General features: G+C 41.0%; 2 protein-coding genes and 1 pseudogene across 2 annotated transcripts; 2 read left to right on the top strand and 1 right to left on the bottom strand.

The window, feature by feature from the left end:
* Positions 1-37,797: 37,797 nt before the first annotated feature.
* Positions 37,798-138,781, top strand: ANKRD55 (ankyrin repeat domain 55). Its single transcript, XM_060142965.1, has 11 exons — positions 37,798-37,855; positions 68,546-68,668; positions 75,492-75,622; positions 79,341-79,450; positions 88,772-88,832; positions 106,491-106,619; positions 118,207-118,391; positions 123,960-124,127; positions 127,496-128,136; positions 135,823-135,915; positions 138,347-138,781. The coding sequence occupies exons 1-11, from the start codon at positions 37,798-37,800 to the stop codon at positions 138,466-138,468; spliced, it is 1,821 nt and encodes a 606-aa protein (XP_059998948.1). The 3' UTR covers positions 138,469-138,781.
* LOC132517876 (protein FAM104B-like) lies at positions 44,344-48,734 on the bottom strand (the record flags this gene model as incomplete). The annotated part of the gene is made up of 2 exons (XM_060145927.1): positions 48,602-48,734; positions 44,344-44,360 (listed from the first exon to the last, which is right to left on the bottom strand). Coding segments are annotated over exons 1-2 (150 nt in total), but the record flags the coding sequence as incomplete, so codon positions are not given.
* LOC132518065 (small ribosomal subunit protein eS4, X isoform-like) lies at positions 64,462-65,292 on the top strand (annotated as a pseudogene).
* Positions 138,782-144,179: the final 5,398 nt, after the last annotated feature.

The raw sequence follows: 144,179 nt of genomic DNA, 5'->3' as shown, positions 1-144,179 counted from the left end.
TTTTCCTCATATACATGATGCTTAGCAAACCTCACCATATTTTGCATCACTGTCATCTCCTTAAGGCCTTAAGCCACAAGTAGGAGGTTCATTCGAGTAACGACAGACTAAATTAATACAAGACTAGCTGGATCATTGGTCTTGCAACCCTGGATCTCCTGGAGGCCAGGAACTCACGGACCTTCAACCACCCACGCACCACCTAGAGCTCCTCATGACCTCTGACCCTCCCCACTCACATCCTCATGCAGCCCTACCTGCTCTTCCAGCTCATGGGGACCACGAGTCCCTCATTCTCTGTCTTTTCCTACCCATCAGGCTGCTCCAGTCTGAGCTCTTCTCATCTCTCATAGATGCCTCAGCCCCCTTGTGCTGCAGTTCTTCCACTGCACCTGCCCAGCAAAGCCCCAAAGCAGATGAGCAACACTGCAACCTGCCTGGGCCGCTCTTTGTACCCTGGCTGCTGAGGCCACTGCAGCATCATGGTCTCCAGCGTCGCTCTGCCCATCAGTTCTTCGATTTGTCCACCGTGAGCTCCCTCACTGTCTCCAAGCCTGCGGCTCAGCCTTCAGGAGCCTTCCTTCTCCTTCTTTAACGTTGCACCTGGCCCCTACTGCACCAAGAAAAAGTGAGGCAATCGGGAAGGATCTCCTGCCACTTCCTGCCTCCTTCACCCTAAATATACTCACATCCATGCTCATCCTTTATTTTCCCTTTTCCCTAGTTTGTAAGACTGAGATCTCCCTCTTCTTGTTCAGAGTCCAGTGTCTTCCCTGAACCACATTGTGTTTTTCCACCTCTCTCTTCCACCTCTACTTTCCCTCAGCGTATACTTATGGGAGAGCTTCTCCAGTCCTGAAACACCCACCTCTCAGCCAGATGCTCCTGTAGCTTCTGTCGAATCTCTTTCCTCGCCTTCTCACCCAAACTTCTCAAAACGGTGGCCTCTGTTTATTTTTCCTTCTTCCTCATTGAACATTCCTCAGACCACTGCAGTCTGCCTTCTGCCCTCCTCCCTGAGCTGAATGCCCTCCTCTCCTAGGCCATGAATGACTTCCCGTCCGCCAACTTAATGGACACTTTCCCCTCCTTACTCCACCAACGCCTCTGCTTTGGCTACATTGATGATTACTCACTCCTTCTCAAAACTCCCTTGACTTCTGTGATTCTGCACTGTCATGATTCTCTTCCTAACTTTAGTTCATTCGTTCATTCATTTAGAAAAGGATTTATTTGACTCCTACTACGTAACAGGGGATTGCAGGAATCTAGTGATTAGGAAAACGGACTTGAGGTCTCTCCTCAAGGAGTGTACTGTCTAGTGGTAGAGACGATGAAAACAGGCAATATACAGTCAGTCCTCATGATTTATGCTCATTATGTTCTATAAAGCCATTGCAAACACTGAATTAGCAAATACTAAGCCATTGCTCCTAGAGGAAATTCAGGGTCAGTTTCCTGCAAGCCTCTGGTCACATTTTCACCAACTGATCAATACATAGTCTTGTTTTATGTGTGTTTCTGCTTAAAACAACTTAATATGTTTTTATGAATAATAAATTATATGCAGTATTTCTTTAGAATAAAACACTAGCTGAGAAGAGTTTAATGTTTTCCTGATCTTGGATAATATATTCCTCCCAAGTCAGAGTCTCTGTTCATTAAAAGCATTTCCTGAGCTGCTCTCTCATTGTGCCTCAGTATTCAGGACGAGTGACCAGACACTGATGCTTTTATTAATTTCCTGGATGTGTTTTTTCTTTCTTTCTCTCTCTCACACACACACGCATACACACACACTCACTCACACTTAGCATCTTTCAACTCAGGTCAAATTATCAGAGGTTATGTCTCATTATCATCATATAAATCATCTTGACACACTTATTTCTGCTTCTCCAACTATAACTTATAGTGTGCTATGATTAAATTTGAACCTGACACATCAGATTTTCCTGAGAGTCAAGATGAAATTGCATCAGCCAGAGGTGGATGTGAAGATTACTGTGGTGTCAATGAGAGGTCGAAGTGTAGAAACAAGGGTGAGCTCCAGACTCAGACAGACCTGTGATAAGTTGTTTGGTTTTTTTTTCTTTTTTTGGCTGTGCTGCACTCTTGTGGGATCTTAGTTCCCTGACCAGGGATTGAACCTGGGCCCCAGCAGTGACAGTGCAGAGTCCTAACCATTGGACTGCCAGGAAATTCCCAAACCTGGGGTAAATTATAACTGTAATTTGCTAACTGAGACCTCAGCTCAGGTACTCAACTTCTCTGAGCCTTAATTTGCTCATCCATAAAATAAGAATAAAAGTATCTCAGAAAAATGCTGTGAGGACTAAGTATATATTGCACGTAAATTCCCTGGCACATCGTTGGGGCTCAATTGATGCTTTTTTACCCCCCTTTAAACCTGTTCAGTTTTCAATACCAACTCGGTCCGCTCAACCTGAGGTGATTTTCTGGGCCTGCTAGAATACGATCTGGTGATAAGAGCATCTTACAGCACTGCAGAGAAGGAGTCTTCATGGCTCAAATACAGAGTGAAAGACTTAGAAGAGCAGGCAGGATCTTAGGAAAGCAAGAGATGTGGAGAGGTGTGACAAGACCATCTTTAGCATCCTAGAAAGGGGCAGGGGAGGTGATGTTAAGACAGTGATGGAGAAAAGGGGGCTGGGAGGAAAAAAAGAAGTAGGCCTAGTGAGGCCATCAACCAAAATGGAGAAAGCAAATGGACTGTCACCACCTGAGTCACCGTCCCTCTGCGCCCAGGAAGAGCAAAGTGTGTCTCCTCAGCCCCTGCCCCCAGACTCAGCTCACAAGAAGGTTAATACTACAGGAGAAGGTCCAGGCAGTCATGGGTCCTCCGGCCCCAGGTAGAGAGGAAAGAGCTGCTCTGAGGTTTATTCCCATGGCTGGGCTGTTGAACCCTGAGGGTGGAGATGGGACAAAAGAGAGCATCTGAAGAAATGGAGATTCCACCTATCAAGCCTGGCTGTAATGCAGGTCTAAATTCCAACTGATTTGAATATAAGGACCCAGATATAAGTGAGAATGACATGCCTTCTCCATGAGAGCACTTGCACTTATTGTTACAGGGCACACAAATACTGCTTAGTGCAAATGTAGTAATTGTGAGGGCTCCTTACATGAGGTCAGCACTCTGCAGGGATCCCAGCCCATGGATTCAGAAACCCTGGTTCAGCATAAGGTACAATTGCAAGACAGAGAAGGAAAATCCCACCCATCCATTATAGACCCCTCTTCCTCAGTTTTACAAAAGGGAGGATTGGGGTCATCATGCCAGCTCTTCTAAGGGAAAAAACCGTCTCCTCCCTCTTCCTCTGTGTCCCAGAATGGCAGAATCTGACCCTCATGATTACATTCTTGCCTCACTCGGTTTCATCTCTTTCATTCCCCACCCCCATTCCCCCTTGTGCCAAATTCCTCCTCCTGATGAGTCAGGGATTAAAAATGCTTGGCATCCTTGCTGAGTAAATAGTATTTGTCCACAGTGATACTGGCCAATGGCAAACTGCCTTTGCTCTGTGATAAGGAGGTGTGAGCACAAAAGTTGACTGTTTAGGACTGACATGGCCAGGACAGGAGCAGGCCTCTGGTCCTATGTGGGCGTTGAACTCATGTCCTTGGCCTTGCTTAGACTCTGCTCCACCTAGCTGGGCTGCTTGCATAAAAGGGAAGGAGAAAATGAAGGAGGCAGGAAGAGGGAGAGGAAAGGAGGGGAAATGAACGTGCTGGTTTCATGAATCTTCTACCCCTTGATCATACCTGTGCTGTTGGATGATCATTCCCATTTTACAGATCCAGAGAAATCAAATCACTTGCTAAGTTTTCAAGCAGCAGAAAAGCTAGAATTTGAACTCTCGTTTTCTTAGTGGGAGCCTGTTGTCCTTTGTGCTGCATCAGGCCACTGACAGAAGTGAGCAGGCAATGGGCCCTGTTTCTGCCTGCCTCAGGGCATCTGGGAGATCTGCCCCAGATGTAATGGGACTTGCAATGGGCATCAGACAGCATTGGCCTCTTCCCTCTCGTCCTGGCGTCAAGCTGTCCGGGGGGGGGGGGGGGGGGGTCTGTTGCGTTTTAGGTAGCGATGGAAGAAGCATTTCCCCTGGAGTGCTGGACACAAAAGCCACCTGCTACGCCTGCAGATCCCACTGGGGTGGAGGTGGGGGAGGGAGGGCAGCCATGACAGGTTCTGACGATCCTGGGTGCCTGTGTTAGCTCAGGAAGCTGCAGTATCCTTTCTGCCATGCAGACTTTTTTTAAATTTCTCTTCTTTTCAGAGCTTCAGGAACTTCTCTGAATGCTTTTTGAGACTCAGAAACGCTCATGGTTCATTCCCTCCCAAAGATTCCATTTGTGTTTGAGCCCAACATTTTACACACAGGGCGGCCAAGTTTCAGAGAAGTAAAAGGACTTCCTCAAGCTCACGCAGCTGGTGAGTGACAGAACCAGGGCCATTATTTAGTCAGTCATTCAACAGATATTCCCCGAGGGCTGATTATCCACTAGGTACCATTCCAGGCCCGGATGCTAGGTGTTTCATTACAAACATACCATGCTGCTCTCGCTGGCTCTTCCCTGCTCCCCTCTCCTGGATGTTTTCTATTCCCAGCCCCAGAGTCTAACCCCAAGACCACCAGGGCCACTCACCATGACTTTCTTAAAGACAGACTCGGTGCCTTTGTGTGCTGCCTTTTCCTCCAAGACCCTAGAATGCACGTTTCAGGCCTTGCTGATTTATAGCCTTGTTGCCTTTCAGAGAATTCCCTGGCCTGCGTTAAGTCAACAGATATGAGAAAAGGCTTGTTACAAGTTCTGTCCCAGGAGCCAGTTGTTCCTTGTGTTAGCAGGATGCTTTCTTTAACCCCCGCCCCTGAAGCCTGTAACAGCACACCCTGGTCCTACAGTGAACTGCTCAGGATCTGCATGTAAACATGGAAACTCACTGCAGTATAAATTTATTACCTGTCTCTCCAGCCTTGCCACTCCTTCCAACAGCCCTGTGTCTCTCTTCTCCCATTTGCTACTTTTTGTTTTTTTACAATTCTGAACCGTCTTCAAGGTTTCTGTGATTACGTTGGCCTATTTTCTATTTTTACACTCTAGTCATTCTGCTTGCCAACTGGGAAGGGTGGCTACATCCTGTCTGTGCATGCTGACCTTTCTGGAAAGGAACTCATTCCTTCATTCGTACACTCATTTACTCCTTCATCCACCCATCCAGTCAATAATTCTGACCCTGTTCTGAGAGCTGGGGATACAGCAATAGACAAAGATCCTGCTACAGTGACTGCTGCCGGGATGCACTGCCCAGATCCACCATTCAGGACCATGCTGCAGCAAGAGGACCCACAGCTGAGGCCTCCTAGGAATTGCCCTTGGCCTAAGGCAGCTGTGTCACCCACCATAATGCCCCTTCCCTGGTGCAGCCTGCATCCCATGACTGGTTGCTGTGTGGCTACAAAGGCGCAGCCCCCTTTGTCTCTATTCAGGACATCGCTGAAGCACTGTCCCAGCTTCACGGCTCCCCTCAGGATTAGCTGAGACCTCTGTTGCAACTGCACCTCCACTCTCTGCCCAGTCCTGCTGCCTCAATCCCTTGTGGCTGCTGTTCCTGAGATCAGCATCCCCTGCACACAAATCTCATCTCAAGAGTTTTTTTCTCAGGGAACTTGTCCTACAACACCTGCCATTATGAAGTTTATCTGATGGAGGAGAGAGACAGAAAATAAACACAATAAACAGTAACACACATGTGAAAAGTAACATTGCTATGGGGAAAAGGTGGAATAGGGTCAGAGGACCAGGGATATGGAATGGAGAGATAATTAATTTTCATTTTTGATAGAGTAATCAGAATAGCCTCTCTGAGAATGTGACCTTTGAAGAAAGACTTAAAATTAGCAAGCTAAGTGATCAAAAGCTTCTGTATCCGAAATTGCTGCTGTATCAGTCAAGGTTCTCCAGAGCAACAGAACCAATAGAATATGTGTGTGTGTATACATACACATACACAAATGTGTGTATGTATACATGTGTATACACACACACACACACACATACACACACACACACACACACACACTAAGAGATTTGTTTCAAGGGCATGGCTCACTTTGGATTTGTGTTCTGCCTCCTCATGATTGATTCAGGTGTGTTTATGCACTTTTGGCAGGATGATCACAGATGTGATGCTGGATCTTTTCACTGCATCCCATAATATGACACATGGTCTTGGTTTATCCTATCACTAGTGATGTCAACTTTGATCTCTTGAGTAGTAGGGTATATACCAGTGTTCTCTGCTATAGAGTTATTCTTTTTTTCCCCTGCAGTTAATGTTTTGTGGAAAGAGATTCTGAGACCATGTAAATATGATATTCTTCATCTTTCACCCACTACTTTTAGTATCTATTGATACTTTTTCCTTAAAATAATTTTACTATAAGTCTCAAATTATGCTTTTCTAATTCCATAATTCCTTCAACATTTATTAGCTGGAATTATACTGTAGGGAGGGATATTCTTTTCCCATTATGTGTTCATTTACTTATTTTTTTTTAAATTTTTATTGGAGTATAGTTGCTTTACAATGTTGTATTAGTTTCTGCTGTACAGCAAAGTGAATCAGTTATACACATATCCCTTCTTTTTTAGATTTCCTTCCCATTTAAGTCACCACAGAGCATTGAGCAGAGTTCCCTGTGCTATACAGTAGGTTCTCATTAGTTTTCTGTTTTATAATATAGTAATATATATATATGTCAATCCCAATTTCCCAATTCATCCCACCCCTGCTCCCCCCTCGGTATCCATAAGATTGTTCTCTACATCTGTGTCTCTGTTTCTGCTTTGCAAATAAGGTCATCTGTACCATTTCTCTAGATTCCATGTACAAGTGATATCACATGACATTTGTTTTTCTCTTTCTGACTTACTTTACTCTGTATGACAGTCTCTAGTTCTATCCACATCTCTGCAAATGGCACTATTTCGTTCCTTTTTATGGCTGAGTAACATTCCATTGTATATATATACCACATTTTCTTTATCCATTCCTTTATTAATGGACATTTAGGTTGCTTCCATGACTTGGCTATTGTAAATAGTGCTGCAGTAAACATTGGGGTGCATGTATCTTTTTGAATTGTGGTTTTCTCTGGGTATATGCCCAGGAGTGGTATTGCTGGGTCATATGGTAGTTCTATATTTAGTTTTTTAAGGAACCTCCATACTGTTCTCCATAGTGGTTGTACCAGTTTACGTTCCCACCAACACTGCAGGAGGCTTCCCTTTTCTCCACACCCTCTCCAGCATTTATTGTTTGTAGATTTTTTGATGATGGCCATTCTGACCAGTGTGAGGTGATACTTTATTTACATGAGGATAAATTAATGGATGCCTATTTTAGTCAGTGGGATATAATCTGATATTGTGATTTCTTTGACACTCAAATCATCCCATACTGGACCAGTTGCACCTCTTTGAGCTATCTTTTGTGTCCTTTGGACATGTCTCCAACACTTTTTTTTTTTTTTTTTTTTGGCTGTGTTGGGTCTTTGTTGAGTGGCGAGCAGGGGCTACTCTTCATTGTGGTGCACGGGTTTCTCATTGTGGTGGCTTCTCTTGTTGCGGAGCATGGGCTCTAGGCACACAGCCTTCAGTAGTTGCAGCATGTGGGCTCTAGAGTGCTTGGGCTCCAGTAGTTGTGGCATGTAGGCTCAGTAGTTGTGGCTTGCAGGCTCTAGAGTGCAGGCTCAGTAGTTGTGGTGCACAGGCTTAGTTGCTCTGCGGCGTGTGGGATCTTCCCGGACCAGGGCTCAAACCCGTGTCCCTTGCATTGGCAGGCGGATTCTTAACCACCACCAGGGAAGTCCCTCCATCGCTTTTTGATTACTTGCTTATCTCCTAGAATAATGAGATGTTCTAAACTTGCCTTATATTTTTCCTACTTCATCCCTGGAGTCAACCGTTTCTCCAAAGAACCCTGTTTCCTTTTATTGGAGAATGGTATCTAGAAACCAAGATCTGGGCTCTAGGCAGGCTCATCGTTATTGGGGTTTCACTATTCCCAAGCTCAGTCAGGGACAGAGCTAGGAAATATATGTATTTATGTATGTGTGCACATGTGTATGCATGTGCATATGTGTGAAGATATAGATGTGCATACGTACACAGGACTGTACATCAGTATTTATTTCTGCATCTAACTCTCCATATTAAGATCTCTAAGTTTAAACCAAAACTTCTGGTTCTAATCCTATACCACATGGCTCATTCCAGCTTTCTCTCTTTCTATATTCATACTCGCTTCTCTTAGTGAGAAATCTGGCTCTCATTACCCCATTATATTGACTTATTCCTCAATCTTCCTTGTTCCCTGCTTTTTCTTTCTTTATTGATGTATAGTTGATTTACAAAGTTGTATTAGTTTCTGGTGTACAGCAAATTGATTCATATATATATATATCCACAAATATATATATGTATATATATACAAATACTATATGATATCTAAAAATATAAATGTGGAATCTAAAAAATAATACAAATGAATCTATATACAAAACAGAAGCAGACTCACAGACATAGAAACAAACTTATGGTTACCAAAGGGGAAAGGGAGAGAGGGATAAATTAGGAGTTTGGGATTAACAGATACAAACTACTACACATAAAACAGATAAGCAACAAGGATTTACTGTATAGTATAGGGAATTATATTCAATATCTTGTGATAACCTGTAATAGAATATAATGAGAAAAAAACTGAATCACTATGCTGTATACCTGAAACTAACACAATATAGTAAATCAACTATACTTCAATTTAAAAAATAGTAATTCAAAAAAAAAAAAATAAGTGAAGAGAATCACACCAAGGGCAGAAAAAAAAGAGTCCTGATTTGCAGCATTTGCTTCTTTCTGTGGTGTAAGTACTCCCACCATGGCCAATGTCAAGCTACCAACATGATATCACTTAACTTGGTGGTAGGAAGAAATGTACACAGTTAGCTCTCATGAGTGTGTATGAGCACTTCCAGCCTGGATGCATACACCCATAAACTAGTTAGATCACCCACCAACTTAAGCATTGTCTTCAGACTGCCACTGACTTAAAAGAGATACAGGTTGGGGAACTCGATTAGACTCCATGCTTCCGAGTGTCCATAGGCTTGACTTTAAGAGACATGACTGCCCTTTATCCATGACCAACAGATTCTTGTTGGAAGCAAGTGGAATGGGAAGAGAGCAAGTGCAAGAAGATATAAAACAAGCAAATTGTTTCCAAGTCAAAACCAAACTTTATGGTAAAGCATCTGAGATCAGCCACCTCCTGTTCTCATGGTCTTGCTCTTCCTGGAAAGAAGTTTGAACTCCAAGGGAGCTCCAGGTGGGTTCCCATTAGCAGGATTTGTAGGTCTTGAGGTTAAAGGTGTCGAACAGTAGATGCAGCCTGAACTCTCTCTAAAACATAGAACACCTCTGACCCCCACTGGCTGCTAGGATGTGTTGCATCTCAGAGATGGCCAAGGCCCCTTCAGAGCACTGCCCGTTCCCTGACTGCACAGGAGTCCTCCTCAGGGGTTGCCTAATTCCATTTTCGCTGTATTGTCAGAATTTCCTACCTGATGCCATCTATTTCTCATTGATGTTCCTTAAATTTTTAAAACTCTTCATCTGTTTCTCCTCTGGAGTGGTAGATATTTCTACTCTCATTATATTGCATATGGATTTCAGTTTGTTTGATCAGAAAATGAACCAAGAGAAGGTTTAAGGTTGTTACCTGTGTGGTTGGTTTTGATTTCCCTTGTTCTGGTCCTTTGGGTGACAAACACCAGGCCTTCCTCCTTTGTTTATAAGAAGCCCTTCAGCTACCTATCCTGGGTTGGCACCTGAGCCCATGTTTTCTTGTTGTCTCTCTAACAGAGCAAAAGCGCCAGCCACAGCAACAAAGTAGGCAGAGGCCAAGCCCTAAATCTCTGTAGGAAGCCAGGGCGGTTAACAAAACCCCGGGCCAGCGGACCACAAAGCCCAGTCCATAATTAGGATGTTGCATCTATTGAGCACGCTTGAGTGTCCAATTCCATCCATTCACTTTGGTATTTCTATGGTACCTCTCACCATGGTACCTTGGTAATCTGACTCATGAATTAGACTAGACTGAAGCAAGCTGGGGGAAAGGCAGAGTGCTTGTAGGTGAGCAGCACGCCTTCCAGTGGGTTTACACGAACAGATTGAGCAATGTCTGCTGATTTCTGATCTTGCACTGAAAACAAACTACAGCTATACATTACAGGTATTCCTCAAAGGAGATTTTTTTTTTCAGTACTCTGTATTAGATTAATTTTTATTTTTGGATTGAGACCTGAATCCAGTTGTTAATCCTTTTTGTGGAGGGAGACTCGTGTTGCTATTGCTAGCTCGGTCTTCTCTCCTCATTTTATACCATAACCCAAGTACGACTGCCCCAACCGAACAGGAACATTCTTGTCTCTATGTATTACCTTCAAAGACAAAATTCATAGTTTCTTATCCCAAAGAACTGTTTTCTGCTCTTGTTTCTCACAGCCAGCAGAGGGACCCCAGGGTAAGGCTCAGACCCAGTGTGAGATCAAGCTACTTTGTTGTGGTGAAAGATCCCCTAACTCTCTAGAGAAGTGACATTTCACCCTAGGGTTTCCCAGCACACATACAAAAGGCTTGAGAAATAGAGCTGAATCTCCTGAGACCACAGGTACAATCATCTTCATTTGGGGCTGAGAAGAGCTTTGCAACCATATCCACCCCTGGCAGGGAAAGAAAAAGCAGTTTAGTGCTTCTTTTGAGAATCCTGGAAACTAAAGGAGAAAAGCAGCAGAATCCTGGACCTGGGCCATTATTCATCACTGACATCACAAAACCCCAGAGCTGGGGTGTGGGGAAAGAAGATATTCCACTCAATCTCATTATCCTCTCTTGGTAAACTATAAAAATATCCTATTCTTCATCAATATCATTTGGTCACTTGTCACATTTTTCTCCTTTTTCGCTTCTTTCCTATCCTACAGATAATGCCAAATTGTGTAGAAAATAATCTCTTTGTTTTAATAAAATGTATATTACAGTTATACAGAATGGCCAGTGTCTAATGATCAGAAGACTCTGTAGAGATTCTTGGCATGTGGCAATGGCATCTTCAACCAGTATCTACGTGGCTTTGCGAAAAGTTAACTTGAGGATCAGTTTTACTTCTTACTATAAGGTAAGACTGACTGAGCAATAACAAGTTGTGGTACACCTCTCTTGTTTAGGGAATGCACAGGGCAATGCCAGGGCCACAGAGAAACATAAAATATGGTCCCTGAATACAGGAAGCTGACTGTCTTCCTAGGAGGAGGAGGCATAATCCAAAAAGGCAGTAAAGAAATATCAAGTAATGTATTTAATGATAATAATGGTAATCATAATAGCTACTGTGTACTGAGTCCTTACTCTATTCCAGGTATTGTGTCGAACGCTTTATATACATTATCTCGTTAAATCCTCAAAACAGCTTTATGAAGTAGGACTGTTATTATTCTTATTTTAAGGGTTAGGAAACTGAGGCACACAAAGTTTATATAACTTGGAGGATTTGATTCCAGGATGTTTGACACCAAAGACCATGTCTTTAAATATTCAGTGACCTATACTGCCTCATAAGAGCAGTGGGAGTTCTAAGGGGGGAGATCAATGTGGGCTAGAGGAAGCCTTCTTGGAGGAGAGATCGTGGAGAATGAGTGTGGTTCGGGGGGAAAGAGAAGAAGGAGAGAGAGTGAGAGCACACACAGGCAGAGATGTGAACATGCACAAGGCAAGCTGGGGTTCCCAGAGTCAACCTGCTGCAGATGCTCTGTGCATGGACATGAGCAGGTGGGAAATGGTGGTCAGAGGGGAAAGCAGACTGAAGCTAGGTTATGGGAGGACCTCCTGGAATAATACCTTTAGAAACTTGGATTGAGGAAGGTAGAATTGGAGCCAGGACAGACAATAAGTATCAATAGATCACTTCAGTGATTCTCCATGTTCAGTGATGAAGATAAGTACTTGAGCTGTGGGCAGGAAATGACAACCAGAGGTGAAATGTCCCCAGTGGGGTCTGCCTAAATTCTGGTTCCAGGTACTTTATATTCTAATCCCTATGAGAAAGTATCAACCACTAATATATTTTACAACTTTGCCCGGTCACCTAAAAGTAACACCTATCTCTAACAGGTGCTTTACAAGTCCTTTTCATATGCCTTTCATTCTCACAACCAGTGAGCTTAAGAATTGTCATCATCATCACCAGCATCATTATTCTCAGTGTGCTGCCAATGAGGAAACTGAGACTCAGAAAGTAAATGACTTACTAAGAGCCTCCCAAATAGGAAATGACCAAGTCAAAGCTCAAACCCAGATCATCTTACTTCAAGTAATTCACAAATGTACTCTACAAATACCCAGCACGGTGCCTGGCGTTGGGTGCCCAAAGGTAAGTAACTCCTACCCTCTGCTTTAGGAAGCTCATGGTGATTAAGTGAATAAAACGATAGAATTGAGAACAATAGCTGACAATATCTGTCCTAAGCATCTTAACATTTGTAACTGGGATGAATGTGTATGAAATATATGAGAGCACCTTTCAAAAGTAAAAAGGTGAATTCAAACGCAGTTTATTTCATCCCTCACTTCATACACGACAGCAGCTGAAAAGGGTCAGCTGCTCTTCCTACGGAGTGGGACCAAAAAGTGATGAGTCTGATTTCTACAGTTTTCCAGGAAAATCATTCTCACCCCTTTATCGCTTCCTCACAAGTAAAGAAGGCAAGCGCTGAATGATACCAACCTGCCACCTGCTGGAGCAGAGCAGAACTAACCCAACGTTCCAGGGCAGCTTGGTGACGGGTGTGGGCCAACAAACAACAGACAGCTCTTTCCTGCAGATCTTAGAGTGTGAATTGACACCTTGCAATGGCTCCCAGCCACTCCTTTTTTCAATAGACTAAGCTTGGTGAAAGAGAACACCAGGAAGCTTTCAGGAAAGGAAGTCATAAGAGATTTGCAAAGAGTGGAGTCAGACAGACCTAAGCACAAATCTAATTTCTCCACTTACTAGTTGTGTCACTTTGAACATTATTCAACCTCTCTAAACCTCATTTTCATTGTCTGTAAAATGAGATTACTGGCAATCAAATATATGTTGACTGAGAGAATAAATGAAGAGCATGCATGACTACATTTTTGTTGGCAGGATTAGAAAAAAGTATATGTAAAGCACCTATTGTATAATATAGCACCTGAGATATTATCAATACTGTAGACCTTACACCAAGGAAGAGAGACTGTTCTACCCACTTGACTGTATACACTTTGATAGGACTTTGCCATCCATTAGTGTGTGTCTATGAGATACTCAGAGACTTTAAAAACAAGTCTTGGGGGAATTTTTGGAGAAATAATCTATGGATTATTCTATTTAATCCTTATAACAACCCTATAAACCAGATGCTATTATTCCCACATGTTGCAGATAAAGGAAATGAGGTTCAGCAAATTTAAGTGTAGTGGACACCAGTGGTTGTTTACCCAATAACCTCCTTCCTTGTTGACAGAGTTTAAATTTAATTCAAATGTCCATCCCTCCCCAGGTGACTCTGGCTTGTACACACATTTGAGAGGAACCCCATTCTCCTTGCTGGGGTTTGGCTTAGGTGGGAACAAGTGACCTAGTTATTTTCAGTAATTCATGAGATGAGGTCTCCTGGGGGCTTCTGGGAAAGGATTACTAGCTAATAAAAAGAGATAAGCAGGAAGAAAATTTTCTTTTTCTTCCATTGGATGTTGTGTCTGGATATGACTCAGGGAACCAAGAAAAGTAGCTAAAGATGATACTGACACATAAAGATGACAGAGTAGAAAGATGGAAAGAAGATAACTTCTTCATGATGTTATCGAGACAATTAACCCACTCTAAAAATGTTGTAACTTGGACTTCTTATTATTTAAGATAATAAGTTACTCTTCTTGTTTAAGCCTTTGAGACTTGGTTTCCATTTACTTGCAATCAAAACATTCTTAACAGATTCATTAAGTAACTTGGTGAAGGTCACAAGCCAGTAAATGGCAAATCTAGCTCTTAAATTCCACACACTCTGTCCAAGTCCCCTTGCTAACAACAGGCCTGGGATCACAGGACTGGGAACGCTGAGTAGCATCAGGACCCAAGGTGCCTTGGGAGGGTCACTGAGTAGAAGGGGAGGAGACACAGAAAGCTGGATTGTATCATCCCCGGGATGACTCTTATAGCCACTCCTGTTCCCTATATCAATGCTCTTGCAGATCTGAGAAACCCACCACCTTAAGAATTTATCTACTCTTTTCCTTTCCACTTCACCCTCCCTACGTTGCCTGTACAAACGTTCTTGCCATACCTCTGAGTTCTTAAGAGTTCATTGTTTTAAGTAACTTTTACCTCAAAGTTTTAGGTCAGTTATGGTTATGTGTGCTTTTCCTTTTAACTCCCATTGAGCCCTGTGAATGTGCCCAACTAAAGTCATGACAAGTTATGTTTTAAAATAAATTTCAGCAGAAAGTGGTGGAGCCACATGTGGTTTCATGTTTTTCCCTTTGAAAATGAGTATGAAGAAGCATGAGTTTGATTCATTGTTATCAGGGTTAATCCTTTAAATTTAATTTTCATAATGTTTTCAAAGGTTAGAAAGTCATTTATGTACTGCCTGAGCTTCATCCTGAATGAATAATAATTTATCTTTTCTTCTTTCCCCTTACGTCCCACCCTAACCTCAGATCTTAGATGAGTTGATGCATCTGAAAAAGGGATTTAGGGCAATTTTTGTTATATTTTTCCACAAAAATAGTCCTGCAATGCACAGCCATGGTGGAATAGCTGGCATCATACTAACCCTGACTGAAAAAACAACTTTAAGTGTCAGACAAAATACATAAAACAATTGTCTGAGGCATTGGAGACAACAAACACAGACAAGACTTGAAGGAAAGGCCACATTTATCTGAGCTATTTCCCTGAAGACATTTATAAATGGGGGTATAGAAAACAACAGTCTTACTGGGCTGAAGAGGCAGAAGTCAAGAGTTTGGAGTAGTTTAGAGTTTGCTACTAGAGAGCAAAGTCCTGGAAAAATGAGAACATCAGAGAAGGAACCTAAAATTCTGCATACACATTTCCCTAAAGTGATGGATTCCTAAGCTGAGCTTGCACAGGGTGAAACTAAAATGCAGGGGTGGGGTGGGGGCGGGGACGGGAAGAGAAGAAAGCACCTGGATAGCTAAAGAGCTGATCCAAGATTTCAGTAGTACCAGGGAAGCAGAAATCATAATTAAAGCCTTGCTAAGGGGGAAGTATTTTGGTAAATATCCCAGGCTTTGAACTGAAACCTCAGAAGGGTCATGCCCTAAGAGTAAGAGCCATTCCTTAGGAATAAAAACCAATCTATAAAAAGAGGGGAAAATTGAAATAAATTAGCCCAAAAAAGCATGAAACCAGGTTTTCACAAGACTTGTCTATTTGCCTACAAGAAGAAAACAACCTTGGAAGAAAACATCATCTCAAGTCTCTATAATTTTTCATTAATGACATCTGGCATTTAACTAAAATTTTCAATGCATGCAAAAATATAATAAAAAATTTAAAAACTGAATTACTGAAATCCAAATGAAAAATATATTTAATGGAGAAAGATTTATAGGCAAGTTAGATATTGACATGAACTGACAGGGAGTTTAAAATAACCATGATTAATATGTTCAAGAAAATGTAGGAAATGTTAGTCAAAATAGAAGAAAAGTTGAAGAATTTCAACAGAGAAGTAACTCTATTTTTGAAAAAGCAGGCCTAACACAACATTGTAAATCAACTATACTCCAATAAAAATTTTTTTAAAAAAAAGAAGCGAGCAACTAGATAGTAAAATTTTGAAAGCACCAAAAGCATCAGTTATGTCGAATAAATCACATGAAAGATGACCAGAAATTCTACACTGAAATATATGGAAAATTGCTGAGGAAAGTAAAAGAAAACCTAAATAAATGAAGGAATATACCATGAACATGGAATTCAAAGATGTAAGATTTTTAAGATATCAGTTCTCTCCAATTCATCTATAAATTCAAAGCAATCCCAATACAGATCTCAGCAGTTTTTTTTAATTGGTGGAAATTGACAAGCTACTTGTAAAATTTATATGGAAATACAAAGGACCTATTATAACTAAGGTAATCATGAAGAGGAAAAACAAACCAAATATCAAAGCTAGACTAATTTTAAAGTGTGGTCTTGGTACAAGAATAGACAATAGACCATGGAATAGAATAGAGTTTAGGAACAGATCCATACGTATATGATCAATCACTTGATTTACAATGAAGACATTACAGAAATTCAGCGGAAGATGGATGGTCTTTTCAGTAAATTGTGCTGGCTCAAATGGATATCCATATGGGAAAAAAAGGAAACTTGACCCTTTTTCACACCATACACAGAAATTAACTCAAGATGGATCATAAAAGTATAAAGTAAAACAATAAAGATTCTAGAAGAAAACACAGGAAATATTTTCAGGACTTTGGGGTAGGCCATAGTTTCTTAAACAGACCACAACAAAATATCGATAAGTTGGATTTAATTGATAAATTAAGAAATTCCATTCAATGAACGACACTATTCAGAGAAAAGAAAAAGAAAACTTGAGACTGGCGCATGCGCGTGTGCACACCCACACACATATACATACACACACCTGGCAAAGCATTTATATCTAGAAAATACTCTTCTTTAGAAATTCTACACAATTTTTTAAATTGGGCAAGAATCCTGACCAGGTACTTCACAAAAGAGGATACCAAAATAGTCAGCATACAACTGAAAAGATTCTTGGCAACACTACTCACCAGGGAAATGCAAAATAAACCACATCTTGATACCATATGTTGCTTGTAGTCCAGAAACATCAGTATTTCTCCTAGAGAAAGCAGTTGCAAAACCACAGCTCTGAATACCAGAAAGTGAGTTAGAGTAGGTGTCAATAATTATAAACAGCCTAGTTTAATTTGAAGAGTGAGGTTTCTATTAAAGATTTTCATCATGCAGTGTAATGAATTTTAATTCCCCATTGTCATTATGTCAGTTACATTTGCCAGCCTAGTACAAAATGTGAAAAGCTATAACAGAAACCTCACTCTTGAAATTAAACATTACTGTTCACAATTACTGAAATATGTCCAAATTCACTTTTTGATATTCAAAGTTGTGGTTTTACCATTGCTTTTTCATGAAGGAATATTAGAGAGACAAGGCCACACGATCTTGCAAAATAACCTCTCCCAGATGCAGGAATTTAGTCCCATTAGATGTGATAACATGGCAAGAATGTGTCTATTTAGTGAGCAATGAGAAAGTCTATTTATTACAGAGCAACACGAAGAACTAGTATGTGGAAATACATAGCACAATGAAAATACATATGGAGGTTCCTTAAAAAACTAAAAATAGAACTACCATATGACCCAGCAATCCCACTACTGGGCATATACCCTGATAAAACCATAATTCAAAAAGACACATGCACCTCAATGTTCATTGCAGCTCTGTTTACAATAGCCAGGACATGGAAGCAACCTAAATGTCCATCAACAGAGGAATGGATAAAGAAGATGTGGTACATATATACAATGGACTATTACTCAGCCATAAAAAGGAACAAAACTGGGTCATTTGTAGAGATGTGGATGGACCTAGAGTCTGTCATACAAAGTGAAGTAAGTCAGAAACAGAAAAACAAATATTGTATATTAATGCATATATGTGGAATCTAGAAAAATGGTACAGATGAACCTATTTGCTGGGCAGGAATAGAGACGCAGACATAGAGAATGGACATATGGAAATGGGGGGGAAGGGGAGGGTGGGATGAATTGGAAGATTAGGATTGACATATATACTACCATGTGTAAAATAGATAGCTAGTGGGAACCTGCTGAATAGCACAGGGAGCTCAGCTTGGTGCTCTGTGGTGACCTAGATGGGTGGGATGGCAGAGGGTGTTGGGAGGGATGTCCAAGAGGGAGGGGTCATATGTATGCATAGAGCTGATTCACTTCATTATACAGCAGAAACTAACACAACACTGTAAAGCAATTACACTCCAATTAAAAGTAAATACGTAACATTTACACTCTCTGGGACTGAGACATTGGGTTTGGAGAGCTCTGGAAATGAGAAGCAGTTTGCACTTACATCCACTTGGTTTCCTACAACTCTGGCCCCTCTGTGCCCACTGCACTTCTCCTCCATTGTCACTGGTTCTCAAAGTGGCGATCTCTATGATGTCTTATGACCTGATAACTTCAAAAAGAGACTTTTTCCATTACCATATAGCTGGAGACTACTTTCCAAGTTCATTAGTACTGTATAAGGGAACATGCATGGGACTGAGAAACTGAAGAGCCAGCAGAAGCATGGGTTAATTCATTGTGCATCATTTAGCAAGCCATTACTCTCTGCCTAACTGTAAAATGGCTTAACGATATCTGCTCCATCCTGTCACGTGCTACAACATGGTGAACTGTGAGGAACTTATGCTAAGTGAAATAAGACAAATATTGCATTATTCTACTTTTACAACATACTTAAAGTGGTTAAATTTATAGGAAAAGAAAGCAGAATGGTGATTGCCAAGGACTGAGAGGAAGGGGAAGTGGGAGTTAATGTTTAATGGATATAGAGTTTAAGTTTTGCAAGATGAAAAAGTCCTGGAGATTTGTTACACAGCAGCGTGAGTATGCTTAACACTACTGAATTTTACGCTTAAAAATGGTTAAGATAGTAAACTTTATATGTTTTTACTGCAATTAAAAATAAAAGAAAAATGGGGCTTCCCTGGTGGCGCAGTGGTTGAGGGTCCACCTGCCGATGCAGGGGACACGGGTTCGTGCCCTGGTCCAGGGGGATCCCACATGCCGCGGAGCAGCTGGGCCCGTGAGCCATGGCCGCTGGACCTGCGCATCCGGAGCCTGTGCTCCGCGGCGGGAGGGGCCACAGCAGTGAGAGGCCCGCGTACCGCAAAAAAAAATAATAATAAAAATAAAAGAAAAATGTGATAAAAAATATAATATCTGCTCCCTGGGGTCTCCAGACCACAAGTGATTGTTCCTTCCTTTAAACCACTTGAGTTCTTAACTTGGGGCTCAGGATCCCCTGAGGTGCTTTGAGGAGATGCTTGAAACTTGAACGGAAAACTATTTTCAGTAACCTCTAACTGAATGTAGCATTTACTTCAGTCACAAATCACAGTGGCAGTAGATGTAATGTGACTGTCACCAATAGAAATCACAAATATTTTCATATCATATGTTTCTTATAGCTATCTCATAATACTGTTCATGCTCAGCCCTACTTCAAAATTACTGTAGTTATCAAAGCTACCGCTAAATCATGCTATGTAATGTGTTAATACAGATGCTTATATACTACCATATTACAACATTTTAAAACTTTTTTTTTTACTATATTGCTGTATAATTGCTTTTCTTTGCAATTGTACACTTGTTCTTTTATGCATTTATCCTAATAAGGATTCTATAGGTTTTACTAGATTGCCAAAGAGGTCCCTGGCACCAAAAAAAAAAAAAAAAGAAAGAAAGAAAAGACTAAGACTCTCACCATAGCCTATTATTGACTTATTGTTTTGTCATGCTCATCATACAATGTGTCACTGACATGTGTTATGTAAATGTCCAGACACCTCATCTAGACTGGAAGCCCCATCCTTCATAGAGCCTGGCTGAATGTCTTGCATATAGTCAATGCTCAAAGTGTTTTTGTTGATTTATTAATAGTACAATTCAGAGCTTAGGTCTGGACTTAGGCTACCTCTGTTCAAACTCTGACTCCTGAACTTTGGGCAAGTGACTTAACCCCTCCAAGCCTTACTATCCCCATCTGAAAATGGAGCTATTCATGCTACCTATCTCCTTGGGTTCTTGTGAGAATTAAATGAAACAATACTCATAAAGAGCCTAGCATAGCCTCTGTCCCATCATAAACTCTTAATACAAATTATCTGTTCTTTATAAACATATTATTATCCATGGGAGTTGTGATTGAAATCATGAAAGCAAGATAGCAAGGGGGGATCATGGACATTAAAGGGAGGTGAAAGGTAGGGGAGAGGCAAGGATTTGGGTTGGCGCCTTCAGAGATTATTCAGACTCAGGGGGCCAAGCAGAGCAATCAATGCTTATAGGGGTGACTCGCACCTGGTGGTAAACAGATCTGTGTGTTCAAAAGTGTAATAAGTGATTCGTGTCCCCTCATAGTGCCCGGCTCTTAAAGTCACAGGTCCTCGTATAAGGTATCATCCCCAGAAGTCACCTGTGATAATAAACTAATGTTGATTTCCACTCACAGAGCAAGAGACCATAGGGAGCAGTGGAGAAAGCACTGGCTTGGGTCAACACACCTCTGTGGTCTTGGTTTTCTCCCTTCTCAGAATGTGGGACTGTTTGCCCTTAAAGTTCTTTCTACTCTAAACCTCTGTAATCATCTGAAGGAATCTGTGTTTATTTGAGAGGATGATTGTATCCACAGAGCTGGGTCTTAGAATACCTAACCACTGACATCTGACTCACAGGTGCTGGCCTTGAAGGGTAAGTATACCTGTCCAAGGGACAGGAAGGCTTCTGAGCATATAGGACTTGTTCTGGAAAGTGGTCCAGGGAGGTCAGAATGTGTGAGACTCATGAGCCAGCAGAAGAGGTGAATAAAATTGAAAATAGGACATCAGAAGATGAAAGATGGACAGGGGGTGACCAGAGACAGAATGTATACTTAATTTATACCTATCCATGCGTACAAAACTGGATTTTTAAAAAGAAAAAATATTTCTCATTTCTGATTATTGGGGGGGTTAGGGGTGTAGTAGGTCATAGAATAGCAGCTCATTTACAAAGCACGTTGGGATAGTGAATCAGGCCAAGCACTCAACGAGTGCCCGATACCCATTTATTGATCAGTAGTCAATGAATGATCTTCTCCAAGTCAGCTATTTGGTTTTTCACTAAGAGAAGAACTTAAGAATTCTGATTTGGATCTCTATTTGCACATGACTAGCATAGAATTTAATACACATGAGTCTGTCTCATGCAAACAGAATTATGTAAACAGCACTTATAGAGGCTGATTTCCTCTTGTGGAAATCTTCTATCATTGCCAGAAGGGGATTCAGAAATCACCAAAGCAACCTCTTGTTCCCATCAAATATTATTAGTAGGCTAATAATGAAAATCGCTTCTCTCATAGCCCATCAAGCAGATAGCTAAAGGCTTCCCCAGTGTGTTTTTTGTATCTTGAATTATAACAGAGAGAATATGACACTGATACTCCTATGCCCGTAGAATTTCAGTTTGTTTATTTAACTGGGTGAAGGAAAGCTTGAGCCTGTTACCTGGAGAGTCAGAGATGAATTCAGATGTAGCCCTTGAAAACAATCGTTTTGTCTCCCTAAACCTAGCCATGCCAAAAACTTCATGCTGTAAATTGAGTTCTCCTTTCCTCCTCATATCTCAGTTTTGGTTTCAATACAGTTTCTTTCCCTGAGGGAAAGAGAGGGAAATGTCAGAATATAAGCTCTGGAAGCTTAAATCCTGATGATAGGTGAAATATTCCGTCAAGCTAAACTTGCCTAAAGACTGATCTATTGCTGCATGTATAACTCCTTCAGCAAATTTCTCACAGACAAATAGGACAAATTAGGCCAAGGAAGGATTCAGGCATTGTTTCACCCAGAAACATATGAGTTGGGTCTGCATGATACCAAAAAGATGGTCATGTTAGGGACCCAAAGCCTGTCATCAAACAAGCTGTTTAACATAATGTAGATCAAATAAAATACACAATGGCTGACTAAAATTTTAATTTTCTGCTCTGTAAGCTTAATATAAATCTGTTCACCCCAGCACTATTTTCAGGGGGAAGAAAATAAGATTTTTGTAAAGTTGTGTCTTACAAAAAGACTGTGAAATCAAAAAAGGGATTGCTGTTAACACACAGCATTGCAAAACTTATCTGGCAAAACCTCATGTGAAAACATCCTTTTGGACAGGATATAAAGGAAACCGCCAAACCCTTGATGTCATTAAATTGTTGATGCTGTATTCATGCACCACAGTGTCGCCTCAACCAGCCAGGCAATAATCCAAACTTCCTTATTTTTCTTCCTACAAATAAAAGAAAAATGTTTTCTCTGATGATTACTGGTTTAGTTATCAACTCTCTTGTTCTGTTTGTAAAAGAGGGATGGTTAAGATAGCTTTTTGTTCTAATCTGGTTTATGCTTCTCTGGACAGTGAGATTTCTTTTTTCCAAGACATATGACAGGAAGAATTCAAGAGTTAAATTTCTCCCGAGAGGAAAAGGAGATTAGAGGCAGAGCTCAAGAGAGAAGAGATATATAAATGATACCTGAGAAATGCCAGACTGGCTTCAAGCAGGAGAGGATTCCATCTGAACCCCATTTCTCTATTTAAGGGTAGAATCTGGGTCCTGTGGCCAACTTCATCAGCCCTTCATCTCCCTGCCTTAATCTCCTTCAGAGAGAAAATCCTTTTAAAGCCCCTGGGTTTATTCATTCCAGCACGTAGAGGCCTGAGTTACAGGTCCAGACATCCAACCTCCGTTCAAGCTCTGTCAAGAGTCAGACCCAACCTGGACAGCTGGTATATTAGGATAAAAATAAGAAGGCAAGAGTCCTGAGTGATTTGCTGAGCAAATAATTCATTTCAGTTAAGTACTGACAGAGTATTTGCCATGTGTACAGAAGAAGGAGAACTTGAGCCCAGGTCTTGTGACAGCAAAATTCACCATTATTTCCACCATGCAACATTGCCACGGCTAAACTGCCAAGGTCCCACCTCCACCCCTAAAATAATGCTGATGCTTAAGTGGTAAAAGCCCTGAGATTTAAGGAAAATATTATTTGAGCCTATATGTTTTTCATAGCAGATGTTCTCAATCAATTCCCCCAGCCATTGGAAACCTAAGTGTGGTCACTGGTGAAGTAAATCCTAACAGGTCCATCAGAACAAGTGCTTATCAGTGCTTATCTGCGCAGCAGTGCCTGCTCTCAGCAGCTATACAGCTGAAATTGGACGAAGGAGAGATAGGTTAGTCAGGAAGGAAAGAGCAAATGTAGGCTTTTTTTTTTTCCTAAAAGTACATCAGGAAAGGAAGAATAGACCTGTTTGAAGAAACATCACAGTTTTGTTTTATATTGTGTTTGTTTTTAAGAATTGAAAGATATGAGCGTACATATAGGCTAGGAAAAAGAATCGAGAGAAAATGATGAAGTTGCAAAAGAGATGGAATAATTGATGGAAAAAATAATAGTAAATGTACAAGAGAATTACTATGGGTAAAGCATTGCTCTCAGAGCTTGACATATTTAAATCAATTTAATTCACTCCAAAATTTTATGAGAAACTTGCTAGTAGTATTCTGATTTTGCAGATAGGAAAACAAGCCATAGCTTGAACAGTGTCAAGCTACAAGACTGGGGTTTAAACCTAGCATTCAGGCTCCAGAGTCCAAACTCTTAATGGTTGTGCAAATCTGCTTCTCTAGGGAAAGTTTTTATGTAGGTTGAGGTGAACTAATGGTAGCCTAGCTGAAGGAAATAAGGAGAGGCTAGGGGAAGGAACAGAGAAATTTAGAAGCATAGGAGAGAAAAGTTGAGGGCATTCACATTAGGTGGCTATGCTGATTCTTAAGATCCCTTATGTTCAAAATCAGGCTGTCAGCACAAACACACAGAAGAAAATCACCTCCTCACCTACTATGACAGGGTTCATTTTCCAATTAATCTACCAGCTACAATTATTTAGACAAATGTGTGAAAACTTGTGACTGGGCCACAGATCTAGTCTATAGAGCTCATATATATTCTGTTCCTACCTGTTCTGATTCAGGCATACTTATCATTGGACATATTTTGGAAAGACATTAATATCCTGGGATCTACCCTGAGATTGTTCAGTTTGTTCTCTGATGTTTCCTGTGGAGAGGATCAAAGCTGTTAGAGCTGTGTATTCCAAAAATTCTGACAGTATGCTCAGTGTTTTCCTTGGAGAGGTGAAAGAGCAAGGCATTGATCAGTCATGAGATGTGGCAGAATATGGTCACACCTTTGAGAGACTCTATAACTCTTGAGAAGAACTCAATTACAGAATTTTTTAAAGAAGGAGGCTGGCATGGAATATCCAGTGCTAAATGATGTGTTTCAAATGAAAAGTGCTGGAGTAATTCAGAAAAGGTAGCTAAGATGGTAGTAAATTACATTTATTGAGCTCTTTTAGGTACTTTACACAGAGGGATATGCTGGTAAATCAGTGCTCAAAAAAAAAAAAAAAAAAAAAAGAGGCCCCGACTTGTAGCATTTGCCAGTTCCCCTGGTGTAAATACTCCTACCACAGCCAATTTCAAGCCATAGAATTCCTGACTGTCTTTCAGTCAGCCGGTAGGAGCTGACTCCAGCACACCATCATTTTGTTATCCCATTTCATCCTCACAACAGCCTGTGAAGGTGGGTACCATTATTATCTCCAGTGTACGTATTAGGAAAAATATTCGGAGGTTTCATAATTTGCACGGGTGCACAGAGCTACAACGAAGCAGAGCTCTGAGGGAAGCTCAGACTGTGTGACTCTAATAACATCTAGCCATAGGCCTACCCCTTCTTTACCCTAAAAATAGCCATGGAGATTCAAGGTGGTAATGGCCACCAGTCATTAACCAATCTCCACCTCTGGCTCACTTCTGTTACAGGTAGATTTTCTGAGACCCCTTGGGGACTGAGTTTATATTTCTAGGTTTTTACTGTTCAGTAGAGAATCACTGGGTAAAAGTCCATAAGTGTATATTTTACTTAATATTAGAAAAATATTCTAGCCCCTTGCTACACAAAGGATGAACCATCTACCTGCATCATCTGGGTACTTGCTAGAAATCCAGAGTCTCTTGTTCCTACCTAGATCTACTAAATCAGAACTTGCATCTTAAGACAATCCCCAGGTGATATGTGTGCCTGTTAAAATTTAAGAAACTTTAGCCTACAGGATCATACTGGGGCTTTCATGTACCAAGAGTGTCTCACATTGTATGCTGTTCTTCTTGCAGTTGGCAGGGACTGGCACTGATACAACGATACACTCGAACTTGTCCTGTCCGTTTTGTGGCTGTTAAGGGTACAGTCTATGGTCATAAAACAGAGTGACTCTATCGAGTGAGACTTCGGCCTCCTCAGCAACATTTCTAAGCAAACAGCTAGAGGTTTCTCTTCCATTAACCTGCTTAGTAACCTCAAATTTTGTTTTCCTAACTGTACAAGAAACTTTAGAGAGCCAAGTTCAACTAGATTTCTCACAAGGATTTCCTCTCAGAAAAATTAATGCAATGAAAATTATCTTCTAAACCCTCCAGAGTCTGCCAGGAAGGGGAGGAGGAGAGCAGTGAGATTGCTGGAGCCAGGCCCCTATGACGTGTGCCAATTTAATTCAAACCACAGGGCTTCATTTGAACTTGGCCAATAATTCATGAGTTGAAAATAGAAGGAAAGGGTATGTGGCCAAAGTTAGAACTTTTTAAAAATACTTTTGAGATGTTCAGCAAATTCACCATCCACAGATATTTAAAAGCACTGTGGGTTGGGCTTGTATCAGATTTTCTTTTCTGTATTTTCCCAAATCCATTGCATTACTGAGGGAGTGGCCACAATCCAGATGCAATTGAATGTAAATCCTCCACTCTTTCCAGTTGAGGTGGAAATCTAAAAACAAAACAAATGCAATTCAGAAAACGAAAAAATTTCAAAAATATCAACTCTAGATTTCAAAAGTAAAGACCAAAATTATTCTAATGTGTGGACACCTATGGTAAGAGCATGTCTACCAGCTAATACTAGCTTAAATACATTCAACTGGAATAACAGGGTGAGGAATCCCTTTACATTTTTCATCTGGGCAAGGTAGGCTAGAAAACTTGCCTCTTAGAGAGGCAGGGAAGAGGGATAAAAGGAAGAGCATTCTCCCTGCACAGTTATGGGGAGGGTCTTAACAGACGTTGGTCATTCAGAGATATTTCCTCAGGCTTCTGGTGACCAAGAATAGCATCCAAGGACTCTGAGATGCCAGAAGACCACAGAAGGAGGCCTCCTAAATCATCCCTAAACTGAAAGCTTCTCATGAATGGGGATCACATCTCTATTTTAGTTATCATATGACTGATGAATAAATAAAGTCATTGCTACAGATTAACCTGAGCATGCTAGAAATGCCTGATACTCACCAAATTCCCATCATGATATGCATGAAAATAAAATTTAAAGTAGCCTGAAAACTAAAAATAAAAGGAAAACATAGGACAAAGTCAGAAATGGGGGGGTATGCACTAACCAGGAATGGGATTGTGCAGACTGGGAAGGGGAGGAGGAAAGGAATACTCACTGTGGTGTCAGAAGGCTTCCATCACCTGCTTCACCATTTTGCCAAAAGTTGGATTTGTCCATTTGGGCACTTGACATTTAGTGTTTAACAAACCAGTATCTGTTACTGGCTACTGACTATATGAGTAGCACTGTTTTGGCACTGTGAGAGACAGAAGACATATCTTTCAGATCATACCTTCTGGGAACCTAAAACTTGGTGATGGACTCCTGGGTTATATAACAATGATGGTAACAATGAAAATGATGATAATGGCTTCTCTGGGTGCTTCAGTATTCCATGCTCTTCAGTGTGGCCATGCTTCCTTTCCTCCTCCTCTACCCTCTTTCAAACTGTGCCCCATCAATCCTGCTGAAAGTAAGGAATATGGCTCAGCCAGTCAGCTAAACAGCCTTTCCTAAAGAACACTCCAAGATCTTATAAAATAGCACAGTCCAATAGAAATAAAATGCAGTCCATGTGTGTAGTATTAATTTTTCTAGTAATCATATTCAAAAATAAGTAGAAAGAAACAGGTAAAATTAATTTTAGTGATATACTGTATTTAACACAATTTATCTAAAATATTATCATCATAATATAAAATTAACATAAAATTTATTAAGGGGACATTTTGTGTTGTTTTTTTCATACTAAGTCTTCAAAATCCAGTATGTATTTTACACTTAAAGCACATCTCAATTTGGAGTAGCCACATTTTAAATGCTCAATAGCCACATATATTAGCTGATAGCTACCTTATTGAACAGTACAGCTCTAGAAGTTCTGAAATGACCACTTAAAAGGATCCAATTAAAATCTCAAAAAAAAAAACCCAGTCTTTTTAAGAGCATTAATCCTATTTATGAGGGCTCCACCCTCATGACCTAATTACCTCCCAAAGGCCACACCTCCAAATACCATTATACAGGGGACTAGGGTTTCAACACATGAATTTTGGGGGAACGCAAACATTCAGTCTATAGCAAGCACTGTGGAAACATGAAAAAACCTGAATTATTTAAGTTGGTATTGATTAAAATGATAATTGAAATTAACATATCATGAATCTTAAAAGTTTTAAATAGAGAAGGTATTGACCAAACTACTTTGAGAATGCAAAGTACTGTTTAGTTATTGGCCTTTACGTCAATTTTAAAATAAGGTTCAAAAAAATTATGTGCCAGTTACCATAAAATTTAAATTTAATCTACACTTACCTGTCACCTTAGCATTATAGAGTCTGCTTAATAATGGGAAAAGCAATAGAATATTGAAAGTTTTATTTGGTAGATCCAAGAACTTCTGACTTTACAACCTTTTATTTGTTATAAGAATTTACAGATTTTAGAAAGTTTGTGGTAGAGAACTATATTTATTCACTTAAAGTTGTAACCATGTTTGTTTTAAGAGATTGATTTTTCTCGTGAGTCTTATGAATAATTAACCTACTAACTGATTTCTTTGGTCTCCTTTTAATTAACCAGGAAGAAAGACTATGCATATCCTTCTAAAATCAGAAACAAACCTAAAGGCATTTTTCAGTAAAATAGTTAAGTGACTTCAACAGATTGCTTTAAAACCAATGCATAATCTCAGTTTTTCACAATAGCACTTTACATATATTACTGGGTTTTAACTCTTACAACAACCCTACGAGATTAGTATTTTTTATCCTCGTTTATAACTGTGGTTAAGTAATTTGCTCAGTATCACAAAGCTAGAAATGTGCTGAGCTGGAACTTAAACTCAGGGCTGTGTCATGTCCAAGTCCCCATCACTGCCTACATAGCCGCCGTTATAGTTCCCACTTCCGTAACTTGAGCACGTTGCGGAGAAGCCTCTGGTTTCACCCGAATAAAATGTAGGACTACGTAAAAGCTCTCTGTAAGTGTACGCTAGGTTTACAACACTATCAGAATATCATTAAAACATAGCAGCACATCTGAAATTCTCAAATATATCGTTTCTTGTTTACATGGGAAAACATCAAGGTCATCAGAAGTCCTCACCAGAAAGTTCTTAATAAGGAATTACCCCAATAAGTGATGGTTAATTGGGTCCTAATCAGTGAACAAATCATCAACTTTGGCAAGGAAAGTCCTCCAGTGAAGTCCTTCATTCACTAAATATTTATTAGCACTTCTTCTGCCTCATTCTGAATTGGACTGGGGTCACAGAGTGGGCAAAGCAGACAAGGGCCCTGTCCTTACGAAGTTTACCATCTACTGGAGAAGTGTCTTAATTGGAGTTTTCCCAGAAGCAGATCCTGGGACAATGATTCCAATGCAAGTAGCTTATTGAGAAGTGCAGGAAATACCATGGGGTAGGAAAGGTGGGTGGGGAGATGTCATACAGGTAGGGAATGGAAGCCCATAAAAAGTGTGTTATTAAACCAGTTATCACAGGTGGCAGTGGAGCTTATTTCTTAAAGGGTAACATTGGGAAATGGAGCAAAACAGCACACCTCAGAATCATTACATCTAAAGGCAAGGCAGCTGGTGTCTATAGGCCAGCTCCCAAGGGTCACTGGTTGAGGGTTGCTGTGGGTTGGGGAAGGGGGTGATTAGCTCCCTGGCACTTCTGGCCTAGCCCACAGAGCTGGCAAAGTGACCTTCTGTATTCTGGGAAAATGCCCTCAGACCAAGACACAGACACAGATATTTGAAAGTCAGCTGAAACACATTGAAAAGTCTGGGGAACAACAGCATAGACTACAGGGAGACAGATAATGAAGATATAATGAAGTACAAGTTAATTACAGAGAGTGACAGTTACAAGAAGGGAAAAATGAGGACATTTTATTAACTGTAATTACGGTTGGGCAGGGAGGCAACTGCTGCTTTACATGGAATATAGAGGTTGGGTAAGGCCTCTCTGAGCCGAGACCTGGATGGTAGGAGGAAGCCCGCCATGGGAAGAGTCAAAGGAAGAGGGATTTAAACCAGCCCTGTGCAAGGTGTGGGCCACAGCTGGTGCCAGTCCAGGAACTGCTTGTCACCAGTTCGAGACAAGGTATGTTCAAAAACTGAGAGTACTTCTAAACGTAACCATTTAGAAATTGTTACAGCAATTAGACATTGCCACACCTCCAAGCCTGTGGTAATGGACTTGTCTCTGTGAATGTGGTGTAGACCACTTTGGGTGCTGTCAAACTTGTGTGGAAAGTCAGGCACAGTAGGATAGTGTTAAATACATGATATTTTAAGGTTAGTTCATGCACTATAATCTAATTGTGTATACAGATCTCAGAAAAATAAGCACTTATTTATTTTTCTTTCTTCTTTCCTTCCCCAACCCCCTTCCCTCTGGCAACCACCTGTTTGTTCTCTGTATCTGTGAGTCTTTTTCTATTTTGTTATGTTTGTTCATTTGTTTTTTAGGTTCCACATATAAGTGAAATCAATACGGTATTTGTCTTTCTCTGTATGACTTATTTCACTTAACATAATACCCTCCAGGCCCATCGTGTTGTCCCAAATGACAAGAGTTTTTTGGTTTTTTTAAATTTATTTTTGACTGCGTTGGGTCTTCATTGCTGCACTTAGGCTTTCTCTAGTTGTGGCGAATGGGGGCTACTCTTTGTTGCGGTGCACAGGCTCTAGGCGCGTGGGCTCAGTAGTTGTGGCTCATGGGCTCTAGAGCGCAGGCTCAGTAGTTGTGGCACACGGGGTTAGTTGCTCCGTGGCATGTGGGATCTTCCTGGACCAGGGCTCGAACTTGTGTCCCCTGCATTGGCAGGAGGATTCTTAACCACCGCACCACCAGGGAAGTCCTCAAATGACAAGAGTTCATTTTTATGGCTGGGTAATACTTCATTCTATATATACCACATCTTCTTTATCCATTCATCTATTGATGGGCACTTAGGTAGTTTCCATATCTTGGCTATTGTAAATAATGCAGCAATGAACATAGGGGTACATGTATCTTTTCGAATTAGTGGGGTTTTTTTTCCTTCAGATAAATACCCAGGAGTGGAATTGCTGGATCATATGGTAGCTCTATTTTTAATTTTTTGAGGAGTCTCCATTACTGTTTTCCACAGTAGCTGTACCAATTAACATTCCCACCAATAGTGTACAAGGGTTTCCTTTTCTCCACATCCTTCCCAACACTTGTTATCTGATGTCTTTTGGATAATAGCCACTCTGACAGGTGTGAAGTGATATCTCATTGTGGTTTTGATTTGCATTTCCCTGATGATTAGTTATGTTGTGCATCTTTTCATGTGGCTGTTGGCTATCTGTATATCTTCTTTGGGAAAATGCCTATTCAGATCCTCTGCCATTTTTTAAATAGGTTGTGTGATTTTTTTTTATGTTAATTGAGTTGTACGAGTTCTTTGTATATTTTGGATATTAGCCACTTATCAGATATATCATTTGCAAGTATCTTCTCCCATACAGTAGGTGACCTTTTCCTTTTGTAGATAGTTTCTTTCACTGTGCAAAAATTTTTTTAGTTTGATATAGTCACATTTGTTCATTTTTGCTTTGGTTTCCCTTGCCTGGGGAGAGATAGCCAAAAAAACAATACTACAACCTTTGTCAAAGAGAGTACTACCTATGTTTTCTTCACACTTATTTATTTTTAAAACTTGCTATTTTCAATCATTTTAATTTTTAACAAGTGTGTTTTAAAACATATTTTAGGATAATATTATTAGTTAAATTATAGAAGTAAAATTTATATTGTTTGTTCTTTCAGGTTTATTGAGGTATGATTTAGTAATCTTCTCCTTTTGGAGGGGTTTTAGTTCTCTGAGTTTGTCAAGTGAATAGAGAGTGTATAACCATCACCACAATCAAGATAGAGAGTATTTCCATCACTCCAGAAGTTCTCTCTGGCCTCTTTGTAGTTTATTCCCTCCCTGCTGGAAAGCACTCCTCTGGTTTCTATCTCTGTATCTTTTGCCAGGATGCCTTCTAAAGAGAATCTTGCAGTATGTAGTCTTTTGTGTCTGGCTTCTTTCACTCAATCAAGTGCATTTAAGATCCACTCATTTCTTGCATGTATCAGTGCTTCATTCCTTTTCATTGCTGAGTATTCCATCATATAGATGTACCACAGCTTGTTCATTCATTTACCGGTTGATGAACATTTGGGTTGTTTCCAATTTTGGGTGATAATAGAATTGCTATAAACATTCACATATAGGTATTTGTGAAAACATATGTTTTCATTTCTCTTAAGTAAATGCCAGGGAGTTGGATTGCTGGGCCAGATTTATGTTTACTTTATAAGAAACAGCCAAACTGTTTTCCAAAATAGCTGGGTTATTTTGCCTTCCCATCAGCAATGTGTCAGAGTTCTATCATCACCAGCACACAGTGTGTTTTTAGCTTTTTTAAAGCCATTCCAATAGGTGCGTAGTGGTATTTCATTGTGATTTTAATTTATACTTTCCAATGAGTAATAATGCTGAGCATCTTTTCATAGACTTACTTGCCATCTATATGTTTTCTTTGGTGACATGTCTGTTCAAATCTTTGTGCTTTCTAAAATTAGGGTTTTTTTATTACTAGGTTTTGATAATTCTTTGTGTATTCTGGATACCAATCCTTTATCAGATATGTTTTACAAATATTTTCTTCCTGTCTGTGGTTTGTCTTTTTGTTTTCTCACCAGCATCTCTTAAAGAACAAGAAGTTTTTAATTATGACAAAATACAATCACAGTGGCTGCTATGATTGAGGAAATAAATTTTTTATTTTATTAAATTTTAACTTAAATAGCAATATGTAGCTAGTGATGACCATATTGGACAGCACAGCATGTTAATGCCTAAATGTACTTTCAATGAACAGTGTGTACATTTTAAAAATTCTTTGAGTATTCTATGTTTTTTTTTTTTGGCGGTACGCGGGCCTCTCACCGTTGTGGCCTCTCCCGTTGCGGAGCACAGGCTCCGGACGCGCAGGCTCGGCGGCCATGGCTCACGGGCCCAGCCGCTCCACGGCATGTGGGATCCTCCCAGACCGGGGCACGAACCCATGTCCCCTGCATCGGCAGGCGGACTCTCAACCACTGCGCCACCAGGGAAGCCCTATTCTATGTTTTGATTACATCTTTTGATGTAACTTTATGCTTGTTTGAATCTAATAATAAAGATAGGGGGTTGCATTCTGTAAATCTTATTTTTTTCTTTTTCAATTATTAATTTTCATTATATTTTATTAATGTATCAGTTCCATGATGCTTTGGAAATTTAAAAACCTGGTCCTTCACCACAGGTAGTCTGAGAAGCCCTGAACTAGACAGATGTTGTACATGGGCAAAGTCTCCTGTCTCCCTGACGGGGATATTCCTCATTATTAACCCACAAAGTGGCATTCTAGAGAAGGAAGTGACAGATGGGGTAAAGGAATGAAAGACTATTTTAGAAAATGTGGTCAGAGAAAGCCTCTGTGAAATGGTGACGTTTGAACTGGGGAAAGAACATTCCAAGTGGTGGGATATAATAGCAAAGTTTTGGGAGTTTGGGAAAGGGCATGGCATGTTCGAGGAACAGAAAGCAGACCAGTGTGGCCGGATGTGAGAACGGAGGGAGGGTGGTGAGAGATGAGCTGGAGAGGCAGCACAGAGCCCGATTTTGTAGTCACACAGACCTTCTCCTCTCTTCCCCTCCTACGTTGTAGATAAGAATTAATGAACCACAGGCACCTGGTATGTGTGAAAAGTGTGTGAATATGTCTGAATAAGGGCCTTATTCAAAACGCACTTGAAAAAAACAACCAAATATTATCTTACACTTGGCTTTGGTTGTATAGAAAGAATTATCTCTATGTTTGCAGCCTGGGAAGTGGACTGAACAATAATAACTCTCACAAGAATTTAGGGGGTGGGGTCCCCATACCACAGATTAAGACACTGAGGCTCAAAAAGTTATATAATTTGCCCAAATCACACAGTTAACAAGAAATAGACTCAAACTCATGTCCTCTCCACTCTATTTGACTACCTTTTTTCAAAGTGAGTCCAAAACAGCCCTTTTACAAGTGTGAAATTGTCTACATTTTAATTTGGTTTTGGTAATGATATAAATGGGCACAGAAATATAACAGTTATAGAGACTGCATCTATTTTGAGAAGTCCTCCTCTGTGTTAGTTTCTTGAAGTTTCTGTAACAAATTAGCACAGACTTGGTGGCTGAGAACCCAGAAATTTATTTTCTCACAATTCTGGAAACCAGAAGTTCAAAATCAAGGTGTCAACAGCACCATACTATCTCTGAAGGCTCAAGGGGCAATCTGTTCCTTGCCTCTTCCAGCTTCTAGTGGCTCCAAGTGTACCTTGGCTTGTGGCTGCATCATTCCTATCTCCGGTCACATGAGCTCCACTTCACTATGTGTGTCTCTTATAAGGACACGTGTCATTGAATTTAGGGCCCAGTCAGATAATCTAGGGTGAGTTCAACTTGAGATCCTTAATTTGATTACATAGGCCAAGACCCCTTTTCCAAATAAGGTCACATTCACAGATTCTGAAAATTAAGATGTGGATGCATCTTTGGGGTGGAAGGGCACCACTGAACCCACCACACCCTCCCTGCGCTTCAGCCTGGAAACTCTTCCCAAGCAGTCAGTTGGGGACTCATCAGGCTCAGCTCTCTTGTTTCTTTTCTCCCAGGGATCTCTGGCCTGCACTGCCTGCTGTCTGAAAAATATCATTTCAAATACTTTGCTTAGTTTTCTAGCTGTTTAAGCAGGAGGGTAAATCCAGTCCCTATTACTCCAGCATAGCCAGAAGCAGAAGCTGCACCAAAGTGAAGTTCATTGAGCATAAAGACCTTTCCTGTCTTACTGATGGCTGCATCATCAGTGCCTATCAAAATGACTGGAGCATAGTAATATTTCCATAGCAACTGATGAATTAATGAACAAATGAATTAAAAGGAGGTTAATCTATTCAGTTGGCGGAAAAGTGCCTTTGGTTTTTAAGTAAAAATAAAAGACACATTTTTCATTTTCACCAAGAACTTCATTGAACAACGTATTCACCCTTTTGTTCCACTACCTTCTGCCATTTTTCAGGCAACTTCATAATTCCATCTTCCCAAAACTTTTTATCTTTTTTGAGCAAAGAACTGTTCCAGGTGCCTTTTACAGTCTTCCAGGGAATTGAAAATTTTTCCATTAAGAGAATTTTGTAAAGAGCAAAATAAATGGAAATCCAAAGGTGCAATGTTTGGTGAATATGGCGGATGAATCAGAACTTCCCAGCCAAGCTGTAACAGTTTTTGCCTCATCAAAGAAACATGCGGTCTTGCGTTATCCTGATGGAAGATTATGCGTTTTCTGTTGACTAATTCTGGACGCTTTTCTTCGAGTGCTGCTTTCAGTTGGTCTAATTGGGAGCAGCACTTGTTGGGATTAACCGTTTGGGTTCCCAGAAGGAGGTCATAATAGAGGACACCCTTCCAACCCCACCATTGACACAACATCACCTTTGGATGAAGACCGGCCTTTGGTGTGGTTGGTGGTGGCTCATTTCGCTTGCCCCATGATCTCTTCTGCTCCACATTATTGTACAGTATCCACTTTTCATCACCCGTGACAATTTGTTTCAAAAACAGAACGTTTTCATTACGTTTCAGTAGAGAATTGCATGCGGAAATACGGTCAAGAAGGTTTTTTTCGCTTGACTTAGGTGGAACCCAAACATCAAAGCGACTTACATAACCAAGCTGGGGCAAATGATTTTCAACGCTTGATTTGGGTATTTTGAGGACGTCGGCTATCTCCCGTGTGGTATAACGCTGATTGTTCTCAATTGATGTCTCAACTTGATTGCTATAAACTTCAATTGGTCTACCCAACCCTGGAGCATCGTCCAGCGAGAAATCTCCAGCATGAAACTTCGCAAACCACTTTTGACATGTTTGATCAGTCACAGCACCTTCTCCATACACTGCACAAATCTTTTATTTCCTTTTTTTCCTCTGTTTTTACCTTTCTTGAAATAATAAAGCATAATATATTGAAAATGTTGCTTTTTTTCTTCCATCTTCAATATTAAAATGCCTACACAAAAATTCACCAACTTTGAGAGAGTGGCATGGACATATATACACTACCAAATGTAAAATAGATAGCTAGTGGGAAGCAGCCGCATAGCACAGGGGGATCAGCTCGGTGCTTTGTGACCACCTAGAGGGGTGGGATAGGGAGGGTGGGAGGGAGATGCAAGAGGGAGGGGATATGGGGATATATGTGTACGTATAGCTGATTCACTTTGTTATACAGCAGAAACTAACACCACTGTAAAGCAATTATACTCCAATAAAGATGTTAAAAAAAATTCACCAACTTTGATGTCTTTTTTTAAATGCATGCTGATAATGACAGCTGTTACAATACAATCTAACAAAATTGTTTCAAATAAAGTTAAAGACAACTAAGTGCTGCTAGAGCCATCTTACGGGAAAAAACGAACGAACATTTTGACCAACCAAATAAATCCTTGATTTTGCTCGTGTTTGGGACCAAGTGACCACAGCTCCTCTTACCTCAGTCAGTTGGGTGAGCTTAAGCCATCTCTCCTTAACTGAATATCTGCTAGTGTAAGCCAAAGTGTCTTCACCAATTCACTCTCGGCCTCCAAAGTCTGGCTTTCATGGTTAATGCAAAAAAAAAAAAAAAAAAAAACCAGCCCTGGGAAATTTAAGAAATTTATCTACGGAGCACATTTTGCGTAATGATTTATAAGAAGTAGGTTCTGCCCATGTTTTAAATAAAATGAACACAGGGTGTTTGTAGGGGAAAGGCTGATGTGAGGAAGGTAAGTGGGTCCTAGTATTGTCACAAGGGAACTGAGCCCAGACAGTCTGTTGATGGGGAAAATATGAGAGGCAAGAGATAAGAAAGAAGCCTATCTATGGAAAAACACAGTCCATATCAGTAGATCAAAACAAATGTGGCCATATACGAAGAAAAATGGTTTCTGCTTTTATTTCCATAGTCACACACTAATTAAGTTAAAAAAATTTATTATCATTATCAACAGCATTTACAAGATCATCTTCTATATGACTATTTGACTTATCCAAAAACCTGATTGTCTTGATTGTAGAGCTTTGTTTTGAATTTATTATACCAGATTTTTAATAACAAATATAAAACAACAGGCTTGTTTTAATAAGCCTAAAAATACGGAGGTAGATAAAGAACAAGATAGAAATCTCCTACTTTAATTGCAATCCCCTGAGGTAACCAATATTAACAGTATATCTTCATACATCTTCCTCTGTTCCTATGAACATACATGAACATATTTACATATACCGTGGGTGGTTGCTGGTTTTATAAAGATGTGAACAAATGAAATATATAACTTTTTTCATTTAATAATAGATTAGAGTCATCCTACCAGATAAATTCATATAGATTTACTTCAGAGTTTTAAATCTAGAGTATGAATGTACTACCATTTATTCAACTGCTCCTCAAATGATATACATTTGGGTGATTTGAGGTTTTTCCACAACATATAATACTGCACTAAACACCCTTGTGATTGCACACTGTTTTAATTTTATCGCCATGGATATCTGAGCCCTGAAATCCAACCTTTCAAACGCTACTTCCTTCCCCCCATCCTCCCTGTCATTTGGAGAAAAGAGCTGAAGGGAGACTAAAGATGAGCTGTGAAAGCCAGTAATTACTCCATACAGCACATGGCCAGCAGCCTCCTGCTACAATATTTACGTGCTATTCCGTTGAGATGGCACTCTGCTCACATGACCCAAATGCAGTTCTCACTCCACCAAGAACACAGCTGAATCCAAACTGCATTGGCAGCTTTGCACATGCTCCGTCTGGCCCTGTGAATCCTCACTCACCCATTGAGATTTCTTTTGGTTTAAAACAACACACCAGCTGCTGAGGCTCCGTTACCTCCAGTATTTTCCTGGCCCAGATCCAAGGCAGGTGGCCCTCTATGAAAACCATTTTTCAAGGTTTGAGCTTTTTTTTTCTGTATTTGTTGGGGGATAGAGTGTGTATAATATTTACACGTGGGTATAGCTGATGAGTGAGACCATAGGAAGTAACTCTTTTTCCTGTCAGGTATTACAGGAATAACATTTACCTATTTCCATCATTTGCCTTGACAAAGACCGGCAGCTCTAATGCACCCTTAATTCTCAAACAGAGGTCTTGGCACGGGATGCTGTAACTGACTGTTGTGTTGACTGTAATGTGTAAGATGGTGTTTTCTCCTCTCTAGAGACCTGGATGCTTTTTGCCATTCTGATGGTAAATGATGAGACAGGCAACCATGGATTTCAGCACTCCATCTGTGTTTGATCAGCAAAAAGGTAAAAACGCTGCTTTAACTCACCCTTGGTTCTTTGCATCTTTAGTCCAACGGTAGGGATTTGCACTTGTACAGGGAGAGAGAGTAATGTGTGTGTGTGTCTGTGTGTGGGTGTGGGTGTGTGGGTGTGATGTGGGAAGAGGATTTCACATAGGAAACAAACCTGTTCTAAATGTTCACTTCTCATTTGATAAGCATTTAGAAGGGAAAAATAAGCTTATGGTCTATTAGTCTTGCTAAAGTGCTCCTACCTACAAATTTTAAAAATTGGGTTTCAAGCACACCAGCTATTTCAGATAGTATCATCTTTATTCTCATTAGCTTTTTGTTCAAATCTTTAAAATATATACATTATAATAAGTAACATAAACCCAATATCTCATTGCTATAGTTTCATAAATATCTCTTGATTCCCTTCAGGAATATATGTTGCCCAGATTTATGCTGTAGTTGATATATTATCTCATCCGAGGTTGTGTAATGACTTATCACTATGTTATTATTTGCAGTGAAAGGATATATCTTTCTTACTCATAATTCCCAGCGTGGAAGTAATTTTCCACACAAAACGATTGCTGTGAAATTGATCCATCCTTATAAAAAACATGTATTCAGCCATTCAGTCTGTGCCTGTACATTTTGCATATGAAGTGTGTGCGTGTATGCATATATGTATATTATATATATACCTATGTGTAATTATGCATCTTTTCTCTGTAAGTACAGAACATTTCCATTCTTTAAATGTAAGTAATATTTTAGAAGATTTTTAAAAAACATATCTGATATCTAAACCACTTTCAATACCCTCTGAGTATTCCTCAGAATCCTAAGATCCTTTGGTCATTTACCTGTTTTGGCTACACCGTGAAAATGGTGGTCTGCAAAAGCCTCATTAAGAAAAGTCATTGCTTCTTTCCTTTTCCCTTTTCCTGCTCTAGGCCATAGTGTGTTTACTACCTACCCTTCAAGCTACATCTGGTTTCATGGGTGAATTATTTCAGTTCAGTGCTTTGTCAAGTTACAGACTTACATTTAGATTTCCGAGTAACTACTGTGTGTGTGTGTGTGTGTGTGTGTGTGTGTGTGTGTGTGTGTGTGTGTGTATCTTCAGGATGTGCCAGTTTACACAGCATTGGGCTAGGAACACCATAGAGAAAGTGATTGTTACAGTTGTGCCCACCACATCCTTTGTACAGTTTGTATCACTGACGGCAATCAGCAAAAGTGAAAATATGCTTAGATCCAAAGACCTCATACTGGCTAAAAAATGACATTTTTGAGCTGTGCAATTCAAAGAGAAACACAATGGGTTTATTTTTTAAGACTAATTTGAGGGAGCTAGAACTGACTGCAGAGCACTAGCCCCTCGTAATGAAGCCATCTGTTCCAGTGTTGTGTCTCCTAACAGGACTGAGCCCAAAACATAGTTAAAATATTAATTTATAATATTTATTTTCTTAAAACACCTTTCATGTGAGCAATTCACAGCTATTTCTCCACCCTAGACCTGATTCTTCCCCTTGTAAGTTAACCCTCTCCCTGACACCTCCATCTCTATTTTTCAATCATTTCTCTCCAGAGGTGCTGTGGTATGGTGGAAATAGCATGGGCGACGTAGGTTAGAATGGCAGAATAACTACTTCTTAGCTGTGTGATCTTAGCAAGTTACCTGACCTCTCTGGGCCTTAATTGCCTCAGCAGTAAAATAAAGGAAACGATGCTCACCTAGCAAGGTTGTTGTGAGAATCTAAAATAATGTACAAAAAGCACCTGTCACATTGCCTGATATGCATTAACTACTTTCAAACTGTGGCTGCTTTTGTTATTATCGTTGCTGTTATAATTATTACCACCCTCGACTGTGAGTTCTTCAAATGTGGAAGACTATTCACCTCTCTATCTCTAGCTTGAATTTAGCAGTCCTCAGAACAAATGAGGGTTTAGTTAAGGCCAGTCGACTATACTACATTAATTATTTTCTTTAGAACTCCAGAGTACCATTTAGAGCAACCCCCAGAACAACAGTTAACTAAATGATACCTGAATAGTTCTATTATCACATTAACCCTTCCACCTTCTTAAAAGCATGAAAGGCCATAATAGGTTTAGACCATTGCATAGATTCTAAATACCATATTGTTGGGCAAAACCATGGTGAAGTGACTTTCTCCTGAAAAGTTGAGTATGGGTAGGGCTTTAGTAGAGGATTTTCCTTGAATTCCTAATATCCGGGGAATCAAAGCTCTAGTGTCCACTAGCTTTACATGCAGGTGTTGACAAAAGACATTACATCTGGAAAGATCTTAGAAGTCTTGTAAGACCGCTGCGACAGCATCGCCTTTATGGAATGTAGATATCGGCATTTAGGTATGACTTTGTGTCCTATTTTATTTTGCCTTCAAAAGAAAAACACTATCAAAAACCAAGGAAGTCCATGGTGTTCTCCACAACGGGTTGGCATTTGACTTGTTTGAATTATGTATGGAAAGTCATTGACTGTGGATTGTTCCCGAGGTTGGCTTGATTTTTATTTTTGATTCTGAGCCATTGCACCCTCTACCAGCTGTTAATTCATCATGGGGGTGGGGGGGAAGGAAATGTTGCATTGCTGTCCGTAAGCTTTTTTATTATTTTTTATTAGAATTATTAAAGACTTGGCTTTCTCCTTTCATCACTGTGAGATTACAGATCTACCTGAAATGTAACATTGAAAAGAAAAACTTGGCCACATATAAAAATCACCTAGGCAGTTTTTGAAAATCCTGATGCCTGGATTCCACCACTGGATATTCCAGTTTATTTGGTGAGGGGCATGGCCAGACAAAGCTCCCCGGGAAGTTCTAATGTACAACAAAGACTGAGAACCGCTCATTCCATCCATCCCCCTAAGATCTCAGATGGGAAAAGTGAAGCACTGAGAGGTTAAAATGGGGGCCAATTTATGATCATAACACACAGCTAATTAGTAACAGAGGGGACTGAGACCCAGGTGTTCGCTATCCAGACAGCAGACTAAGAAGTTTCTTTCCAAGGGCAATCTCTGGCCTTAACAGCTACTTTGAGGTGGAGGTAGGGCTCAGGCAGCTCTGGCTTATGGTTGCCCAGAGAATGGTCAGCAATGTGCACTTGGAAACTATGATGAATAATGACCTTCAGTTTGGCTCAAACCAAAACCAGGTGGATTTGGTAAGTCTGAGTCCCTCCAATTGCATTTTTCTATTTTTCTCTTTAGCAGAGGTAATAAGACAACCCCATGCCAGGGGCTCGGGGACAGATGGACATTTGCTCTAGTCCAGTCTCAGTCCTCATCCCAGTTGCACGGACTTGGACAAACTGGTTGATCTTCTCATCTGTGAGATGTGGATAATATTATACATTCACAGGGTTGCTAGGAGGCTTAAAGATTGTGTTATCTTCCTGGCCAAGAGGATTCGGCTGTGTCTCTGGCTTGCCCTGTGAAGCTGTGAGGGAGGAAGCCTGGGTCTTCAGAGCTCTCCACTCCGGCTTTGTGCTTCTTACTTTCACCACGGCAACATCTCTCTGGTCCCACGTGTTCTCCCTGGCTGTCTTCCCTCTCAAAGCCCACACACAGAAAAGGACCTGTAGTAAAATCATTTACTACAGAACACAGAGGTTCCTACTGAAGTTGAGACTTCAGTTATGTAACCAAAGATCCCTGCATGAGGAGGAACCCAGGCCTCAGAGAGAAGACAGAAACGACAAGGGAGGTCCCAAGGGCCTCACCCAGCCCCGCCCTGCCCCAGCTCTGTAAGAAGGGTTTGAGGAAGCTGAGCAGTGTGTCTGCAGGCACCTCTGGGGGGTGTGGCCCACCCTTACAGGTTTTTCTCTGGTAGAGCTGTTGTGAGAATGCGAGGAGGGGCTCGGCCCTCCAGCCCAGATTTATACAGAGCATCGTGTCCTAGGGCTGCTCTAACAAATTACCGTAAACTGAGTGGCTTCAGACAAGAGAAATGCAATCTCTCACAGCTCTGGAAGCCAGCAGTATGAAATCAAGATGTCAGCAGGGCGTGTGCTCCTTCCGAAGGCTCTAGGGAAGAGTCCTTCCTTGTCTCCTCCAGCTTCTAACTGCCGTGGCTTCATCACCCCAATCCGCCTCCATCTTCACATGGCCTTTTCCTCTGCATGTGTGTCTGAGAACTCCCTCTGCCTCTCTCTTATAACAGTACATGTGCTTGCATTTAGGGCCCACCCAGATACGCCAGGATAAGCTTCTACTCTCAAAATCCTTAACTCAATCTTTCAACATGTGAGGTGACATGCACTCTTTTGCCATATGAGGTCATAGTCACAGGTCCCAGGGACTAGGACATGGATATACCTTCAAGGCCACTATTCAGCCTGCTACTTGGCATGAAAAAAGGTCAGATCTCAAGTTCCTTCTCAGAGGTATACAGTCTCATGGCTGGGTTTTTGGTAAAATCTATTCTCATTTAAGTCGGAAGAAAGGTTGGCATTTGGGAGGTGGGATGGAAAGGGCCTAAGATAAAATGGCAAAACTGAGGTTCAAGCCTAAACCTGTCTGACTTCAAAACCCATCTTTTTTCTACTGCAATACTCTTCCTTGATCAACCATACATTTTAATGAAGAAATAAGCCATTAACAAAAATTTAAATTAATGAAGCATATATTTTTACAATCAAGCTGTTATCCCTTGTATTGTGGATTTTTAAAACTCCCACATGCATATGTGCTGGTTCTAATTTCCAACTTTTCATCCAAACTGGGAACACCAAACAAAAAGAATTTAGAGTGCACAGATATGCACTTTGCTGAAAAAGCAAAAGTTAAAATTCTGATGTGACAAAGGAAGAATGCCTCCAAAGGAAGAATAAGCAAATTTTCAAAGGGGTTTGGGAAGGAAGTAGAGAAAAGGCAGGCAAAGGAGACAGGAAAGAGAGGGGATGACTTGGGCTCAGTTGATTTGGGGCACAGACCTTGAACGGGATGAAACCCAGGAACACTGAGGAGAATTCTGTGATTGGTTTTCAGATTGATTGGTCCAGATACAGGAAGATTAGCTGGCAGGTGACCATTCCAGAGGTTCAGAAGCAGATTATCTGCTGCCTGTGGGAAAATGTTCAGCCTTCTCCCTCTCTTGGTCGAGAAAGAGGAACAGAGGAAAGAAGTAACAGGAGAAGAATTCTTTTTGCAATTTTCTTGCCCACTCAAGACCTAACCCGGGCAAACACGTTGCCTGGAAGCCTGCCCCTCCCCCTCCTCTGCCTCCTTCTTTGTCCTCTTTCCAGCACACAGGAACTTCCCTTCCATCAGCCAGCTCCTGAGAAAGGCTGTGACACATCAATCCACTCCCAGCCCCTCTTCTGGACCTAACTAGAGGGAAGCCCCTGACTGATCTTATCCAATTACCATTCACTGGCTTAGAGAACCATGAAACCGAAAGTGATTCAGTGGATTGGGGTTGAGGGGAGTTGTGTCGTTGTCAGCATTTCCCACCATAGGACAACTACAGTCTCCTCGGGAATGGGGCCTCTTGCCTGACTATGCTTCGCAAGAAGGAGAATCTGGGAGTGGTACGCAGAGGGAATGAAGGCCCACCTGGTGAGCCAGATCTCCTGAATCAACCCTGATGTTATGTCCCACAACTTGGCTAGATCAACTTCAGAAGGCAAATCCTCAGCTTAGCCCCTTGTCTGGAAGTCAGCTGGGTCACCACACTGAGCTTTTCCTACCATCTCTATTCGTTAACTCCATATTTCTTCAGTAATTATTAAACAACTGTGTTGATGAACTGATATCCATAGATTTTCCCTTTGAGGCAACCATTTGGATGCAAGGATATTTTAATGGAGCCTAAAGGAAGAACCACTAAACTTGTAGCTATTTTTATTCCCAAACAAGTAGAAAAACAAACCTCTCACCCATCCGCAAATATAGGACAAGGTGAGGAGGTAAGGGTCTAGGTGCACTGAGGCCCAAGGTTGGTGTAAAAGATGGGTATGGGCTAGACACCGTGTTGCAGAAAGACCACATCCACCCAGGAGTCATGTTTAGCACACTTGTAAGCCTAATAAATAGGTCTGTGTGCTTAATAAGGGCCCTAACTTTGTTTTCTCTGTAAAATTTTAAAATGTCAGTTGCTTATTGATGAGGCCACTCTTGTTTTATTGGGTCCATTGGGGGAAGAAGTGAAGGGACAATGTTCCAATCTACATGGGAACTATTTCCATTCCTAAAAGTATCCTCAGAATTTAAAAAATATACACATATAACATTTAATAGCATTCTAATGCTTTTTTAACTTTTTGTTTGAAAATAATTTCAAACTTAAGGAAACATTGTAAGATCAGTATAAAGAACACTGTCTTTTACCTAGATTCACCTGTTAACATTTTACCCCATTTGCTTTATTGTTAGCTCTTTCTCTGTGTCCATCTCTACATCTCTTTGTATCTCTCTGTTTCTCTATCTGCCTCTCTGCCTCTTTCTCTATATGTATGTATGTATATGCTTATTTGTGTGTGTGTGTGTATACATGTGTATGTACTTTTATCTCATCTGCCTGCATTCCAATTTTGTCTATTGATCCAATAATGTCTTTTATAGCATTTTACCCCCAGTACAGGATCCAGTCTAGGATTAGGTACTACATTTAGTTATCAGGCCTCTTTAGTCTCCTTTAACCTGGAACATTTCTTTAGACTTTCTTTGTCTTTTATGACATTGACATTTTTGAACTTATAGTCTCTCTCTTTTTTTAATACCAAGTTCCTCTTTATGGGTTTGTCTGACGCTCCCTCACAACTAGATTTAGATTATGCATTCCCAGCCAGAACACCACATGGGCAACGTATCCATCTCAGGTTATCACAATATGGTTTAAATTCTTTTAGATGGTAATTTGATGTTACAGGTGTTGCACTATTAGATATCAACTGGTTCTTACAGAGTTTTTTAAGTACTGGGGTTTCTTTCTAAATGTAAAATTAGCATCACCTTCTTCAAAATATTCAAGCAATACAAAAAAGAATTCAGTATAGCAAGTGTTGTATTCTGTTAACTAGCAAAGGGCTCTGTTCTTCAGAGTCTCTTAGCCCCAGCCTGTTCCCAGCTTCTCGGCTGCCAAGATAAACCCTAGCAACTCAACCTCCATAGCTTCCAAATGGAGACAGAGATCAGGCCAAGAATATTAACCAGTAGTAATAATCAGAAGAAGAGCGATAACTCTGGTTTATTAAGCAGCTCCCATTTATTAAACCAGACACTGTGCAAAACTTTCACTCCTATCATCTCACTGGATCCTCAACACAGCCTGTGAGATAGATTCCATTTCTAGTCCATCTGAGGTTACATGACTTATCCAAGGCCACACAGGACAAAGGCAAAGCTCCCATTTTTAACTCTGGTTTCTGACCCCCAAGCCTTCCTCACACTCTTGTTCACCATGAAGTTATACTTTTTGGATTCTTATAACCCACCTCATCAATCCCTTCCTTCATGACTCCTAGCACAAAAGAAAATCAAGGTGATGGCAGCTCCCCAGGGCTGAGCTTCCATTTGCAATGAGTTCTGCCCAGTAGGCTCAGCTTAGTGACAGGCCGACCTCTTCCATGGTAGGTGTGGATCCAGTCTTATAGCAACCTGCCTTTAGAGCAGAGAAAGACACCAGAATCCCAGGAGGAGGAGGAGGTGGCTAAAAGCGTAGAATTCAATGGAATTCGACCTGGGGAACTGATGTGATGGGAATTGGGAATTTGTAAGGTCAGGTCTTGGCTTCCACCCCAGAAGCTTCTGAAGCCAGGTTCTTTATCATTTTCCTACTCAACCTATTTGTTCTGTGCAGCAACAGGTTAACATTTCTCCAAGAGACATTTCAGAGGGCCCCGACTCTGTAATCAAGGTCACAAATAAATAGCAATTGATAAAGAGGAAAGAGAATTATTTTAACCTTGACATCCTAAGCTTTGATCCTGGGTGACCCCAAGATCATTCCTCTGTTCTCTAACTCACAACAGTAAATCAGAACACAGTTTGGTGTTCAGAAAACAACAACAAAAACACCTTACTTTTAAGAATCATGAGAGGAACACCTGAAATTCATCTGAAATGACATTTTTATCCTTCTTACTTAGTGCTATTCAAGTCAGCTGACTCAGCATGACCACTACGCAGAGGTCTGGGGATGGGCTCGCAGCTGTCTGCTTTCAGGTGGTCACTGCAGAAGCCGGTCCAGATCCTGGAAGTGTTTTGTCTTAGAATAGTAGTAACTTGTAGAATTGAAAGGAACTCAGTGAATGTGTAATCCAGCTCCCTCACTTTTTACATGTAAACGCTGAAACAGAGGGGTTAGCAGTGGTACAGTGTACTGGACTGTAATGGCCACTGGAGTGACACCAAACAATTCAAGTCCCAGTGCTGCCACTCTTTTTTTTTTTTTTTTTTTTTTGCGGTACGCGGGCCTCTGACTGTTGTGGCCCCTCCCGCTGCGGAGCACAGGCTCCGGATGCGCAGGCTCAGCGGCCATGGCTCACGGGCCCAGCCGCTCCGCGGCATGCGGGATCTTCCCGGTCCGGGGCACGAACCCGCGTCCCCTGCATCGGCAGGCGGACTCCCAACCACTGCGCCACCAGGGAAGCCCCTGCCACTCTTTTTACCGACCCTTTCCAGTCAGGCCCCAGCAACGGTCCTTCTGCTGGTGTCATTGGAGCCAACAGAATGAGCCTGAGTTTGGTTCGGAAGTAAAGGCGAGTTTTCTTCTTTGCTCAAAGAATGGAGAAACACGAGCTCACTCTCTAGAGGACCTGCTGTCCCTACAGGCTGTGGGCGGGGCTGCTTTATAGGATCTCCTCAGCGGAGGGGGCGGAGCTCTCCCAGGGCGGGCACAGCCATACCGCTCGGGCTCCAGAGCGCAGGCCCGGAGCAGCGTCTCTGCCCACGGCCGGCGGCCATCTTGAATTGAGGTGGTGTGTGCAGCGGCGCTTCTGCCCACGCCCAGAGCTGAGGCGTCTCGCACGGGCGCTTCACCCGAGGAGGAACTCTGGTCTGAAGAGACAAGTACCAGTACGAGGCCTCTGCTCGCGGCTCCCTGTGAGCAAGTGAAACCAGACTAATGACAAAGGAACAAGAAAAAAGGTTAGACTGTATTTTATTACCCAGCTTCTATTTTTCCATGAATTGTTAGTGGGCTATGCTGGTGACACTTACTGTGTGACCCAGCTGTTTAACATCTCTATACCTCACTTTCCTACCTTGTAAATTAAGATGGTGCTATTACAAAGGATTGTTTATAAAGATTGAATTAAGGAATACCTGCAACCACTGCTGGCCCATAGTAATCACTCAGTAACTGCGAGAGGGTGTTATGAGTTTGTTATAAAGGTGGTTATAACAGTCTTCAGAGGATTGTTAGAAAGATTCAATGACATAATACATACAAAGCACTTGGAACCATGCCTGGCCCAGAGTAACCACTTACCAAGTGCTAGTGATTCTTATAGATGACTTACCTAAGGTCATATGGACAACCGGTCTTCCCTGGTCAAGAGAACATCCAACCCTCAAGTTACCTCCCCCTCTGTAATGAATTCATAGCATAGCACTCCTTTTTTAAATTTTATTTTTTAATTTTTATATAATTTTTAAAGGTTAATTTCCATTTACAGTTATTACAAAATATTGTCTATATTCACCATGTGTACAGTATAGCCTTGAGCCTATCTTATATACAATAGTTTGTACCTCCTACTGCCCCCTTCCTCCCTACCACCACCCACTGTTAATCACTAGTTTGTTCTCTGTATCTGTGAGTCTGCTGCTTTTTTGTTGTATTCACTAGTTTGTTGTCTTTTTTAGATTCCACATATAAGTGATATACAGTCTTTCTCTGTCTGACTTATTTCACTTAGCATAAGGCCCTCCAACTCATCCATGTTGCTGCAAATGTCAACATTTCATTCCTTTTTATGGCTGAGTAGTATTCCATTGTATATATACTCCACATCTTCTTTATCCATTCATCTGTTGACAGACACTTAGGTTGCTTCTGTATCTTGGCAATTGTAAATAATGCTGCTATGAACATTGGGGTACATGTCGCTTTTTGAATTAGTGTTTTTGTTATATTCGGATATAAGCCCAGGAGTGGAATTGCTCGGTTGTATGGTAACCCTGTTTTTAGTTTTTTGAGAAACCTCCATACTGTTTTCCACAGTGGCTGCACCAATTTACATTCCCACCAACAGTGTAGATGGGTTTCCTTTTCTCTACATCCTTGACAACATTTGTTACTTGTGTTCTTTTTGACAATGGCCATTCTGGCAGGTGTGAGGTGATGTCTCATTGTGGTTTTGATTTGCATTCCCTGATGATTAGCGATGTTGAGAATCTTTTCTTTTGTGTGTGTGTGTGTGTGTGTGTGTGTGTGTGTGTGTGTGTGCAATTGCTTTTATAAACAAATTTTAGGCTGGAATAAGGAGCTCCTAGTTCATCATGTTGGAGATTGTCCTTGCTGCTATAGGCTGTTGAAGTGTGCCTCCCTTATGATCTGGTTGATGTGGGAATAAGGACCGTGGCATACCGCATACTCCTCATATAAGGACTGAGGGGTACTCTTGTTGAGTTCAGCAGTGATCTGGTTTAAGCTGCTTTCTGATACAATTCTGTTTCTGGGGAATTAACACTGCTGCTCCTGTCATTATCATTGCTTGAACATGCACACACTTTGGTTCCTCTTAGTGGTTCCTTCCTTATTGTGTTTCGTTGCATCCTGAGACTCCTGAAAAACAGGGTTTCTCTTACTCCTTTTGGACTGGGGAGAATGGTGATTGTCCTCTTTATTATCATTCCTTCTTCTTTTCTGCTTATTGTTCAGTGACTGTGTTTCTAATTCCAACAGCATGTCGGTAATTGGGTCTACATTCATATTTAGGACAGAGAATACATTAGTACTGGCCAAAGTGGCCCTGGCAGAATTGGCCGAAGAAGCAAAGCAGGATGATGGTGAGGACCAGAGATGGACCAGTACAGGCCAAAGTTGCCCTGTAAAAAACATTCTGGCATGGCATACCTCCCTAGTCCTGGCCCCAAAACCCTAGAAACCTTGAGTATCTTTTCATGTACCTGTTGGCCATCTGCATTTCCTTTTTGGAAAAATGTCTATTCAGTTCTTCTGCTCTTTTTTTTTTTTTTTTTTGGCTGCGCTGGGTCTTTGTTGCTGCGTGTGGCCTTTCTCTAGTTGTAGTGAGCGGGGGCTACTCTTCATTGCGGTGCACGTGCTTCTCATTGCAGTGGCTTCTCTCATTGCAGAGCACAGGCTCTAGGCACTTGGGCTTCAGCAGTTGTGGCACATGGGCTTAGTTGCTCCGCAGTATGCGGAATCTTCCCGGACCAGGGCTCGAACCCGTGTCCCCTGCATTGGCAGGCGGATTCTTAACCACTGTGCCACCAAGGAAGTCCCTTCTGCCCAGTTTTTAATCAGTTTTTTTTTTAATGTTGAGTTATGTGAACTATTTATATATGTTGGATATTAATCCTTTATCAGTCATATCATTTGCAAATATTTTGTCCCATTCAGTAGATTGTCTTTGTCGATGGTTTCCTTTGCTGTGCAAAGCTTTGGAGTTTAATTAGGTCCCATTTGTTTATTTTTGCTTTTATTTCCTTTACTTTAAGAGACAGATCCAAAAAAATATTGCTGTGATTTATGTCAAAGGGTGTTCTGCCTATGTTTTCCTCTAGGAGTTTTATAGTATCCGGTCTCACATTTAGGTCTTTAATCCATTTTGAGTTTACTTTTGTATATGGTGTTAGAGAATGTTCTGATTTCATTCTTTTACATGTAGCTGTCCAGTTTTCCCAGCACCACTTACTGAAGAGACTGTCTTTTCTCCATTGTATATTCTTGCCTCCTTTGTCATAGATTAATTGACCATAAGTGTCTGGGTTTATTTCTGAGCTCTATATTCTTTTTTTTTTTTTTTTTTTGGCTGCATTGGGTCTTTGTTGCTGCATGCGGGCTTTCTCTAGTTGCAGTGACCGGGGGCTACTCTTGGTTGCTGTGCACAGGCTTCTCATTGCAGTGGCTTCTCTTGTTGCGGAGCATGGGCTCTAGGTGTGTGGGCTTCAGTAGTTGTGGCATGCGGGCTCAGTAGTTGTGGCTCACGGGCTCTAGAACACAGGCTTAGTAGTTGTGGTTCATGGGCTTAGTTGCTCCGCGGCATGTGGGATCTTCCCAGACCAGGGCTCAAACCCGTGTCCCCTGCATTGGCAGGTGGATTCTTAACCACTGCGCCACCAGGGAAGTCCCATCTGGGCTCTATATTCTTTTCCATTGATCTAGGTGTCTGTTTTTGATAGCACTACTTTTTGTTTGGAAATTGGAAGGGGCAGAATTTGCCTAGCAAGAAAACCACATCAGAAAGAAAATAATTCCCAGAAAAGCTCACAGGTCTTGGACTACTTCTACTTTCCCTTTCCTCTTTTTCTGGAGTTCTATCCTCTCAGTCTAAGACTTGCCTTCTAGATATAACTCATCCCATTGCTTAAAAGCCAGCCTACCTGTTAGCTTCCACTTTCCATGCTGGTGCCAGGCAGGTTTCTAGACTTTCTATGCTGTTCTAGGAATCGATCTAGTCTTGAAGCACAATCTTACTTTTAAAATTATTATAGTTTCATAATGTTTTACGATTTGATAGAGAAATCTTCCTTTGACACTTTTTTCAATTTTTTTTGTTTTTTTTTCAAATTTTTTTTTGTTTTCCTCTTTTTGTTTGTTTTTGCTTTTGGTGTAGTAATACATTCACACAATTTCAAGGTATAAAACAATGTACAGTGAAAAATCTCCCTTCACACCAACCCCTCCAGCCATCCAAATCCCCTCCTGGAAGCAAAACAATGTAAGCAGTTTCTTATATGTCCTTACAAAGGGATTCTATGTATAGATAAGCAAATACTTAAGTATATTCTTTTTTTTCTTCTTCAAAGCATAAATTTATCCATTTATTTTTACAAGTGAAAGTCAGTATCATTTTTCTGAGCCCGCCCCCCAAAAAAACTTTTGGAACTTGCACTGAAATGACATTAAACTTAAAAATGAATCTGTATAATAATTAAAATTAGTTATACTATTTAGTTCTCCTATCTGGAAACATGGCATGTATCTTCATGAATCCAACTCTTTTCTTAGTTCCTTATTTAGATTCTGAATATTTATTACTGGGTATTTTATATTTTCATTTTAGTGCGTTATTTTCAACGTAAGGAGGAGTTAGTTTTCCTCATATTATTTAATATAGAAGAACTATTTAGTTTCATATTTATTTTTAAATCTGGCTAACTTATTAATTCTAATGGTTCTCTGGTTAATTCTCTTGTGCCATCCTGGTGCACAGGATGAAACCAGATGGACTGGTTTAAGATCCTGCTCTGCCATTTAATAGCTGTACAACTTAGGGGAAATTATTAAAGCTCTCTGTGCTTCAATTCCCTCATCTGTAAATAGGGTAAAGATACTACCTACTTCATAAAATTGTTGAAATAAATAAATAGCTTAATTCAAAGGAAACTGTTAGGACAGTGCAAAGAACATGAGTAAAAGTTAGCTTTGATTAAACTTTGATAATTTTGCTCTTTATGATTATTATCTCATTTCTTTTTGCTTCATATATTACTGCATTAGATAAAATTTGTCTTCTTTCTTTCCCTATTTTTTCACTATTAGGTGTGGTGTTTGAAATTGATTAGAAACAAATGTAGTTAATCATATTGATAATGAAATCTTTTATTCCTAGTTGTTAAGCTTTTTTAAGGAACAGATATCAAATTTTATTAAATGCCTTTCTATTCTTTATTCATATAATCATATATTTCCCCTTTGTTCTACTGATGTGATATATTTTATTAATAGACACCAGAAAATCAAAACATCTGTATTCTAGAATAAACTCTGTTCAGTCATGGTGTATTATTCTTTCAACATCCAACTTAATCTGATCTCGCAGAATTTAATTTAAAACTTAAAACTGAGTTTACAAATTGGGTCCATCTATAGGTGCCTGTATGCACATGTCTTTGGCAGTTTATGCTAGCCTTAGAAAATAAATTAGAAAAATTTCATTCTCTTTCTGTGCTTCAGTATGAGCACTATTTGTTCCTTGGTTATTTGACATTTATCTTAATATTTTAAAAGAATTCGCTGAACCTCATATTAGAATCCTTATGCTATTACCACTAACTTTAATTCTCTCCTTGGTGTACAAACAGCTTCTCATAGATGCATTCCCAATTTTCAGTTAATGTGTAGATTTTATTTTTTCTACAAGTGAGTATAAACTCTAGCACAATGATGTCTCTCCAGCAGAATAATGAGCTGCACAGCTTGTGGAGTGTAGGATATAGGCTGCTGTGAGTAAGAGAGAATGGAATGTGGAATACTGTCCAGCACCAAGAAAGGTCACAGGTTCACTGGAATATATGAGGGCTTCGCCACCTGAGTGAATGGGCAGCGATAGACAGTAGTGCACATTGGTCAAGAGGGTTGAATCTGAGGCCTGACAGCCTGCAGCCTTATCTGAGTTTCACCACTTACTAACTGTGTGACTTTGAGTAAGTCACTTTCCTGCCCTATGCCTCAGTTTCCCCATCCATACAGTGGGAATAATTCTCATAAGGTGAGAATTAAATGAGTTGATTTCTAGAAAAGGTTTAGCACAGTACCTGGTGCATAATAAGCGTGGCATATTGTTGACCATAATTATGATTGTTATTCAGACAGTGACAGAGACCCCCTGGAACAGTGGATGCTTTCATAGCTACTGGGAGACATTGTTTTGCCGTCAAAATGGTTGTATTGAACTTTTTGCTAACTTTAGGATTGTTCTGAGTTTAATTCCTTCAAATATGCTACCAAAAATTCTAGAATTCAAAACTGTGCAGGAAACACAAAAAAGCTAAGAACCTTGACTATAGACAGACCACAAGACTCTTCGGAATGTGATTGAGATGCACTTTGGCCACATTCCCACATTCATGCGTATACCGCTGCAGAGAAGTTAGTTCTGGGATCCATGCTTTCCAAGCCGCAGTTCCAGTGAATGGGCTGTAGGAGGAGCCTCCTCCAAGGTGTTACTGAGTTAGTACTATATGATAAGGTTGCCCTTACAAATTAGTGAAGAGAGGAGAATTATACAATATTGGGGGGAAAAAAAGTAATTGTGGCATGCAAATATAAAGTTTAAAATTTCCATATTAATTACAGCTAAATGTCAACACATAAGGTTTCACGGGCAATGAATCATAAGTGCAATATCCATAGATTTTGTTGGTTTATTTTTCAAAAACCAACAAGACAAACTGAGAACTTAAGTGGCAAACAGGGAAAAATAACTGCAGCATAGATAGCAGATGAAGAGTTGGTGTCCTTAATGTATATAGAGCTCTTTTAAATCAATTAGATAACGACAAATGCCTTGAAATAATATGTAAAGGATACCAACAAGTAATTCATGAAATGGCCATAAACATGTGAAAAAACTTCTCTCTTAGGAATAATAAAAGAAATGACCATTGGAAATGATATACTCTTTGCCTTCTTTCACATCAACATTATTTTTTTAAAAACAATAAATCACAGTGTCATTAAGAATGAGGTAAATGTATGCTCTCAAGCCCTGCTTGGGAAGGGTGTATTGGGTCAACCTTTCTGGAGGGCAATTTGACAAAGAGTCAAATTTACTGATTCCCAAGTTAATTTCTAGGAATGTGTCCAAAGGAAATAAAGATGCACAGAAACGTATATATGCAAGAATGTTATAGCATTATTTGGAATAGCTACAGAATTAATAATTCCTCCCAAAAGAGAAACAATTTAAATGTTCAATAGTAAGAGAATGATTAAATCAGTTGTGCTAATTCCAGTCAATGGGATTTTATGCCACATTTTGTAAACAACATTTTCAAATCTTACCTATGGCATAGGAAAATATTTGTGATCCAATATTAAGTGTTTGAAAAAGAGCAACAATCAAAATTATATGTACAGCATGATCTTTTTTTTGTAAAATGTAACTCCAGCACCATGCTAAGAACTATTAGTCACTGGTTGTTACAATATTAAAATACCTCTGTATCCTCAGATCAATATAGATTATTCCAGCCATTCCCCAGGAACATACAAAGCCCACAGTCCAGCAGCTAAAAAGTTATCAACCCTGCTCCAGCTGTTAGGCCTGCCTCCAGTCTGATGGGGGACCTGTCAAGCCAGTCATTAGATCCTTTTAATATTACCCTTCATCTGGTCCTTTATTGTGGGAGGGGAATTTGGAGTGGGAGGAGAAATGGAGATTCACTTAATAAATGAGTAGCAAAATGGCCTTAGTGTTAGCCAAACTCACATTAGATCTCAGAAAATTTCAGTCATTTTCTTCAATTTTTATGATTGTATTCTCATCCACAGAAGATCACAGTGTGGGAGATTTGAGATTTGCGTTGCCACCTTGGTCAATGAATCCTGCCCCACCAGCGGCCACTGCCCCCAAGCTTCAGCCACAGGCAGGAGTGCACTGTCCTAGGGCGCTACCCACCCCAAGCTACAGCACCTTCCAGAACTCTCTCCCTCCTGTTCTATGCCTCCTGACCTCACGGCTTTTTGCACCTTTTAACCATTATGCTTGCTCCTTAGGAACTGGCCTTCTCTTTTATACAGCCTTTGGGTTGGGCTACCACTTATTTTCAGCCATGTCCATTTTGAGTGCAGGATAGGGGACAGGAGACAGTTTAGATTTTAGAGGGGGAAGATGGAAAGGGCAGAGGCTCACAACTGCACATTCTGAGGCAACTAGATCTTTCGGGTTTCCAAGCTTCCCCTCCTGCTAGCACTTCTCCCCACTCCCATATTTACATTACACAGGCAGGTGGAGGAATGAGGGCTCCAGGATGGGTGGGAAACAAGCCTGTAAATCAAGTATATACAACATACCAACATCTTAATAGTGATTATCTTTGAGTATATATTTCCTTCTTATCTGTATCTTCATAATTTTTGTAATCCAAAATGAAATAACATATGAAATGATGGATCAATTAAATCAAAATATCCGGGGTTAGCACTTAGGTATCAGGGGTTGTTTTTTTTTGGTTTTTGTTTTTTATCTCCCCAGATGGTTCTAATGTTTAGCCAGTGTTGAGACCCAGGGATGTAGTCAACCTTATTTTACAAAATAGAGAACTGAACCCAGGGTGGTTCATAGTAATACACTTGGCTAATATTTCTGTTGTTCAAAAATAAAGTTCTTTATGAGATTCAGATTTAATTGAGAAGTCATTTCTGTTGTCACCTGTTTTCTTTGCATTTTTTAAATTGAAGTATAGTTGATTTACAATGTTGTGTTCATTTCTGCTGTACAGCAAAGAGACTCAGTTATACATACATATACATTCTTTTTTATATTCTTTTCCATTGTGGTTTATCTCAGGATATTGAATATAGTTCCCTGTGCTATACAGTAGGACCTTGTTGTTATCCATTCTATATGTAATAGTTTGCATCACTAACCCCAAACTCCCAGTCCATCCCTGCCCCTCTCCCCCACTCCCCTTGGCAACCACAAGTGTGTTCTCTATGTCTGTGAGTCTGTTTCTGTTTTGTAGGTAAGTTCATTTTAGATTCCACATATAAGTAATATCATATGGTATTTGTCTTTCTCTTTCTGACTTACTTCACTTAGTATGATAATCTCTAGTTGTATCTGTGTTGCTGCAAATGGTATCTTTATCCATTCATCTGTCCATGGACATTTAGGTTGTTTCCATGTCTTGGCTATTGTGAAAAGTGCTGCTGTGAACATAGGGGTGAATACACCTTTTTGAATTATAGTTTTGTCCAGATATATGCCCAGGAGTGGGATTGTTGGATCCTATGGTAATTCTATGTTTAGTTTTCTGAGGAACCTCCATACTGTTTTCCATAGTGGCTCCACCAATTTACATTCCCACCAACAGTATAGGAGGTTTTCCTTTTCTCTACACCCTCTCCCACAATTGTTATTTGTAGACTTTTAAATGATGGCCATTCTGATCAGTGTGAGGTGATACCTCATTGTAGTTTTGATTTGCATTTCTCTAATAATTAGCGATATTGAGCATCTTTTCATGTGCCTATTGGCCATCTGTATGTCTTCTTCAGAGAAATGTCTATTTAGGTCTTCAGCCCACTTTTTGGTTGGGTTGTTTGTTTTTTTGTTGTTGAGTTGTGTGAGCTGTTTGTATATTTTGGAAGTTAAGCCCTTGTCAGTTGCACTGTTCGCAAATATGTTCTCCCATTCCGTAGGTTGTCTTCTCATTTTGTTTATGGTTTCCTTTGCTGTGTTGTCACTGTTTTAGACCTCACAGTATTACATACTCACAGCTCTGATGATACAGTTTAAATCAGCCTTACTTAACCATATATCCATAATCTATGAGTCGAGGGAAGCTATTCATTTACTTCAACTCTACTTGAAATGCTAGTGATATGCCTTATGAAATTATTTAAAGGAACAGAAGACTCCTTCTTCTATCACTTTTCCTAATTCTGTTCCCAAGGACTGGAAAGAATGAGACTTCATTTCGTATATGTACTCTACAATTTGCCAGTTGGAAAAGAATATGCTAATTAAATCAATAAACATATTTATCAAGTATCTACAATGTATCCAACACTACTCTAACTTCTCCTATCTAATGTTCAAGAGGTTTTTTTCCTGCAAAAAAAGCAAAGCCATACTGCCAAAATTCTAGTGGGGTCGTATGAAGGGTGATTATTCACCAGGTTGGGTTTTATTCTGTACCTTTTATAAAGCAACAACTCCAATATAGTAAGAAGGGATTCCATTTCAATTACCTTAAGGAACCCATGAGACAATCATGAAGAGGGAGAAAACACAGTCAAGACAATGAAGACAGCCATGGAAGCCCAGCTGACAGGATGACTACAAAAGGAGAGATGCAAATCTAAAGGACTACAGAGAGATAGATTGGTTCAATCTCTGACACTTGGACAAGCCACCCAAATTGCATTTGTTTTCTTAAACTATTTTTAGGTGATCAAGGCACTTGGGACAGTTTTACAAGTGGCCACAGTGGAGGGCCACTAGGAAGGATACCTTTTAAAGGACTCAAGGAAAACCCACTTCTCCAAATCCTTTTCAGTACGACAGTCATTGTTCATCAACATTAGGTGATTCATTATTTGGTTCTACACAGATATGAGAAAGACACATAGAATATTAATCACAGAAGGAACCTTAGAGGTCAACCTTCTACTCAATACAGATATCTCCTCAAGAGCATCCCAAGATATGCTTGATCAGAACCTGCTTAGAGATGAGTAGTGATGAGGAGTACACACCTCACAATATAATCCCTTCTAGTTCTGAACAGCTCTAGTTGTTAAAAATCTTAATTATTCTCATTTCTACCCACCAATACTAGTTCTTCCCTCTGGATCTACAGAAAACAATCCTAAACTCTCTTCCAGCTTTTCCAACAGCTGTCATGTCCAACTAAGTCTACTATTCTGCTAACTAAACAAACCCCGCTTCTTCACCTATTCCTCTCCTTCCACAGTCCCCAGTTAAAATGGCAAATTCCTGACACGAACACTTCCCACTTCTTAAAAGTGAAAGAGGTGGGTGGTGTCATACATTTGATTAAGCAGAAAGTAAGGAAGATCAAAGGAACAGTGTTCAAAATAACACTTGTCTTACTTTTTAATTTCCAAAGACTGGCTAGGCTAGCATAGTCCTTCATAAAATCATTTAAGATTTATACTTGCCTACTTACCAAAGAACTTCTTGACACAATATTTTTAGCATCAAGGAGATTTCCACAAAACTCCAATGGGTGAGAAAGCTATTGAACATGAATACTACATCAATCAGTCCATTTATTGCACACATACTAAAGGTCCTATGCATTGAAGATTGAGTTCTTTTTAAGAATTAGTAGCATTAAAATGAAAGTTCATTTTATGAAAATGCACTCTAGGGAGGCATCATCACTGAAGTTTAACACAGACATGTTTCTTAGAACAGCAAATTCCATTTCCCAGCACTATCCCCCACCCCATGTCCAGCAGAGATGCGAGCCATGGAATGGCATTCACTGGTCAGAAGAGTCACCCCGAGGAACACAGTGATGCTGAGATTCAAAGAAATACAGCATGTGTTGCATCACAAGTTTGGTTATGAAGAAAGGTCTGATTGTGGCCAGATACTTACCCTTGAGATCATATTGTTGCAAGACTTCCTCCCCAGAGAATGAAATCCCTTCTTTTCCACTCCCAGGGCATGAAGGTTGCTTTGAGTATTTGTCCTCGGCTGGCACATGCAGAAAGCTTGGAGCTATTTTTCTCTTTAAAATGTTAGAAAGAAACTCCTTTTCCTCCTCCCATGTGACTGGCACTTTATAAAACACTCTTAAAGCCTCAGCCAGTACACCCAGAGGGACTATAGGAGAAAACGCGAGAAATAGCAAAATGTTTCAGCTCACCAAATCGCTACAGCCTGTTCAGCAAGGCAAAGGGTCTCTTTAAGGGGAAAGAAGACAGAGGTTCCTATCTATGTCAGAGTAGTGATGGTGGTAATATATTATTGTTGACATACCTTGAATACTTTGTGCCAGGCATTGTACTTTATGTGGATGAACTCATTTAGCTCTCAGAACAACCCTGTGAGGTAAATACTATTCTTACCCATTTGACAAGAGGGGAATGAGAACAGAGAGGTTAAGTAACTTGCCCAAGATCACACAGCTCTCAGGAAATTGGCAGTGCTAGGATTCAAACTCTGGAGGCTGGGCTCTTACTGTTTTTCTATATTGCCTGCATGTATGCATGCTGTGTATCATATGATGTATATGGTGAGTCACATGACGCTAATTTGCTTTCAGTGGCAGCCAACTGTATCAGTGACCTTAAACTTGTTCCTACATGGCCAGAGTGTTCCAAATTGGCTTTTAATTCTGTCCAGCAGAACTGGCACCATCCTGGCTCAGGGCCTGGGTCAAGGCCCAGAGAGACTCTTTATCACCAGTGGGTGGCAATATTGTTACATGGAGCCATCAGGGTGCAGTGAAGGCCTGGCATCTTCCCTAAAAGTGGAAAGACCTCACCACCTTATGGATAGATCATTCCAGGCAGCTCCCAAAACACAATTTCTCTACTGTCCCCAAAGCACCCAAGATAATCCTGAGGGAGGATAGAGTGATCTGGATTAGGAGGATGCCCAGGAAACTATTCGTTTAAATCATTCTTCCTCCTGTCCTGCCATAACATCCCTGGTATATCTCAATCATAAATTACATACTTCTTTTCCCATTAGGGCATGTTTTTCTTAGGAACAGAGGGACTCTACAACGTTTGTACCTGCAATTTCACTAGCCCATGATAGATGTTAAGTAAATGGATGAATGAATAAATTTCAGTTCTTCAGATGCAATCAATTCCACTCCAAAAAACAATCTAAGAAATACCTGTGGAATCTTCTGTAGTTGCCCAAAAATGAATCCAGGCTTCACTAGTGAGTCTAGGCTGCATTCAGCCACCCAAGGATTCTCAGAATAGAATGAACCAAAGAAATCCTCCCAAGACCCTCTGGTCTGGACTCTTGAAACTGCAGTACCCAATCTATCCTTACATTGACGTGGCTGTTCCACAAAACGGTCTCAACTTAAGTAGAACAAATGCCAAGCTGACCTCTGGGTAATTTCAACAAAGTAGGCCCAGTAATTGATGCAGTCAAGGGCTTTCCCAAGGAACTCTGCAGTAACCCAGAGACAGAACCACTATGTGAAGGAACCCAAATTTGTGTAAAATGTGAGAAGCTTTGAAGAAGGTCCTCTAATCTAAAACATTTCTAGCAGCCTGTCATATTTCTGCAATCCTACTATTAAAAAGTTGGGCCATTGGAATTAAGTTGATAATTTATGACACATCCAGAAAACTGTTTACAAGGTTTTTAACCATGAAAAATGAGGAAAACAGATGATTTCCAAAAAGCTATCCTTCCAATTTTTAGGTAAAAATTAATAAAAATTTAAAACATGTACCTGTTTTAAAAAAAAATCTACTAGGGTATTTATAAAGGTCAGAATTTTTTAAATACATGTATGTTTTAACTTTTTCAGCACTTTGTCAAATATCAAGGACTTGTTTTCTCTATTACAGACACACAAGGCTCTGTCTACCCTTCTAGTAGTAACACATTAATGCAAAGCTAGTAAGACACACTCCTCTCTCACCACTTAAAACTTGATTTATCTTGATGATTATAAAAAGTATATAAATTCATTGTAGAGAATTGGGAAAATATAGAAAGTACTGAATAATATCTAAAAAATTATCTCTATTGATGTTTGTTGCATCGTCTTCTTGTCTTTTATATTTTTCATGTATACATATACATAGATAACTTTTTATAAAATATAATCTGTATCTGTTCACATGCTTCTTTCTTCCTATTTCCTTTATGTCTGTTTTCCATTCTCTCTACTTTCAGTCTCTCCCTTGGTGAATTTTAGAATTTTTCTTTCTGCATCCATATATGAGTCTATCTGTTTAACTTTCACACAGTTAGAGAGGCAAAAGCCATTCAAACGATGCTCCTCCTCTGAAAGCTGAATGGAAAGAAAGATAAATAGATGATAAATAGATGGTAGATAGATAGATGATACCAGATAGATAGATAGGTAGATAGATAAAAAAAATAGATAATAGATAGTGAGATGGATAAGAAGGAAGGACAGAAGGAAGAATTTATGTATTGTTTGTTTATGTAGATCTTCTGCATATCTTAAATGATTTTATGACCTTTGATAGAAAAAAATTTTTCTTGCCTCTATTTTGGATTCCACCAGGACCATCAGTTATCCTTCTCCTCATTCTTGTTACTTCTACTTCACCCTTCATCATTTCTACAGAAATTCTTTGTACTATCTTAAGTTTAGGCCTAATTATTTGCATTGACTACAATTTAAATTGACTGTTTCTATACAACTTCTGTGGAAGCTCCTTCATTTCCTATTTCTTAATCACTCTGTAGTTTAGTATGGTATCTTAGGGTTAGAAGAAACCCTGAAATACATCCTGTTTTGCCTCACACATCTTCCTTTCCCCATACCTTGTGTTTCACTCTGTGTCTGAATTCCTTCTGCAACACACTCCCTTGGTGACCACCTAGCCAAGATTGACATCTTATTTTTTTTTAAGATTTTTCTTTTCTTTTTGAGGTGGACTATTTTTAAAGTCTTTATTGAATTTGTTACAATAGTGCTTCTGTTTCATGTTTTGTTTTTTTGGCCGTGAGGCATGTGGGATCTTGGCTCCCTGACTAGGGATCGAACCCACAACCCCTGAATTGGAAGGTGAAGTCTTAACCACTGGACCACCAGGGAAGTCCCAAGATTGACATCTTTAATTACAGGAAGTTCACTACCTCTTGAGGAGACCTAGGACATTTTTACAGTTCTCTGACCATTAAAATACTCTTCTGTCATTCTCACCCACTGCTATTTCTAACTGCTGGAATTTCACATAAAAGTTTAACCATAAACTTGGCTAAAAGCTCTTTGAAAAATAATCCTGTTTACAGTAGCATCAAAAAGAATAAAATACTTAGGAATAAAATTAACCAAGAAGGCAAAAGACTTATACACTGAAAACTACAAAACATTTTTGAAAGAAATTAAAGAAGACACCAATAAATGGAAAGATGTCTTGTGTTTCATGGATTGAAAGACAATATTGTTAAGATGTCAGTACTACCCAAAGAGATTTACAGATTTGATGCAACCCCTAACAAAATCCCAGTGATGTTTTTGCAGAAATGTAAAAATCCATCCTAAAATTCATATGGAATTTCAAGGGACCCAGATAGCCAATAAAAAATCTTACAAAAGAAGAACAAAGTTGGAGGTCTCACACTTCCTGATTTCAAACCATACTACAAAGCTACAGCAATCAAAACAGTGTAGTACTGGCATAAAGACAAACATATAGATCCATGGAATAGAACTGGGAGTCTAGAAATAATCTCATATATCTATGGTCAACTTAGGGGTCAACTGAGGAGTGAACAAGGGTGCCAAGACCATTCAATGGGGGAAGAATTGTCTTTTCAGCAATAGTTTCAGCAGAAACAACTGGACAGCCACATGCAAAATGACTCAAAATGGATCAATGATCTAGTCATAAGACCTAAAACTATAAAACTCTTAGAAGAAAACATAGCGGGGGACTTCCCTGGTGGTGTGGTGGTTGAGAGTCCGCCTGCCGATGCAGGGGACACAGGTTCGTGCCCTAGTCCGGGAAGATCCCACATGCCGCGAAGCGGCTGGGCCCGTGAGCCATGGCCGCTGAGCCTGCACGTCCAGAACCTGTGCTCCGCAACGAGAGAGGCCACAACAGTGAGAGGCCCGCGTACTGCAAAAAAAAAAAAAAAATCATAGGAGGAAAGCTTCATGACATTGAATTTGGCAATAGAGTAAGTCCCCTACATACGACCTTCAAGTTGCAAACTTTCAAAAATGCACATGTGAGTTTGCATGTCCAATCACGTAAGTTAGTTCACATGTCTGGCTCACATTGTCACGTGTGTGCATCCTCTGCAAGTGGTTGTGCATTTGTGTACCATACAGTATTGTATAAAGTTCAGTAGTGCAGCATCCTTATTGCAAGCCCAGGATGTCTGGAAGCAAGCATAAAAGCAGTGGTGATATAGCTGGTACTACTGTACTTTTCAAGGTACTATACTGTAAGATTAAAAATGTCTTCATTATTTTTTGTTTTTTATGTATTATTTGTGTGAAAAGTACTGTAAACCTATTACAGTACAGTACCATATAGCCAATTGTGTTTGTTGGGTACCTAGGTTAGTTTTGTTGGACTTACAAACAGATTGGACTTACAAACACACTCTCAGAACAGAACTTGTTCATATGTAGTGGGCTTACTGTAATTTCTTAGATGTGATGTCAAAAGCACAGACAGCAAAAGGTAGACAAATTGAACTACATCAAAAAATCAAAGTTAAATGCTTTTATACATCGATACTATCAACAGAGCGATAAGGCAACCCACAGAATGGGAGAAAATGTATACAAATTATGTATCTAATATAGAGTTAATATCCAGAATATATAAAGAGTTTCTACAACTTAACAGAAAAACAAACAATGGGCAAAGGGGGCTTCCCTGGTGGCGCAGTGGTTGAGAATCTGCCTGCTAATGCAGGGGACGTGGGTTCGAGCTCTGGTCTAGGAGGATCCCACATGCCACGGAGCAACTGGGCCCGTGAGCCACAACTACTGAGCCCGCGCATCTGGAGCCTGTGCTCCGCAACAAGAGAGGCCGCCATAGTGAGAGGCCCGCGCACCGCGATGAAATGTGACCCCTGCTTGCCACAACTAGAGAAAGCCCTCACACAGAAACGAAGACACAACACAGCAAAAATAAATTAATTAATCAATTAACTCCTACCCCCAACATCTAAAAAAGAAAAAAAATGGGCAAAGGACTTAGACATTTCTCCAAAGAAGATATACAGATGGCTAAAAAGCACGCGAAAAGATGCTCAGCATCACTAGTCATAGGGAAATGCAAATCAAAACCACAAGATATCACTTCACACCCATTAGGCTAGCTGTTATTACAACAAACACACACAAGAAGCAAAAACAGGAAATAAAAGTGTTGGTAAGGACATGGGGAAATTGGAACCCTTGTGCATTGTTGGTAAGAATATAAAATGTTGCAGCCACATTGGAAAACAGTACAGTGGTTCCTTAAAAAATTAAAAATAGAATTATCATGTGATCCAGCAATTTCACTTCTAAGTATATACTCGAAAGAGTCTGAAAGAGTTATTTGTATACCGATGTTTGCAGCAGCATTATTCACAATAGCCAAAAGGTGGCAACAACCCAAGTGTCCATCAGTAGATGAATGAATAAACAAAATGTGGTACATACATACAACAGATTATCATTCAACCTTTAAAAAGAAGGAAATTCTGACACATACAATGTGGATAAATCTCGAGGACATTATGCTAAGTGAAATAAGCCAGTAACAAAAGGACAAATACTGTTGATTCCACTTAAATGAGATATCTAGAGTGGTCAAATTCATAGAGACAGAAAATGGAATGGTGGTTTCCAGGAGATGGAGGGGAGGGAGGAATGGGGAGTTTTTGTCTAATGGAAACAGTTTGAGTTTTAGAAGCTGAAAAGAGTTCTGGAGATGAATAGTGGTGATGGTTGCACAACAGTGTGAATGTACATCAAGCCACTGAACTCTACACTTAAAAGTGGTTAAAATGGCATATGTTATGTATATTTACCACGGTTTTTTAAATTTAAAAAACAAAACAAAACAAAAAAACCTCTTCAAATATCTGAAGGCAACCATCATGACCACACAGAGTAATCTTCAGAGTGAACAGATCTGTTTCCTTCCACTGTTCATCAGGTGACATGGAGTCCAGTCATACTCTGGTCACTCTCCTCGGAATGTTCTCCAGCTACCTATAGCCCATTTAATCCATGGGCCATAGACCTCAACATAACACCAGTTAAGAATGGAAAAAAAACTCTTTCCGTGCCTAGCGCAGCCATGGCTCGTGGTCCTAAGAAGCACCTGAAGCGCGTAGCAGCTCCAAAGCATTGGATGCTGGATAAACTGACTGGTGTGTTTGCTCCTCATCCATCTACCGGTCCCCACAAGCTGAGGTAATGTCTCCCCCTAATTATTTTCCTAAGGAACAGACTTAAATATGCCCTAATAGGAGATAAAGTAAAGAAGATCTGCATGCAGCGTTTCATTAAGATTGATGGCAAGGTCCGCACTGATATAAGCTACCCTGCTGGTTTTATGGATGTCATCAGCATTGACAAGACTGGAGAGAATTTTCATCTGATCTATGACACCAAGGGTCGCTTTGCTGTTCATCATATTACACCTGAGGAGGCCAAGTATAAGTTATGCAAAGTGAGAAAGATCTTTGTGGGGACAAAAGGAATCCCTCATCTGGTGACCCATGATGCTCACACCATCCGCTACCCTGATCCCCTCATCAAGGTGAATGATACCATTCAAATTGATTTGGAGACTGGCAAGATTACTGATTTCATCTAATTTGACGCTGGAAACCTGTGCATGGTGACTGGAGGTGCTAACCTGGGAAGAATTGATGTGATCACTAACCGGGAGAGACATCCTGGTTCTTTTGATGTAGTTCATGTGAAAGATGCCAACGGCAATAGCTTTGCCACCCGGCTCTCCAACATTTTTGTTATTGGCAAAGGCAACAAAGCATGGATCTCTCTTCCTCGTGGAAAGGGTGTCCGCCTTAACATTGCTGAGGAGAGAGACAAGAGACTGGCAGCCAAACAGAGCAGTGGATAAAATGATCTCTAAGTGACGTGATTGGGAAAGTCTTTGTACTTAGAGATAATACTACATAATTAAAAGCCTCTTTAGTGTTAAAAAAAAAAAAAGAATGGAAAAAGCCTATTATCTCCCTCAGTCTCATTACTAGACTATTATTACTGCAGCCAGAGATCTACTAGTTCACTGTCACACTGTTAATTCCTATAGTGTTAATTGCCCAACTAAACCCCTAAATGCTTTTTTAATGTGCCACCACTAAAACCTTCTGTTAGTTAGCACTCTTGCAGTGATTAAAAAGAAAAACAAACACATAAAATCTATGCAGACTGACTCAAGCAAAAAAAGAAATTTATTGGGACATGTAAATGTTCCAGAAATGGTGCTGGCTTAAGGTATGGCTTGATTCAGGAATTCAAATGATGTCATCAGGTCTCAATTATTTCTTTCTCTTAGTACAGCTCTGCTCTTCTTGTGTTGTCTTCATTCATAAGCTCTCCACCCATAAGATGTCCCCCCCATAACTCCCAGTTTCATGGGTGGTAGAACAAAACTTGTTCCCAGCACTCCCAAGATATCCAAAATATCATTACCTTTCATGGGCTCTGATTGAGGCACATCCCTGAACCAATATCTGTGGCCAGGATAATGCTGGTGCTGAATGGCTAGTTCTAGGTCACATGTTCTGGCCCTGAGCAGGAATGTAGTCAACCGCCTGTGCTGAAAGTGGAGAGGAAGTGGTCCCTAGAGAATAATCAGGTTAAGGTCACCAGCAGGATGAGGGGATATTGAGGAACGAAAACTACAGGTTCAACCACCCTTCACTTAGTTCAACTGGATATTTCACAGACTAAATGTTTATCCCTATTAAATACAATGTTATTAGAATCCTTCTGGCAAGTTGTTTGGAATTCTAATTCTATCAGGCAGTACATTCCTCGTTTCTCTCAGCTGTATGTACTCTACAGTCTGATGAATGTGCCTTACAGATTTTATTGCACTCAGTAATGAACAGGTTATAAACACGTTTATATATGTTATATGAACAAGTTGTATAAGATATAAACAGGCTATAAACACAGCATACCTTGAACCTCAGCATACCTCATACCTCAGCATACCTTGTACCACAGCATACCTCAGTACCTCACTTCAGTACTTCTGAAGTGACATCACCAGCATCTATGGATGTGGTCATACAACCAGATACCAGGCCCACCTTTGTGCTTGGGTCTGGGCCCTATTTCTTGTGTCCAAAGATATTGTGAGCAATATTCACAAAATGTCTAGACTCCTGGGGGAGTTTCTAATAGAGAGTGAATGTTCTATACAATCTATGGATCTTTTAGCTAGCCATCATCAGAGAGACCTTTTCCTCTACATGTCCCAGATTTCCAATGCTCTCTAAATTTGCACACTATCAGAAAAAAAAATGGTAACAGTAGTAGTACCAAAGTATATACAGCATTAACTACACACTATGCCCTGTCCTAAGAGCACATAGGATTAAATATTAATTCATTTACTCCTCACAGCAACCTTCTGAGATGCATGGTTGTCATCATCATCATCTCCATTTTAAAGACAAGGAAACTAAGGCCCAGAGAGGGTAACTGGCCCAAATTTACACAGCTAATTAGTACAAACTAGGAATTGAACCCTAGTGGTGTGGCTCCAGGGTCCTTACACTCACACAGAAGTGGCATTTGCCTTTCACATCCCTCACTGCTCACTTCCAGCCCTCAGACAAATGTAAAGGTGAGAAGGCTTCAAAAGCAACAGCTACAGTAACGAACCTATCATGGATAAATTAGCGAGCAGCTACTCACTTCACAATGGAGTTTGTTGTTGTAAGTGAATCATTTTTAACGACAAGCTTCTCCTGGGACAGGTCAACTGGTTAAAAAGTCATTGGTGACTTCCCAGAAATACTGGGACTGAGAAACAAAGCCCAACCCTTCCCAACCAAAGGGTTAGGACCACTGCCAACTAAAGATCAATTAGAACTGTAAAGTATCTCTAGCATAATGCCTGCACTAGTAGAAAAACGCAATTTTAAAAACTTTTCTTGTACACATATATTTTCCCTGAACCATGGCCATGTGTGGGAGAAATTAAGTAGAGGGGCTTGGCCCAGCACCTCACAAGGGGTGTTCCTGTAAACAAAGCTTGTCTCCCAGCCCTTCCATTGCTCCCCTGGGGTCACTTGACCCACAGTTCTCTTGTCACCTTTGGTAATACTATTAGTTGGTTCAGTCATGCACAAAGGTATGATACAGGTGGCTACCAAATTCAGAGGACCTGCATACAGCTGTTTCTTCTGGGAACACCATGTCATGAAACCTCAGATGGTTCAAATGAAGGGCTTCTGTGAAGGGACTACATACAGAGATGAGCAGGGTTGAAAGGACAATGTTTGTTACCACAGGGAGCCCAGTGAGGGCTGGTTCTGGGGAGGAGGACCCTCCTGGTGGGAGAGAAGCAGCTACTGCTAGACCCTGAACTAGGGGAAAGCAGGAGGAAATGCCCCATCTCTCTTCTCCTCACCACTCTCCTACCAGTGCCTCCCATGGACACTGAGGGCCAGGGGGCCTGGGTGATGTGGTCATCAAGGTTAGCCTTCAGGGTTCAGAGCAAGAGGGAAAGGGTAGAGAGTCCAACTAGAGAACAGAGAATAAGGAGCACAATATCTCCTTCAAAGGTGAGTAAACTGGGCTTCCCTGGTGGTGCAGTGGTTGAGACTCTGCCTGCTGATGCAGGGGACACGGGTTCGTGCCCCGGTCCGGGAAGATCCCACATGCCATGGAGCGGCTGGGCCCGTGAGCCATGACGGCTGAGCCTGTGCGTCCGGAGCCTGTGCTCCGCAATGGGAGAGGCCACAACAGTGAGAGGCCCGCATACCGCAAAAAAAAAAAAAAAAAAAAAGTGGGTAAACTGAGTCATTGAAAGGGAAAGTAACATATTTCAGATCAAAAAAGAAACCCAGAACCAAGATTAGGGCTCCACTTCCCAATCTGGTCTCACTGATTTCAAATACTTGGAGAGAATCATTAAATCTCAGAGGACACCTAATCCCTCAGGCTCCTTCCCAATACATGGTGATGTTATAGCCCACAGTGGCCCACCTTTCTTCAGAAGTGGTAAGGTGCATGTGATCAGGATGACTCAGCCTTCTGCCTGGATTCACCAGAGAGATTTTCATGAATCACTTGTGTGGGTGACGCTTTGGGTGTTGTTATTCTTTCAGTGAATTCTCTCCACACAGTAAGTTTGTCTCTGTTTGATTCATGAAGGTGATTCATCTGAAGAAGTTGACCTGACCATGGTTTATCAGGCAGCATCTAACGGAGATGTCAATGCTTTGACTGCCGTGATTCGGGAAGACCCTTCCATCCTAGAATGCTGTGACAGTGAAGGTGAGCTATTTATGCGTTTTGAATCCTGCAGAATGTTCTGATCTATCCTTTTAGAGATGGCCTCCAGAGGTGAACAATGTTAATAAAATTATATTTGACAAGCTACTTTGATACTGGAGGGTCAAGGAATATCCTGCCTGTAGCCGTGTGCAGGTTCCTCAGTATTTTATTTAATGAGAGTCATGGACACAAATCTTCAAATTCTTTTACATCACCTCTTCTCATGAAGTTATTTGGTTTGAGTTTGTCTTCAACTTATTTGTATGAGTGACTAAAGTAGATAGGCCAATTAGTTGAAGTTAGAAAACAGGTATGAAAAGAGGAGGCTATTTTTGGTAGCAGTGGATGTTGGGAAAGTGTGGCTATTAAAGCCAGAGAGCAAGGACTTCTGCTTCTGGGAAGATGGAGTAGAAGTAGTACTTTTTGCTTTATTCCTTCTGCTAAATACAACTAAAACTCCTGGACATTGTATATAGCATAAACATAAGAACACTCTGGAAGGTGGAGAGACAATGACAGACTAGCTAGTACCATGGGACCCAAGAAATGACATAGTGGTGAGTTTCCTGGGCTTCCTTTTTGCCTCATACTTCCCAGACTTGGAGCTGAAGAAGCTGACAACATAGGAATGCCAGTGGACAGAGGTCAAAAAAGCCCCCAACAAAAGCCTGCTCTCTAGCCAAAGAGCAAGAAAGCGACTGCATAGCAAGACAGAAAACTTTTAGACAATGATGAGTTTACTCCATCAAACACTACCACCAAAAAAAAACAAAAAACAAAAAACTATGACCCCAACCCCACTCATTCCAGCAAAGACCAAGCGTGGATCCTGGGCCTCCACCTTCACATGGTAATGAAGTCTCCATATCCCCACTGCTGAGGCAGTGTCAGAGGAATCCTTCTTGAGAATTAGGACTCTCACCACCACGCAGTAATGAAGAGTCTTCTCCCTTAGATGTCAATGAAGACTAAGTAGGGGACTTAGACTTCTAATCCCACCTGGCAATAATGAAGTGGCACCCCCCCCCCTTCACTTACCCTTTGGAGCAGTATCAGAGAAAACCAGCTAAAATGGAGGATTTAAGTAAGATTTAGACAACTTATAATGCAATACCCCAAATATCCAAGTTTCGGTAGAAAATCACTTGACATACCAAGTATCAGTAAGACCTCAAACTGAATGGAAAAAGACAATAGATGCCAACACTGAGATGACAGATGTTAGAATTATCTGGCAAAGATCTTCAAGTAGCCACGAAAAAATGCTTCAATGAGCAATTACAAATATGCTCAAAACAGATGAAAAAATAGAAAGGCTCAGCAAAGAAATACAGATATAAAGAAGAAACAAATGGAAAATTTTAAAACTGAAAAATACAATAATTACAATTAAAAACTCTATGGCTAAGCTCAGTAGCAGAATGAGGAAGCAGAGGAAAGGATCAATGCACTTGAAAATAGAACAATAGAAATGAAACAAATCTGAACAACTGAAAGAAAACAGAGTGAATGAAGATGAAGACAAAGAAGAACAAGGAGAAGAAAAAGGGGGTGGAGGAGAAGAGGAAGAAGTGGCAGCCTCAAGGACCTATGGAACTATAACAAAGGATTTAGCATCGGTTTCCCTATCCTAGTATTTCTAAGAAGTCATTAATGATTTTTAACCAGTTGACCTGTCCCAAGAGGAGCTTGGGATTCCCTTATCATGACACTAAAATGTTTTGTAAAGTGTGTGGGTGCTCCCTAATTTATCCATGGTAGTTTTTTGTTCGTTCGTTTTTTAAAGCAGCACTACTTGTACATCTGCCTTGGGGTTAGAAGTTGGGAATGAGAAGAGTCAAAGGTTAAACACCACTTGTGTGACAAATACAAGAGTCAGACTGATTGCATTCAATCCTGGCTTGTACTAACTGATTATGAATGGAAACAAAGATACAACATATCAAAATTTGTGGCACATATCTAAAGCAATGCTAAGAGGGAAATTTATGGCACTAAATACATTCATTAGAAAAGAGGAAAAGTATTGGTCAATAATCTAAGTTCTCACCTCAAGAACCTAGAAAAAGTAGAGTAAAATAAACCCAAAGCAAACAGAAGGAAAGAAGTAATAAAGAGAAGAATAGAAATCAATGAAATTGAAAACAGAAAATAGAGAATATCAATGAAACAAGAAACTAATTCTTTGAAAAGATCAATAAAATTGACAAACCTCTAGCAATAATGACAAAAAGAAAATGTAAGAAGACACAAATTATCACTATCAGGAATGACCCTGCAGATAATAAGAAAATACAACAAGCCACTCTGCACACATAATTTGAGTATTTAGATGAAATGGATCAATTCCTCAAAAAAGATAAACTACCACAGTTCATCCAATAGGAAACATTATATGAATAGTCCTATAACTATTAAGGAACTTAAATTCATAATTTTAAAATTCCCAGAAACAGACATCGTCAGGCCTAGATGATTCCACTGGAAACTTCTACAAACTTTTAAATAAAATTCATATCAACTCTGCATAATCTCTTCCAGAAAAGATACGAGGAGGAAACTTCCTGGTTATGATTATGAAGCTAGTATTACTCTGATATCAAAATGTGACAAAGATGATACAAAAACTAAACCTACAGACCAATACTCCACATGAATACGGATACAGACATCCTTAGCAAATATCAGCAAATAGAATTCAGTAATATATAAAACTAATTATATACCATGACCAAGTGTGATTTGTTCTAGGAACGTAAGTCTATTTCAGTACTTGAAACTCAATCTGTGTAATCCATCATATTAACCAGCTACAGAAGAAAAATCACATGATCATATCAGTGGATGCAGAAAAAGCATTTGACAAAACTTAGCACACATTCATGATTAAAAACTCTCAGAAAATAGGGATAGAGGGGAACTTCCTCAATTTGATAAAGCGTATCTACAAAAAAACTCTAGAGCTAACATTTTACTTACTGGTGAAAGACTGAATGCTTTGCCCCTAAGATGGGCAACAAAGCAAAAATGCCCTCTCTCCCTCATATTCAGCGTAGTACTTAGCCAGTGCAAAAAGGCAAGAAAAGGAAATAAAAAATGAAAAGCATACATATTGAAAAAGAAAAATAAAATGGTTCGTTTTTTGCACAGCTTGATTGTCTACATAGAATATCCTGAGGAACCTACCAAAAACTCCTGCAACTAGTGAGTTGAGCAAGGTCACAGGACACAAGATCAATACACAAAAACAAATTTATTTCTATATATTAGAAATGAACACATGGACACCAAAATTAAAACCACAATACCAAGTAAAATCACTCAATAAAGAATATTTAGGTGTGAATAAAACAAAATACATGCAAGACTTCTATACTGTAAACTATAAAATGCTGATGAAAGAAATCAAAGATCTAAATAAATGGAGAGACATACCATGTTCACGGATTAGAATATCCAATATAGTAAACATGCAGTGCTCCCCAAATTCTTATACAGGTTTAATGCAATTTCTATCAGACTCCAGCAAGATTTTTTTTTTTTGTGGATATAGACAAGATTATCTAAAATTTATATAGAAAGCAAAGAAACTAAGATAGTTAAAACAATTTTGAAAAAGAAGAATAAAGTGGGGGCTTCCCTGGTGGCGCAGTGGTTGAGAGTCTGCCTGCTGATGCCGGGGACACAGGTTCGTGCCCCGGTCTGGGAAGATCCCACATGCCGCGGAGCGGCTAGGCCCGTGAGCCATGGCCGCTGAACCTGCGCGTCCGGAGCCTGTGCTCAGCAACGGGAGAAGCCACAACAGTGAGAGGCCCGTGTACCAAAAAAAAAAAAAAAGAATAAAGTGGGAGAGAATCAGTCTACCCAATTTCAAGGCTTACTATATAGCTACAGAAATCAAGACTCTGTAGTATGGGCTGACGGATAGACACATAGATCGGTGGGAAAGAACAGAGAACTCAGACTCACACAAATATGCTCAACTGATATTTGACAAAGGTGCAAATGTAATTTAGTGGAAGAAAGCCTCTTCAACAAATGGTGCTGGAGCAATTCAACACCCGTAAGCAAAATATAAATAAATAAAGAGGAAGGGAGGGAAGGAGGGAGGGAGGGAAGAAGGAAGGAAGGAAGGAAAGGAAGGAAGGAAGGAAAGGAAGGAAGGAAGGAGAGAAGGGAGGGAGGGAGAGAGGGAGGGAGGAAGGAAGGGGGAGGGAGGGAGGGAAATAAGGGAAAAGAGGGAGAGGGAAAGAGAGAAGAGAAGAAAGAGAAGGGGAGAGAGAGAAAAAAAATTTGCCACTATTTAAGACAGAGCACTTCATTGATGCTTTTACCCAGTACAGACGCCTGGAAGAATATTAGAAGGGAGAAATTTGGAGAGAAACTGGTTTGCTGGCTGCAATCTTTCAGTAAGAACAGTAGTCCTGGAATTTATCCATTCTCAGGGATCACTGAGGTCATAGTTTGCAGTTCACCTGGAGAAGAATTATAACCTCTACATGAATCTCCAATCAAAAGACATCTAAACAAGTCTCAGCTGGGAAAGGGATATGTCTTACATTGGTTTCTTCATCTGAAGGAGTGTGAAGCACCTACCTGGATTCTGCCTCAGCAGTATGGCTTGTTCCAACAGCCCTGCGAAGTTAATCAGAATGTGTAATTTCATCTCTGTTTTTACTCAGGAAGAAAACACACGAAAACCAAATGTGGCCTATATTGACTCCAAAAACAGAAAAGTATTTCAGTAAAAGTGGCCACTTTTAGCAAGGATTTGTACAACCCAAGGCTAGGCTACCATCACTGCCCTATATCACTTACCACCTCCAATAAATGTGTGCTGCACCTGTCTGCCTGGCTGGCATTGCTTTCCAAAGGTACTTCCAGATTCTGCATTGTTCAAACCAAGTCAGGATAAACCTGCCTGTTATGTCCCAAATTATGGTGATTCCCAAGGTAGTAATAAGCAAATTTTATGATCTGCACAAAATGTTTTAATCAACCAATTACAGCAAAATTACAGAAGATTTAATAGGGTGTGAAAAATACATAGTTTGTATAAATGTAGCAACAATCATCATCTCTCTTCAGCTCAACAGCTGAGTTTGTGTTGAGGGTAGTTCATCTGCAAAGAGCATAATAAATGAACAGGAAAATAAAGTCTACTCATAAATTTTACAAATCAAACATTTTTTTCATAACATGTTATATTTATTTTATTTTTTTAACATCTTTATTGGAGTATAATTGCTTTACAATGGTGTGTTACTTTCTGCTGTATAACAAAGTGAATCAGCTATACATATGCATATATCCCCATATCCCCTCCCTCTTCCGTCTCCCTCCCACCCTCCCTATTCCACCCCTCTAGGTGGTCACAAAGCACCGAACTGATCTCCCTGTGCTATGCGGCTGCTTCCCACTAGCTATCTGTTTTACATTTGGTAGTGTATATATGTCCATGCCACTGTCTCACTTCGTCCCAGCTTACCCTTCCCCCTCCCCGTGTCCTCAAGTCCATTCTCTATGTCTGTGTCTTTATTCCTGTCCTGCCCCTAGGTTCATCAGACCCTTTTTTTTTTAGTTTCCATATATATGTGTTAGCATATGGTATTTGTTTTTCTCTTTCTGACTTACTTCACTCTGTATGACAGACTCTAGGTCCATCCACCTCACTACAAATAACTCAATTTCATTTCTTTTCATGGCTGAGTAATATTCCATTGTATATATGTGTCACCTCTTCTTTATCCATTCAACTGTCGATGGACACTTAGGTTGCTTCCATGACCTGGCTATTGTAAATAGAGCTGCAGTGAACATTGTGGTACATGACTCTTTTTGAATTTTGGTTTTCTCAGGGTATATGCCCAGTAGTGGGATTGCTGGGTCATATGGTAGTTCTATTTGTAGTTTTTTAAGAACCTCCATGCTGTTCTCCATAGTGGCTGTATCAATTTACATTCCCACCAACAGTGCAAAAGGGTTCCCTTTTCTCCACACCCTCTCCAGCAGTTATTGTTTGTAAATTTTTTGATGATGGCCATTCTGACTGGTATGAGGTGATACCTCATTGTAGTTTTGATTTGCATTTCTCTAATGATTAGTGATGTTGAGCATCTTTTCATGTGTTTGTTGGCAGTCTGTATCTCTTCTTTGGAGAAATGTCTATTTAGGTCTTCTGCCCAATTTTGGATTGGGTTGTTTGTTTTTTTGATACTGAGCTGCATGAACTGCTTGTGTATTTTGGAGATAAATCTTTTGTCAGTTGCTTTGTTTGCAAATATTTTCTCCCATTCTCAGGGTTGTCTTTTCATCTTGTTTATGGTTTCCTTTGCTGTGCAAAAGCTTTTAAGTTTCATTAGGTTCCATTTGTTTATTTTTGTTTTTATTTCCATTACTCTAGGAGTTGGGTCAAAAAGGATCTTGCTGTGATTTATGTCAAAGAGTGTTCTTCCTGTATTTTCCTCTAAGAGTTTGATAGTGCCTGGCCTTACATTTAGGTCTTTAATCCATTTTGAGTTTATTTTTGTGTATGGTGTTAGGAAGTGTTCTAATTTCATTCTTTTACATGTAGCTGTCCAGTTTTCCCAGCACCACTTATTGAAGAGGCTGTCTTTTCTCCATTGTATATTCTTGCCTCTTTTATCAAAGATAAGGTGACCATATGTGCGTGGGTTTATCTCTGGACTTTCTATCCTGTTCCATTGATCTATGTTTCTGTTTTTGTGCCAGCACCATGCTGTCTTGATTACTGTAGCTTTGTAGTATAGTCTGAAGTCACAAGTCAAACATTCTTAAAAGCTGTTGAAATGTCTCGTTCTAGGATGTACACCCTTAATGCACGCGGTTTCTGGACGTCAAGTGGACACAGTGAAGCTGCTGTTGAAGATGGGAGCCAATATTAATATGCAGGACGCTTATGGCCGCACAAGTCTATGCCTGGCAACCTATCTGGTACCAACTGTGTCTGTGGTGGCTGTCAAAGAGTGGGGTGGACTAAATGTGTTGTTATGGGGCCCCACTTGCAGAAGAGTGTTCTTAGATTTGTGCAGCTGGCCAACAGAAATAGAACTTAAAAGTTTTGCTTTAATAATGTCCAACATTTATATAATGACTTAGAGTTGGTTTCATGGATTGAAGTCATTTTGGATCTTCCTAACAATCCTCTAAGTTAGAGGTGATATTGCCATGAGAGAAATATTCTTTTCCATCTTAATTGCATCAGAATTTCCCTTGGGGCATTTCTCAGCACAGTTGGTACTCCTTCTACGAATGCCCTCTGTTAATACCCTCAGTGGGTGGTAACACTTGAAGCTGCAGTTAACCTCTTTGGGGTAGGATTAGTTGAGTGGAAGCTGAAGGATGAGCAAAGTAGAGAACAATGAGAACTGGGAAGAGTGGTGGGTAGGGAGTAGGGGAGAAATACCAGTCTCTTAAGGACAACACCAAGCATAGGATTCAACCCACAATCAGTGCCTAACTTAAAAATTACATAGAGCCAGTCCTCAACATGAGATTTCAGTCTGGCATTTCCCAATATTAGCACAAGCTTGGTAAAGCCTTACTGAAAATCTTCAAACCTCTCTCCTCTCAAATCTTCCCTGTAATCCTTTCGGGAGACTCCAGGGCTATCTTGAGTCCAAGTCAAACAAGTCCTCCTTGTTGCCCCACGAAGGTCATCATTCTCCCTCCTCTCCAACGTGGCTCCTGCAAATCTTCATCATAACCACTGTTGCTGCCGATGCAGCTTCTTGCATTTGCTGTTGCTGCCCATTGACAGTGGTGGATTCACCCACGGTGTCCTGAAGCTGCCCTGGACAAGTAGAACACTTCCCTTCCCCAAACACTACACCTTCCTGCTTGCAATAAAGCATTGCCCAGTCCTCACAGAGATTTTCTTTAGACACTACTCTTTCATTTCTTATTTGCATGCCCTCTTTCTCTAGGACTCACACATGAAACTGGGAAGAATTTTTCGAAGTGTTGGGGTGCTTGTTTCAAATGTGGTTCCTGGATTACACCCTAGACCTCCTGAGTCAGACACTCTGGGAGCAGGACAGGGGTTATGGGTGGAGAGAGAAGTGCCTGCACGTTAAACAAATCTCCCCAACAATTTTTATGCCCATTCAAGTTTGAAACACACTGATCTGTGAGCACTAGGTGAAGTCCAGTGTCTCAGACAGACTTATGATGGCCTTTCCAGTCCTCCTCCCTTCTGGCACATGCCCTAATAACTGCTCTTGCTGTAGGGATTTTTGGTGTCTGAGATGAGGATCAGGGGATGGAGGAAGGGAATAGAGATGGTTTCTAAATTTAACTGCCAATAGCATACAGAATAGAGTGAAACCAAGCAACACTTCTTTCAAAATTCTAAAATTCAAAATTTCAAATTTCTTGGGCTAGGTAGCACTTAAGGGACTGGGAAGAAGTTCTCCTCTAGATCACAGTGAACAGTGAGCCTAGCGAGGTGCCACCGTTGCATACAACTCTTTCTAGGAGCGCATTCTAAGGAGCTGCATAGGGAAGTACGCCGGCATGACAGCATGGGCATTACCCTCTTACTGTTGACCCCACCTCTGTCTGGCAGCCCAAAGCAGGGCCCCTCACTGGCTCTCCTGAGGATCCCTGGGAAGGTGAGAGTAGGTGGTATCTTAGTGATTACACAGTGAAGCCCACCACTCCCTCTGGCAATGTTTGTATTCAAGTATTAAAGAGGAACTAGGCAAAGGGAGCACTCAGAAACTGTCTCAGTCACAGCTTCAAGCTCAGTATACAAATAAACTTACCATAGATGTGTGATCCTAGGCAAATTTCTTCACCTCCTTATGCCTCTTCCTCATTTGTAAAATGTAGTAAAAATAATACCCTAAGTTTATTACTGTTGAAGGAGAACCACATGCAGAATCACTCAGAACATAGTAGGTCCAAAACATATTTGTTGGTTCTGAATAGTGACCATGGGTTTCAGATGAAGTCAATGGTTTTCTGATTTCTTTTCTGAAGAAAAGAAAGAAAACCACATACACCCATAGTTCCAGGAAATGTTGCAAAATGATAAAAATGTTTCAAACCCTTCCACATCAGAAGATTTGTTTTTCAAAAACTAAAACTTGGGCCACTCAAAAATTTGGCAACTCTGAAATTTGTCCAGCATGCCTTTCTTTTGGGTCTCCTGGCCATATTTTTCCCTTTTAATCAGAAAACTTGATGACGGGCATTAGGAACTAAAACCAGATTTAATACATTAGTAAACTATGAAAATTATTTGCTTCTACTTAAGACAGATATTATTGGTCAGTTCTACAAAGCCACATTCAATTTTAGAACCTATGAATTTTAATGTGCTTTTGTAGAAAGATTTTTTTGCAGACTTTTCAGAACCAAAAGGCCTTTTCTGATGATTATCTTTTTTTCTCCTCCATGCATTTAGTAACATTTTTATTGCTTCCAGTACTGCATGGGAAAATCTTCAGTAATCTTTCTCTTGTTACTGGGTAATCTTGAGGCTTAACTATACAAGAATGGAAGAAGGCAGGAAAAAATAGAGCTTTATTATGTTATTCTTCATAATAATAACTTCAGTTACTCATAAGTTATTATTATACTCATATACTTCATATAAGTATACTTATATACTTCATTTACTTATAAGTTTACTTTTAATTAGGTGAGTAACCCAAATGATTCTGGATGAATGTAGGAGGTATTCTCCTTGGCATGTGAGCCAAACTCAGTTATCAGCAGGGTTGGGTCAGTTACTTAAAGAATTAACAAACAGAAAGGGAGGACTAGCCTGCAGTTATATTTTCCCTTTGAAACAGGAGAGACAGTGGAGAAATGACCCAGCTGTAAGTGCTAACCAAGGAAGGACAAGCATCAGATGTGGCAATATCAGGTCTCAATCTGGTGAATTAGTAGACAACAGGGAGTTCAAAGGAAGTTTCTTGGGGAATTCATAGGGGGATAAAACACAACAGTGGGGAGCCCTTAGAGGGTGCTGGTGATAGCCCCATATTCAGCAGCAGAAAGATCAGTCAACAGGGTGGCAGGGTCCCAGCCATTGGAGTAGGGCTTAGTTTAGAATTCCAGGCATCAGGAAGGGGACTGACTAGAATAAGCAAGATATTATCTTTGTGGTTACTAGAAAAAGAACTTGGAAAAGAGGACGAAGGACCATTTATCAGATATAGATGAATTGAGGCATCGAGTGGAGGCTGTGACTCAAGAATGACATAGGAGCCCAGTTTTGGACAATGACATCCAGGTCAGACCGTTGACGAGCATGATTTGGAGCTAAGCCCATAGAATTAGGGTCTAGAGCTGATTAATCACCCCCATCACATTGCCACATTTGGCTCTAGGAACTGGGTATAAAAGTGGAATGCCAGCAAGTGGCCCTAGAAATGGGGAGGCAGACGCAGAAGAGTCTAGGAATCAGTCTGCATCTTACAGGGTAAAGGTCTCAGAAGACTCAGGAATCCACACCTCAAGACCTTCAGCCCTCTGTTGTCTAAATGGGAGTTATGGTCCTTAACCAACCACTTCAGGTCCAGTAGAACATGTTTTTAGCCAAACCAAAGAAGAAAGGGAAAGAAAACTGGAGAAAGTTTGTTGGACTCTGTTACTGTGTTATGCGAGATTGTGTTATATAACGATGCTTTTGCTTTTCCAGGGTTGGCTGGAAGGCTGTGTGAGTCTACTAAGAAATGGTGCCAAGCACAATATCCCTGATAAAAATGGCCGTCTGCCACTGCACGCTGCCACCGCTGAGCCCAATGTGAGGTACGTAGCCAGGTTCACACGACGCTCAAGTTGGGAGGCACCCAACTTGGAATAGAAGGTCACCTAATCCAATCCATGTGGCAAATAAAAACAAAATCCATCCATTTTTTTGGTATTTGCAGCAGACAGGACCCCATCTCAGTGAATCAAAATATCCTGGAACAATCTCAACTCTAGTCTCAATCCCAATTTTATTTCGATAAAACCCTTTTCTCCTAGTCTCTGATTTAAGAAGAAATGCTGTTTGTCATCATCTGAATTTCTTATATTCATTCATTCAATTAATCAGTCAATTATTAACTCAATGACTATTTATTGAGTGCTTATTATGGGCCAACCACCGCTCTAGGCCCTAGAGTTCCCCAGTGGGCAAGCCAGTGTCTCTGACCTCACAGAGCTTACTTTCTAGTGCAGGAGTTAAGTGGCACACTAGTAAACAAATAAATAGGATAATTTCAAATAGTGACGAGTGTTGTGATGGAAACCAAACAGGGTAAGGGAAGGTTAATGTATGAACCCAGAGTCATGCCAACATTTTTTTTTTTTTTTTTCATGCCAACATTTATGGGCTGGAAGGAGGCAAAGACCCAGCAAAGGAGACTGAGACAGGGGGACCAGTGGGTGAGAAGGCAAACCAGAAGTGTGAGCTGCTGGAGACCATGCAAAGAAAGCCCTCAAGTAGTTGGATGATTGAGGTCACCTTTTTGTAAGACGATTGAGCAACAAAGGAAAAAGCTTTATCCAGACCAAGTGTAGCTACCCCAGGCCTCTGTATCCAAGTGGCCTGGGTCCCCAGTCTTTCGAAAGCCCCTCCTGGCAGCTTGATGACAGCACACTTCCCACTGTGGAATCAGCAAGGTTCCGTTCCAGGCACTTCCTGAACCTCTGCTGACAGAGCAGGCCTCTGACAGGAACTTCACACTCCCCAGAGCTAGGCTGCAGGCCAGCAGCACGGTGGGTGCATTCTGCTGCCTCCTTCAGGCCCTGTGTTCAGAAGTAAACTGAAGCCATGTGGGGGTTGAGGAGACCAAGGCCCCTTCCAGGTTGAGAGGTAATAGGATTTCTTCATTTCAGTCTGTTTACACTAAAGTTAAAGGACTTGGGAAATTCCAGGACTATTCCCAACCAAGCCTTGCCTCTTATTATCATTGGATCATATCCAGGAATAATAGAAAACTAGGATTTACTCAAAGCCCAACAAAACAAGGAAGTTTAGAGAAGAAACAGCAATCCCAGAGCTAACAATCAGTAGACATCATAAAAAGATGACTACCTTTTGATGAAAAAAGAGTGACTTTTCTAGACAACCCACAAAAATATTTAGTCACAAAATCATACTGTCTTCCCAAGAGTAATCTTTAGAAAATACATTTTAAACGTACCTTTTAAGACTCTTCTGCCCCAATTTACTCCACTTAGATGATTTTTACCTGCCTCACTCAGAGTAGTCATTTCAAAATCTACCTGATTCTGGAAAATGAACACCTGCTTTAGTTATGGTAATCATAGCTGTTGTAACAAATAAAACCCAAAGCTTCAGCGTTTTAACATAATAAAAGTTTAGTCCAATATATGTTTCCTGGATGGGGGCAGGGAGCCTCCCCTCCACAGGTAATTCAGGGATGCAAGCTTGTGGCTTCATCATCTCCTAGCATCACAGAATCCTTTTTGTTTGGCCTGCAGATAGGGTAAGAGGAGCTTAGATAAGCCTTACTTATTTCTTTAAAATCTCAGCCTGTGAATGACACAGTTCACTTCTGCTCGCATTCCATTAATAAGGATGAGTCATTTGGCCATAAAGAGCGGTGGGGAATATAGTCCCTGACCAAGAATCCACCTTCTGGTGATGATTCCAATCCAAGAAAGGGGGACAAGAATTTTGGTGAAAACCTGGCTCTGCCGTTAAACCATTGCACCTGCAGGGTGAACTAAGCCTTGGCAGTCAGAATCGCACTCAGGATCAATTTGGTCAATAGATTTGGTTCATCATCTGAAATCACTACAATAATATATTAAAAACTAAGTGTACTTCCTCTTTTGTGGACTTATTAGACTATTTCTTATTATGCCCAGCAGTGCCCCTAGACTCTCTAGGATTTACATTACATCACTATAACTGAGATAGCACAGAGCTGTGGCTTCCCCTTCTCATGAAATTGTCCCAAATGACCCAGTCACCACCTTAGGAAGAGCTGAAGCCAGAAAAATAAACATCCTCTGTGTGCTGATGATATAGTTTTATTGTCCTAAATGGACAGTTAGCTGATTCTGGAAGATAAAATCTGCTTTTGTTATGGTAATGCTAGCTGCTGTAACTAGTAAAACCCAAAGGTTAAGATTAAATATTCCAAAACCAAAATTATCATACCTGTTAAATGTTCTCCGAAAATGAATTGGGTTAAACCTTAACAACTGTCGACTGAAAAAAAAAAAAAAAAGCACGACGTGAGAGTTGTGAGTTAAGTTTTATTTGGGGCAAAATGAGGACTTATCGCCCAGGAGAGAGCATTTCAGATAGCTCTGAGCAACTGCTGCAAAGGGGTAGGGGGGAAGGTCAGTATATATGTGATTTTAGTGAAGGGGGAGCACACAGTTTTGCAGAAGGTTGCTGCTGGTCACAAGGAGCAGACGTCACCATGAAAGATTTTAGTGCTTTTCTAGATATGAGGAGATGCAAGAATTGGGCTCATAAAATCTTCTCCTGAAAATATCTAACTATCTGAAGGCCCGTTCTGCCAGTTTTTCCCACAGCACAGAGTGCCTCATTCCTGATCTCCACCCTGAACTCCTTTCGGGGGTGTTGAAGGTCAGCAGTCTCAGCAGCTTGTGATTTCACCCTTGTAGGGATAGATGGCAAGTGCCAACCTTTAGTTTGACACAAACGCATGTAGCAAATCAACTGGCTTTGTTACCTAGAGAACATTTCAAAACTAGCTTGATTGAAAGGATTCCTTATGGAATTACATTGCTTAAAATTAGATATTTTATCATTGTTTTACTGAGAAATTTTATGGCCATGGCAGAGTTTGATAACATCGGCATTAAATCCTTCAAGCCGAAACTAACCGCACCAGAGAAGTTGGACTTCAGTTGCCCATTTGTTTGTGTGTCTGCATGAACTCAGAATCGTTTTCTGAGAAAAAAAGTTCTTGGTCTGTCTTATGGGCACTTTCTAATCCTAAAATCATAACGCAGAAGGGAGTGACCTTCCATTAGGCCATGCATACCTGTTTGACTAATTTTCCTAAGTGAATACAACTTTAGGCCAGCTTGTCTGACCATTAAAGCATATAGGTCTGTAGTTACAAAAAGGATGACGATGACAAACAGCACTCATTGTTTATCATGTTCTGAGCAAAGTTCTTAGTGCTTTCCACGTACTATCTCATCTAATCTTTACCACACCTCTGTGATAGGTAATATTTCTATCCCCATTTTATAGATGAGAAAACTAAGGCATCAAGAAGAAAACTAATTGCATAGTGCATGTGTGAAGATAAGTAACCTGCCCAGTGGGTCTGCTGTGCTCCTGGAGTCCACTGCTGTGGACTTGTTGAATTTACTTTAATGGCCACATTTTATCCTTAAGCCCTCAGTCTACACTGAGAGGCCTTATAAGAAACAGCCATACAAAACTCCTTATTGTCTGATTGTCAGGAAATTTTTTTTTTGTTACAGTGTCCAAAAAAATCTTTTCTGAAAAACCACAAGAAAAATTTCTACTAAAGGAGGAATTCCTGTGCTTCTCCTGATAAATTATTTTTTATTTTTACTATGTGGACACTGTGACTTATGATCATGTTTCTCTCTTTGCATATTTAGAAAACTCAAAGCCCAATTTGTGTCTCACCTCTGGCATGCACATAGGACCATAATTATGTGTTCTTTATCCTGCCCTCATTTTCTCTTTGCCTAGTGTTTTCGCCTGTGATCTTGTTTTACTATATGTATCTGAAAACCACCTAAATTCCTGTTTTTGGATTGAGGTAAAGGGTGGCCAGGAGTGCCAGCTCAGGAGTCAGACTGACTGAGTATGAATCTGGCTCCGTATCTTACAGACCACATTATCTTGGGCAGGTTAACATGTCAAGGTTCAGCTAGCTTTCTTTTCTAGAAAGTAGGAATAATACAGTACTCACCTCATAGGTAAGTAGGCAAAAGTAAATGAGAAAATATGTGGAAAGCACTGAACACTGTCAGTTGTCCATGTTCAGTAAGTGTTAGTGGTGATGATGAGGGTGATGATATCGATGAAGATGATGATGGAAGATAGAAATAAAGTACCGTAGATCAGCACTAAAGAATGAAACCCTGCTACGGCCACCCACCAGCTCTCACCCTGGCCTTCTTCATCTTAGCACACACAGGTCCACAAAAAATATATCTGCACACACAGGTGCATGCCCACACAGTCCTGCACCCACTGACATGAGCATACATTTACTGCGAAGGTCATCAGGGTATGAACAGCGCTCCCATTTGTATTAACCTTGGGACATTGTAGAGCATTGCAAGATTTTAGAACCCAATGAACATTAGACTGAACCATTCAGTGTACATGCATCTATATTTTTCCTCTAATCATAAGCATATGTACCAGCCACTTTGTGGCCTTGTACTCAGGTATTCATACTCCTTTTAAAATCCACTAACTCCTATATTTCCAAACAGCACACTCCTTCCACTCGGTGCTTGCTGGAGACTATTTAGAGTGAAGTCTCAAACTGAAGCTGCTTATAAACAAGCCAAGGGGACACTTCAGTTAGCCCTTTGCCTCCAGAGAAATTTTGGTTCTCTGATGGAAACAACTCACTAGCAAACCAACCAGTGGCAATAGACAGCCTTAGCTAAGCTACATCTCTGTGGGAAATCTAAGCTGCTGCCGGGATGAAGGACCTATAATTAAGAACACGAAGGCAAGCTGGATGTACAAAAGCAAAGGAGCACAGGTTTCATCTCACGAGTCCCCTTCCTGCTTTGAATGCTCTGCTTCTCAGCAGGTCCGAGTTTTCTCCCTTTCAGCTCCCCATTGCTTTTCTTGCTTCCTTGGCTGGGACATTCAGAGGGCGTCCATGTGAAAGAGGGGGCATGATCATTAAGACAGAGCTCCAAAGAGCACGCAGTTGTGTTTGTACAACACTGCGCATGCTAGAGTTGCAAGGCGAGCAGCGATTTCCTCTGAAAGCAGCCACAGGGCTCTCTGAAAGTCTTTTTTATGGTCTCCATGGTTACCAGCAGATTTTTTTTTTTTCCTGCCAGAGTGCCAGCAGCTCTGCCTCTTTTCATTGCTCTTGACTACAGCCAGAGGGAGGAAGGAAATCATTTCTTTGGGGTCCTATTCTCTAGTTTCCAGGTGATGCATTCTAACCTGCAGTGGATGTTTCAGGCAGCTTCAGGGACAGGAGAGCAGATGACTGGCTTGGGGACCCTTTTTCCCAGCCATCCCTGGGCTGAGCCCCCTCCAGGACTGTGAGCCCAAGGGGCCAGCAAAACAGAGAAGCTCAAGGAGACAACCCTCCCCCCTTTCCTGGATACATCTAGCTGAGCTCTCTCTGGCCTACCAATCACCTAATGGCAATCACGGGACCCCAGAATATAAAGGGTAGGAGCCTTTTAAGAAATTAATCATTATATAGAATTTATTATAGTATGTAAAGTCCATGTTAAGTGCTTTATATGCTTTGACCCATTTAAAGTTACAACAAATCTTTAAGAAGTAGGGTTGTTATGTTTATTTTACAGATAAGAAAATGTAGGCACTGAGAGTTTTACACCTTGTCCAAGGTCTGGCTGATTGGTGAGGGAGCAGGGCTTCTAATAGAGGCAGTCTGGCTCCAGCCTCCATGCTCTTATCACTCACCACTCTGCCTGTCTGGGAAAGCTCCTGCTGGGGACCTGTGCCTGCTGTCCTGGCAGCTGGGATGAGGTGAGCCTTATGCTGTGGCCTGGAGATCTGAGAGCAGAGTTTTAGCTGGTGCTAATAGGAAATTGGGCTGGGGGGTCATGGGAGAAATACTCCTGGGTCACCTTAGCACAAAACAGGAGCTCTGAGAAAACAAAACTAAGAGGTCTGCAAGTCCGCTGTTAATTAAGACAGATGTGGGACAAGTATCTTGCAGATGACCTCTGAACCACGGAACGGAACGGGATAGAAGCACAAGGCTGGAAAGCAGACACCTGGTTCCTAGTCCAGGCTGGACAACCAGGGCAACGTGTGATGACCTTGGCAAGTAGTGTAGTGCATCAGGTCATTTGCTCTCATAAAATGAGAGAAAGAGAGAGAGAGAATACTCATGTGTAAATTTGTACCAGCTTTAAAGATCGATGAGTCTCGGTGACCTAGGAGCCAAATGGAGGCAAGCAGTGTAGATTGGCATATGTCACTCAGGGTCGTGACAGGGAAGACATGAAATAGTAAACGAGATGACCAAGAAGGTTTAATGAAAGACTATTTGAAATTAACCGGCAAGAGATGGTGACAGTCTGCCACCCCCACGCCCCTCCAAAAGCAGGAAAATGTTCCTCCCCTAGGCCACAAGAGGTGAGGAAGGAAGCTGTTACTGGAAACCTGCTGAGAGCTGGGCGGTAGTTGTAGTGTAGGAGAGGGGCCACCTGGCAGGAGCCAAGGCCTTTAGTAGAGGAAAAAAATCATTGTCAAAAAGGAAAGTGGCTTCTCTCCTTCCTCCTGCTGGTTCTCCCACTGACCAAACCCAGTGAGAGGTCAGAGGGCAGGGGACCTGGATGATGAATTATTGGAGGTCAGCCTCAGAGTAGGACACTGCAGGGCAGAGACTGGGTCTGAGAGACAAACAGAGGACTATCCAGCACAGGGCTCACCCTGTGACCCTTGGAGGCTCACCCAGGATGTGAGAAGAGGTCTTGATCTCCCCACCCCCGTTCTCATCTGGTTAGAGCCAACTTCCCCCAATGTGATCACGCTGCTCTAGAGGAGTCCCAGAAGATCCTGTCCGACTACAGCTGATCTCAGTCTGCTCAGGGTTAGCCGAGGATAACCAGATTGGACCACCACTGACCTCTGCTCACTCTCACTCTCCCTCCCCCAGCACTTTGGACCACATGTGCCCGAGAGATTAGACAGTGGCCACTAATGAGAGAGAGAGAGAAAGAGAGAGAAAGGGAAGGGAAGAGAAGAGTAGAGGGCAGGGTAGGGGAGGAGAGGAGAAAGGAGAGGAGAGAGAGAGAGAGAGAAGGAAAGAAAGAAAGAAGAAAGATAGTCACCCGTTACCCTCCCCCCCATAAAGCAGCTCTAAGGGAAAATATAAAAAATAGCATTAACCAAAATACAGTTATTTTTGTAGCATCTTCCCACCTGACGGAGAAATTCTAGAATTCAGAAAGGATAAAGAGATGTGCTGTTTACTGTCATAGACACTGTTCCTTTAAAATCTGTGTACTAGGAGTTTTACACCTGTTATGTTATTTAACCCTCACCACCACCACCGCTGTTATTATCCTTGTTAGTGAGGATACAGAAGCTCAGCGAGGTCATGCAGTGGTGAGGCCAGAATTAAATCACAGCAGTATCCTGGCTCCCCAAAAAACAGTGATAAGACTAGATTTAAAACCTAGGCTTCTTGGTTATATTCCCCCCACTGAAGAAGTCCACCCCCATTTAAGTTCTCTTTGTAACACAGTATGATCAATCCCTCTGATTAATATTAAGCAATTTACTACTTAGGACTTTAGATGTCTTCTCAGCTGAGAGACAGTGAAAATCTGATTCAGGAGGAGGCTAAGCCATCTTATTTTTCAAATAACTGTTCCAAAGTAATTGCCGAATGTTTTCATTGTCTGCCCATAGACAATCCTTTATCATCTCGGTGAGTATATTAGTTTGCTGGGGTGACTGCAACAAAATACCACAGGCTGGATGGCTTAAACAGCAGAAATTTATTTTTTCACAGTTCTGAAGGCTGCTGCTGGAAGGCCAACATCAAGGTGCCAGCAGGGTTGGTTTCCTCTGAGACTCTCTCCTTGGCTTGCAGATTGCCATCCTCTTGCTGCCTCTTCACATGGTCTTTCCACTGTAAGGGTGTGCCTCTGGCGTCACTCTGTGTGTCCTAATCTCCTCTTTTTATGAGAACACCAGTCAAATGGGATTAAGGCCCGCTGTAATCCTTCATTTTAACTTAATTACCTCTTTAAAGGCTCTATCTCCAAATATAGTCACATTCTAAGGCATTGGGGGGTTAGAGCTTCAACATACAGATTTGGGAGGGACACAATTCCTTCTATAACAATGAGTATCCATTGATTTATTCACTCAGCACCTTTCTCAGTGGTTTCCAAATCTGATTGTTTACCAGAATTTTCTGAACAGCTTATTTAAATGGTAGAAGCTATGCTTCTCTCCAGACCTCCTGCATCAGAAACCTTGAATATACAGCCCAGGTAAAAAAAAAATCTCCCCAGGGAATTCTGAGATGGAGCCAGGGTTAAAACTTCTAGGGTTAAGTATTCTAGAAATAACACTTACTGTGTTCTAGGCATGCTTTAAATGCTGTATGCATGTTAACTCATTTAATCCTCACACTGATCTATAAGGTAGGCACTGTTTGTTACCCCCATTTTATAGATGAGGATGCATAGGCACAGGGAAGTGAAGTTACTTGCCTCTGGTCACAGAGCTGGTCAGTGACAGGACTGGGATGTGAACCCAGGTAGTTTGGCTCCAGAGTCTGGGCTCCTAACCACTGTACTCCACTGCTTCTCTCCCACATATGGAGTACTGACCTCAGTCAACCAAGTATTGGGCCCAAGTGGGATAAGAACTTGAACTTGAGAATCATTGGCAGTTGTTTCACACTGTTAACTGCCATTGCATGCTTAGGTATTTGTGCGTTTTAGAAAGAATAAGCGGAAGTTGTAAATGCTGACTGCCTCCAGTACATTTAGAAGGCATGACACGTGTACCTAGTGGTGAAGCAATTTGAAAGCACTCTGTAAGTTTATGGAAAATGAATAAAAAGTAAGCACTGGAGGACTTTGCTTCTTAGAGTGAACGCAAAGGGATACCGTTCTGGTGAGTAATAAGTGTGAGGATTCGCTTCCTCCGTTCTCTTTGGCTGCTCCAGAAGCACTAAGCCAGAGAGGAGGTGGGAGAAGAGATAGAAGTCTTCCTCCTACCTGCCGCCTTGTGCCTTCTTACCTATCACACTGGCTTTTTTTCCGTGGATCTTTCCCCTAGTAAATGCAAAGGGCATATGGTCATTTGGAGGCCTTCAGCAGACTGTATTTCTAATGTCATGTTCGCATTCAGACTCTGCTCTTTTAAGCCACTTCTCCTGTTTGTCTTTACAGGCTCCTAACAGTCCTGCTACAACAGTCAAGCCTCAACGAGATTAATCAGCAGGACAGTGAGGTGAGCCTGCCCTCTCAAGGAACAGTTGGCATTGTGCATGTTAGGGTGGGAATAAGGGCCTTTCTGAACCACAGTGCTTCCTCTCTTAAAGGTGCAAGGAGGGGGTGGAGCAGTTCTGTGTTCCTACCCTGAGAGGGAAGCCTGTGTCTCCGCTATTAATTCAGGAAGAAATTTATCCCTCTGTGGGTGTGGGTAGCTTTTAATAGGGAAGGATTTATTGCATTAAGTATTTAAGCATTTATCATACCACTGAAATTTTATAATTTCCCTTTGGACATTGAGAAATGAATATTGCTCTTTCCTGTCTTCTCAAGTACCAGAAACTTTGATGGCTGCCGACGCTCTCTCTTTGAGTGAAAGATGACAGATAGATGATAATTCTAGGCTCCCTGCTCCAGAAGCCACATTATTATTATTTTTTTAATTTATTTTTGCTGTGTTGGGTCTTAGTTTCTGTGCAAGGGCTTTCTCTAGTTTTGGCAAGTGGGGGCCACTCTTCATCGCCATGTGCGGGCCTCTCACTATCACGGCCTCTCTTGTTGCGGAGCACAGGCTCCAGACGCGCAGGCTCAGTAGTTGTGGCTCACGGGCCCAGTTGCTCCGCGGCATGTGGGATCCTCCCAGACCAGGGCTCGAACCTGTGTCCCCTGCATTAGCAGGCAGATTCTCAACCACTGCGCCACCAGGGAAGCCCAGAAGCCACATTATTAATGCCAATGATCACAACTGCTGTTTGCTTTACGTTGCAAGGCAATCCTGTACAAGGCTTCCAACAAGACAGCACAGCACTCCCGACTAAGTTCCTGAGGGAGGGTGGGTCAGACCAGGCAGAGCTGCCCCAAAGCAGTTGAGGGTCTTTTATCTACTTAACTCTTCTAAAAACCAGGTCTGATTTTTATTAGCCAGCCTGATGTCTTTAATAGTTTCTTAAAACTGATTTAAATACCCGATTTTTCAAGGAATTTTTTTTAAAGTAAGCTTGGTTTGACTGCACTAAGAATGTCTGATAACTTGAAGAAAGTCTGATAGCACTGAAAGTGCATATGCCTCAAGATGCCAAGTAACACTGTTTTCAAGACGACCTGGCCATAGGCAACAGGATGGGAGGAAGCCCTCTAACAGGGGCGGGCCCCCTACCCCATACTTTTCCTGGGCTGGGCTCCCCATCTTTCTTGAGCCTTCTGAACAAAGGCCTCCTTCCAACGGGCTTGGCAGTAATGACCACACCAAAAAGCCCCTACATCACAGCCTGGGTCTGAGGTTGGACACCTCCCTGACTCAGTGGGCACATGCTGCTTTCACACACCCATGTCTTCAGTGGTTTAAAGCAAAACCTCAGATGAGAGAATATTGCACTGTTATAAACTTCTGCTTTAAAAACGAGAACCAGAGATGAGCAAGTACACTCTGATCACTCTGCCCATGGTGTGAAATCAGGGAGCTTGGGGGCTTGCAGTTTATGTCAGCTGATCAAGAACTTCTAGATTTTGGGCAACTTGCCAACCACTTCTTCCACCTCCAACTCCTACCTTCACTCTCTCCACTAACTGGGACTTACTAGAAAGGGGGCAAATTCAGACATTCACACCCTAAAGCTAAATTCCTCTTACAGACATCCAACTCTGTCCCCTCCTCAGTGGAACTGAACATCCCCTAGCAAAGTGACAGTTCCCTATTTTTTCCCACCCTGGGAGGCCCTTGGCTGGTGGAGACAATGAATGTAGACAAAAATCTTTCTAATGGTGGTAATTGTAACACTTCTCAGATAATATGTGGTAAATATTGGAAAAGTCTCTAGTTCCTTCTCATGCAAAGCAACCTCTCAGAGAACATTCCTCCTGCTCTTACACCAGCATTCTGACCTGTTGGCATTTTTGAGCAGGAGCTTCAAAAAGGACCCTTCCCCCTAATGTCGCAGCTTCCTCTTCGCACCATGTCACAGCATGTTTGAAATCCATCTGAAGCCAACTACTAAGTCTTCCCTGTGTGTTTCATTAACATATATATTGCTGGTGTGAGTCAATCCACATAAATTTGCAAGGGCTAATTTGCTGTTTGCCATTGGACAAAGGACAGTTCTGAAATGGAAAGAACACGGCCCAGGCTTTGTCATTTGTTACCTTGGAGGAGTTCCTGCATTTGGCTTCTCGGTGTTCTGAATAAGCAGTCGCTTACTGAACCCCGCCCCTCCCACAATCACTTTTCCAGTGACTTCCAAGCACAATGTAGTCTCCATCATATATGAGGGGGTAACAGTTAACAGTTAACACTCTACATCTGCTAAATAACAGGAAGCAAAAAACAGCAAAGGCAAAAGAAATCAGGGAAAAGATAAGCTATTGCTGGCAGAACATTATGGTTTCCTAACGACAAGAGGAAAGAGCAAGACACAACCCCTATATAGTGTGAATAAAATTATTTTCCAATAACTGAAGGACTCCCAAGCTTATCACAATAATGGTTAAAGGTTAAATGATCAATTAATAGAAATCTAACTTCATTAAGAGACATATTAGATTGTTAACTGAAACTAAAGAATGGAGAGAGGGAGAGAGGAAGGAAAAAATCTGTTTCTGAAGCCGTCCTCTAACTGCTTACATAAAAAAACCATATCTGCCACTTTATATCAGAGAGATGAATATCACTCTAGAGGCTGTCCTGATCTGAGCTCAGTGACTTAAAACATTTCTTGTGTTGTTAGTTTTTACTTGTATAAGCAATACATGAACACATTTGCTTCTTTAAAATTTTAAATATTACAAGTAATACTAGAAGTCCATGATTACTTCCACCCCACCACCTTAGCCCCCAATTGCTATTTGATGTGTCTCTTTCCCAGTCTTTTGTCTTTTTACACTATGTGTGTATATATATATATAGACACATAGGCACTATGGAGTATAACATGAAAGATATCTCATGTTATATGTTGTTCTGCAACTTTGATTTTCACTCAAGAGTATGTCTTAGAGTGTCTTAGATATGTTGATGCATATAAATCTGGCTCGTTCCTTTTAATGGCTTCATGATTCACACTATGAAAATACGTCCTTATATTTTCTGTTCCCATATGAATATTTAGGTTGTCTCCAATTTCTCACTGTCACAAACACTACTCTGAAGGGTGTTTGTATAAGCCTCCTTGAGTATTTTATATGAGCATTTCTCTAGAAGAAAAATTGTTGGGCAGTAGAGAGTGTACATGTGTGTGTGTGGGAGGGGTTCTATTTTTTTTAATTGAAATATAGTTGATTAACCATATTGTGTTAGTTTCGGGTATATAGCATAGTGATTCAGTACTTTTGCAGATTATATTCCATTATAGGTTACTACAAGAGTGTAAACCCCTACGCTATGTATATCCTTGTTGTGTATCTATTTTTTTTTTTACATCTTTATTGGAGTATAATTGCTTTACAATGGTGTGTTAGTTTCTGCTTTATAACAAAGTGAATCACTTATACATATACATATGTTCCCATATCTCTTCCCTCTTGCGTCTCCCTCCCTCCCACCCTGCCTATCCCACCCATCTAGGTGGTCACAAAGCACCGAGCTGATCTCCCTGTGATATGCGGCTGCTTCCCACTAGCTATCTTACGTTTGGTAGTGTATATATGTACATGCCACTCTCTTACTTTATCACAGCTTACCCTTCCCCCTCCCCATATCCTCAAGTCCATTCTCTAGTAGGTCTGTGTCTTTATTCCCGTCTTACCCCTAGGTTCTTCATGACATTTTTTTCCCTTAGATTCCATATATATGTGTTAGCATACGGTATTTGTCTTTCTCTTTCTGACTTACTTCACTCTGTATGACAGACTCTAGGACCATCCACCTCACTACAAATAACTCAATTTCGTTTCTTTTTACGGCTGACTAATATTCCATTGTATATATGTCCCACATCTTCTTTATCCATTCATCCGATGATGGACACTTAGGTTGTTTCCATCTCCTGGCTATTGTAAATAGAGCTGAAATGAACGTATTGGTACATGACTCTTTTTGAATTATGGTTTTCTCAGGGTATATGCCCAGTAGTGGGATTGCTGGGTCATATGGTAGTTCTATTTGTAGTTTTTTAAGGAACCTCCATACTGTTCTCCATAGTGGCTGTACCAATTCACATTCCCACCAGCAGTGCAAGAGTGTTCCCTTTTCGCCACACCCTCTCCAGCATTTATTGTTTCTAGACTTTCTGATGATGGCCATTCTGACTGGTGTGAGATGATATCTCATTGTAGTTTCGATTTGCATTTCTCTAATGATTAATGATGTTGAGCATTCTTACATGTGTTTGTTGGCAATCTGTATATCTTCTCTGGAGAAATGTTTATTTAGGTCTTCTGCCCATTTTTGGATTGGGTTGTTTGTTTTTTTGATATTGAGCTGCATGAGCTGCTTGTAAATTTAGGAGATTAATCCTTTATCAGTTGCTTCATTTACAAATATTTTCTCCCATTCTGAGGGTTGTCTTTTGGTCTTGTCTATCGTTTCCTTTGCTGTGCAAAAGCTTTGAAGTTTCATTAGGTCCCATTTGTTTATTTTTGTTTTTATTTCCATTTCTCTAGGAGGTGGGTCAAAAAGGATCTTGCTGTGATTTATGTCTATGTTTTCCTCTAAGAGTTTGATAGTTTCTGGCCTTACATTTAGGTCTTTAATCCATTTTGAGCTATTTTTGTGCATGGTGTTAGGGAGTGTTCAAATCTCATACTTTTACATGTACCTGTTCAGTTTTCCCAGCACTACTTATTGAAGAGGCTGTCCTTTCTCCACTGTACATTCCTACCACCTTTATCAAAGATTAGGTGACCATATGTGTGTGGGTTTATCTCTGGACTTTCTATCCTGTTACATTGATCTACATTTCTGTTTTTGTGCCAGTACCATACTGTCTTGATTACTGTAGCTTTGTAGTATAGTCTGAGTCAGGGAGCCTGAATCCTCCAGCTCTATTTTTCGTTCTCAAGATTGCTTTGGCTATTCGGGGTCTTTTGTGTTTCCATACAAATTGTGAAATTTTTTGTTCTAGTTCTGTGAAAAATGCCAGTGGTAGTTTGATAGGGATCGCATTGAATCTGTAGATTGCTTTGCATAGTATAGTCATTTTCACAATGTTGATTCTTCCAATCCAAGAACATGGTATATCTCTCCATCTATTTGTATCATCTTTAATTTCTTTCATCAGTGTCTTATAATTTTCTGCATACAGATCTTTTGTCTCCTTAGGAAGATTTATTCCTAGGTATTTTATTCTTTTTGTTGCAATGGTAAATGGAAGTGTTTTCTTGATTTCACTTTCAGATTTTTCATCATTAGTGTATAGGAATGCCACAGACTTCTGTGCATTAATTTTGTATCCTGCCACTTTACCAAATTCATTGATTAGCTCTAGTAGTTTTCTGGTAGCATCTTTAGGATTCTCTATGTATAGTATCATGTCATCTGCAAACAGTGACAGCTTTACTTCTTCTTTTCCGATTTGGATTCCTTTTATTTCCTTTTCTTCTCTGATTGCTGTGGCTAAAACTTCCAAAACTGTGTTAAATAATGGTGGTGAGAGTGGGCAACCTTGTCTTGTTCCTGATCTTAGTGGAAATGCTTTCAGTTTTTAACCATTGGGGACGATGTTGGCTGTGGGTTTGTCATATATGGCCTTTATTATTTTGAGGAAAGTTCCCTCTATGCCTACTTTCTGCAGGCTTTTTATCATAAATGGGTGTTGAATTTTATCGAAAGATTTCTCTGCATCTATTGAGATGATCATATGGTTTTCCTCCTTCAATTTGTTAATATGGTGTATCACGTTGATTGATTTGCGTATATTGAAGAATCCTTGCATTCCTGGAATAAACCCCACTTGATCATGGTGTGTGATCCTTTTAATGTGCTGTGGATTCTGTTTGCTAGTATTTTGTTGAGGATTTTTGCATCTATGTTCATCAGTGATATTGGCCTGTAGTTTTCTTTCTTTGTGACATCCTTGTCTGGTTTTGGTTTCAGGGTGGCCTCGTAGAATGAGTTTGGGAATGTTCCTCCCTCTGCTATATTTTGGAAGAGTTTGAGAAGGATAGGTGTTAGCTCTTCTCTAGTTGTTTTATAGAATTCGCCTGTGAAGCCATCTGGTCCTGGGCTTATGTTTGTTGGAAGATTTTTAATCACAGTTTCAATTTCAGTGCTTGTGATTGGTCTGTTCATATTTTCTATTTCTTCCTGATTCAGTCATGGCAGGTTGTGCATTTCAAAGAATTTGTCCATTTCTTCCAGGTTGCCCATTTTATTGGCATAGAATTGCTTGTAGTAATCTCTCGTGATCTTTTGTATTTCTGCAGTGTCAGTTGTTACTTCTCCTTTTTCATTTCTAATTCTATTGATTTGAGTCTTCTCCCTTTCTTTCTTGATGAGTCTGGCTAATGGTTTATCTATTTTGTTTATCTTCTCAAAGAACCAGCTTTTTGTTTTATTGATCTTTGCTATCGTTTCCTTCATTTATTTCTGATCTGATCTTTATGATTTCTTTCCTTCTGCTAACTTTGAGGTTTTTTTTGTTCTTCTTTCTCTAATTGCTTTAGGTGCAAGGTTAGGTTGTTTATTCGAGATGTTTCCTGTTTCTTAAGGTAGGATTGTATTGCTATAAACTTCCCTCTTAGAACTGCTTTTGCTGCATCCCATAGATTTTGGGTCGTCATGTCTCCATTGTCATTTGTTTCTAGGTATTTTTTGATTTCCTCTTTGATTTCTTCAGTGATCACTTCGTTATTAAGTAGTGTATTGTTTAGCCTTCATGTGTTTGTATTTTTTACAGATCTTTTCCTGAAATTGATATCTAGTCTCATGGCGTTGCGGTCGGAAAAGATACTTGATACAATTTCAATTTTCTTAAATTTACCAAGGCTTGATTTGTAACCCAAGATATGATCTATCCTGGAGAATGTTCCATGAGCACTTGAGAAAAATGTGTATTCTGTTGTTTTTGGATGGAATGTCCTATAAATATCAATTAAGTCCATCTTGTTTAATGTATCATTTAAAGCTTGTGTTTCCTTATTTATTTTCATTTTGGATGATCTGTCCATGGGTGAAAGTGGGGTGTTAAAGTCCCCTACTATGAATGTGTTACTGTCAATTTCCCCTTTTATGGCTGTTAGTATTTGCCTTATGTATTGAGGTGCTCCTATGTCGGGTGCATAAATATTTACAATTGTTATATCTTCTTCTTGGATCGATCCCTTGATCATTATGTAGTGTCCTTCTTTGTCTCTTCTAATAGTCTTTATTTTAAAGTCTATTTTGTCTGATATGAGAATTGCTACTCCAGCTTTCTTTTGGTTTCCATTTGCATGGAATATCTTTTTCCATCCCCTTACTTTCAGTCTGTATGTGTCCCTAGGTCTGAAGTGGGTCTCTTGTAGAGAGCATATACATGGATCTTGTTTTTGCATCCATTCAGCCAATCTGTGTCTTTTGGTGGAAGCATTTAATCCATTTACATTTAAGGTAATTATCGATATGTATGTTCCTATTCCCATTTTCTAAATTGTTTTGGGTTCGTTATTATAGGTCTTTTCCTTCTCTTGTGTTTCTTGCCTAGAGAAGTTCCTTTAGCATTTGTTGTAAAGCTGGTTTGGTGGTGCTGAACTCTCTCAGCTTTTGCTTGTCTGTAAAGGTTTTAATTTCTCGATCAAATCTGAATGAGATCCTTGCTCGGTAGAGTAATCTTGGCTGTAGGTTTTTCTCCTTCCTCACTTTAAATATGTCCTGCCACTCCCTTCTGGCTTGCAGAGTTTCTGCTGAAAGATCAGCTGTTAACCTTATGGGGATTCCCTTCTGTGTTATTTGTTGTTTTTCCCTTGCTGCTTTTAATATGTTTTCTTTGTATTTAATTTTTGACAGTTTGATTAATATGTGTCTTGGCGTGTTTCTTCGTGGATTTATCCTGTATGGGACTCTCTGTGCTTCCTGGACCTGATTAACTATTTCCTTTCCCATATTAGGGAAGTTTTCAACTATAATCTCTTTAAATATTTTCTCAGTCCCTTTCTTTTTCTTTTCTTCTTCTGGAACCCCTATAATTCAAATGTTGGTGTGTTTAATGTTGTCCCAGAGGTCTCTGAGACTGTTCTCAATTCTTTTCATTCTTTTTTCTTTATTCTGCTCTGCAGTAGTTATTTCCACTATTTTATCTTCCAGGTCACTTATCTGTTTTTCTGCCTCAGTTATTCTGCTATTGATCCCATCTAGAGTATTTTTAATTTCATTTATTGTGTTGTTCATCGTTGCTTGTTTCATCTTTAGTTCTTCTAGGTCCTTGTTAAATGTTTCTTGCATTTTGTCTATTCTATTTCCAAGATTTTGGATCATCTTTACTATCATTATTCGGAATTCTTTTTCAGGTAGACTGCATATTTCCTCTTCATCTGTTAGGTCTGGTGGGTTTTTATCCTGCTTCTTCATCTGCTGTGTGTTTTTCTGTCTTCTCATTTTGCTTATCTTACTGTGTTTGGGGTCTCCTTTTTGCAGGCTGCAGGTTTGTAGTTCCCGTTGTTTTTGGTGTCTGTCTCCAGTGGCTAAGGTTGGTTCAGTGGGTTGTGTAGGCTTCCTGGTTGAGGGGACTAGTGCCTGTGTTCTGGTGGATGAGGCTGGGTCTTGTTTCTCTGGTGGGCAGGTTCACGTCTGGTGGTGTGTTTTGGGGTGTTTGTGGACTTATTATGATTTTAGGCAGCCTCTCTGCTAATGGGTGGTGTTGTGTTCCTGTCTTACTAGTTGTGTGGCATAGGGTGTCCAGCACTGTAGCTTGCTGGTCGTTGAGTGAAGCTGGGTGCTGGTGTTGAGATGGAGATCTCTGGGAGATTTTCACTGTTTGATATTATGTGGAGCTGGGAGGTCTCTTGTGGACCAGTGTCCCGAAGTTGGCTCTCCCACCTCAGAGCACAGCACTGACTCCTGGCTGCAGCACCAAGAGGCTTTCATCCACACGGCTCAGAATAAAAGGGAGAAAAAGTAGAAAGAAAGAAAGAGAGAGAGAGAGAGAGAGGGAGGGTAGGAGGGAGGGAGGGTAGGAAAGAAGATAAAATAAAATAAAATACAGTTATTAAAATAAAAAATAATTATTACAAAACAAAAATTTTTAAGTAAAAAACAAAAAACGGACGGATAGAACCCTAGGACAAATGGTGAAAGCAAAGCTATACAGACAAAATCTCATACAGAAGCATACACATACACAGTCACAAAAAGAGAAAAAGGGGAAAAAATAATATATCTTTGCTCCCAAAGTCCACCTCCTCAATTTGGGATGATTCATTGCCTATTCAGTTATTCCACAGATGCAGGGTACATCAAGTTGATTGTTGAGATTTAATTTGCTGTTCCTGAGGCTGCTGGGAGAGATTTCCCTTTCTCTTCTTTGTTCACACAGCTCCCATGGCTCAGCTTTGGATTTGGCCCTGCCTCTGTATGTAGGTCACCGGAGGGCGTCTGTTCTCCGCTCAGACAGGACGAGGTTAAAGGAGCAGCTGACTCGGGGGCTCTGGCTCACTCAGGCTGGCGGAGGGAGGGGTGCAGATGCGAGGCGAGCCTGAGGCGGCAGAGGCTGGTGTGATGTTGCACCAGCCTGAGGGGCGCCGTGCGTTCTCCCGGGGAAGTTGTCCCTGGATCCCTGGACCCTGGCAGTGGTGGGCTGCACAGGCTCCCCGGAAGGGAGGTGTGGATAGTGACCTGTGCTCGCACACAGGCTTCTTGGTGGTGGCAGCAGCAGCCTTAGCGTCTCATGCCCGTCTCTGGGGTCCGCGCTGGTAGCCGCGGCTTGTGCCCGTCTCTGGAGCTCCTTTAAGCAGCGCTCTTAATCCCCTCTCCTCGCGCACCAGGAAACAAAGAGGGAAGAAAAAGTCTTTTGCCTGTTTGGCAGGTCCAGAGTTTTCCCCGGACTCCCTCCCGGCTAGCCGTGGTGCACTAAACCCTGCAGGCTGTGTTCACGCCACCAACCCCAGTCCTCTCCCTGTGCTCCAACCGAAGCCTGAGCCTCAGCTCCCAGCCCCCACCCGCCCCGGCGGGTGAGCAGACAAGGCTCTCGGGCTGTTGAGTGCCAGTTGGCACCGATTCTCTGTGCGGGAATCTCCCCGCTTTGCCCTCCGCACCCCTATTGCTGTGCTCTCTTCCGCGGCTCCGAAGCTTCCCCACTCCGCCACCCGCATCCTCCGCCCGCGAAGGGGCTTCCTAGTGTGTGGAAACCTTTCCTCCTTCACAGCTCCCTCCCTCTGGTGCAGGTCCCATCCCTATTCTTTTGTCTCTGTTTATTCTTTTTTCTTTTGCCCTACCCAGGTACGTGGGGAGTTTCTTGCCTTTTGGGAGGTCTGAGGTCTTCTGCCAGTGTTCAGTAGGTGTTCTGTAGGAGTTGTTCCACGTGTAGATGTATTTCTGGTGTATCTGTGGGAAGGAAGGTGATTTCCGCATCTTACTCTTCCGCCATCTTCCCCCTCTCCCACGTATCTATTTTATATATAGTAGTTTGTATCTGTTAATCCTGTACCCCTGATTTGTCCCTCTCCCCCCACCCACTGGTAACCAAAAATTTGTTTTCTATATCTGTGAATCTGTTTCTGTTTTGTATATACATTCTTTTCCATTATTTTTTAGATTCCACATATAAGTGATATCACATAGTATTTGTCTTTCTTTGACTTATTTCACTAAGTATAATATTCTGTAGGTTCATCCACATTGCTGCAAATGGCAATATTTCATTCTTTTTATGGCTGAGTAATATTCCATTGTGTATATATATATATACACACACACACACACCACATCATCTTAATCCCATCATCTATTGATGGGAGCTTGGGTAGCTTCCATGTCTTGGCTGTTGTAAATAGTGCTGCTATGAACATTGGGGTGCATGTGTCATTTCAAATAAGTGTTTTCATTTTTTATGGATATATACCCAGGAATGGAACTGCTGGATCATATGGTCATTCTATTTTTAGTTTTTTAAGGGACCTCCATACTGTTTTCCACAGTAGCTGCATCAGTTTACATTCCCACCAACATTGCATGATGGGTCCCTATTTTTATTTTTAATATGCATGCCTGGTTGTTCTTCAAAACGACTGCATCAATTTATAGCTCCACCCATAGTGAAAAAGGTGTTTATCACTGTTTTCCTATTGTTGGATTTTCTTGTTATTGTTTTAATTTGCATTTCCCTTATAGCCAGTGAGATCGAGCATAATTTCATAGGTGCAATGGTCATTTTTAGATCTCCTGTGACTTGCCTGTTTAGGTCCTTTGTCCATTCATCTGTTGTGTTACTTGTAATTTTTTTACAGATTCATAGAAGTTTATTTTATATTCTGAGCATTAATCCTTTGCTGTTGGATTGCAAATATTTTTTCATAGTCTGTTCCTTATTTTAGAACTGTTTATGATGTCTTTTCATGTACAGAAAATTTAAAACATGATAGAATCAAAATGATCATTCTTGTCCATTGTTGCTTTTGCTTTTGGTATCTTTTTAAAGAAGGCCTTCCCTACCCCTAGGGACATAACTACACTATGCTAAATTTTCTTTTACTTTGTTATAAGATTTTTTTTTAATATATGGTTCCATTTCTGAACTCTTTGTTCTCATTCCAGTGATGTTTGTTTTTCCTGTTTCATTAACCACACTGCTTAGTTATAAAGTGACTTATTTAGAAGCTATTCACACTGTAAAGTTTAACACTGTGGGAAAGGCAAGATGGGTCAGATGGGTCAGATTGTCCTTTGTGCCTTTGTTCTTCTGGTCCTCAGGGGAATCACTGACAAAGAGAGAGGCTTGTCTGTTGCAGCTACAGAGCGTTAAGTTGCTAAATTCCTCAACCTAACCTCTCCTGCTTTCATTTTAGCTTTGACAGGAAGAGCACCCCATCAAGAGTGGCTATGAAATGTTGGCATCTGGGTTAGAACTTTGAATGCATTTATCCAGAAAAGCACTGTTATGCATGGTATTTAGGATAGATTGTTGATCCTGTATTAAATGTGCATTCTGATATAAGTAGATTTTTGTGAGTGGCTTGACAATCCAAACTTCCATTACAACAGCACTCTCAGAAAATAAATCCAAGTTGCAAAAACAGATGTGAATCTTTGGATATAGTTCTTAGCACTAAAATCCACTTACAACATTCCTAAGATACAAGCATAAACAGAGACTGTGCACTATAAAGGCAAAATCAGTAGAAATAGTCCCGGACCCTAGAAATCTTTTTATTTTACAGTTGGCAAAAGGTAAAATAATAAAGCAAAAAAATTTTAATGAACCAGAATTTTCATCCTAAAGATGAACACCTTAACAAATGGAGTAGAGTCACTACTACTTAGAAGCCCTCACTTTCCTCTCTCCCCCAACCCTCCTTTCCCCATAATTTTCTAGGGGCAGTATTTTTTATCTTTGTGTCCCTAGAATCTAGTTCAGTAACTTGCACATAGTAGAGTCCCCCCAAAAATACATGTTTAGATAAATAATTACATTATTAAATTCAAGAAAAAGTCATATAACTTTATTTTATTGGCCTTTTCTCTCTTTGTTTTGTTGACCCAACTCAGTGACCCATTTTATTTACCAGGCTTGACTCCAGGGGACTTTTAATTATTTCCAAAATCTCCTCTCAAAAAATTAAGATTTTATATTTTTCTAGATCTTCAAAAATGTACTGTGGATTCTAGGGCAGGGGTCCTTGTCCATTTTCATGACATGGACACATCTGGTATGTTGGGGAAGCCTATGGATCCCTTCTCAGAAAAATGTTTGAAATTACATAAAATAAAATATATAGAATTAAAAAAAATTATACTGAATAACAGATATCAAACTATTTTAAAGAACAAATTTGCAATATTAATATGCAAGGCTTTTTTGCTAATGCACTACTAATCTTTGTGATCTGTAATTGTAAGTTTTTTCCCAAATAAATTTGAAGAAAATGGTTTTCATTACAGCACTGCTAACCATCTAGGTTTTTTTAGAATCTTTTAAAGTACATCATTTATTCCAATCTTTTGTACACAGAAGACCCTCTGTAACTTTTGTGAGAGGTAATCACAACATTAATAATGTGTGGATATTAAAATGTCAAACAGAGCCAAACTGGACTTCTGTGAAATTCTATATCTTTCAGATGATCTAGAATTGTTTTGCTGATCTTTCAAACACCTGCTAAAATTCTGCCCCCAGTGCACCAAGGCGAGGGGTGAACCAAGCACCCAGCCACATCACATATTCTCTGTCTGTGTCTTTCGGCGTCTGCAAGAGCTGGTCTAAAAGTGCAGTTCTGAAACATGAAAACTGCTAAGCACTTCATCAGATTTCTGCTTCATAAAACATAAAAGTTACAGTGGTTTTGGAAAAAAAGAAAAAAGGTCTGAGAAGCTAATAGGACTTGAAAGCCCTTAACTGAAATGTTGGTAGCACAGGCTCAAGGCACAGAATTACTCATCTGTACAAGAGTGTGTTCCAAAACAGCCCCGCTATGCACCCAGCAGTCACCACACACAGTCCTATCAGCTATCTCGAGATGGAGCCTAAGTCAACCAAAACTTAACATTTCCCTCCAGAACATTCTAGAGAGCTGTGTTTTTAAATGAATGTAAGTTACTCTTCACTGTTTGAGCCAATACTCCTTCTTTTTCAAGAAAGTGGAATTCTACTGTTACAAGAGTCAGCTGGGTGTTTGTTGTAATATATCTTCAGGTAGCTCCTAGATTTTCAGCCCTTAGATTCTTTGAAGGCCCAGTTGAGTCCTCAGTGACTCAATGAGGAGCCTCACAGTTTGGACGCAGGTGGCTGGCTTGCGTTCGACAGACTCTAGTATCTTACACTCCCCGTGAATTCAAGGAATCCTGGATAACCTGCAATTCACTAATTAATTCTTCCTATGAACACTTCTTGAACACTTAATGTGTACTTGGGCATATCACAGTGAATGAGCCACAGCCTCTGCCTTTAAGTGCATCACAGCTAATCTTAGTCCCTATCACAGCTCAGTGCAAATGCCAATTGCCAAGCCTGAAGTCTGACCCTTAAATGGCCACCAGAGTCCTAACATAACACAACTAAGATGTGTTAGCTGTGTTAATAGAAGCTGAAGGAAGGAGGAGGCAGTTGTAGGAAAAAGTTCCTAAACAAAGTGTGTTGTGCAATACAAAGGGCTGTACTTGAGCTGATTCTAAAAGTTTTGGTTTTCATATTACTAAGAGGATGTATTTGTATTTCTCATTAGCCCAATTGAAAAAAATAGCAACAGGAAGTTTCCCTTGACTTGAGTGAATGTTTGAAACCTGTTTATATTGTAATATAAATATACAGATTTATATTATATAACATATTATTATTTAGAGAAGTAGTGGAGTGTTTCACGTCTTGATTTGGGGCCACTCAGAGGATCAACAGTTATTATAACACTGATCCCAAATTCCAGGGTAGGGGAGGAGTGGGGGGAGAATATGTATATTTCAATACCTTACAAAAATAAATATTTGCCAGCTGCACTTTCAGAAGAAAACTAGAGGTGATGCCAAACGAAACAAATAATAGTAAAGGGTGGCAACCCTTATGCTACTGAGAATCACCATTCTAGACAGTGAGAAGACCCTGAATCTAGCTAAAATCACAAAGAAAAAAATTGTCCAGCAGCTGAGCTCATTTCCAAAATTGAAAGTCTACTAGCTTGATGTGTGGAACGAGCATTTTCCTCCAGAGTTGGAGAGACCTGGATTTGAATCCCACCTTTGCCTTGTACCCAGTCAGTGGCCTTAGGGAAATTATTGGGCTGGCCAAAAAGTTCATTTGGGTTTGTCCGTAGCCCAAACGAACTTTTTGGCCAACCCACTATTTAACCTGTGTTTCAGTTTCCTCACCTGTAAAATGGGTCTAAAAATACCTATCTCTTAGGATTGTTGTAAAGATTCAGTGAAGTGAATAAAGTTCTTGGCACCAAGTAGGTATATGAAAAATGGTAGTGCCCCTCCCCACCATTTACCATAGCATGCAGGAGGTGGGGAGGGTTGTTTTGTTTTGTTTGTTTTGTTTTTTCTAGCAGTGGGTTGGGGAGGGGTGGTTGTTTTTTTAAGAGAATAACTCTTAAAGCCTAGAAGCTATATTTAGGAGACAAGGATTAACAGTGCATAATGACAGTTTAATTCACAATTTCACACTGAATTCTCATATTGCTAAATCTATATCTCTGCATATAGTGATTGCCATCTACCTCATTTGGAGCGCTCATCAAGAATTCTAACAGGTTTCAATTGAACAGTTGGTAACAATGATCGTATCAGACAAGTTCATTTTCTATAAAGAAGTCATGTTCTGTCTTTCTTCTGTGAATGATTTTAGAAAGCAAAGCCAAATTTTACAAAAGCAAAAAATTCAATCAAGAACAGTAAGAAGTCACTCAGTCATTTAATAAGCCTTTGCTTAGCATCCACAATGTGCCTGGCACTGTTCTAGGCTCCAGGGATTCAGACAGGCAGACAAGGGCCCCGCCTTCTTGGAGCTTAACACCCCAGTGACTTCAAAATTGTCTCCACTGTCTTTAACCCTGGATACAGGTGGCACTTCATAAGGAAGCCAATGATTCTGAAGCACATGGGACTCAGCACTGGGAATAATCCTTGCACAGTAAAAAGAATCTGATTCCTTGGAGTCCAGATGTCTAATTCCAGTGGGTCAAATTAAAAAATGAAGAGGACCCATTGAAATGCTTTGAGCTATTCTGAACCCAAAGTAACATTCAGCTGTTGGAATAAGAACAAGACATTCCACTGTTTTTAGACCAGCATTCTTTTCCATATGAAACCAATTTCTTGAAATATCCTTAAGAGTATCTGGAGGCTCAGTGTTATGTGACGCTTGAAACTTGAAAGCAGACCATAATGTAATGGTTTAGAATATGGAACTGGTCAAGGGGGGGTTAACATTCTAATCTCACAGCCCCACAAACATCACACCCTAGATTCAGCTCGATCATAGACTTGTAAACTTCCCTAGGGCTTAGCTTCCTCTTCCACAAAATGGGAAGGACAGTGGCACCTGTCAGAGTTGGCCAACTGCTATAGCAAACAATTCAAAATCTCAGTGGCCTGACATAATAAAAGTTTAATATTCCTGCTTGCTTCATAGCCCAGTGCTGGTTGATGAGGTGACCCTGTCCTACCTCATCAGTCAGGGTCCTGAGTTGATTAATCACATGATTCCAGCACATTCTTGAGCCTTGTCCTCCTCCACATTCCGTTGTCAGGTGAGGAGAAGAAAATATGTCAAAGACAACATAGGTTTTGTTTTCTAGACAGACCTTGGAGGGGTAGGGGCTTCCATCCTTCCATCCTTTCTGTCCACACTGCAATGTTCAGGACTCAGTCTCGTGGCTACATGTATCTGCTGGGAGGCTGGGGAGTGTAGACTGACTATGTGCCCTGGAGGGAGAGGAAGTAGAGTTTGGTGAGCACATAGTGGACTTCACCACAATGCTAAATCCAAAAAGCTGTTTGGAGGATTAAGTGAGATGATATACATAAGAACTCATAAAGATCTCTAGATCAATACATATTAATTTTGGAATAATATTAGTTCTGCACTCCTAGCTAGGCTGAGGCCCATCTTCTCCACTCAGCTCATCTTGGATGAGCAGAGAAGGGCAAGGCGGTGACATTATCTTTATGTTACCTGCAGAGACAGCTCCAAAAAGAGAAAGCTACCTACATCCTCTGCTCCCTTTACCAGGCATCTTAATCTAGAACCATTTTAGATACAGTTCATATTATTGAGAGCCATCGTCAAGGAGAAGAGGCCATCTTTTCGTAGTACACTCCCAAATAATACTGGTTCTTTTTGGCAAATGTTTCCCAGAAAAGCTTATCTTATTATTAAATGATGCCTATAGTGTGTGACCTTAAGCTCTGAAAGAAGGTGGGATTCACCAGATTGACTCATCCAGATCTGTTCTCCAAGCTGCCACAGAGTGATTTCTTCTAAACAGTGTAAATCAGATCATGTCAACATCTGCTTAAAATCCCCCACTGTCTTTCTATTGAGTTTAGAATAAAATCCAAAGGCCTTATGCAGGGTATTCCCCATCCCACGCTCCCAGGATCAGCCCTGCCTCTCTCCAACCTCATCTCACATCTTTCTACTCCTCTCCCTATTCATTCATTGTTTCATTCATTCATTCAACAGCTGTTTATTTAGCCTTGGTTCAGTCCCTGGGGATACCGTAGTAAAATAGACAGGCTCACGGGCCCAGCCACTCCGCGGCATGTGGGATCTTCCCGGACTGGGGCACGAACTCTCAACCACTTTATAGCATTCAACAATCTGGAAAATCCTTTTGATTGTTTGCATGCATTTATTTATTATCTATCTTCCTCTACCACAGTGTAATTCCCACGAGGACAGGATCTTATTTATCTTATTCACTGTAGTGTCCTTAGCACCTGTTTGCCTGGCACCAAGTAAAAGCCAAATAAGTATCTGTTGAATGAATGGCTCAAGGAACGAATGAACTGACAGGCCGCAACCAGCACATCTGGTGACGCCCTCAGGCCTGAGGAGAAAGTGTGCTCCGTTTTCCTTCCTGATATCCTGTGCTCATCTGTGTCCCTCTGATTGTGGTTTTGTAGGGAATGACACCACTCCACTGGGCAACTTTCCACAACCGGCCTCAACACACCCAAATGCTGCTGAAGAAGGGGGCAGACCCCACCCTTGTGGATAAAGACTTTAAAACGGCTCTCCACTGGGCTGTGCAGGTGAGGAGTTAGCCAGTGGGCTTGTCTCAAGTATAAATGGTGTAAAGCAATGTTAACAATTCTGAGTATGTCAGACCTGAAAGATGGAATTTTCAAAGGTACAGTCCCAGCATTGATATGGACTTTATATGTACAACAGAGCAAGTAAGATACATGCTGCCCTCTTCCCTTCATTCATATCCAGAGCAGCAACAGCAAACCTGTCACTTTGGAGGATTTGGGTGCATCAGTTGCTGAGAAGAAATCCTGCCAAGGTAAAGAGGGGGAGGAGTTACAGAATATCACCCACCTCGGCTGTTACACACACACACACACACACACACACACACACACACACACACACACACACACACACACACACACACACACACACTCTCTCTCTCTCTCTCTCTCTCTCTCTCTCTCTCTCTCTCTCTCTCTCTCTCTCTCTCTCTCTCTCTTCTCCATCTCAATGATTGCTGCTGGCTCACAGTGTACCAGGATAACCCTTCAAAGAATTATTAGGAAAGTCCCTTCAAAGTCTTTGGACCATGACTGTCTTCTTCCTTCCAAATCCTCTGAAGCAGAGTAATTCCAGGTGACCCTGAACAGTGGTACTCTGACCAATGAAAACTGTGGCTCATAATCCTACCTCACTATCCCAAAAGGGAGTCTGTATCAGTACACATGACCAGAGAAATTAGAAATCTACAGTCCAAGGCGGGGAAAACTGGGACTTCCCGGTGGTCCAGTGGTTAAGACTCCACCTTCCAATGCAGGGGGTACAGGTTTGATCCCTGGTCTGGGGTTCCACATGCTGTGCGGTGCAGTGCAGCCAAAAATTTTTAAAAAACACAAAACCCAAAGAGGGGAAAACTGAGACTAAGGTGAAAGAATGACCATAGCTAACATTTATTGAAGTGTCTTCTAAGGAAATCATTCAAAGGGAATGATTAACTAAGAGTTATCTGTTCTGTCCTTGAGAGGAGAGCGATACTATGCATCCTTTCAACAAACTTGCTAGCCCATTCTGTCTCTTCATGCCTAACCTAGACATCCCCACTGTTTATTTCTATCAGCCCAATAAGGGCACCCTTGCGGAACTGCCGCCAGGATCCCTGTGATTCTGCACGCCCTGATGGTGGTTTCACTGAGGTGTTTTTACATGCCACACACAGCAGAGAAGGGCACCTGGCACTTTCAGGGTTGGCATGTGTGCCTGAGATAAGGGCAAAACAGAAGTGATTTGGAAACTACTCTGTTTTTGTTCCTACAAATTTGGCTTCAGTTACCCTGTAGCAGGGCCAGCCCTGCAAAGCTGTGAAGTGAACAAAGCATGTTTTTGTCATCCTCACCTGCCCTTAGCACCCTCCTCCATACTTTCAGTATCTAATCAGCTGCCCTCGTGCCAGTCCCTGCCCAGAGCCCAGTCCTCTGGCTGGTCAGGGGTCACCATTGGAGCAGTGGCCCCAGGGCAGCCTGGCTGGGCAGCCAAGATGTATCCCACATGTGTTGGCTCTCAGCTAAGGTGAGAGTGGTATCAGAATCAAGCATTTTCTGTATATTCACTCCCATCGCCCCTGTTTTCTGATTTCACAGATCTGGGATGGGGCTCATGCATGTGCATTTTGAAAATCTCCCCGGGTAATTCTGACTGATATGCCTCCTCTGCTCCACCTTCCTCTACCACAGCCCAGTTTAGAGCTGCTGCTTGGGAGATGGCTTTGCAATCGAATCATCAGCAGTGCTTGTAAAACAACAGCTTCCCAGACCCCACTCCAGACCCCTTCTGGGTTGGGCTCTTCATGGGTGGGAACCCTTGTTTTGATCCTCCAAGAGACAATTTGGCAAAATCCAAAGAAAAATGTGCCCAACTCAGAAGATCTGAGTTTGCATTAACAGACCTGGCTTTGTTCTGCAAAGAGTCACCTAAACCTGCTTGGCTTAACTGTAGGTGTACCTTTGGGGCATGAATGAGACCATGCGCATGACAGTGATGTGTAATATTCTTTGTAACTGGAAGAGATTATCATTTTTATGATGGCTCCCAATTTCCTCCATGAAAGCTTAGTTATCATACCCACATCTACATACTGCGTTCTTTCTCTTTACTAAATGTTATAGCTTTTAACCTGCTACATTGATTTCAGTCCTGTCTGCACATTAGAATCATCTGAAGAGCTTTTAGGCAATACTGATACCCAAGCCCCACACCCTTAGTTTTTCAGTCAGTTTGTCTGGGGTGGAGCCTGGGTGTCAGTAATTTTTAAAGTTTTCCCTTCCTCCAGGAGATTGTAATGTCCACCTGGGGTTGAAAACCACTGTGATAAATGAATTCGTATTAATGGGTTCTAAAACCTTAGCTACTCCTACCTAAGATATTTACATTTTGACCATGATTTTATATAATAAGCTTAATGCCTCACACATTTATGGACTCAATAACTTAATAAATATTTCATGAGAAAAAAAAATTTCATGAGCACCTATTCTGCATCTGGCATTGTGGGGGGAAAGATTTAGAAGACAGGTTCCTTCTAGGACCCCTACAATTTTATGTAATATTGCATGTGCTTATGTGTGAGGATGTTAGCATACAATTTTCTGAGGAAGGTGTTCACAGTTTCTTCAACTCTTCAATGAGGATCTGTAACTACCCCCCACCCTCGCCAGAAGGTTAAGAATCACACTCTGGAGGAACTGTACACCGTCTCCCTCCCTGCGGTTAGCAGTAAAATTCAGAAGTGGTGTGTTCTGCCCTTAACTATGCGAAGAAGACTGAGGGTAATTCCAAATGTCAGCTGCAACCGGGATTATACTTGCCACCGTTAGCCTTCTTCTTCATTTATAACTCAGGGCCAGCACTGTGTTCCTCATAAAGTTTTTCCACATAAATGAGTCTATTTCCCATTGTCATTAATTCCTTTCACTGAACTTCCTGCTTTTCTCTTCAACTATATGAGACTATATTTAAAGTTATAGCACTTTGAACTAATAAAGCTTCTGTATTTGACCCAGGCAACCAAAGCAGTAAAGATTTGAAACATTGGGCCCAAAAAGTAAACTAAGTTTCACTTCTGCCCCCATTTCTTGGGTCGCTTGGTAGCTGGTGGTGCCCTCCTGTGGGCCCATTGCCCTTGTTCACCTCCCCCATCTTCCCAGGAGACCAGATTGCATGGCTCTCTCTGGGCTAACGCTGAGCAGAACTCTGTCCCTATCTGCATCTAGTCTCCCTTGATGGAATCTCAGCCTTTCGGGGCATGTTCTTGCCTATCTGTGATGACACTAGCTTATCAGGACTCGACACAGGTATCTCTCGGACTCATCTTCCTCTCACTCCTCAACACTGCAAAAATTTAGTCATTAGTCTTTTTCTCATTCTCCTTTCCTCAGAAAGCCCATCGGTTCCTAAGGCTTCGACTATCATTCTACTCAGAATTTCCTCAGATCAAAATCCAGCTCTGACCTCTCTCTTGGACGTTAAACTCACATTTCCAGCTCTACCAGGCATCTTCCCATAATTTCCCATGGACACGTCAAACTCAGCACGTTCAAACTGAATCCACGATCTCTCCTTCCCGTCACATTCCCATCCACCCTGGTAGCCCAAGCCAAAGGCCATCATGTGGCCCATGGACACTGCTTCCTTATCATCCTTCATGTGTAATTGGTTATCAAGACCTCTGGATTCCACCTCCTCAGGCCTCACATCTCTGTGTACTCCTTTCTATCCCCACTGTATAGATCAGGGCCCCAGCAGGAAACAACCCACTCAGATGGGATTATTTGAGCATAGATTCATAAAGAGGCTATTTACACACAACAGCAGGTTGCCATTAGGGCATCTGGGAGGGCATGGGAGGGAATGGTTACTAAGACACAGCAAAGGCTGTAGCTGTAGGAAAGGGCCTAGGACTGAAACTGTAGACTTTGATGGAACGGTCAAACTGTGGCCTAGCAGGGAGGGAACCGGAGGATAAATGCCCCAATCGCTCTTTCCTCCTACATCCATCTCCCGTCAGTACCACTCACTGGCCAATCCCAACCAGAAGCCAAAGGGCAAAGGGCCCATTTGATGCAGTTCATACATGCTAAAGGATGAAAAGCAGGATGAAAAAAGATGGAGAGTTAACCGGGAAGAACAAATGGAGACAATTTAGTACACCTACCATCAGTGCCTTAGATCAAGCTTCCCCTGTCTCCCACCTGAACAGTTTCAGTATCTGTATTCCTACTTTCAGCCCTTTCCTTCTCCAATCTATTCTCACATTGCACCAAGTGCTCTTTCTACAAATCACAAAGGAATGTACTAACGTAACTGTTACTACAACAAAACAATTATGGTCACTGCTGGTTCTTGGCTCAAAAACCTTCACCAAGTGCCATTTTCTGGTAAAGAACAAACTCCTTGACTTGCACTTACTGCCATGAACAAGCTCTCTGCAACCCACCCCACTCCCTGCCCTTTCCTCTTCAAGCCATATAGGCTCTACTCCAACCATACTAGAATATTAGTAATCTCCTCAGTACATCGTAAAGATTCATCCTGTCTTCCCCTTGGTCATGCGCTTCCCTTTTGGTGAAATACTTCTTTCTTCTTGCACTCCCTGCATCATCCCTTCTAACTGCAGAATTTATACTTGTTCTTCCTTATTTCTCAAGGCCCAACTAAGTTCACCCTCTTTGTTGAGCTCCCTTTCAGAATTTTTCCCTCCGTCTAGCACTTCCTTACTTCTATTACTGGTGTTAACAATCAGTGGGGTGCCTATGTCTCCTCTTCTAGACTATGTGCTTAAGGGCAGTGTGCCTTACTCATCCAGATGTCTTTCAAGATCCAGAACAGATCTTTGTGAACACCAAAAAGGTGTTCACTGAATTCAGTTCAATAAGCTTATCCATCCCAAGCCAGTGGGAATAGTGGCTTATTGGATTCTTTTTGTGAAATACCATTTTCAGCTTAATCAAAACTTCTAGGAATGCAATACCTTAGTTTTTTTTTTTTTTTTTGGCTGCATTGGGTCTTTGTTGCTGCGTGTGGGCTTTCTCTAGTTGTGGCAAGTGGGGGATACTCTTCGTTGCGGTGCACAGGCTTCTCGTTGTGGTGACTTCTCTTGCTGCAGAGCATGGGATCTAGGCACATGGGCTTCAGTAGTTGTGGTGCACAGTCTCGGGAGTTGTGGCTCGTGGGCTCTAGAGCACAGGCTCAGTAGTTGTGGCGCATGGGCTTAGTTGTTCTGCCGCGTGTGGAATCTTCCCAGACCAGGGATCGAACCTGTGTCCCCTGCATTGGCAGCTGCCTTAACCAGTGCACCACCAGGGAAGTCCACGTGCCTTAGTCCATGTGGCTTAGTATCAAGGAGTTTTTTCTAATGATAGGAATTCTAGGATAGATATGATGGCAGGTCAGTGAGAAGGGCAAGTGTCTACTGCCCCTCAAATCTCACCTCTAGCTCCTTCCTGCTAAACCTAGAAAATGTGTTTATCTGGAATCTTCCTCAGCAGTACTCTTCTTTCAGTGCATTTTTCAAGGGAGGTTAGAAAGAAAAGAACTGCAGTAATATAAAACTATTTCATGTTTGTTCATTCAGTATATGGTTATGTGGTTAAGGAAATTATACACATACACATACCCTTGGAGCTCTTGAATATAACCATCAACCCCAGTGCCTGAGACTGATTTGGTCCAGCATGGAATCCTCCTCCTTCCCGTGGTGGCCAAGATCTGTGGTCAACTGTTTGAACTGTATCAAAATCCTGTAAGTATACTTTAAATATATTCAGAGTGCCAAAGGATAATTACAAATGTCATAGACCAGTGGATCCGGTTCATAGATGGAAGAGCCTTAGAACTGGAAAGGACCACACAAGTCATTTAGTCCAACCCCTCAGTTCACAGGTGGTGAAACTAGTGCACAGGGAGGTTATCATTACCCAAACACACCCCACGCCCACAGAAAGCCCAGAGTAAACAAAGAGAAAGTCAAATTTATGAAATCAACCCCATTACCCTGGGAGCAAAGACTAAGCTGTCTTGAAGGGTAGCCTAAGTTAAAGTGGCCTGCATGTGTCAGCTCCCCAGTGCTTGGTTGCAGAGAAGAAGGGGATGAGGTAGACAGAGAAGAGACAGGAACTCACCTAGGAGTAGACATAAGTGAGAAAAGAAGCGAAAAGAGAGTGAAAGGCGGGAGATAGTGAGAAAAAGAAAGGGAAGCTAAGAAAAGGATGAGTAAAATTCTATTTCGTTTGGCTTTGCCCATAGTTGGTAAGGCTTGTTTTTATTTATTTATTTATGCATTGTTCAGCAAATATTTATTATGAGTTACTCTTTGCTAGACTCCATTTCAGCAGAAAGATTCCCAGTCATAGGTGTGGCAAGGGCAATGCAGAGATGTCCTAGAGACTGTCACCTTGCCAGACAGCTAGAAGCAGAAGCTAGACGCTGTCTACACACTAACACAGCAGGGAAGGAGGTTTCATGGGGGGCTTTTCCATATTAATCATTAGAGCACCTGTGAAATGAAGTAGTTCAGCAGCTGAGGGTCACCATGCCTCACTGCCCCACCCCCCCATTTCTAACTTCCACTAGCTCTCCAGGAGAGTCAGCCCCAGGCTTTGGGATACAGCAGCCTCTGGAGTCAGGCCAAGCAGAAAGCCTGGGTCCAAAGGGGCTAACCATGAAGATGGTCCTGACTCCAAGCCAGGATATTGGGCCCCTTTGTCCTCTAGTTAGCCCCAAACCCTCAACTCTCAAGTGTTCACGCTATACAAACTAGTAAAACTTCCCCTCCAGCTCCATTCCAGTCTAACACATCTGGCTCCAGCTGAACTTACGGGCCAGTGTTCTCATAGCACAAAACCACCCAGCCCTTTAAAAGGGCCATGTGACCTAAAACCCTTACGTCTGCTTTGTACAGTCACTGTCATGTGACAAACAGACCCCTATCTCCAAGAGAACGATGGAGATTGGAGTTCCCTCCCTGAAGAACCCACCATAGAATTAATGCCGCCAACACGTTAACAAATAAACAACTAGTCCTGAATCTTGCATTAAGACTCCTTGGGAGATCACCTAGAATAAAAAGAGTCTACAATTGGGACTTCCCTGGTGGCGCAGTGGTTAAGAATCCGCCTACCAATGCAGGGGACACAGGTTCGAGCCCTGGTCCGGGAAGATCCCACTTGCCTCAGAGCAACTAAGCCCGTGCGCCACAACTACTGAGCCCGCGTGCCACAAGTACTGAAGCCCACACACCTAGAGCCCGTGCTCCACCGCAGTGAGAAGCCCGCTCACCGCAACAAAGAGTAGACCCCTCTCGCCGCAACTAGAGAAAGCCCACGCGCAGCAATGAAGACCCAACGCAGCCAAAAATAAATAAATAAATGAATAAGTCTACGATCAAGATACTGGAATCTTGTTTTTTCTCAGTCTCCTGTAGCAAAATTCCTGTACGTTAATTCAACTTTCTTCTTGGCAAGGCTTCTTGCGAATTCCCCTCCCTCATGAGGTATAAAGAGAAAATGACTAGGACTCGGTAGTTCCCAGCAGTTTTCAGAGTACGTGAAGGCACTTTATAGATTACCCATGGACAAAAAGAACAAAAATGCAGCAAAAATAAGTAAATCCACAATCTCATTTGGCCACCCAATGTAGATTTCTAGAGCTCCATAATATCTATACAATATGCTTCCCCTGTTGAATGATATTCCCACCAAACAGAAACCCACTCTCCATTCTTCCTAAGGGCCCTTCTGGGCAGCATCCCATTTCTTCTCTCCTGGTGCTTCCTGGTGTCTGTGACCAAGGCTTCCCAGGCCTGGAGACTCCCTTTGACTGACACTCAGCCCATTTTGCCAAGAAGGGAATGCTGTTACCAGGAGACCACTGAGCCAGGGACTCAGCTCACAAACTAATACTCTCCAGGGCTCTCTCAAATTCTTGTGAGGGTGCACCGTGGCAACCCTCCTAGGAGAGGTTTTGAAAGCACCTAATGTTGGAAGGAGGTCTCAGTTGGCAAGGCGCACTTCATTGCTACTGATGTTGCCGATCCCAACAGCAGTTTTCGCTTAAATTCCTCCCATATGAACATGCAGGATCAAATAAATAGACCGTACTTTTAACTGGAGACAAAATGGTGTAGTGGTGAAATACAAGGGCTCTGCAGACAGTCAGTCCTGGCTTTGCCACCTCTTGGCTGTGACAGTGGGCAACTTAATCCCTCTGTGCCTCCAATTTCTCCTCTACAATATGGGGGTGATAAGAGTACCTACCTCATGAGATTGTTGTCAGGATTAAATGAGTTAGAACGTGGAAATGCAGTGCTGGGCACAGAACGTTCACTCGGTAAACATTGCTATCACCATTACTCCTGGGAGGATATTCTTATAAAGAAAAAAAAAAGGCAATGACAATGTTGTAAGTAAGGGCCAGGTTTAGAGACAAAGGAATTGTCTGGAAGGTTCAGGACAAAAGGCATTTTGGAGGAAAAGTGTAAGGGGGTGGAATTTCTCTTACCCAGAAAAGCCATGTAAGACTCCAGCTTGCAAGGGAAATGCTGTCTGGGACTGTCTGGTCAGGAACTCAGAAGAGGCCCACTGAGATGTGCTGGGCCGCAGCCTCTATCTCAGCTGGCTGCTTCCAGAATGGCTCCTCTGTGGGTCAGGCAAGGAGAGGGGAAGACAGTGTGTAAGAAGTAAGTTTTGTTTTTTCCATCTGTGCTTGACACTCCATCCCACACAGAAGGAGAACCGTGACAGAATGTTTTGCTGTTTGAATCACTGTGGCAACCTGAATTCCTTTGCTCTTCCAGGAAACCATAAACAAAATCAATTCATTGAGTGGACACTCTTTTTTGCTTGTTTTCCTTCTCCAATGGCTAGTGCTTCTTAAAAGGGGAGAGGGGTCTCTTGATTGTTTTAAATATACCGTATTTCAGACCCCTCAAAATATGTTTACGTAACATCAGGTGAAAGAACCTTAGAAAAGCTGATAAAGCAGGCATGAAAGCTTAGATGTGTTCACTGTAGCCACCTTCTGATGACAGGCATGCCATAGAACTAAAGTCATTGATCTGAATTATTTAAAAGTCATTGTGAGACAAAGGAAGAATGGAGGGAGAAAGAGGATGTAAGGGGGAAGGTGAGAAGGAAAAAAGGAAAAAGGTTGCAGGCAGGGCCCACTTTATGGGTGTGTGACCAGTAAAGCCACAGATGCCCCACACTCAGCAGGGAGCTCTGTGCTCCGGGTATAATGCTCTGTGGCCATCTGAAAATTCTCAGTAATTCTGTCGTTGAATCTGTGTTTTGTATGTTAAGTCTAATAGGACACTGGAGCCTCAGCTCACACAGTCCCACCTCCCTGCTGCCCTGGGACAGATGCTCAGGCCCCAGCTCCTTAGTCCCCTGGCAGGGGTCTGGGCACAGACTCAGGGAGTGTCAGGATTGAGCATGTGCTGAGTTGCAAGATGGGGCCCTAGGCACCTGTGAGGGTTTGCAATCACCGTGAGAATGCCCAGCCCAAGGGAGTATGACACTAAATAGCAAATAAAAATCGCAATGACAGGTCCAGAGAGACACCATAGAAGAAGGGAATACATTATTCCTCTGCCATGTGAGCAGGGGGCTCCACATTTCCCCTGGGCCCCATAAATTATGTAGCTGGCCCTGGTTGTAACATTTAAAACCCACTCAGCACTCTTGCTGGGGCTCAAAGTTGAGAGCTTTGAGTGCCCTGAGCCTTTGGTCCTGCAAGAGGTTGCAGAACTTGTATCAGCTGCGGTCCCCTGATACAGTGGGAGCACACTCGAGGGTTCACTGTGTAATGGTTCCCTGTGAAGCCACGCTGAGTAACGGGATATCCAGAGAGTCCTCAGTGCAAACAGGGAGAGGGGAGGGAAAGGAAGAGGAAAAGCAAAAATGAAAGGGTGCTGTTCCACAGAATAGTGCAGACTGACTCAGAGGTTCTAAAAGACAGCCCTGGGGTCAAATAAACTGGGATAATAAAGTGGGAGGAATGCCAAAAGAAATGTTACATGGGAAAATTTATTAGGAGGTGGCTGTGGAATAGCACTTGGAATGTATTAGAATTGCAGCTTTAAAAAAGTTCAACACTCTCAGCTGATTCACTTTGTTATAAAGCAGAAACTAACACCATTGTAAAGCAATTATACTCCAATAAAGATGCTAAAAAAAGAAAAATGTTCAACACTCTTTCTGCCCAGGACCCTGAGCCTGGCACGTGACCTGGCTCCTGGCCCCCAGAACTAGAGCGTGTCTCTGCCGTTTCTGTAACCTGCTCCTCACGCCTCCTAGAGACCTCCATTCTTCCCGTAAGACCTGCTGCATGGAGATGCAGTGTCTCTATAGATTCACTGAGAAAATTAAAATGCTGATGAATTATTTGGACTGTTTTATAATCTTTACACAGATATCAGGAGAAATCTGAAAGATAAGACTTTTCCACTGTGTGAGATAAAACTAGAATTTACTGGCCTTTGAGGATTTATTGTCATCTAAAATTGCAAATGCTTATGCAGTGTTTTTTGTATTTTTCAGTCCAATGAAAGGTAACATGCACAGCATTTACTTACTCATTTGTTCAAGCTGAAGAGATACAGGACACTCTCAAGAAAGAGCTGGTGACTTTTAAGGCTGGGACAGGTTACTAAAAAGAGTGTAGAGTAGCCTCCCTTCAAAGATAAGATAAGGGCTTCCCTGGTGGTGCAGTGGTTGAGAATCCGCCTGCCAATGCAGGGGACATGGGTTCGATCCCTGGCCCTGGGAGGTCCCACATGCCACAGAGCAACTAAGCCCGTGTGCCACAACTACTGAAGCCTGTGCGCCCTAGAGACCGTGCTCTGCAACAAGAGAAGCCACCGCAGTGAGAAGCCCGCGTACTGCACTGCAAGGAAGAGTAGCCCCCCCTCACGGAAACTAGAGAAAGCCCATGCATGGCAATGAAGACCCACAGAGCCAAAAAAAAAAAAAGATAAGATAAAAACTTATTATACACCTACACAGAAAGAAGAACCCAGTTTAGATGATTGCCTAAAATTCTTTTCTTTTCATACTTATTTGTTTTTATTTCTTTTTATCGATTAGCTACTAAATTATGACCCACTTCTTTTCACAAAGGATTTTTGACAATTAGATTACATGCAATTTATAGCAATTTGACCATTACCAGATCATTCTGATCATCATTATGTCACTAGTCAGTACTCGTCACAGTCATTTTGTTAACATTAAAATTAACTCTGCCAGCTTCTCAGGGGTTAACCTCTACAGCAAGTGGGGGAAACAAAACGAATATATTTAATGAGGAAGTCATCTAGGTGGCCCACCCATTGTGCTAGCTCTGATGTCGGTCAATTACACCTATATTTAAGTCCTCCTTAGTTCACTGATTATGGAAGACAATTTAGCTCCTACAGGAGACAAAAATCCCTGCAGTGACTTGAGACAAGTGGAAATTTGTTTGTGGGTTTGATAAAATGAATTTTATTTTTTTGTTGTTTCGAATTTTTTTGCTTTGAATTTTTATCTTAATTTGCATAGACAGGGAAGAGCACTGGATTGTACCTAATGAGCTTTCTTTGACTCTGTTTTCCAGAGTGGAAATAGAATTCTGTGTTCCATCATTCTGAGCCATCACCAGGGTCCGTCCATAATCAACTACGACGATGAGAGTGGGAAGACGTGTGTGCACATCGCCGCAGCAGCAGGTTTCAGTGACATCATCAACGAGCTGGCAAGATTCCCTGAGTGCAACCTGCAGGCTCTGGATGTGGACGACAGGTATCCATGGCAACTCAGAAATGTGGGGAACTACCAGTCATCTTTTCCAAATTTTAATCTCAAAGAAGATGTTTAAGGAGTTATCCTGTATGACTATAGCCTTACTGCCAGTAATATTTATACATGTGCTTGTGACAATAAAAGCTGCTCTATTTTAGTCAGGGCAGGAAAAATCATTGTTATGAAGAGAAACACCATGGCTGTACAGTACTGTCAGACTTTCCACTTTTTGCTAACCGTTCTCAGTGTTCTCAGAAGGCCTTCTGTATATCAGCTTCCTGCTATAGGCGCTTTTTGTTTTTAACAGTAAGTCTTAATTCTTTTCCTTTGTTCCTAGATTATGTCATAAAGTCAACAAGCTCTTGTTATCCAGAGAAGAGCATAATAGAGGCTTTGTGTTCAGAACTAGATGTGACCTTATCAGGGTTCTGCTTTGGGTTTCTTCAGTAATTAAAGATGTATTTGCATAGAAAAGGAAGCTGAGTCCAGAAAGGTAAAGAGACTTGCCTCAGAGGTATTTAGCAACTAACTGAAAACTTGTACCCTTGACTTCTAAACAGAGCTTTTTACCTACATGCCCTTCATCCATAATCAACTATTAGAACTTTTCAATTACTATGTGTATCTAACCTTTCTTTCAGTTAGGCATAGACTCAATGGAAATATAAGAATAATATAACAACAAATAAGACTATTGAAAATGAGTATAAGGCTTGTATACTACGTATAGTTTTGTTTACCTTTTTCTATTGAAGTGCAAATCTAGCCACCTACTTATCATGATTTTAGATGCCCCAAGAAGCACTTCCTACTTCCTGATATCTGAAATCCTTATAACACAGGGGGGAAAAATTCTTGGGTTCCAGTAAGTCTCAGAAGCTGGAGATGGTTAACATGATGACTTTAATTAAAATTAAGGTATAAATCATTGAAAGTAGACCTTTTCCTAAGAGCAGATGTTGAACTTGAGCAGGTAAGAAAGTAATAGGACTTAGTTACATGAGGAGAAAAGGTGAATGATCCAAAAAGAGAAGAAAAGAACACATCTAGGAAAAGAGGGCTGGAAAACAGTTTGCCTACTTCAAAATACTTGTAGAACCAGCGCTGAATAGAGTATTTCCCACTTTGCATTATCACATGCTTAGCAGAGAAAATTTAGTTCCCCCAGCCTCAGGGAAGAAAGAAAAACCAAGGGCAGAAAGAAAATGCAAAAGATTGGGTCCTACAAGGGTTCAAAGTGAAGTAAAATCTCAAGAAAGGTCTAGTTCCTGCTCCAAAGTTCAGCTCATGTGTTGCATGCACTAATCAAATCCTGCTCTTCATTTTGTTTCAGTTTCTGCATCCTGCATTGTGTAGCTGTGCCTTCACATTGAAACTGTAAGCTTGTATTAGTATAGAATTTTTCAAAATTTTCATAGGTTTAAGTACTTAACGCATTTGCAACAATTGTGACTTTGCTTTCCTTCTTTTTTTTTCCCCCCAGTGGAGAGACAGTTTTTGAGGAAAGAGAAGAAAAATAAGGCAATGATTTAAAAAAAACAAAAACGAGGATGAGGGAAAATATGGGGAAACTAGTCCTCCTAGATATTAAAACACATCATAAATCTATGACATTTAAAACACAGTGGTACTAGCCTAAGATTGATGGCACAGAACACATAACTCATAAATAGCCTGTGTAGCTTAAATGTCCCAAATTTCGTCAGTCTATGAGGTCATACTTTCCTTTAGTACCCAAGTCATTTATTTTCAGGAGGGAGAGTCTTTTATCAAACTCTCCTACTTACACATATCTGGGAATTATCTAGAGAATGTTTGCATGTTCCATCAATCGTTCCTTGCCTTCTGACACTCCAGCCAACACTGCATTCTTGTACCCATCATCTCCTGCCCTTCAGAGACCACCTCATCTCCCACTGCTTGTCTCTGATGAATTTCTTCTGAATCATGGGCCCTGATTCTCCAGCTCCTCACTGTGATAGCTGAGCCCAGTCTGCTATGTTTGTAGGACTATCCTGAAGCTTAGAGATAAGAAAGGAGCTACAGCTTAGATAACCTGAAATTGGATGCTACATATTGCCCACGAAGGCTCTATGTGTATTAGTTAGAAGTTATCTATGCTTCTCCTGTTTCTCTGCAAAATAATATTTTTCCCTGTGTCCTTCTGGACTTCTTCTTCCATGTTGATGGCCAGAAGAATTAAAACAGTCACTCTTAGCAATTGTTGTGAAGGAGTATTTCACAGTGCTCCAGAGAGAATTGTCACGTGTTGGTAAACCTGACTCCATTGATATCCAGCCCTCCATCTACTGAATTTATGGGCAGTATATTCTCTAAGCAGGAAGGCATAATATGGCTGATGCCTCATCTTGTTTCATAATAAATATTGTTTGGAGTCCTCACTCACACAGAATGGAATGAATCATATCTGCTACATGTTCAAATAAGCAGTGTGATTGATGACTGCGTTGAAAAAATATACGCTCCTATTAAGGGTTCTCAAATTTCTGCCCATATCATAACATGAGGAAAAGGATGCTTGATTGACAGAGGACACGATTTACCACGGGGACTGTGGTCGCACTGTGGACATGGCTACTCTCCGAATACTAAGACCCAAGCCCCTTCACAGATGCCCGGCCCGCAGGCTGCCTCCATGTCTGAGAGACCTCTTGGCTCTCCCAGGGGTGGCCTTCTGCCAGCGGTCAAGCCCCAGAGTAAAGCCAAGAAGAGGCCTTCCATGCCCTCCTTTCCTGCCTCAGGACTGATCCTTTCCCAGAGTGACTGACAGGAAGAGTAGCCACTCTCTTCACGGGAAACCCCATTCACAGGCATGTCCTCTTTCACTGTGCCCCTCCTTAGCCTCCCAGGGTCCCACTGCCCAGGCACACCACACAGACATCCCCCACCACCCATTTCCCAGCATCTCTGCCAAGGAAGCAAGGTTCGGGTCCCCTTTGCTCTTGGGTCCAGTGGTCCTTTATGTTCTTATCACCTTCTTGTCCCATCTGCCTTGATAGTTCTTTCTACAGCTGGGGAGCTAATTTACTCCAAATCTGCTCTCAGTTCTGGGCTTGGCTTTTGGAAACAGAAAGATACTGACTATTTCTCTTATCCACCCTGCTATATCCCTCCCCTGAGGTTGAGCATAAAATCAACCATATCCTTAAATGAGGAAAGAGGAAGGGTAGAAAAGTACATATATAGGTCAGGATCTCAAAATATGATCCCACTGCACTAATAAATGGTGTTGAGAAAAGTTGGCTATGTAACTGGAAAAATGGTCAGACTGGCTCCAGGCCTCACCACACCTATCAAAATACACATACAGACACGTGTGCAGTTTTTTTTTTTAATCCAAATAAATCTAGAAGAAAATATTGGTTTCCTTTTTATTTACATTCAGTAAAATTTACTTTTTTTTTGATGTATAGTTCTATGAATTTTAACACATGCATAGATTCATGTAACCACCACAAGCAAGATTCAAGACAATTCTGTCACCTCCAGCATCACCTCAGGTTGTCCTTTTGTAGTCAAGGCCTCCCCCATCTCTAAGCTCTGGCAACCACTGATTAGTTCTGTCTCTTGGGTTTTGCCTTTTCCAGAATGTTATATAAATGGAAATATACAGTATGTAATCTTTTGAGATGGGTTTATTTCACTTGGTAGAATGACTTGAGATTCATCTATGTTCTATATGTCAGTAGGCTGTTCTTTCTATTGCTGAGTAGGATTCAATTTTGTGGATGAACTGTAGTTTGTCTATTCACGCATTGAAGGACATTGGGTTGTTTACAGTTTTAGGCAATTATGGATAACGCTGCTATAAACATTTGTGTATAAGTTTTTGTGTGAACATAAATTTTCATTTCTTTAGCTATATATCTAGAAGTGAGATTGCTTGGTCATATGGTAAGTATGTTTAACTTTAGAAGGAACTGACAAACTATTTTCTGGTGTGACTGTTTCCATTTTGTATTCCCACCAAAAATGTATAATAGTTCAGGTTACCCTGAATCTTCATCAGCCTTTGGCATTGCCAGGTTTGGGGGTTTTTTTTTCCAATTTTTTTTTTAATTGAAGTATAGTTGATTTACAATGTTGTACCAATCTCAGCTGTACAGCAGTGACTCAGTTATACACACACAGACACACACACACACAGACACACACACAGACACACACACAGACACATACTATATATACATTCTTTTTATTTTTTCTTAATTTTAGCCATTTAAATAAATATGTAGTTGTATCCCATTGTGTTTTAATTTGCATTTCTCTAATGACAAATGTTATTGAGCACGTTTTCATGTGCTTATTTACCATTTATGCATCTTCTTTGTTAAAGTGTTCAGATCTTTTGCTAATTTATTTTAATTGGCGTGTGTATTTTTTTATTCAGTTTTGGAATACTTTACATATTCTGAATACAAATTCTTTGTTGAATGTGCAGTTTGCAAATATTTTCTTCCAGTCTCAGGCTTTTTTTTTTCTTCCTTAAGAAAATAATAGTTTTGCCATTTAACAAGGTTTAAATACTGATGAATATTCATCCACCTTCTGGCTGATGAAGGACTTTCTAAAACATAAAATCATGAAACAAACCAAAAATGAAGAGGTAAATAAATGTGATTATTCCTTAAAATTTTTTATGGAAAATCACTAAAAAATTAAAAGCTAAGGGCTTCCCTGGTGGCGCAGTGGTTGAGAGTCTGCCTGCCGATGCAGGGGACGCAGGTTCGTGCCCTGGTCCAGGAAGACCCCACATGCCGCGGAGCAGCTGGGCCCGTGAGCCATGGCTGCTGAGCCTGCACGTCCAGAGCCTGTGCTCCGCAACGGGAGAGGCCACAACAGTGAGAGGCCCACGTACCGCAAAAAAAAAAAAAAAAATTAAAAGCTAAGTAACAAATTAGAGAAAATGTTTTCATAAACATAACCTAGAAAAAAATTGATACCTTAAATATTTTAAAAACCCGTATAAATTAGTAAGAAAAACTAATAATCTAATAGAAAAATGGGCATAGGGCATTAAGAATCATTTCAGTGAAGAAACTCAAATGGCAAATAAACATATATTTCAAAAGTTCTTCCCCACTATTAATTAAAGAAATGCAGAAGAAAACAACACTGAAGTACCATGTTGCCTACCAAGTTGGCAAAAGTCTTTAAAGATGGTGATAATACAATATTGGGAAGGAGTAGGGACACAGCTAGTAGGAGGAGAGATTGAGCCAGTTTTTTTGGAACTGCGCAGTTTGGCACTATGTATAAAGAGCCTTATGATTGTTCATACCCTTTGACCCACTACTTCCTCTTCTAGGAAATTCTCAGAAAGACCAAAGCAGGTGGAAGGCCACAGAATATCAGAATTAGAGGAGAGGCCCTTACACACATACACCATCATCCTGAAGCCCCATTTAATACATACCATTTCCACACTGTAAATAGCAACAAGCCTTTCCTGCCATGACCCAGCTTCAAGCAGGAGCTGTTGCCAGCTAAGTAACCTGTACCATTCATGTGCTCAGACACTTATGCTGTTCCCCTGTGGTCCCCCAGGACACCTCTGCACTGGGCTGCAGCTGCAGGAAAGGCAGACTGTGTGCAGTCACTGCTGGAGCTGGGCATAGACAGCAACCTGCGAGACATCAGTGAGAGCACACCCCTGGCCTATGCCCTGTACTGCGGTCACACGGCCTGTGTCAAGCTCCTCTCCCAAGAGAGCAGGTGAGCACACCAGGAGGCACTCATTTTTTCTTCCTTTCAAAGATTTATAAAATTGGATGAAATTGTTTAAACTGCCAAAACTAGCAGAAAATCAGCAATAACTTAATAATCGTGTTTGCCATTATCTAACATGTAATGACATGTCCTTGACACTGTGGAGCAAAATGGTAGTAGTAAGCCTGAATCCGTCAGCCTAATATTCACTGAACTCTAATCTCTTCTTTCCTTTTTCTCCCTTTCCTCGTCCCTTTATGCCATATACTATTTATTTATTTATTTATTTATTTCTGGCTGCATTGAGTCTTCGTTGCTGCGCGTAGGCTTTCTGTAGTTGCAGCGAGTGGGGACTACTCTTCGTTGCGGTGCGCGGGCTTCTCACTGCGGTGGCTTCTCTTGTTGCGGAGCATGGGTTCTAGGCGCGTGGGCTTCAGTAGTTGCAGCACGCGGGCTCAGTAGTTCTGGCACGTAGGCCCTAGAGTATGCCATATACCCTTAATTGTTCTTTTGCCTAAATCAGCGTTTCTCCAACTTTTTGTTCTCAGGACCCTTTTACACTTTCAAAAATTATGGAGGACCCTAAAGAGCTTTTGTTTATGTGAGTTACACCTATCAATATTTATGGCATTAGAAATTAAAACTGAGAAACTTTTGAAAAAATATTTTGTTATTAATTTAAAGTAATAACCCATTACATTTACAAGTTAATACCATATTTTTAGTTAAAAAATAACCCATTCTTCAAAACAAACCAAAAAAAATGTAATGAGAAGAGCAGTTTTGTTCTACTTTGCTCTTTGAATCTCTTTGATATCTTTATAGAAGCTTAATAGAATACAGCTGCATTCCCACATCTGCTTCTGCATTCAATCCATTGCAATATGGTTGTTTTGACTGAAGTGTATGAAAACAATCTGGCCTCACATAGATATGTAGGTGAAAAAGAGAGGAGTATTTCAAGAGCCTTTTCAGATAACTGTGGATACTTTTCCTTTGATACTACACCAAAACTTGACAAGTAGTAGTTTCCTAAAGCTTAGTGGCAATGTGGACTCTGTCACCATAGCAGTGAAGTTTTTGAATTCTGTTACATTAAAATCCATTCATCTCTCTAGCACTTTAAATGTGTCTTACATCTATGCATGATTTTATAATATCTTGCATTGGTCATTTGGAAAATATTGGTTTACTTAGTTATGAAGATCTTCCAAATAGTATATTTCATTATACAATACCAGAAAAAAAATCACATTTGTTAATATCACCACTGATCTCATCAGAAAAGCCTCTATGTATCAGGAAGCTGTCAAGCTCACAGTGTGCATACAAATTTTCCAAAATTCTAATTTTTGCTTGAAAGCTAGATTTTTGTCATTGGCAACAATTAATGTCAATTGTTTACCTTGAAATGACAGGCTCACTTTGTTCATTTTTGAGAAATCAAATGCCCAACTCCAAATGACCACAGCTTGCCTAGAAGCCATAAAAATCACGTTTCATGAAAAAAGTGTCTAGTTCAGCTAGCAACTCCAACAACGGCACAAATGTTTTACCTCAAAACAACCATTGTACTTCAGTATATAGTAGAATTGTTTATGAGTACTTCCTATTTTATCGAAAAAATGTATCTCAAGGATCAATATTTAGTAAAATTAATAACATTTACTGGACATTGTTAAGTTTAATGGCAATTTTCTTGATGAAAGTCTATTGTTGTTACTACCTTGATTTGTGCCAAGGAGCCCACAGTTTCACCCACTTGCTCTCTTGCACCCTTGGTGTAAAAAGCAGACCAATGGAAAAAACACTGGTGAGGGGCTTCCCTGGTGGCGCAGTGGTTGAGAGTCCGCCTGCCGATGCAGAGGACACGGGTTCGTGCCCCGGTCCGGGAGGATCCCGCGTGCCGCGAAGTGGCTGGGCCCGTGAGCCATGGCCTCTGAGCCTGCGCGTCTGGAGCCTGTGCTCCGCCGCAAAAAAAAAAAAAAAAAAAAAAAAACCAAAACACTGGTGAGAAGTGATATTATTATGAATATAGGTTAAACCTCATGAAACTTCTGAAGACTATCAGGGCCGTCACCTCCAGGTTCAGTGGACCATACTTTGAGACCCACTGACCAAAATCACAACCTTAAGAGGAGGAGGAGATTGTTTATAGAAGATGCTGAAGTAGCATCAGTTAGCACAGGGGCACATTCTGTATGGGGAAGCTTGAAAGAGCTAGAGATCTCCTGGGGTTCTCTCTAGTAGTATCAGGAGTCCAGAAGTTGTGTTTAATATTTCAAAAAGCCTATTGGAAGGTGAAAGGAGGATAAAAATATATCACAGGAATAAAGATTCATTTATACACTGTGTGACCTGCAGAAAAAAAACAAAAACAGAAACCATTCATTATATGCTGCCAAAATGAGGGGTGATTTTTTCAAATTACATATTACAATATCTCACTCCAAAGAATAATGTTGCAATCTGGCTTTTAGGGCATGAACACAGTCAGGTTTCATCATTAACTCGTACCACAGAAAGCATTAAATCAATTGTGGCCTCAGAAGAGAACAACACAGAATTTTCCAAGGAACAAAAACAGAATAGTGCCTCAGGGAAACTCTCCACACAGGAAGAGCCAGCCGGACAGCTGCTGACCGTTTTTTCCTTTAGAAATTGCCTGCTCATTGGGCATTGCTCATTTTCTTCTCCTGCCACGCCCAACCTCTGGAATACACACTTCCTCTTCTGCAGCTGAAGCCCAGACAAAAGCTTCTCTCCTCGGCTTCCTTTAGTACACTTTTTCAATAGGAAATTTAGTAAAAGCTCAACAAGAAACAACACACAAACAGCGTAAAATGGGCAGGCTTCCTATCAGAGCTCTGCCCAGATCTCCTGGGATCCCTTTCAAAGAAAGCCTAAAATCACACTCCCCCGACATCTGCAACCTCCACCCTGCTGCTGCTAGTTGAAGCCTGAAGGCCAAATGTACTCCACATTTGGCCTTCATCTCTTTGACTTAAAGCTTGCACTCCTACTGACTGTCCTTAAGAAGTGAGAACAGTAATACTTTGAGGTATTTTCAGCTTACTTAATCCCTGGGAGAAGACAAATTTTGAAAGGATAGTTCCTGAGGGAGCAGGTGAAATCTAACTAAGAAATGTTCTAACTGGACAGAGAACTGACCATGGCAAGGAAGGGGATGGCCAAGGAGGTTGTGAGTAGCTCTTGCACATCACCTTTGACTTGAGAGGGCTTCGAGTGTCTGTGGATGATCTCAGACGACCTGCTCAGGTGGATGGAATAGAGGGACGTCTGTTGTTTGGTTACTGCTGGTGTTTCCACTTCCTGCCCTCACTTAGCATCCTTGTTATTTTATATTCCCGTAGAACAGAGCCTACTCGACCCCTTCCTTCCCAGAAGAGTAGACCCCAGAAGAAGGAGGGACGATTCAGCATGCTCAATCAAATCTTCTGCAGGAACAAAAAAGAAGAGCGGAGGGCCTATCAGAAAGATCACTGCAGGGACTGGCACAGGGCGGAGCCCACCTCGGAAGTTGATGACATCATCACCACCTTTGACAGCAACATGGATACCAACTGCCAAGAACAGCCTGGTGATCAGGTGGCTATGGTTGACTTTAAGAAGAGGACCTCAGAGAATTCAAAATATCACTTGCCAGAAAAGAAGCCTCTGGCCCATAAAGGACTTCCGCCAATCAGAACGCAGAGTCTCCCACCCATCACCCTAGGCCATAACTTCCTGACAGCCTCCCAGGGGGCCATTTCCCATGCTGGCCTGAGCTCTGGTACTCATCATGCTGCCCAGCAATCTCAGAAAAGCCGAAGTGAGCAGGATTTATTGAACAACAGAACTGGCTGCCAGGTATTGCTAGATAACCAGGTGTTCTATAAAGCTTGGACTGTGTCTTCTTCTGATAAGCTGCTAGACAGGTTGCTTACCGGCAGATCCAGTCACCAGGAGGTGTCAGGGCCGCCACATCTTCCTCATCTACATAATCCTTCATCAGGTAATGTCCCTGCTTCCTTCTTTCTCATTTCTGACAGATTCTATACAAGAAATGTGTTATGTAGTCCTGGGTTAGGAACTGGAGTGACAGTAGGTGGCCTAGAGGACAGGGTCAGAATGGAAATGGGTGATTAGGCTACCTTTTGCCCTTGAGTGTACTGGATTCAGGATTTCCAGGCTATGGAAACAGTCTGCTTTTCCACCTCGAGAGCAATCATCAAGTAAAAGTATGTGCCTTCTCATCTTATCTCATCGTAGCAGATATGTGGTGACTGGCAGATTAGAGCAGGAATATTACTATTTCCACTAGCAAGTATTCTTAAGCAGGGATACTTGGCAATATCACCTACGAGGGGTTGATTTGTTTGTGTGATTGTTTGTTTTTAAATCATGTGTTCGATGACCACTCCAGGACTACTGAACCAAGATCTTGGTGAGGCAAAAGGGAAAATGGCAATGCCTTCTATGTATACGCGTAGAAAGAGAACACATTCACACATGTGTGGCTCAGGTCTCCATACACACCAAAGGGTCACGTGGCAATTCTCCCTCCTGCCTCTTGCCCCAGCTACCGAGTGCCCCTCATCCAAAGCTATGTTATTAATTTTTTGTTTACCTTCCAGAGATATTTTATACATATTTAAATATATATGTATATATACATTTTAAATAAGTGTATCACACTAAAGAATCTATATTTTTATACACATGCAAGCAATATATACATACCTATTTTCCCATTTAACATTTGTGTTAAACAAATGTATCACACTAAAATTTTTATTTCTCTGTTAACGGCCCCCAGGTGATTCTGATGTATACCAGAGACTAAGAACTATTGTTCTAAAGCAGAGGCTGCAAAACAACTTCCAAAATCAGTTCATTACTAATGCAGTAATCAAGTGAATTAATTACTAGTATTTAAAAATCATGAAGTTTGACATAAAAATTTAAAACTCCAGCTTCTCTTGAGAAGTTGAAAAGTCTGGCAACACTGAACCCAAATTTCACTTGGCAGTAACTGCCTGGATCTGAGTAACCACTATCCCCATAGACATCACTTGGACATCACTGTCCCCAGTTCAACCCAGTCTGCACCACTCTCCTGTATCTGTCCGTGGAGTGTCAGTTGTTCTTTATCAACAAGTTTCTGTTGTTGTTTTTCTTATAGTAGGGTTAAGAGGAAAAATGATATATTGCTTGAACCATGTTTCTTTCAGAAGTAGAAAAATGAAAGCCCAAGGGGGCTATGTATATTTTAAGTAGAGGAGCACAGTATATCTTTGGAAATAAGGAATATTCCTTCCCGTTTAATATGCAGCATGAGTCTGGCTCTCCTCACTCATCTTCATGTTCCTGATGCCTGAAACCTGTGAGGTAGAGTATGGCTTCCCTCATACATATTTATATGTTTTTAAGCACAGGATAGATAGGAATAAACACATGAAGGCTATTTCCTGAGAAAAACTTCCCTCAAGATTTTACTTCCTCCACTAAGCACTGAAGCGTGGGTGGTTTTTCCTTGTGTTCTGCAGAAGGGTGAGGAAGAAAAGATACTGATCTGCTGTCTTTGACACTTTGGTGGCCTCCAGGGCCTTGACTCAGCCTGCTTTCTGGAGTTAGTCCTGTCTTGGCTAATATCTTCTTTTTGAAAATTTTTTGAAATTTGTGAAAGTCTTGTTCTTTTTCTGTTCCCAGGACATCCTTGGGCTGTCTTTTCTATATCAGTTAGGATTGGGTTCATCTGCCTGTAACAGAAATCCAAAGTAACAGTGGCTTAAACAGCATAGAAGTTTATTGCTCTCATATGAAAGTAGTCGAAGGTGATGGTTCCCAGGTGCTTGGGGAATCCATGATCACCAGAGACCCAGGCTCCTTCCATCTGTATGCTCTACAACTTAACCTATGCCTTTCATCCTTTGCATCACTGCACATTTCATAATGTCTGACAGAGCAGGAGGAAGGAAGGGGGGTGGGGCGGAAATGGATGTCCGCCAGCTGAATTAGCTCCCATTAATAAGTTATCTCCCATAAATTCCACAGTCTGCTTCCATTTCGTTGGCCAGAACTTTAGTCACATGATCATGCCTATCTGCACGGGAGACTGGGAATCAGATCCTTTTAACTGGGCACATGACCGTCCCTCCAAAATTGGATTTTTGTTTCTAGGAGGAAAAAGAGAATAGATATTGGATAGAGAACTAGTAGATTCTGTCACATGTGCCATCTAAAACCTTCTATATTATTTAAAATAAAAAGAAATTCAATAAATTGGTTTGAGGATTTGTTTCACTTTTCCAATGAAGTAACTTGAAAAGTCCTATGGGGCAGAAAAGGAGAAGCAGAATTCTCCAAGGGAATGTCAAATAATTAGCCATGCCTGTACCAAAGCATTTATTTTTTCAACCAATTTTTTTTTTTGTAGATGTTGGGGGTAGGAGTTTATTAATTAATTAATTTATTTTTGCTGTGTTGCGTCTTTGTTTCTGTGTGAGGGCTTTCTCTAGTTGTGGCAAGCGGGGGCCACTCTTCATTGCGGTGCGCGGGCCTCTCACTATTGCGGCCTCTCTTATTGCGGAGCACAGGCTCCAGACGCGCAGGCTCAGTAGTTGTGGCTCACGGGCCTAGTTGCTCCGTGGCATGTGGGATCCTCCCAGACCAGGGCTCGAACCCGTGTCCCCTGCATTAGCAGGCAGATTCTCAACCACTGCGCCACCAGGGAAGCCCCAACAACCAATGTTTTTGAATGCTGATAATAACTAGGAGCCATCCTAGGTAACTGAGTCATGACAAGATAAACTCCCAAGAATCTTCAGCCTATAAATGGACTTTAAGGTACATGGATTTGCTAAACTGATTATACAACTCACTTTAAATTGATTTTCTTCTCATGTTTAGATACAAAATCATAAGTTTTAAACGGAAAGGACCTTAGTTCTTTCACTCATTCTTTAATGGATAATGTCTTTAAAGGATAATGTCTATTATCCTGATTTATGAAGAGGCAGCACATCCAGTGGTTAAGAAAGGGATTTTTTTTTTTTTTTTTTTTTTTTTTTGGCTGCACCACACGGCTTATGGGATTTAGTTCCCTGACCAGGAATCAAACCTGGGACCATGGCAGTGAAAGAGCCAGCTTCTAACCACTGGAACTAACAGGGAATTGCCCCAAGAGAGGGATTCTAAAGTCACACTATCTGGGTTCAAATTCTGACTCTCTCATTTACTTGCTGTTACTGAATCTCTCTGAGCCGTTGTTTCTTCATGTCAAAAATGGGAGGAAATACCTAACATGTAGGGCTGTGAGTTGCTGTTAAGATTAAACAAATTGATGCATATAAAATACTTAGAACAGTGATTGAGCATAGTACTATACACACATACACATTTGTGGGGTTTTCTTTTTTTTAGCTATGTGTCAGGCCCTATGCTAAGCGCTATGCCTTAGAGACAAGCTACAGATGACCTTTGTTTAAAAGATGATGACATTTAAGTAAATGTGCTAGTCAGCTGCCTTTTTGCTCTCAGATCTAGGCTCTTCCCTCCAGCTCTACTTTGTATCTCAGGAAACTACACTTCCCAGGCTCCCTTGCAGCTGCTTCCAGGTACTTTTGGCCAAGTACCAAGAGGCGCTGGCAATAGAGTAAGAGCAGGAGAAAGAGGAAAACAAGTGTAGTTCTACACAGTGTCCCTCTGCTTCCTATGGATTCTCCAACAGGGCTTCCAATTCCTCCCACTTCCTCCACAAAGCCCCTCACTCTGTGGTTCTGGCTCCCACTAGCTTCTGAGCCTTGGTGATACCAACTCTTCCCCTTATCACTCCAGCCTAGAAGTGGTTGCATCTTCCTGCTGTGGTTAATCTCTGGATTGTCCTTCTACCCTGTCCTCTGGCTTCTCACCTTTTCCACCAACCAGTATAACCACCTTTCTGTATGAAATTCCCTCTGTTTCAAGGCCTAAAGAAGTCTCTATTTTCCTGAATGAGCCCTGATTGATAAGGCAAGACATGTCATCTCTCTCGGCTACAGTTTTCCTACCCTCTGGATACAGAGTCTGGGACCATTTTGTTTCATGAGGCCCTTTCCAGTTATAATTTACATGGCCTAGAATCTGCTCAGTCTTACAACTAATTGTTCTGAATATGTCACTAAGGACATATTCAGAACTTGAACCCAGACCTCCTAAATAGGAAGTTATCCCATGGCAATGTACATATTTCTCTCTTTAAGTCTCAAAGTCCAGTTTGTTAGTATGCTTACCAAATTACCTACAATGTGATTTTCTTAGAAATTACACTGTACTCCCCAAAATAAAAAGATTTCTCTCTGCCTTATAGATTTTATTTTTGTGAATATTTTTTAACCCAATTTGAGGTGTTGTTTTTAGAACTGCTGAAGCTTCCAGAGTACAGTTGGGAGGGTTCACTTAAGGGCTTCAAGTTGTTAGTCTAGGCAGGTTGAAACTCAGTAGATTTCTACACTGAGCTCCCGTACTTGATTTGAAACCTAAAGTAGCAAAGCATTTGGATACTATAAATCATACCACAGCACCACTGGCTTGAACTTGGATGGCCCCTTTTCTTTGGATTTTCTCTTTCCCCACCCTGGGTTTAGTAGAAATAATATGGGCTAGCAGTGATTGCTACCGTTTGAATTCCAGGCAGCTAATGTCCTCTGCTTACATCAGCAGCCCTGAACATTTAGCTCTAATGATTATTGCTTAACATTTATTGAGACCTGTCACTGGGCTAGATGGAGAGAGATGCGGGATGAGGCACTTAACTTAATGAGGGAATTTGGAGCACATCAGCTTAATTCATTGAGAGCAGCTTTCAGAGAAAATTGAACAGAAAGCTCTGTGGTGTTTGCTACCAGCCTGGTTATTTGCAGGCTATAACAAGGAAGCTAACAAAGTGTTTGCTTCCTTTCTCCCTCAAGAGAGAACTTTCTTCTCCAGAATTTTCTAGAGTATCCCCCCAACAACGCACTCTCCTCCTCAGTAGGTAGGTCTGATGCTGTGACCACCTCTGTTTAAACCCATCAGAAGCTTTGCATCTTAACAGGACGAAGGCCAGATTCTTTAGCTGGCAAACAAAGTCCTCCCAACATGGCCTGGCCTCACTTCCCATTCTCAACTTCTGCACCTCCCGTCTCAAATCCTTTCCTCCCACCCCCCATCCCCTTGAACAGTTCCAGAATATCTCTCAGTTCCTATACAACTACATACCTTTTTACTCTATGACGTCTTTGCCCATGTTATTTTTATCCACTGTGTGCTTGACAGATTCCTACAATCTTTTAAGAACCAGCCTAAAACTTGCCTCCTATGTAGAAGTTACCCTGACTGCTGTAGGAGGTGTGACCCATTTTTACTATCCATCATAAAGGAATATCTCTGCCTTATTAAGCCTCCTCTGGGGCAGTGAACCACATACTTCCCCTTCAACAGCACTGCTGGAGAGGAATTTTTATCCCCATTTTAGAGATGAAGAAATCGAGGAGTAGAGTGGTTAGCCCACCGGCCTAAGGTCACAGAGCTTGCTAGGAAGTAGCAGAGCAGATGTTCAAGCGAGGTCTATGGGATTCAAGACACACTGACCTCTGATAGCCTCACAGCACTACTCATGGCCTTCAAAAGTACAACTTTACCTGTCTCTCTTCCCATCAGCCCCTCCTGAGCACCTTGCCTTTTTATTCTAAGACAGTGGTCCTCAACCCTGTCCCCACAGGCTGGACACTCCCTGAAGGTGCCTGCAGCACAGATAAGAGAACTTTGGACTATGCACATTCTGCCTTGTCCTTCAAAACTGAGCAAAATGCCAGTGTGGAAAAAAGTTTAACTCTCCTCCCACCTCCTCCCAAATCACTGCTGAAGTCCTTCTCTGCCACTTCTCCCATCCTATCAATATTGCTTTGGCCCCTAAGGAGGCAGGATAGTGTGACACTTCCCATCATGTGATCTTGCAGACGATTTAGAACTTCTCCAAGCCACAGTGTCCTCATTTGTAAAATGGGGATGATAATAGTCTCTATCTCACAAGGGAAGGTGATTGTTAGGATTAAATGAGACTATGCCTACAGCAGTTAGTCTAGCCCTTGGCAATAGTAAGTGCTCAATATGCATTATCCATAATTATCATTATCTCATTTTTGGTTTTGCAAATTTCTGCTCAAGTGTTCATGGATGAATAATCACGTATGAGCTGATATGGGTTTTATTGTAATTCTACTTAGGAATGTTTTCCTTTAAATAATGGCTTGTGAGGTTATTTAACCTTCAGAGTTCAAAGGAATAAAAATATAATGGCAAAATGTCCACCAAGGAGACTAGAAATTTTGCTTACTATTCATCAAATGACATCAAATGACACTGCTCAGATGACTGCCCCTGCAAATCTACCACTGGACTCACCGAAGCAGATGGGAGGTGGATCATGGCTAATGCTTTTTTACCCCTGTTCTAAGGACTGCTTTACCCAAACAGAAGACTTAAACCCTATGAGTGTTGCCGTAGTGATTCTGGTTCCTACTAGACTACTAAACAAAAAGATCAAATGAATACGTGCCCCACTGTCCAGGAGATCATGTTAAACATGCCACAGAGTAACACTGTAATAAGTGCTAATGTTTATTGTTTACTCTATAAGCTAAATGCTTTACCTTCGTCCTCCTAATCTTTATGACAACTGAAAAAGGCAGATAAAATTATTTTCAGCATTTTACATGTGAGGAAATTAAGATTTAGAGACAGAACATCACTTGCCCAAGTTGGGAATTAAGCCTAATCCCGTCTGACCCCAGAGCCCAAACTCCTATTTATTATACCATTTGGTCAACTTGTTAAATGGACTTAACTTCTGTGTAGTCCCTTCTATTTTCAGGTGTTTGGAACATCCATCTCTTGTAATCAGTCATGTGCTAGTAAATGTTTAATAGGTGGCTCTTCAGAGAAAAATCAGTACTTGCTGATTTCCCTGATGTAAATATTCCCACCATGGCTGATGTCAAGCCACCAAGTATGATGTAAACCAGCTCACAAAATTCCTGAAAATTTAAGAGCTGTTATGCATAGCTCCAGATAACTCTACTGGTCATCTAAATTAGATCATCCAGATCTCCCAAGTGCTTTCACTCAGCTCCCATCTTCTAGATCAGTGTGTCTCAATCCTGGATTCACAACAGAATCACCTGGGAGCTGACAAAACTCTGGCATCCTATCCCAGCCCCAGAGATACTGTGGTGTTTAGCCAGAGTAGCATCTTGTTTTAACTCCTCAGATAATTTCTCTGTGCAGCCAGGAGTAAGAAACATAGCTCTAGAAGAATATATCCTACTCATCACCCACTCATTCAACCCAAATTGACCAATATGTGATACACTAATACCCTATGTAATTTTTCAAACTTTTAAGTTTTGTAGAGTGCATGGCCAACTGTGCTTGTTTATAAAATTGTATTTAAATAGTTTACTCAAGAAATGATTTCTGATACCTTTTCCTTTCATTTAAACAGTGACTGGCATGTGATAGAAACTGAATATGGTAGAGCTATTAGTATTTTGTTGTTGTTGTTGTTAACATCATAAATTTCATGATCTATAACAACCTTTATGATTCTTTTATCCATTGGATTTTATAATTTGCCCTTGGTTGAGTCTCATATGATTGATGCAAATATGTTTGTCCCCAGGACAAAATTTTCAGCATCTCTCCCCAAACAGACCTAAAATCTGGGATCTTCCTTTCACCCGGAACAACCTGGCTCCCCTACCAGACCAAAAATGTAAGTATTTTGAATTTTCCTCAGCTTCCTTTGCAAAGGTTAACACTGTTAACACGTCTAGACAGGGCTAAATGTTATTTTGGTTTACTTTCATTTTTTTCAAGAGAACATCAGGCGCCCAACCCTGTACATTACAGGAAAATAAAATAGAGACAGTCTTCAAAGCTTCATCCAACATGGTAATGCTTGTTTAAAAATAAACTCCCTCCCTTGAGGAACTTTTGTGTTTGGACTATAAAAACAATAACAGACGTTTATTTTGCTATGTACTATTTAATGTCTTTAATGCTTTAAAAATTCTTCTCTTAAGACTGGCTTCCTGACATTTACCTGTCAGGAAAAATTTAAAAATTAAATTTAAAAATTTAAAAAATTCTTCTCTTAAGACTGGCTTCCTGACATTGTTTTCCTTACTATGTTGGACAGATAGAAATGTGTCTTACCTCTGCACTCACAGGCTAATGCATTCCTAAGCAGAAAGGAATAATCAAGTAGATGCTGTTCATCAGTTTTACTGTTAGCGTTATTTTATGCAAAACTTCTCACAATATAAACTGTTAATATATTCTATTCACCAAGTGATCAAGTTTGCCTGTGCCTAAGTATTATCTGGGGTCCTTGTTATAAAGGGGATTCCTGAGCCCCATGCCTAGAAATTAGGAGATTGTAAATCCTTATATCTGTACTCTGAGGCAGTAGAGATGAGAAAACTGAGTCCAGAGAGGTCACATAACTTGCCCGTTATTTAGGTAGTAAGTAGCAGAGCCAGAAGCAGAATTACAGGATACCGAGTCAGCTGTCACATGAAACAGGTGATACTTATTGGATTTTTTTTTTTTTTTTTTTTTTGGCTGCGTTGGGTCTTCGTTGCTGCGCTCGGGCTTTTTCTCTGGTTGCAGCGAGCGGGGGCTACTCTTCATTGTGGTGCACGGGCTTCTCATTGCAGTGGCTTCTCTTGTTGCGGAGCATGGGCTCTAGGCACGTGGGCTTCACTAGTTGTGGCACGTGAGCTCAGTAGTTGTGGCTCGCGGGCTCTAGAGCGCAGGCTCAGCAGCTGTGGCGCACGGGCCCAGTTGCTCCGCAGCATGTGGGATCCTCCCAGACCAAGGCTCGAACGCATGTCCCCTGCATTGGCAGACGGACTCTCAACCACTGCACCACCAGGAAAGCCCCTACTCACTGGATTTTAATTTCCTTCCTTCCTGTTCTTCCTATCCCAACCCAGTCTTTTATAACATGTACTCAAGCACTTGTGTGCACATACACACACACACACTCTCTCTCTCTCTCTCTCTCTCTCTCTCTCTCTCTCTCTCTCCCCCCACATCTTCTTAATTGCAGAGGTTAGATGATTTAGAAGCTGCCCTATTTAAGACAAGTTCCTTAACCTTTCTGTACTTCAGTTTCTTCACTTAGCTTATAAGAGTAGTTCAACCTGATAAGACTGTTGAGAGGATTAAATGAGATAATGTACATAAAACCCTTTGCAGCTGTTTGCACAGAGTAAATATCCAATATATTTTTTGTGCCCCAGGCTACAGTTCAGATGGGACAAAGCGAGAGTTCTAGAACCCTTTAGGTACAACCCTGTCTTCTTTCAGATAAGGGAAGGGAGAGGTAGAGATTTGTCCAAGGTCACACACAGAGTTAGTAGCACAAACCAAGATCTCTGCCTTGACAGATTATTTCCTTTGCCCTTACTAATTTGTCTAAAGGGAGAGTTTTGGATGGTGTGAATTCAATCATTGAATGAAATTCAAGTCTGACCTTGTCTTTAAGCAGAAATGTAGTCACAAAGACATCTGATTGTCTTTGTAGTCACAAAAACATCTAACACTCATCTAAATGTAGTCACAAAGACATCTAACACTCAGCCTTGAATCCTGGTGTGGCTTGGGGAAGCCAAAGTAATGGGATTTTCTTTGGCAGAACCCAGGGGCTTTGCTTTTCACAATTAAATTTAAGGAGACGGGAAGATAAAGATCTTTGATCAACTGTAGCTCTATGAAAACGAAGTGGAAAGGTACAGTGCTTTTCCTAAAAGAAACCTGAGAACCTTTTGACTTTTGCATAAAAGCACAGTACAAACGTCTTGGGGCTTATTTAGAGCCTTGTGCTGACCTGGCCATCAAGGGCTACACCACCCTAGGAAAAGAAGGCTCTGCTAGGCATGAACAGCCTGATCATGTTTTGATCAAACTTGGCCCCACCTTGTATCTGTGCATATTTGGCATCCCTGACTACATGTGGTAAGCCTGAATAGATAGGTAGATAGATATGGCTTTCTCCTGCAGTTTAGCTCTCCCCAAGAAAAGCTTCTTAGAAGGGCCTCCATTCCTTCAGAAATAACACAGTTCTACTGCCATCATTCCTTGTGAGACTCTGAGAGATGCAAACCTTGAAAGTTTTTCATTCTATTCTTTCCTCCCAGTTCTATCTGGAGAACCTCTATGGACAAACCGAGTGCTTCCTGCTATTCCAAGCCAGCGGGGACACAGCCCACCAGCTGAAGAGAGTGAAAACTCTGCCAGTTCCACCAATGATGAAAATTAATCAGTGACTGTGGGTCACTGATTGTAAAAATATAGATTATATATATTTTCAACTGTCAAAGGATAAGATCACTTTGTAAGAACAAAGACTAATTTAGTAAATTGCATTCTATAAGCCATTCATGGTTTTACAACTCAAAATTCTTTGTTCCAAATAAGCACTTAGAATCTTTGTGCATATATTGTGAGTTTCCATGACCTCTACATGCCAAAATAAAAAGTCACAACATGTTATCATCAGGGAAACTTAGCTGTGTTTGGTGGCATGTTTGCTGGTTTTTTTGAATGATTTTATGTTTTTAAAAAATGTATGCTTTGCTGAATAAAAAAGAAAGCACATTCCATACATGTTTTTTACATTTATTGCAATTCTACTTTGGACTAACAAAACTTAATTAAAATTAAATTAGTAAATTTCTTTAATCAGTCAGTGTTTATGGCTTTTAAGTGTATAATCATCTGCAAAGTATTTTCTAACATTGTTAACTCCTGGCTAGAGCCCAAATCACTTAACAATGTTTATGTATCTTCTTTGTTATTTGATTATTTCCACCTATTGTCACTTTCAGATATGATTGATTGTTCTGATACTGAGAAGATCATGTGAGTTGGAAAGGTCTACATCCTGCCCTAACAGAATGAAATAGACATTCCTCATACATTCCTCAAATACTCTACATATTTAATCATTCTTTTTTCTGTTTCAAAATAAAGGTCTCTGTCTACTCAAGACATTCCCATACTTATGACATAGCAAACTTTGAAAGACTACTACTAACTGTAGATCTCCCTATTAAGATGTTTGTGTATTGTTTGGATTGAAAGTTCAAGGTTTAGCCATATAAGATCATAGTCACTCCATGTTATTTCCAAGCCTGCATGTTATTCAGCACATATCTCAAGTATAACATTACCATTTTATGTTAGTATTATTTATTTAGGGAGGTCAGACTGTGCCATTAACTAAATAGAGCTCCTCTGAGGTCAAATCACAGTTATTTGGCTTTGCACTTCTAGAAATGTGTACAATACCTAGAACATGCTTAGCCACTCATTCAGCTAATTTTTTTTTTTAGGAAAGAAGGAAGGGAAGGAAGTAGGGAGATAGGGAGTTGGCAAGGTAGAGAGATGTAAGAAGTGATAATAGAAGAAGTTAGTAGTCCACAGTCTCATTTTGCTAATGATAGTTATCTGAATCGGGGATTATAAAAGGGAAAGCCTATGGATCAACCTCCCAAGCTAGACAGTAGCTAGAGGCAGAGCAAATCCTGGTGCAAATGGAAGAGCTCTCGGGACATAGATTCTGAAGGGTTTCTTTTCTTTTTTCTTTCTTTCTTTCTTCCTTTTTTTTTTTTTTGTGGGCTATTTTTATCTTTGAAGAATCATTCTTTGTAAGTATCAGTTAGGCTGTTCAGCTGTGTCACCTAGCTACTTCTGAATCCATGTCCATCCACAAGTAGATACCTGGCCCTACACTACCTAGACTAGCTGGGATAGCTTAGCCTCTGCTTTAGTAATAAACCCCAAAATCTCATTGGCTAACACAATTTTTTTTCTCATTCACGATACATGTCCCATTTCCAGCTGGCAGAGTTGGCTGATGTAGATTCCATTTCAACTTGTACTTCCTTCATCACCAAAATAGAGAAAATCAGAGGTGAGTCTCATTACTTCCTCTCACATTTTGTTTGCCAAATTAAGTCATATGGGCATGCCTAACTTCAAAGGGGATAGAGAATGCAATCCTTCCGTTTGTGTCAGGAAAGGGGAGAATTAGAATATTTATGAATTATTCAAAAGATTACCACACTAACAAAAGCTCAGGCCCTAAGAGATCACCAAGTGTATAGCTAAGAGGTCAAAGGAATAAATCAAAACGAAACACCCCTGTATAAAACCCACTATTCCCCCAACACTTGCAGTTATATATACGCACACAGAATCTTCTAATGTTGGGCCTTTCCATCCAAGTTGATATAACAATCTGCTTAGCTACGAAAAAGTAATCTACTGCCCACTACCACCTCTTTAAATAGAGCAGCTATCCTTTTGTCTCCAGGTAAAGTTGCTTGTTTGGGGTAGAGTCTTCCTCGGCCAATATTTTACTAACCAAGTCAGAGGTATTCACCAAGTTGTGCCCAACTTTAAAAAATTATCAAGCAACTTTTTCTTCTAAAATGATTTTTTTTGTTGTTCTTTTACCACTTATATTTCCCTTCATTGCTAAGGATCATAACTTTGCATACATTATTTCATTTGGATCTTTACATCAACCTATATCCCCCAAGTACAGACAAGGAACCAACACAGAGAGTAATAAGTAATTTGCCCAATGCAACACAGCTCCTGCAGGCATACCTTGGTGATATTGCAGATCCAGCTCCAGACCACCACAATGAAGTGAATATTGCTCTCATTTTTCCTAGTCTGTGGACCACTAGCAGTTGCAAGGTGATTTACCATTCACTGTTAATAAAATTTTTGCTAGGGTTTTATTAACAAGACATTTCCTGTTTTTTACATATTAATGTGATAGCTACCTTTGTCCTTCTGGTGACAGCTATGCCAGACGAACATGCTGACTGGAAACTCTTCGGCTTTTGATACAATTTATTCATCGACTTCCCAGATTTGGCCTCTGGAGATGTCCTGGAACTCATTCAGCTGCCCGAAAGACCAAGGTTGGACTAAAACGGAGGTCAGAATGGGAAGGTATTCACTTTGAAGAACAATAGTTTTGATAGCGACCTACAGTTTGTTGACAGTCTTCATCTACCGGTATTAGTATTTCTATCTCAATGTCTGGGAAATATGTGGTTCTGATAGAATTTCCTGATTTTAAAATATCATTTTCCCCTGAAAGCAATAAGAATGTCTAGCTACTGCATGTGAGAGCTGCTATCATGTTCCTTTAATTTAGTTTTTGACTTGAGTGTTGTATTTCATGCTAAGGTTAAATATGTTCCTTCTTAATTACCCCATTTAAGCCCATGGTGGATTCCAAAGGGTTGTTTTCAAAAGACCACTTTTAAAATGCCAGGATACACTTGCTTAGAGACATGCCTCAGTACACTCAAAGAGTAGGGGCAAAATCAAAATCAATGGTTATGTTTGTCTTTCTGGGAGGCACTATATTTCTAATCAGTCACTTGGCATGGGTTTCTAAAATCATATTGTATGTCAAGCTGTGACCTAGTAGCGTTGGAAGGGATAATAAGCTGGACTCACAGGAGTCTATTTATATCGGCTTAATTCTAGGAAGATGAGAGCCTTAGAGTTAAGTGTTTACCGGAAGAAATTACTGAAGGGAACTAAGGAAAATGAGGGGAAAAAACTGTACCTTCCAAAAACTCTGGTTTAGCACAGATTACTGGGTTGGTGGGCTCTTCCTACAAATATTAACTGTAGCTCCACTTTGCCTGGATGGCAGATAGTCTGAATAAATAAATCCAGAAAGGAGGCTATGCCAAAGGTATACCACACCTATGAAATTTCTGGAGCAGGAATACAGTTGTTGGGGAATTATGTATGTGGACCATGGGACTGGAGAGACTTCATTACTAAGCCCTGCTCTGCCATTTGTATTGTATTGAACCAAACACTAATTGTATTTGAAAGTACAACTTATTCAAGCAGCTGAGCTAGATGACAAGAGCAGTTTCTGAAAGTATGTAAGAAAAGAACAATAAACGGAAGGTGAAGCCAATCAACATTATAGTTTACAGCTAGAAGGAAGCTATGAGAGGAGTTTTTGCAGATCTATATGATGAAACCAAGCAAGCCTTTGAATTCAAGAAAAGCTGAAAATCAAGGAACTGTTCTCGCATGTCTAAGTAGTTTAAGATATCTATCCCAGTGTTCTCCGAACAAATGACTTGGGGCAAGGGGGAAGTGGGGGGCAAGGGGCATGTAATACGAAGAAAAAATGAATTGAAAACATTTAGGGTCTTTTCCCTCCCTTGAATCTCTAGCCCCTGAGAGCTAGCCCATTAAATCTCCATCATAGGGAGTTCAGCAATCACCGTCTTCCCTTTGCCACATCCTGTCTTCACCTATGGATGAAGATGCAAGCTTAAAGCCCTTTGTATGATTCTAATAAAGGCTTATAAAATGAATAAGATTTTGCTTTCATGGATGTGCTGGAGCTAGGTCTTACCTGCTTGCAAGGTTTGATTATTGAATCTAATATTCAGGAGTTTTGTGAACATTGGTGGCTTGGCACTGGCCATGGTGGGAACATTTACACCATGAAAATTGGCAAACACTACAAATCAGTGCTTTCTTTTATTTGAGATCTGGTTTACCAGCACACCAATAGGTGTAACATTTGGGAGGAAAGCTTTCAGGATTAAGAGCACTTAAAAAAATTGTTTTCTGCAAAATGCTTTCTTGTTTCTGTTTGGTTCACGACTTGGGAGAGAGCTTCAGCATGGTTTAAAAGCTGCCTACTGACGGCAGGGAAAGGCTCAGGCAGAAGCTTTGACACCAGAGGAGTGACAAAGGGGCCCCTCCAGAAGAAGGCCACTGGGCTCCAGAGGCTCCTAGTTGTATTTGAGGGTGAGCCTTTCCAAGAGACACTCATCCAGCCCAAGCTGGGGGCTGGCCAGCCTGTGAGGTTATTCAGGTGGTTGCCCACCTTCTTGATGAGTTTCCCCTCCTCATCTAGGAATCAGCTCTCCAGGGAGTCAGAGAGATGGGAGCAGATCCAAAACGGCCTGGTTCATGTTCTTCTCCAGGACCATGGCAGCTTCCATGGCATCTAGGGTTTTACTCATCTGGGGATGGCTTCTGCACCTCCTGGAAGAGGGTGCGGCTGCAGTGTTGGTTTTGCATCCTCAGGAGACACTTGGAGGCCTCAGCTTTTCCTCAGCCAACTCACAGAAGTGGTCTCTAGAGCCACATAATTGCGGTCAAAATAGATGCCCAGAGAGAGGTAAGTGTAGGAGACCTGCAGATGCAGGTTGACCAGGCCATTGACGGCAGCCTCCAGCTTGGTGGAATAATTCTCACACATCTGAGAACTCATGGTTGATTCACATGCAATAAGAAACTAAGCTCAAAAAACAGCATTGGTTGACCTTGGAGGCAGAGGATGGCTGGCCGGGAAGATGGTTCAGAAGGTTGTGACTGGAAAAGAGGTTGGAGGGTGGTCAGAGGCTGGAACAAGGCACATCCCAAACACTGCTGAAGCAGGAGGCAGGCTGCAGGGCTGCATGGTGCACTGCAGTAATATTTTTAAAAGATACCCCTTTGCTAACACTGATTCTGAGGAACAGAACTCATGCCTGTCTCAAGAGTAACCATGACTTGCCTAGGTTTTACTATACTAAATTGTAACCTTTCATGAGATATAATTTAATCCAAGGGTTAATGAAACCAGGTCATATATGCATGCATGACTCAACACGGCAATCAGAATGGGATTCCCCTCAGAGTTCACCTTGAGCCAAATCACACCCGAATGTGTACTCTTGGATGAATGCTGTTTCTCCCTGTTGCCTTGTGAGCCTAGTTAACAGTTCACAGCTCAATTCAGTCAGTTTTTCTGTTCAGATGGCCCAGTCTTTTTTTTTTTTTTTTTTTTTGTGGTATGTGGGCCTCTCACTGCTGCGGCCGATCCCGTTGCAGAGCACAGGCTCCAGACGCGCAGGCTCAGCAGCCATGGCTCACGGGCCCAGCCGCTCCTCTGCATGTGGGATCCTCCCGGACCGG

Source organism: Lagenorhynchus albirostris, chromosome 3, assembly GCF_949774975.1.
Source record: "Lagenorhynchus albirostris chromosome 3, mLagAlb1.1, whole genome shotgun sequence".
NCBI classification, from domain to species: domain Eukaryota; kingdom Metazoa; phylum Chordata; class Mammalia; order Artiodactyla; family Delphinidae; genus Lagenorhynchus; species Lagenorhynchus albirostris.
This window is presented reverse-complemented; position numbering and strand designations above follow the sequence as displayed.

Excerpts from the sequence above, each read along its gene's own strand:
- ANKRD55 (XM_060142965.1), top strand. The coding sequence starts at position 37,798 with ATGATGAGACAGGCAACCATGGATTTCAGCACTCCATCTGTGTTTGAT. Across the intron at positions 37,856-68,545 it reads TGTGTTTGATCAGCAAAAAG|GTGATTCATCTGAAGAAGTT; the intron begins GTAAAAACGCTG and ends TGATTCATGAAG. Across the intron at positions 75,623-79,340 it reads TATGCCTGGCAACCTATCTG|GGTTGGCTGGAAGGCTGTGT; the intron begins GTACCAACTGTG and ends TTGCTTTTCCAG.